Genomic DNA, 144179 nt, shown 5'->3' on the forward strand with positions numbered 1-144179 from the left:
TGCAAACAGACTAGCAGCCTCAGAGCAAGGAAAGGACAGCATTGCCAACGGCTGTAAAAGTGACCATGGCCATGATGTTCTTTTTGTTGGGCTTGTTCCAGGTGGCAGCAGGAGACATCTGCAACATCTTGCTGAGCTGTCCACTGCTGTATAAGGGAGGTGACTGATACACTGTATGAGGGGGATTAACATTGTCTTCGACCTTTCCAGAGAGAAGCAGGCAGAACATACACAGGGTTTTGCCAGGATAATGGGCTTCTCCCATTGTGCAGGTGCCACTGATCGGGCATGCATTGCTTTGTGGGAACTGCGTCTAAATTCTGAAATGCACCATAAACCCTCCCTCAATGTGCAACTGCTTTACAACCGAGTTCAGTGTATCACGCTTGTCAATGCCTGCTTTCCTGGCAGCCATCATGATGCCCTTCACCTGCATCAGTTTGCTGTGCCATCAGCATTTGATCTACCAGAAGAGACCAGAGGTTGGACTGGGCAAAAAGGGCTACCTGTTGACTAACTGGCTTAAAACTCTGCCATACAGATCATGTACATGTGAGCAGCATACATAGGATCAGAGGCATGCTGCCACATGGGATGTCAGGGAACAGGTCGTTGGGGTGCTGAAGTAATGCCTCCAGTGTCTGGACTGCTCCAGAGGAGCCCAGCAATACTCATCAAGACCACATATCACAATTCATCATGGTCTTCTGCACCCTGCAAACCTCGTCACAGTGCTTGGCAATAAGTGTATGGTGAGTAGCTGAGGAGGAGGATGAGGCAACCAACACATCCCCTTTGTGGTTGAGCTGTCCTTGATCAGTTCATCCAATGTGGTACTAGTGAATTCAACCCCAGTTCCTCATTCATCAACATTCCCACGTGTTGCCAATCATCTGTCGCTCACCTCCTTATGCACTCTTGGCCACAATGCAGAAATAAAAAGCCACCACAAAACAGACATTCCAAACCAATTTTATAAATCAAAACATCCAATATTTTATATAAGGGTCAACTAATCACTTTTCTGTATTCCCGTAGTGTTTGTCTTCCATGTGCCTTCTATTTGTTTAGACCTTCTTGGCAATGCAACCCCCATGGTTGTAGAATGGCTGGTTCAAGGCTGTTGACTCAGTGAAGGAGATTGCAGATGGCCTTGCAGGATGACCTCGCACAGTTCTGGCCCTAGAAGGTGCAGCTTTGAACTGCAGCATCTTGGCATGGGCAGCAACAGTCTGGGCTGGCTGGCTGACAGGCAACAACAGGGCAAGTGGCAGAGTGGGAGTACGAATGCTGTCTTCTTGAAAGAGGACAGCAGGTTCATGCTGTATGATGCCAGTGCCACACGACTGAGGCAGCACCTTAGCAATCCTAATGAAGTTATAGGGTAGATTGCTGGAGTGCTGTGCCATACAGCAAGCATCTTGACACACTGGAATCTGCATTCATGCTGGGAGTGGTACATACAGCATAAAACTGGCAACATACAGTAAGTGCCCATTTTAAGTTGCCAAGTTTTAAGTTGTTCCACTTTAACATCACAGATATATTGGGCCAGAATATGCATTTAGCATCAGGATTTCTGTTTTAGAATTTAGCTGACCCAATTGACGCCATTTTGGAGCAACCTTTCCCGCTCCCTGGGCATCTAACTTGCTGGCCATCCTGTTCTCCTGACCCTCCTGCTCTCTGCTCCTATTGTTTGCTGATCTTCCTACTCACTGCCCATCCAGTTCCCAGACCTTCCTGCTCGCTGCTTCCCTCCCTGATTCTTCTGCTCATTGCTTTCCTCCCTGACCCACCCACTCGCCGATTCTCCTTCTTGCTGACCTTCCAATTCACAGCCCCTCTTGCTCCCTCACTCACTTCTCCATCTTGCCGCACCTCTCCCAAGCCCTCAATCACAGCGAGCGTTCAGGAGAGGGAAGTGGCAAGTGAGAGGGGGCTGAGGGTCAGTAAGGGGGAGGATCGGGGAGTGGGTTGGACAGTGAGTGGGTGGGTCAAGGAAGAGGAAAATTAGCAAGTGGGAGGACTGGCAAGCGAGAAAGGCAGCAAGAGGGAGATAAGTAGAAAGAGTATATTTCTTTTTATTTTTAAATTTATTTTATTTTATTTTAAAAGTTATTTCATTTACAAATATAGGAATATGCAATATTTAAACCTACAGGGTATAATGTTTATTATGATGGGAAAGGGCCTACAAAACCTAACTGCAGCTTTTACATTGGTTGTAATGGGAAAATCTAATTCGCTTTAAGCTGTTTCATTTAAAGTTGCACTTTTCAGGAACACAACGACAACTTTACTTGAGGAATTACTGTAAAGAACAAATGGTCAGTAGAAAGAATGCAGGAGACCCAACAACTCAGAGGCACCAACAAAGTGTGTGACTTCTTCAGCACTGTCAACATGATCTATGGTCCAAGCACTCAAGGGCCACACCCTGCTGAGAGCCAAGCATGGAGAGGAGCCCATCAAGGACAGGGAGGTAGTTGGTGCTCACTGGAGAGAATATTCTGAAGAACTCTTCAACCGAGACTGTGTCTTCGACTCGTATGTCCTCAACTCCATTCCTCAATACCCCGTCTGGCTCAGTCTCAGCGCTGCCCCGCTCCAGAGCAAAATTGAAAAAGCCATCCAACAGCTGAAAATCACAAAGCCCCTGGAGCAGATGGGGTCCCTACTAAAATTCTGAAACACAGCAAAGATACACTCCTGGCATGGCTGTACAACCTCATATCTCTCATCTGGGAAGAAGGTTGCATATTGGGGGTTCTCAGGCACACTGTGATCATGACTATATTCAAGAAGGGAGACAAGTCCAATTGCAATAACTACAAAGGAGTCTCCCGGCTGACTGCCATAAGGAAGATCATTGCAAGGATCTTCATAACTGCTTCCTCCCAGTGGCTGAGGAACTCTTTCCAGAGTCGCAGTGTGGTTTTCGCTCATCGAGAGGCACCACAGACATGATCTTCATTGCGCGGCAATTTGGCCATTTGAGACCTCACAAAAGCCTTTGACTCTGTTAACCATGAAAGTTCATATCCTCCTCAAATTTGGTTGCCGTCAGAAATTTGTCGCCATCCTCTGGCTACTCTATGATGACATGCTAGTTGCGATTCTCACCAATGGTACCACCACAAACCCTATCTCAGTGAAAACTGAGGTCAACCAAGGCTGTGTCATTGTGCCACCTCTCTTCTCCATTTTCCTCACTGCAATGTTGCAACTCACCTCCAGCAAATTCCCCACTGGCGTGGAAATAATCTATAGAACAGACAGAAAACTATTCAACCTACATTGTCTTCAATCAAAAACCAAAACGAGTCCAACCTCAGCCATTGACTTTCAATATGCAGATGACGCTTGTGTGTGCGCTCGCTCAGAACCTGAGCTCCAAGTCATTGTTGACTCCTTTTCTGATGAATATGAGAAAATGGGCCTTTCACTAAACACCCATAAAACTAAAGTCCTCATTCAACCAGCTCCCACATCAATACACCTCCCCACTGTTGATTAAGATCCTGGAAAGCATGTACCATTTTCCCTATCTTGGGAGCATCCTGTCGACAAAGGCAGACATAGACAACAAAACTCACCATTGCCTCCAATGTGCCAGCTCAGCCATCAGCTCCTCAGCAGGATCTCAAACCCGAGACTAATGCCATGGTTTACTGGGCAGCAGTGATCCCCATGCTCCTATATGCTTCGGAGACTTGGACCAGGCACCTCAAAGAACTAGAGAAGTACAATTAGCAGTGCCTTTGCACAATCCTTCAAACCTGATGTCAAGAAAAGCAGTCTGACAGCAGCATCCTCTCCCAAGTGTCATGAAACTATCATATTTGTCCTAATATTATTATGGAATACTTTAAAGCAGGCTTGTGTGTGTTTGTGTATGTGTGTGTGTGTGTGTGTGTGGCTAATTTGATTAAACTAGAGACAGACTGCAAGGTTTAAATGATCAAAGAAATGAGGTGCAAAACAGACATTTGAAATGGAGATGAGTCAGCTGGGGTAAGGTCTCAGCAGATATGGTGTGAATGAAATTTGCATTTTTAGATAAGTGGAGAAGTGTTTGATTTTCAAAGGGACATGAAAAATATTTATAACTGGCAAGATAAATAAGGCAAGGTTATTATGTTGATTTTTCCCAAAAGTTCTCACCATAATGATAACATGAACGATTTTTATATTCTGGGAAAAGTAATTTCTAAAGGCAAGCTGAAACAATGGGATTTACAAATCAAAAAGGAAGAAATGTATTTAAAGGAGGATGGAAGGCTGTGTGAGGAGTGGCCATGTGAGATTTTGAAAGGTGACTGTGTTAAACAGACTTGGGGAAAAGCCGCCCTGAAGAAGTTTACTGTTCTTGTAACCAAAGTTGTATTAAAAGCTTTTGAAAGTCTACTGTCCAGTGGGTGATTGTGGTAATATTGCTGGATGACTTTATAAATTTGGAATCTATTTGGACTGTTGCCTTAAAGGGGGTGTGTAGTTGGGAGTCTGGTTAAGTAGAAATTTTGGGAACTGTTATAACTGTGTAACTGTAATATTGTGTTTGTATAAGTTTTCTCTTCTTTTTGTTAATAAATGTTTTAATTTAATCTTTAAAATCTCTAAAGGTGGTAGTGGACTCATTATGTCTGACTTCAGTACACAAGCCTTCTTGTAATAAATACAAATTGCAAAAAGCCAAGTTTCCCTTATGGATTTTGTCAGCCTGGCAAATACCACCTGCCATATCATAACGAAATTGGGGGCTCTTTGCGGGATTTTTGAAATTCCTTGATTGGCTTGGAGTTGGTGAATCTTAAGGCTACAAGTATGAGAAGAACATTAAACTTAGGGGCCGGTGTTAAGGGATTTTAAATGGTTAGACTGCAAATATGGCTTTAGCCATTGCTAAGATTTTTCTTGGAGTAGAAGATGTAACCCTGATTGGTTTACAAAGAGTAACCAAGGCACAGTTAACAGAATTGACAGATAAGTTGCTGTTAGCATTAACCATAGAGGCGAAGAAAGTGGACATAATTGAAGTAATAGCGCAGCATTTGAAATTGGAAGGGATACCTGAAACTAGTGAGTCACAGCTGGAGGTAATGAAACTTCAGTTAGAAATGAAAACGCTTGAGCTTGAACAAGCAACGGAAATGAAAAAACTTGAATTAGAAGAAAGGAAAAGGAAAAAGAGAGAGCATTTCAAAGAGAAATTGAAATGAGAAAACTTGACCTCCAGAAGGTGAAGTTAGCAATGGACCATAGAAAAAAGGAAAGGGAAAGGGAATATAAACTTAAAAGGCTGAAAGTTAACAAAGAAATGCTAGGAAGTTTCTGATGTGGAAACAATCACTTCCAACCCAAAACCCAGTGAGGTGATTTTAAATTTGTACAGGCTCTTCTGAAGTTTGAGGAAAGGGATGTAGAGGCGATCTTTATTTCATTTGAGAAGATAGCTAAGCAAATGAAATGGCTGCAAGGAATCTGGACATTGCTTTTAAGTCTAGGTTGGTAGGTAAGAGCTCATAAGGTATATGCATCACTGTCAGAAGTATCGGTAGATTATGATGCAATAAAGAAAAGGCTATTTTGAGTGCACATGAATTGGTTCCTGAGGCGTACAGGCAGAAATTTCGGAATGTAAGGAAACAGACTGATACCGAGTTTGAGAGAGTAAAATAAAATAATTTTGACCAGTGGACACGGGCATTAAAGGCAGAGACAATGTATGCAGCTCTTAGAGAGGTCATTCTTTTGGAAAAATTAAAAAATTGAATTCCTTTGGTAGTTAGAATTCATGTGGAGAAACAGAGGGTTAAAACAGCTAGGTAATCAGTAGAGATAACTGATGATTTTGAGCTAGTCCATAGATCTAATTTTTTTCCCTCACCCTTTTAAATCCGAGAAGGATAGAAAGAGGGAATGTAAAAGGAAAGCAAGTGGTCAGGGAAGGGAAGGAGCAGCTGAAAATTTTCAGGAAGATTCTCCTCAGGCCAGAAAGGAAGATGTTGAGCGTAGAAGTGACACTTGAAGACTTAAATGCTTTTACTGTAATAAGGTGGGGCACATGAACTCAATGTGTTGGAGGTTACAGGGAAAATCTGTTGCAGTAGTTGGAACACAGAAAAGTTCTGGAAATAAGTGTACTGTGTGCTCTGAGACCCAGGGTCAAGAAAAACCAGTGGTTTGTGTACAGGTGAAACAGGAATTGAAAATCTGGTAGGATATTTTTCATGGAAGCTGAATGTACATCAGAAAAGGGACCCGTGGGCCAAATAGCCTCTTTCTGTACTGTATGATTCTGTACTACATAAACACTTCATTGAGGGTTTTGTAAAGTGAACAGCACCGTGAAAGCTATATGATTCTCGTGTGTCCATCCTCTTTGGTGACAGGATTTGGTTGTGCGTCAAATAGAACATAATATTACAAAGAGATGCAATCAAGTTTCTAAATCCAAATCAGAGCAGTATCCCTACATTGGGCTAGATACACTGCTTAAAAGGTTAAGTGAATACTGTCTGTACAGCTACACCAATCAATGTAGCATATTCTATAATAGTCACAGTAATGGGTTCTTGCTTTCTCCATCATTTTATGACAATGTATTGAACAATGGTTCTGTCATTCACAGCAACTGCATAGTGTAGCATGTTGAAGCACTATCAGAGCTGAGGAAGAGGCTGTCACTGGCTGAGACTGTGATATTGCATTCAAACAGTGTTAATGGAAGGGACTGCATAGTATGGTAACTTTTCACTGTTGTTAGAAGGTACTGCATACTATGGTAAATCAGAGAGCTGTCATTAGGAATATGCCACTTAACTCTTCAAGCCTGATAAGAAATAGGAGTAGTAGACAATACAGCCCTTTGAATCTGCTCCACCATTCAATAAAATCCTGGCTGAACCTCTACATCAACTCCACTTTCCAGCCTTACCCCAATACCTCTCACTTCCCTTAGTGTCAATAATCAATTGATCTCAGTCTGAAATATACTGATTAAATAACCATCTATAGCCCTCCTAAGATTTTCAGAGCTCTAATTGAAGATATTCCTCCTCAAATCAGTGCTAAATGGTTGTCCCCTCATCAATTAGGCTGTAACCCTAGATCTAGCTCCCCAGCCAGTGGAAACGGCATCTCAGCATCTACCCTGTAAGAATTTTACAGGCAGAATTTTGTCAATGGCGCACTGCTCCTGACAGTGGAACTGGAAGGGTATGCCGCGCAATTTCCCACGTGATTACAATTAAAATTTAAAGTGCCAGTGGAATGCATGGGAGACACACACAATTCCGCGGTGGGGGAAGCTTTTCAGTGGTGAAGCAATGCTGCTGCAGCTATGGGCGGGCCATAAAAGAGCCTCCTGGTCAATCAGGGAGGCTCTGCAACACAGCCACAACTTGCCTGTACAACTCCATTGCCATTAACATAATAAAACTTATTGAGGGCACAAAGCTGGCTTAGGTGATTTTTCAAACTTAAATTTCACTTGTAAATTTTTTATATTACATTGGTTTCACTTTGTTCATGTTGGCATCATTGGTATTTGTTGGGACTAGTTTAGTCAGAGAGCTAAATATGCTTGACAGCCTCATGGTTGGCACACATTGTTGGTTACAGGGGAGTTAGGGACATTTTCTTTATTGTGGAAGAAAGAATGTTGTGTTTTTGCATTCACTCTTCATTAAGTGTTCATGTTAGTGTCCAGTGTTGTACTCACCACTCTGTAGGACACGATGAACTCGCAGGCTCAGCTGGCCCACTGTTTTCTGTATTGTAAATGATTTTGAGATAAATCTCAGTGGGGATAATTGAAATGTAGGTAAATTCAAAGCCCCGTAAGGACTCTGCCAGCAAATACCCTAAGATGGACTCACATTTGAACTGTACTGACACTGTCCTTTAAGTCCCTCATTTTCTTACCTTGACTAACTGTCCCGCCACACGCAGGGTACCAGGCTCTTCCCACTTCACTCCTCCACACCCCTGACCCTACCTTCTGTCCTTCCTTGGAGCTCTCTTCCACTCTTCTACGGTCTGGCCCCGTTCCACACCCCCCACCACCACTGAATCATCCTTAGCCGACTCGATCCTCCATACAAGCTGCCATTCTCCTGTTCCTCTCCCTTGTGCTGTAAATTTCATCAAGGAAAACCGCTGTCCTCAGACACAACTGTATAACGCCGACCGGTGCACACCTCTTTTAAACAAACGTGAACCGGCTACAAATAGAATCTCGTGTGTCACTGAATTTATCTCAAAGGTAAGACTTTATTAAAAAAGAGTTTTATGCTGGTGAATATTCATGGTATGCAAATACATTACAAATAGGAACCTGCCACAGGATAGCACGAAGCCTGACATGCCGCAGTCGGGCCACTGACTTTATCTTTGCATCTCAACCCACCGTCAGGAAATCGTAATTTCACATCCCACCTAATTCAGTCACCCTGCACACCACTCTTGTGGGCTCTATGAAGTCCCTCCCTATATGTTTCAATGAGATCACATTTCATTCTCCACACTACAGAGAATATAGATCCATTCTACTCAGTCCCTGCTCGTACTATTATGGTAACCATTATACATCATCCAGATTTAAAAGAAAATTCACTAACCTATCAACATACTTCTCCAGTGAATCGAAGAAGGATATGTTGATAGGGTTAGATGAAATAGGGTGAAAGGAAGCTCCTGTGAAACATAAACATCAGCACGGACCTTTTGGCCTGAATTACCTGTTTCTGTGCTGTAAATTCCATGCAATGCTTTGTTAGCTCTCTCATCCCAGGATCAATCTAATGAGCTTCTGTTTCTCCCCCTCTTAGGCAAATATATCATTTCATAGTGAAAGAGATCAAAACTGTGCACAATACTCCAGGTGTAGTCTCACCAAAGCCCTATATAATAACAGCCAGACTTCCTTACACTCTAGCTCCAACCTCCTTGCAATACCTAACATAGGTATTTGTCTTCCTGATTGCTTGCTGCAGCTGCATGTTAAATTTCTATGATTCATGTACAATGTCACCCAAATTCCCCTGAATACCAGCACCTTCTAGTCTTTCTCCTTTTGAAAAAAATTCTGCTTTTCTAAAGTGGAGAATTCCACATTTCCCCTACTTTATATACTCCATCCGCCATCTTCTTGCCCAATCACTTAGTTGGTCTTTGTCCCTTTATTTCTTTCTGTCCTCCTCCCTGCTTACTTTCCCATCTAGCTTTTATCGTTAACAAAGTTGGATATATTACAGCCGGCTCCCTCATCTAAACTATTGATATGGATTGTAAATAGCTGATGCCCAAACACTGATTCTTGCAGCACTCCAGTTATATCTGACCACCCCAAAATTGACGGGTTTATTTCTGCTCTCAGTTTTCACTCTATTCCAATGCTCTCCTGGCCCGCTTTCCACTTTGGATCTTGGTGACCTTAAAATCATCTAAAACTCTGCCACCTGTGTCCTAACTTGCACTAAGTCCCGTTCACCCACCGCCCTTGTGATCACTGACCTACATTGGCTCCTGCTGCATCAATGCTTCACTTTTAAAATTCTCATCAGTATTTCAAACCCCTCCATAGCTTCACCCCTCCCTATCTCTTTACCTCCCTGCTCTAGTACAGCAACCTTCCAAGACCTGTGCGCTCTTCTATTGTAGTTACAGCAGTCATTAGAAGAGATTGTTAATCACAGAATCACAGAATCACAAAATCACAGAGTGCAGAAGAGGCCCTTTGGCCCATCGAGTCTGTACCGACACGTGAGAAACACCTGACCTACCTACCTAATCCCATTTACCAGCACTTGGCTCATAGCCTTGAATGTTAAGACGTGCCAAGTGCTCATCCAGGTACTTTTTAAAGGATGTGAGGCAACCTGCCCCCACTACCCTCCCAGGCAGTGCATTCCAGACCATCACCACCCTCTGGGTAAAAAGTTTTTCCTCACATCCCCCCTAAACCTCCTGCCCCTCACCTTGAACTTATGTCCCCTTGTGACTGACCCTTCAACTAAGGGGAACAGCTGCTCCCTATCCACCCTGTCCATGCTCCTCATAATCTTGTACACCAGTTGTGGCTCAGTTCATAGCACCCTCGCCTTTGAATCAGAGGGTTGTGGGTTCATGTCCCACTCCCGGAAACCAAGAACTGTGATTGTACTCGAAAGAGTTGCAATCTGTGACTATTAATAACTCGAAAGAGTTTGATCAGGTCGCCCCTCAGCCTTCTCTGCTCCAATGAAAACAACCCAAGTCTATCCAACCTCTCTACATAACTTAAATATTTCATCCCAGGCAACATCCTGGTGAATCTCCTCTGCACCCCTCCAGTGCAATCACATCCTTCCTATAATGTGGCGACCAGAACTGCACACAGTACTCCAGCTGTGGCCTCACCAAGTGTAGTGTGATACACTGGGGTGCTTTCATTAGAAGCACAGGGAAAGTGTAGGCCATTCAGCCCCTTGAACATGTTCTGCCATCTGTTATGAATGTTGGACTTTGCAATATGTTTTAAATGTCTCCTTTAATTTAAGGTGAAACAAAACGTTCTGGAAAGGGGGATGGTGAATCATGCTAAACACCTTTGCTTGAAGACAGGCCCTTGTAATCTGCCTGCCATGGAGAAAGAAACTCAAACAGGAGCCTGTTGAAATATCAACTAACAGCTTTCACACCTGGGACAGTTGCTTTTTGAGACAGAGAGAGGGAGAGAGAGAGAGAGAGACATACTGCTGTTTGGCACAACAGCGCTGCTACTACTGTGTAGATCAGAAAAGGACTATTTTGTGTTAACAACCTAGCATGATGCTTGTGAGAATTGGTTTCTGTTTGAAAAGAAGCAAACAGAACTGACAGGACCTTTGGAGATTTGAGGAATAAGGAGTCAGCGAAGTGAGCCTTGCTGGTGAAAGTTGGATCTGGAAGACTCAGATTGAGTGGAACAAATTTCAATATTCGCTGGAATTTTCAACCTAGTGCAGCAGGTGCAATTGTGCCTGCTGGAGAACCAGGAATAACTTTGGATTTGTTCTCATAATGCTACACATCTGCCAGAAATGCGCAGCACAGTGAAAGGGGTGGCAATACGTATCCTTATTGTATTAGTTAGGTAATATGAGAGTACTTTTTTCTTTAGTTTGGTGTATTAATTAATGTTAATTAATGTTTGATCTACGTTGATTTTCGTTTGTTTGTTACTGTGAAAGTCTTAAAAAGTGAAATTTTGTTCTTCGGTTATTTCCATTGATCGTTTGGGAAACTCATCTCATTTAATAAGCTATTGGTCTCTACTGGAATCGTAACATGTTCACTTCGATCATGGCTCACTGCATTCCAGGGCATGAGTATAAAAATCAAGGCTGGCACTGAAGGAGTACTGCACTGTCGGAGGTGCTGCCTTTTGGATGAGACGTTAAACAGAAGCTCCATCTGCTTGCTTAGGTGGATGTAAAAGATCAGCTGGTGCTATTTCGAAGAAGAGCAGGGGAGTTATCCTGGCCAACATTTACCCCTCAATCAACATCACAAAGACACCTTGTCATTATCACATTGCTGTTTGTGGGAGTTTGTTGTGAGCACATTGACCACTGTGTTTCCTACATTACATTTGTAACTACATTTCAAAAAATAGTTCATCGGCTGTAAAGCACTTTAAGACATCTGGTGGTCATGAGAAGTGCTTTTTAGAAATACAAGTTTTTCTTATTTTTTATGGCTGATCTGTCTCACAACTCAATTTACCCACCTTATCCAGCAAAAATCTGGCTCAATTTTGAATTTTTCAATTGACTTAATCATCACAGCTTTTGAGGGACAGAGTTCCAGATTCCACTAGCCTTTCGTGAGGAGGTTTTTTTCTTCATCAGCCCTGAATGCACTCTCTGTAATTTTAAGGTTGTTCTGGACTCCCCCACCAAAGGAAATGGTTTCTCTCCATCTACCCTATCAGATTCTTTAATCATTTTAAGCACCACAATTAGCCCACTGATTAATCTTCTACACTCAGAGTATACAAGCCTAGGGCAGAATTTTCCCATCCTGCTCATGGTGGTTTTCGTGGCAGGTGGGAGCGGAGAATCCAGCGGCAGGCAAAAAGTTGCAAATCTGCTGTCATAAAAACAGATTGCAATTCTCCTGATGGCCCGGTTTATGGCTGGTTGGCTATCCCGCCAACTAGTGGCTTGAACGCAATTTGCATTCATTAAAATGTCGTGAAGGCTCATTCAAACAGCTGCTCGCCAGAATCTTGTCAGGCCTTCCAATCTTGCCAGCGGGAAATTACATAGGCCTCAAACCTGTTTGCAAAGGGGGGGCGTGCACAAGTCAGACCTCAGTTCACAGGTAACTTTGAGGTGAGTGGAACACACTACCTGCCATAGCACTGCGCCGGTCTTGTTGCGATGAACGCCACTCTGCTGGGGCTGTAGGGTTGGTCTGCCCCTGCTCTTTGCCTACATTGTCTCGAGGAACACCACTGTGCTGTGGTACTCATGCAGGCCTCCACTTTCAGAAACTAGCACTTCAACCGGGGGTCGGCTGTGAGGCGAGGGTGGGGTTGATGAACAAGAGGGGTGAAACGGGAAGGGAAGGCTGTGTAATGGCAGTGAGGGAGAAGGGCAAACATGAGGGGGTCAACGGGAAGGGAAGGTTGTGGGGTGGCAGCGAGTGGGAAGGGCAAACACAAGGAGAGCCTTTCTGGGGCTGCCCTCTAACCTTTGTTGCCACAGCAGGGTCTGCTTAGAATGAAAGGAGGAAGACCTCCTTGTGATAAAAGCCACTTAAAGCCAATGGCCTCATGAGCACTGTCAAAGGGCTACTCAGAACTCAGTGGCTTCACATTACAGTCGCTGCATCTCAAGAGTAACACATAAGAATGTAGAATTTGGGAGAGCAGGCAATAGTGAAGGAGGCACAGCTGTATCATATATGGCATTCCATCAATGAAGGCCTGTCACGTGTTTACCAGATTTGACACTCCGAATGGGCCAAAGGGCATCCACTCATTGACCATGAGCAACTGGTTGGTCATTCATATGCCACACCTGAGATTGGAGCACAGAGCTAGGTTGGGTCACTCATCTCGCTGAAACTTTAGCATCCCACGCAGGACGTAAGATGTTACATATCTGTGATGTCATCTTGGTCAACTCGATGTGTATGCTAGTGTCTCAGGGAAAAGGCCACATCAGCCACCATGCAAGTAGGACAGGGAAAACTATGGACCCTTACAGTCCCCAAAAGGAGTCATCTTCTGAGCTTCACTTTCTTGCCCCTTGAATCATTAATGTCATCAATGTTTCCTTTCAGAGAGAAGGCAAAAGCAGATATGGATCCAGGGCTCATTACTGCTTTTGTTAGGATCCTAATGCAATGGAGGAGGTGAAGGAGGGAGAGGCACACGCACAGCTCCAGCAGGAGGGACATGGTCAAGCAGAGTCAGAGCATGAACAGGGGGGTCAGGAGGAGAGACCCAGACAATGGGGGTGACTTGCCAGACCTAGGGTTTATCGTAGAAGAGCCTCTTATTTACAAATGAGTGAGAGGCAATGCTGTGCACGTCTGCGCTTGTCCCGAGCGCTGGTACATCACATATATCAAATTCTTCATGAAGACCTGACGCCACGTGGAGTTGGAGGGTTTCTCCTCCCCGTGGTTTTGAAGGTGACCACTGCACTCAATTTCTTGGCCTCTGGTTCTTTCCAAGGATCAACAGGGGACTTTTGCACATCTCTCAGTCTGTAACACATCAATGCATAAAGGAGGTGACAGACGCCCTTTACAGGAAAGCCCATCATTATGTCAGGTTTGCTCTGGACGAAGATAGCCAGGCTGCAAGATTCACCGGCTTCGCCGCCATCTCAGGCTTCCCAAGAGTACAGGGTGCAATAAACTGTACCCATGTGGCTATACAGGCTCCAGGGCAGCAGGCCCTAATGTTTATAAACCACAAGGGCTATCATTCCATCAATGTGCAACTGGTGTGTGATCACTGGAAGCACATACTGCATGTTTGTGCACGGTACCTTGGGAGTTTCCATGACCCCTACATCCTGAGTCACTCCCAGGTGCCTGAGATTTTTCAAGGAGCCATTACGCCTGCAGGGATGGCTGCTTGGGGATAAAGGGTACCCACTGAAACACTGGCTGAAGACACCAGTGCGTCGCCCTCAGAGTCATTCCGAGGAGAGATACAACGCTGCTCACAGCTCCACATGCTCTCCTATAGAGCAGACCATAGGGCTTCTGAAGATGTGCTTCAGATGCTTGGACCGCTCAGGTGGCTCACTCCAATACACTCCCGACAGGGTTTCCTGCATCATCACAGTGTGTTGTGCCTTTCACAATCTGGCTATACAAAGAGGTAAACTCCAACCAGAGGGTGAACTGGAGGAGACTGAGAGCTCATTGCAGGATGAAGATCTGGAGGCCCAGGAACCTCAGGAGGCTGCTGAGGGTCCGTATGACCGCGATCACGCCATGGAGGAGGGAAGACGTGGGAGACGTGACCGTGATATGTTAATTGCTGACAGGTTCCAGGAAGAGTAAAGTGAGGGAATATGGCCACATCTCTCCTACCCCTCAATGCCATTTTGTTTTGACTCAGGCGGTGGTCCACTCACTTGCAGCGAGAACCAGTCTTGCATTCACACTTGCGCCTTCTGGCCTCATGATTCACCAGGCCATGATTTTTGCTTTGATCTGTGGGGCCCTGTGAGTGAGTTCACCCTGGGAACTGAGAGTCCACTTAGGAACAAGAGCGATGGGAGAGAAGACTTGAAGCCTTCGCTGCCATCTAATGATGTAAACTCTGCTGCCACTGAGATGTGGACATGTCTAGGGATCTCCTCCCATGCATAGCTTGTTTTCTGCCACCACCACTGAGGAGACATAAATGCCACTAGATTATCAATGCTGATGAGCTGCCCTCACTCAATGGTGTTTCTTGAGGAAGAAGTGTTAGAAATGCTTACATCACACATTTCCAATACAGATTTAAATACATCTCCCTGACATCACCCAAGGGTGCGGAGACTAGTTCAACTGAGGTTGACATCACAGGAATGTGAATCTCACAGTGGGACACTATCATTGAGTGGGAGGAAAGCTTACCCTCAAAATAAGAGGATTCCAGAGACCAAAATCACAATGTCTTCCGTTGACAGCAACATTCATATAACCATCAAATGTATTGACAAAAGTGCAATGTATTTACATGTATATCACACCCATAATCCAAAAGTAACATCAATTTGTCTTAACTTTCCTAACTCTACCGCTACACCTGGGTGCAGCCCTGACATCAGCAGCAGAGATGGAGGCAGCCTGCTGACTGCTACACCCTGATGTCTGTGATGACCTTGGCGGACGTCCTCTGGTGGCCCGAGGCCTGATAAGGGTCTCCTGCTCAGGGGCAGAAGTGCCCTCAACAGCCTGAACAGCTGGAGTGGATGGGGTCACAGGCAGACGGAGCAGTGAGCGGCTGCACACCCTTGAAGTGTCCTGAGAGGAGGCTGCTGGGGTGACCGGCCGACACTCATCCTCCCTGTGGGTGCCCGAGGGCCCCACCCTGACTCCTCCTGCAGGAGACGGTGCACCCAGAGGGAGGTCAAGGTACTTCACCCCCATGTTGCCCACATCTTGATGGTGCCCACCAGGGTGTGTGGCCATGGAGTGCAGGGCTGAGCGCAAATTCGGCAAGAGCTGCGGGATCAAGGTCTCCATGGTGGTCGCCATGGTGACCTCGAGGCGCTCGCATGTCGGAGCCACGACATCAGATAGAATGTGGACGGACTCCTCCATCATTCGCTCTAGTCTGCTGAGTGACTGTCGGATCTCTGCCTGATGTTCCACCGCCAGTCGTTGCATCTCCAGCATTGATTTGGCGGCCGCTTCCAGAGGCTCACCATCTGACTAGGACTGAACAGGTGGTTGGTCTCCAGCAGCTCTCCGAGTGCTGGAGATCTGGGCTGTCTCTGCCTCCGACTGCTGCGTCAGTGAGGTGTTCCCCAGAAAGTGAGCCCGAGCCTAATCTACAGCTGTGCCCCACTGGCATGTGTGTGTGTCTCCGAGCTGGTGGAGGGTGCGTGTGAGTGCCATGACGGCTCTTCCAGACCTTCCTGTTCGGATGAGGTCTGGGGGCTTGTGCTGACCTGCTGTGTGACGGCCTCCCAGGCCGGAGAGGCGAGGCTATTGTGCTTCCTGGAGCCATCCCTGGGATAGGCCTTTGCACCAAGGCCTGGAGGGCCTGTTCCATAAAGCGGGGTGTTGCCTTCTTCTTGAGGCTCTCGGCCTCCCTCTTCTGGCTGCCAGACATCGCTGGTGGGATGGGGAGAGTGAGATTGTGTTGGACTGGCCTTTAAATATGGCGCCCGGACCTTCGAACCCACCAGCTGATGGCGGGCGAACGAATCAGCTCCCGAACCCGCCAGGTGATTCGGACTGATTCGCACCTGTACATAACGAATGACCCTCCAAGCGCAGAGTCGGGCGCTGGTTCCCGCCATTCCGGACAGCAGGCTGGGTGCTGCCGAAACTGCCCACCACTGCACTTAGTCTCATGAAGGGAAAATTCCACCCATAGTCTATGAAACTTTTCCTTATTAATTGGAAACAATTACATCTTATGGTTGCTTTGGAGTACTATCATTAGAATGGACAGTATTGTTAGGTAAGTAAGTTTACTATCTTTCGTAAGGACTTTATAGTGTGCTGAGAGAGAGTATGTCATTCCAGAAATCTGAATCGCGTGATGAATTAGAATATTGTTCTTGTAAGAGACTATGTACTGTAAGGGACTGTAGAGAAGGGTGAGCAAATGTACTATCATTCTAAGGATATGAGCATTGCTGGCAAGACCAAGAGTTAATGTCCCTACTTGACCGTGAAAAGATGGCGGTTTGTCTTATATGAGGCTGCAAAAAATGAGGTGCATTTGAGTGCAATTAGAAAGAATTCCTGGTGAGTTAGAGCACTACTTTTAGAAGGCATTCATGGTGATTTGTGGCTCAGTTGGTAGCACCCTTGCCTCTGAGTCAGAAGGTTGTGTTCAAGTCCCACTCCAGGACTTCAGTAGAAAAATACGGCTGATACTCCAGTGCAGTACTGAGGGTGTACTGCATTGTCTTTTGGATGTGGCGTTAAACCAAGACCCCATAGGTGGATGTAAAAGATCCCAAGGCACTATTTCAAAGAAGAGTAGAGGAGTTACCCCAGTGTCTTGGCCAACATTTATCATTCAATCAACATCACAAAAAAACTGGTTGTCTGGACATTATCACATTGCTGTTGTGGGATCCTGTTGTGCACAAATTGGCTGCTGTGCTTCCTACATTACAACAGTGACTACATACCCAAAATACTTCATTAACCGTAAAGTTCTTTGGGGCGTTCTATGTTTGGGGAAAGGTGTTATATAATTGCAAGTCTTTCTTTCTTTTCACAATTATTAGAAGGGACTGCATGGTTGGTCAGTTTGAAAACTTTCATTCATGATAAGGGACTAAATCACAAAACCAGAGCACTGCACAGAAAGAGGCTATTCAGCCCATTATGTCCAGTCCAGATCTCTGCAAGAGCAACTCGCCTAGCCCCACTCCCCCGCTTTTCCCCATAGCCATGCAAATCTTTTCTCTTTAGATAATTATACAATTATCTTTTAACCCCAGGATTGAATCTGTCTCCATCACACACTCAGGCAATGCATTCCAAATCTTAAACGCCCCCTGCATAAAAAGATTTCCTCATATCACTGCTGCTTCCTTTGCCAATTACCTCTCATTCTCAATCCTCTGTCAATGGGAACAGTTTTTTCCTATTTACTTTGTCCAGACACCTCATGATTTTGAACACCTCTATCAAATCTTCTTTTAATTTTCTCTTCTCCAAGGAGAGCAGCCCCAGCTTCTCCAATCTATCCAAGTAACTGAAGACCATCATCCCTGGAAGCATTCTCATGAATCTTTTCCGAACCTTCTCTAATTCCTTCACATCCTTACTCAAGTGTGGTGCCCAGAGCTGGACATTATACCTCAGTTTAGGCTGAACTATTGTTCTTTACAGGATTATCAACTTCCTTGCTTTTGTTCTCTGTGCTTCTTATAAAGTCCAGAATCCCATATGCTTTATTAACTGCTTTCTCCTCTTGCTCTGTCATCTTCAATTATTTATGCATTCATTTCACCACCCCCCGACATGGTCCCTCTGCTCCTGCACCCCGCTTTAGAGTTATACCCTTTTATTTTGTCTTTCTGTGTTCTTCCTACCTAAATGAATCACTTCATATTTCTCTGTGTTAAATTTCATTTGCCACTTTGCCTGTCCATTCCACAAGCCTGTCTATGTCATTTTGAAGTCTATCACTTATCTCCTCAAAGTTCGCAATGCTTCCAAGTTTTGTGTCATTCAGAAATTTTGAAATTGTGCCCTGTATACCCAAATCTATGTCATTAATACACATCAGAAAAAGCAGAAGCCCTAACACTGACACCTGGGGAAGCCTCCTCCATTCTGAAAAACAACCATTCACAACTACTCTCTGTTTCCTGTTACTCATCCAAATACGTACCCATTCTGCCACTCTTCCTTTTATTCCATGGGCTCTAACTTTGCTGCCAAGCCTGTTATGTGGCACTTTATCAAATACCTTTTGGAAATCCACATACATCATATCAACTGCATTACCTTCATCAACTTTCTCCATTGCCTCGACAAAAACCTCAATCATGTCAGTTAACAATCCGTGCTGCCTTTCCTTAAGTAACCTATATTTGTCCAAGTGACTGCTAATTTTGTTCTGAATTATCATTTCTAAAAGCTTTCCCGCCATTGAGGTTAAACTGATTGACCTGTAGTTACTGGGTGTATCATTGCACTCTGTCTTGAACAGGGATGTATCATTTGCAATTCTCCAGTCCTCTGGCACCACCCCTGTATCTAGGGAGGATAGGAAGATTATGGCCAATGCCTCTGCAATTTCCACCCTCAATTCCTTCAGTATCTTTGAGTGCATTTCATATGGCCAGCTGATTTATTAACTTTAAGTATAGCCAACCTATCTAAGACCTCCTCTTTATCAATTAGACTGCATTTAAAAAAAATATTCATTCTCAGGATATGAGCATCACTGGCATGGCCAGTATTCGCCCTTGAGAATGTGTTGGTGTGTCTAACCAGTGGGTGGATCATGTAGTGAAACAGAGTGCTGCCATTAGTAGGGATTTGTGGTGAGTTAGTGAGCTGTTGCTGGACAGAATTGTCTCATGTGATGTTTTAGATTATAAGCAATATATCACCACAGGACACAGTCATCTGGCATGACAATGCTCTAAATTAATACAATATGCAGTGAAGTGGAGCACTGTCATTCCAGGGAACTGCCTAATGTGGTACGTTAGAGAATGTTCTCTGATACCTCTGCTTGAATTCAGACCTGTCTGACGAATGACAATCTTGTTTATGTTCTTTTTGAGAGGGTCATAGATGATGTGTTTCCTCTGCATCAGGAGGACAAGGCTCATATCTTTAAATTAGATATGAGTTAATATTAATTTTGGAACGTTTGCTCAAAGATAGTATAAAGACAAATCTTGTGTGAAGTGGAAATCCTTGCACACTATGAAATGTCAAGTTGGGATAAAGCATATTGCCAAGTAGCACAAAATGATCTTTAATCTGTATCTGGTCATGCCTTATTTATTTGAATGTTTTCTGTACTAAAGTTATATGTAAAGTGGGAAAATCTTTCTTCCTCAGATAAAATTATTTTGAACAGCACAAAATGTTACAGAAATACTGAACTAAGAAAAGATCAATCATGAATTTTGAAAGCACCTTTTAAATCCTCAGAAAATCCTAAAAAAAAACCCTTTTGAAGTGCAGCCACTGTTTTCTAAGTAAACGCAGCACCCAATTTGTGCACAGCAAGGCCTCATAGATACCAAGATACAAAGACCTAGAAATGAGTTTGAGCCTGAATTTTAAGTGTGAACCTAGCAGAGGTAGAAATTGCTCTATGAAAACTGATGAGAAAGGGGAGCAGGCAAAATTGGTTGTTTTGAGGCATCAAGACACAACTGGCATGCTGGGGGTGCCCATTGTATCAAGAGAAGGCAGTGTGCCAGTCACTCTGGGGAGGAAGGTCAGCTCCTGGGAAGACAGACACCGGGTCTACACCGGGAAGCAGGTCACTGTGATGGGGTGAGAATGGGTTGGCGGGAGGCTGAGTTATGTTCATGATAAGGAATCTGAACATGGCATTGGGAGTGAATGAACTCTAAGCCGAAGAATCCTTCTTGTTCCATGTTGGAATATATGACCAAGGTCTTGCCATTGATAGTGTTTGCACTTTGGGGATACACTGAGGTGTCATTGTTCCTATCTCTAGTATAGTGTGCTTGAAGAAGTCTGAGATTCCAATTGTAACTTTATTGTGCATGAGAACTGGGCAGGTTTGAGTTTGATGCCTGATTTTTGCAGCCCACCCAATTTTATACTCCATTTCTTGAAAATCAGATAGAGTGTGAATTGGGCATTAGACCTGAACCTTCCTGGATCATGCTGAGTGGGTGAGGGTAAAATTGGGAATATACTGACTGAATGTTTTTCTTTCCTTCTATTTGGTATGTAACAGCATAAAGAGAGATAGATTAAACACTATTGTTTAGAAGCATGTGTTTAGACCATTGTACCTTTCCAATCCATTCTATGGTACCTTTTCCCTAAATCTGAACTCTGACTGAAAGGTGCATTTGACCAAATGACTAATTGGGGTATTGACACATCCCCCGGGTTCTGCCGATTTCAGCTAATGTGATCTGGAGTAGGATTACCAATTCTGCCCTTCTCTACACCACTCAAATCTATTTCCTGTTGGTTCATTAAAAGAGCAGCACTGAAGGTGTTCATGATGGCGACTGCCGGTTTAACAATCCCATGCACTAGGACAACATACAGTTAGGGATAACTAGGGTGTGTGATATCTGGGAGTTTGTTTTAAGAGGTTCAGTTAACATAGTTGTGACATGGTAACTGAATTATCCCAGTATCTGATACAATATTACTTGATTGTTATGAACCTTTATTTGGGAATTTAATATAACTTTATGCACTGCTTTCTTTACATTATTGTTGAATATAGGCACCAGTTAAATTCTAAGGTTGGAATCACCCAGATATCACTAAATGTGGTAGAGGGCATGAAAAAAGATGTTTTACCCACTGGCCACAATGGCAGATTTTTGCACCATATTGTTCCCTTCCTGCCTCATAAATTATGCAGTCCTGGGAAACACGCTGGATCACTGGTAGGTGGCCTCCGATTGGCCCACCACACTGTTACCTTGCCACTTCCTCATGCCATGCATCATATTTAAAATGCGGCCGCTTACACACTTCTCAATGCTTGCAGCTCGAGTGAAGACATGGCCCCAAAAGCTAAAAAGAGTGCAGCCCCCCAATTCAGGGACACATTGCTGGGATGCCTTATGGATGCTGTGGAGGCCCACCACGATGTCGTCTACCCCCGCTCTGGCCACAGGAGGCCCATTAGTCTCACCACTCCAGCTTTGGAGGTGGTAGCAGAAGCAGAAGAGGTCAGTGCCAACTCTGCACACAAGACGTGAGTTATCCAGGTAGAAAATGGATGAATGATCTCATCCGTGCTGCCAGGGTAAATCAACCATCTCATTAATCTCAACTCACACTCACAAGGCCATCACACATTCACTGGCATCTCACTCGCTGCCAGTTGAAGGGACATCACCACCCACTCTCTCACACACACCCTCATATCTCCATCTGGCTTTATCCCCTCTGGAGATGGCCTCCTCATTCCGCCCATGGCTCCACTCAGCACACACATGCCTGGCATCCGTCTCATTTGGCTTGGCATGCACCTTGCTCACACTCTCTCCATCTGTCTTTATGCAGGGCAAGATCACACACAATCAGCAGGAGAGGTCCCAGGCCAGAGGTGGAGTGCCAGACATCAAGGTCCTCAGTCCATTAGAGAGTTGTGCGTTGGAGCTGACTAGAGAGGATGTGGACCATTCCTGTGGCAACAGTGAGGCTGGCGGTGAACACCTACATGAGGATCCTGCACCACATGATCCCTCTCTCAATGCTGCTCTGAGTCCACTGTTCTATGTTCGATGTGACTGCCAAGCACAAATAATCTCCACCTCCTGTCTTAGGCACATCTGACATGTCGCCCTCAGGCAACCTTGACCCTGACCCCAGCGCTGAGAATGCCTTGGATGAGGGCCCTGAGGGCAGCACCGTTGAAGACCCATCAGGGCGCTCACCCACACCCTCCACCAGCGCAACGACACACACCATGGTGGAGCCTAGATGTAGAGTAGCCTCGGAATCACAATCTGGTGAGCACAGCACACAAACTGTTCCACAGCAGGTGAAGACAGGGACATCCTTGGTCGCCAGCACTCAGAGGACTGCTGGAGGCAAGGAATCTACTGAGTCCAAGTCAGATGATGAACCTCTGTACTCGGTCCTCAATCAGCTGGTGGAGCTACAAAGGCAATCACGGGAACATCAGGAAGGGATGTCTGATGCACTCCTCAGATTGCAAGGGACAATGGAAGACTCTATCCGGCTTCAGTCCGAGGTGATAGCGCTGGCATGCCAACGCATCGAGGTCAGCACTGGTAGGATGGCAGCCGCCGTGGAGACCTTGGTCCAGGATTGCTGTGTGGGCTGAATTCTAACGCTGAAGCCATAGTTGGCCTCCAACAGTGTCAACATGAGAATGGTGTGGGGCAGCTCGATCTCACTCCAGCTTCCCCTTCTCCTCAAGGAGTCAGCCAGGGGCTGTCGGGCACCCATAGGGAGGAGGACCAGCAGCTCGATACCCCAGGGCCATCCACCCAGGTGACTCCGGGAATGTCCAGCTGATCCAAACCGCCTCTTCCTGTGACCCCTGAAGCTCCAGCTCAACAGGCCGAGGAGGCTGCAGCTGGCCCACAGCAGAAGACCCAGAGCAGGCCAGGGTCCCCAGGTCTCCACCCTCCAGAGGATGCCCACTGAAGTCATCACAGACAGGGCGTAGCAGTCAGCATGCTGCCTCCACCATGCTCTAAATGTCAGGGGAGCACCAAGACGTAGTGGCAGGTTTAGGAGGGTTAAGAAGATGTAATTGCACAGCCTGGGCACAGGTGTTAATCGCTTGTACACTATGTTCTCCATTGCAAATAAACTCCCAAGAATGTCTCCCTGCTTATGGCTCCTTGTTCTGATGAGCAGTGTTCTTGTCACTCAGATGTGAAACCTTGATGCCTGCACAAGATAAAGGCAGTTGTCTCAGTCCAGGGCCTCTTCCCTGTGCAGTGTGTAACCTTTAGACCAAAGTGATGTCCAGCTTCAGACTCACTGGAGACATTACTGATGCCTGCACCTCGATCATTGCTGCCAGGGTGTCATGGGAAGGCGTCACAGAGTTCCGTCATTCTCTCTGTGTGTTCCCAGCATCTTTGAGGTGGGGCTGGCCCCCATCTCTTTAGCATCTGTGACCGGTGAGGCTGTGTTCCTGAAGGGGTCAGGTGCTGAAGTCTGACAAAGGGTCAGGTGCATTTAAAGTTTCATGGCTGTGTCTCTATGATATGATCCTGATCACAGAGCACAAGCGAGCTGCCCTCAGCCAGACAGGAGTCAAATTTTCACAGAGGCTATGTGAAGATCAATGGAGTGTCCTCACTGCATGTCATCATCATCCTTCTGGAATCGAGTGACTATTAGGGCCTCCACTGCGTCTCTATGACATGAGCCTGAGCACTGGGGGTATGTGCGCTGCCATCAGCCAAGCAGGAGTCAAATGTTCACAGATTCAAAGTAAGGATGTCAGGACTGTCCTCACTGCAACTCATCATCATCCTCCATGAATCTTGAGGCTATGAGGACCTCCCAAGCGACCTTGCCTCATCTGGCTAGGGCGATGGCCTCATTACCGGCATCCTTGTCTTCAAGGACCTCATCACCATCAACCCCTTCAACGTCCTCCTCATTAGAGGAGTATGCAGCTCTTCCATCTCCTCCTCAGCCAGGTCCTCCCTCCTGTTACAGCGCCAGGTTGTGTAGCACAGCAAGCTATAATGATGCGTAACACCCTCAGTGGACTGTATTGCAGTGCTCCACTGGATCTGTCAAGGCATCAGAACCTCATTTTCAAAATGCCTATCATTTGCTCCACCAGCGCCCTGGTTGCATGAGCTTCGTTGTACGGTCTCTCTGCTGCTGCCTGAGGCCGCCGCACGGGCGTCATCAGCCACGTCCTCTGTGGGTAGTCCTTGTCCCCGAGGGATCAACTGTGCAGCCTCTGGTGGCCCTGGGAGATGTCAGGGATTTGAGATCTGCTAAGGGTGTTGGAGTCAGTGACGCTCCCTGGGAATCGCGCGCACACCTGTAGGATGTGTTTGTGGTGGTCACACACCAGCTGAACATTCAGCGAGTGGAAGCTCTTGCAGTTGACATAGTTTGCTGCTTGTTGCCAAGGAGATCTAAGTGCCATGTGAACGCAGGTGATGGCATCCTGCATCTGTGGAAAACCAGAGATCTGTGCAAATCCCAGTGCAAAGCCTCCTGGCTTTCCTGATCCCAGGCGAGATGCACAAAGTTCTGTGCCTTCACAAAGATGGCGTCCATGATCTCCTGGATATACTTATGTGTGGATGTTTGCAAGATTCCTCACAGGTCACCTGTGGGGCACTGGGATGAGCCACTGGCATAAAAATTGAGCGCAGTGGTCATTTTCACGGCCACTGGCAGTGGATGCCCTCCATGTCCCCGTGGCACCAAATCCTGCAGCAGGTAGCATATGTGACTGACCAGTTCCCTAGACATGCGCAGTCTTCGGCGACACTGGTTCTCAGTCATCTGCAGGAATGACAGGCGCCATCTATAGACCCTGGGTCTAGCGAGGCTCCTATGAGTGACGGCTCTCCATCACCAGGCTCCATGATTCTGATCTTCTCCTTCTGCAGGATCAAAGAGAGAGATACATGGGTTAATATTTGTGTCCTAAAAACCTCTCTTGGTTAAGTTTGAAGGCCCCTTCACGCATGCAGGAGAGTGCTGGCCACCACTTGGGTGGCCAGTGTGTAGTGCACTCCATGACTTTCTGAAACCCACTCACCTCCACCTCACTCCACTTGACCTACTGGTGGCAGCTTCAGCCACTGGACTGCATTCTGTGCTCTCAACTCAGTCGCAGGCATTCTCCTAACCTGCATTGCAAGGCTGCGCTGTTAGCTTGAGCCATGGGGCATACTGGTCTAAACTTTAATAAAGACATTGCAAGGGGCTGTGAGTACCTCCACCAGTGACTGCGCCATGGCCACCTTTTGCAAAGGGTTCTACAACTTGCCCAGTCAGCCAATTTCTCTGCTGCTCCCTAAAAAGCACAGTCAGCACCCGAGGGGTGAAAAGTTCTGGAGAATTTGCTGGCACTTTCATGCTTTTGCATTGCTTGAATGGACAGGAAAGGTTCAAAGGCCCAACTGAAAGCATGTCAGTGGAGATGCTGCTGAACGGTCTCAGCTGCGAAAGAATGCTCACTTTTGACAAGATTTTCCAAGTGCGTGGCCACTTCCCTCACACCGCACCCGCACCCACTCCCCCACCACACCGGCACGTGCTTGTGTACTTCCATCAGGCTGTGCTGCCTTGGTGCTCCTGACCCCGGCCTCACCCACACTGGAGCCTTTGCCCCGGCACCGCTCTGAAAGCCAGCTGGGGAAAAACGACTTGCCTGTGCCCCCACCGAATGCCTCTTCCTTGATGTCTTACAGACGATGCTTGTGAGCGTTGCACAAGGTTGTGTGCACTCACCTCTGAGTTCCCCTCGAAGTTCAGTTTGCCAGGTGCACACCTTTTAAAGGGAGTCGTGAAGCACGCCATTCTGAAGTCATGCCAACGTGGGAGATAAATTTGACATGATTCCAGCGAGCACAGCTTATATTGAGATGCTAAAGTATTGAAATTAGGTTCCTGATGCGCAACGGTGGGAAATGCGGCCTGCCATTGACGGGTGGAGTGGACGATCGCAAACTGGTTTCACATTGGCATAAAGCTGATTTTTGGCCCTCTCACCATATTGTCCGCTCACAACCACCATGATGTCTACTGCCAACAGGACCAGACGAATTCAACCCTAATATTCTGGTATTTACAAGTAGGCTTAGTCTAGGCCCTATCAATTACTAAGAAGTCATATTAGAAAATGAAAGGTCAAACAATGCAAAATTCAGAGACAAAGCAGAAGTTCTGAAAACACTCAGCAGGCCAGTCAGTGTCTGGCGAGTAAAGACAAGTTAATGTTTCATGTGTAACCTTTATTCAGATTGGGAAGCATTACAGATGAGTAGAATAATGGAGCAGGAAAAACACACATGCAAACACATTTGTAAACACACAGGCACGCACACATGCGCAGGAAGTAGAATGACTGCTATAGTTTTTAAAAGGAAACCAGGAATAGTGCAATGAATGAAGTGATGTTAAAATAAATTAATTGGAAGATGCACAATAAAAGAAATTAAAGCAACTTAAGAGTATGAGGGAGTGTTTTTTATAATCTATTCATGGGATGTGATCATTGCTGACAAAGCCAGCTTTTGCCCATTCCTAATTGCCCTTCAGCAGGTGATGGTGAGCCCTTTTTTTGAACTGTTGCAGCTCATGTGGCATAGCTACACCCGCAATGCTGTTAAGAAGCAAGTTTCGGGGAATTTTACAAGGAAGGAGATATTTATGGAGATAAGATGGCAGTGAACTTGGAGGGGAGAGACCATGATAAGTTCAGATGGAGGTCGAAATCACTGAGAATGAGAAGGTCACTCAATGCAGGGACTAATGGAGGAAAGCAGGGTAGATACCTCAGTGAGAATTCTTTTTCTAATACAGTAGTGAGATGTGAGTGTCACTGGCAAGGCTGACATTTGTTGCCCTTCCCTAATTTCCCTTGAGGAAGTGGTGGTGAGCCACCTTCTTGAACTGTTAAATCCATCTGGTGTAGGTAGGAAGGGAGTTCCAGGATTTTGACCCAGCGAGAGTGAAGGAAGAGCGATATAGTTCCAAGCAAGGATGGCGTGTGGTTTGGACGGGAACCTGCAGGTTCTGGTGTTCTCTTGCATCTGCTTCCCTTGTATTTCAAGGTGGTAAAGGTCATGGGTTAGAAGGTGCCGTCAAAGGAGGCTTGGCGAATCGCCACAGTGCGTGTGGTAGATTGTACACACTGCTGCTACAGTGCACTACTGGTGGAGGGTTGTTCATTTTTAATGTGGCATGTGGTGTGTCATGGAAATCATAGAAATTTATATTGTGGAAGGAGGCCATTCAGCCTATCATGTCTGCACTGGCTGACCAGTATCCATCCAGCCCAATCCCACTTTCCAGCACCTGGTCCATGGCCCTGTAGGTTTTGACACTTCAAGTGCATATCGAAGTATTTTTAAAATATCATCAGGGTTTCTGCCTCTACCATCCTTTCAGGCAGTGAGTTCCAGATCCCAGCAGGCGGTGATGATGTTCGGTCAATTTACCTTTTCGTCCTGAGCCAGAAACTGATTCTTTACTCTCTGCCTGCGTCACATGGATAGTCAAAGAACAGACAGGGTTCAAAACTTGCAGGCTAGGTGGAGAGAGAGGGGGAATACACTCAGGGTCCTACTTCTTCAGTGTCTCATTTGCATGTGCTCTGGTTTGCAAAGGAATCAGTTGCTTAAACTCAAAAAGAGTTAGCTGGCTTGTCACATGATTCCCTCCAACTGCCCAGTTACCCCAAACATGGTCATGGCTAGTATATTCTAGGTGGATGGCTTACATGATCAGATTGCCTTTGGGCAGATTCCTTTCATAGCCAGAGTGCCATTGCCCAAATGATTACATCTAATGGTTTGTCCCTGCCCAGTTAATTGTCCTGGTGATTGTCAGGATGCTTTGTTAATGGGGTAGGAGATCGGTCCCCTTCACAATACTTCAAGGTAATTGTTCCTGTTGAGGCTTTGTGGATAGGTAGTCTCCATGTCAATCATTTTGGAATGTGGAAGGTACAGTGATGCAAATGTTCAGCCATCTCTAGACTGCGATTTCAAGTCACTGGACTGTGACTTTGTCTAAAATCCAATCAGTGGTTTCCAGTCAGTAAATTCATAAAGTCATTTTTTTATAAAGTATGGCTTCATAACACCTCCGCACCATGCTGAATGACATGTTACTATTCCGGCATTTCGTTACAGAGTTGTTCAAAGAAAAAGGAATAAACACACATTCATCCTCAAACACTCACCTATCACTCTTACATGGCTACAGCTACGCTCTGTTTAAGTTTGAATTTCTCATCATCCTCTTTGGATGAGGCACAATTATAAGTAAATTTCTTTTTGGGTTGCTGTCAAGCCCAAAGATGACTTTTGTTTTAAGAACCTGGTGCCTTCTTGCCTTTTCTCCTTCACAATCCTGTTAGATATCATCTAGGGATTTGGGTTTTCATTCATATCCGTTGGTAGTGCTTAGGGTATTTTAATGCCAACAGCCACACAGGGCTAAATATTCACTGAGTCGGGATGATTTGGGAGCCCTTTAAAAATGGTGGGCAGGTCCCAATTCTGGGATTTCAGACCCCATTCCCAGGTTGTCTGATTTTTGGGAGTGCCTTTAAGGGGTATGGACTGGTTGCTGTCAAAAGCACTCCCGGCCTGCATGAGGGGGCTTTTGAAAGGTAAGTCCAAAAGCTCCTCCTCATGTCCCCTATACCAAGCTCAGCCCTTCACTCACCCCCACAGCCCCTCATATCCCAATGCCAAGCTATGACACTTCCATGCCCATTGACCCATGATACACTGTATAGAACATAGAACCAAAAAACTCTATCACGACAGTAGGATAAGTTAAACAAAAAGATTTTTTTAAAAAAATTCATTTATATCTTTCTACCATGTTAAAAAATGTCATTTCACTAGAAGGCAATAAAAATGTCAATCATCTAGATCTTTTAATGTATCAATAACAAAAACCACAAGCTCTTGAAACCACTTAACCTTGTGTAAATGAACATTGTGAAATTGACCACAATAATCAGAGAGCCTGAACTATCAATCAAGCAATGACAGCTGTTTCAGCAAGTGTAATGGTTATCTAGGTTCTCAGCCAAGCGTATGTGCTTTTTTAAAAAGCTTTTTTAAAGCTGGGTTCCCCTCTGGTGCTTTGCCTCTAGCAGGTTCTGCAGCTGAATTTCTGGGCTTAGTTAGATTTGAATTCAGAATCTGACCATTTGATGATTCAAGCCAATAATTCCAAATGTTTTCATTTGTATTTCTCTTGTGGCTACCATACATTTTAGGCGTAGCACCTTCCATTTTCCCTTTACCTTAAGAATGGGTTTTCTTCCAATCTGTCCCGTGTCTTCTGGGGCACTACTGATTGCAGGTAGCGGTCCAGCATCCACTGCACTCCCCTGTGACACTTCAAATAATTGAGGTGTCTCCCTCACTTTCTATTTGTCTGTTTGGAACTTTCCTGGTCCCTATTTAAATCTTGGAAATCTTGAATCTCTGCTAAGCATACTTCTGCTGGATTCCCTTCAACCTCCGCTGCTACTGTTCCTACACTTTTGTGCTCCGAGTTCTATCTGACCTCTTTAAATTCCAATGGCTTTCCTGTAGCCTTCTTAACCTTTACTGGCTCTATTGCCCCTGTGGGCTTTCTGGGGCTCCCTCAGTCCTCTGAGCCTGTGCAGAATTTTGCTTGTTCCCCTCAGTTTTCCCAATCCGTGCACAGCCCTGGAGACTACCTTCCAACTGGCTAAGTCATTACCTAATAAAAGGTCTACACCCTGCACGGGTAAGCTTGGGACTACCCCCACTGTTACCAGCCCTGTAATGAGCTCACTCTGCAGGTATACCTTTATTAAAGGAACCTCTACATATTCTTCAGGAAGTCACTGAAGTCACACTGGTATTGGGCAGAAAATCTCCATCTTCTGCTGCAATCAAAGTTTGCAAACAATTAGTATCTCTGAGATAGTTAATCTTCTTTTCTGGCTTTTTAGTAAAATTAAGGGTCATTTTTTAAACAAAAAGTCCTGGTAGGCATTTTGGCCCTCTGTCACAATGGAACATAAGCTTATGACCTTCATGGCTTTAGACATTGTCTTGACTGCAGCATCCCCTCTTGGTTTTTTTGGCATGTCAAGAATTTTCCCTCAGCTGTCCAGGCTTTCTAAATTGAAAGCACAATGGGCAGGTCCCTACTGGCTTACCAGCTTGGTTTTTTCTTTCAAAAGTTGGGGACTGAAATGTTTTTCCTCACTACTCCCTTTTTCTCTCAAGCCTGTTTTGGCTTCATCTACAACCCTCATATCTCTCCCTAGCCTGTAAGAATGACCAGATCCCAGTTTACTTTGAGTTAGGGGATTGTGTATTATTTCATAGTCATCTGCTATGATGGCTATCTGTCTGGCTTTGGGGACCCTTTGTTACTCCATATGGGGTTTATGGAAAATGGAAGTGAGTTTTTGAACTCCTTGATGAGAATCACATCTCTGAGGTTTTCATAGGTTGGATCTACCTTAAGCACCCTTATCCATTGGTTGAAAGCAAGTTGCTTAACCTTTATAAACCCAGTATAAGTATTTTTTAGGCTATTTTCAGAGAGTTCAGAAGTTTTGGTGGCATGCCTCAAGTGCCAGCTCCCAGGACAGCATTTCTGGTCATCTCATAGTCCAATGAATTCTCATCTGACAATGGGGAATAAACCTTGTGTGCTTTTCCTGTTAATCAGCTTTGCAGTAGAAGGGTCCAAACCTCCACTGGCCACCTCAACCTTTTGGAAAGATTTTCAAACAAGACAATCCACATCCCCTTCATCAAACTTTGGTATCAGCTGTGAGTACTTTAAGACTCAACGCTCAATTCTGAGCTAGGGCTGTTTTCCTCACCAGGGTTGTCCTCAATTTCCCTACGCAGTTCAAACTGCTTAATTCCCTTTCTTGTTTTGCACTTGTCCTTCCTCCATTTGCTTGTTCTTTCTCCCTTTCCTGGAATTCTGTCTGCTCCTCCCTTTCCTGTATCTTTCTTTCCTCTTTTTCTCTTTTCTCTTGTCCTTCTCTTCCTGGCCCTAGCCTCTGCTGTTCCAGCTGTATCTTTGTGAATTGGCCATTTCAGATTCCATGCCAGTTTCCTGTTCTTCAGGTTCAATTGCAAAATGGGTGGCCATAAGTGTTAAGATTTTGGATTTCTTAGCTTTTGGACTGACACCTATTTCTAAATGCCTCGCTATACTCCTTAACTCCTCAATGGATAGAGCTTGTAAACTGTCCCAAGTTGTTTTGGAAGGAACGGACCTCAAATGTGGACATTTTAAGTATTCTAGTGCTGTAAACCACAAAAAACCTTTACTGAAGTTTTTAAATACTTCTAGGGATCAATTTGATTTCCCACTTCCAGTTTCTCATTTGTCTGTGGGTCGCATCAGGGACCCCCCCAAATTTCTGTTATGATCAGGTGAGGAGGGATAAGATGGCTTTCCTATTCTTCCACTCCTTGTTTGACTGCAACAGGTTTTTTTAAAAGGATGTGCTTGCTAATTCAATGAACTGCTTATGTGCTGTGGCTGTAAAAGACACACACAGACAAGTTTCCTTGAGGATTTTTTTTTAAAGAGAGTAGTTTTATTTGTACTTAACTTGGTCAAGGTAAAATAATATGAATGCTCCAACATTCACTTAGACACACACTCCGAGATTCACGCACACACATAAAAATAAGTTACAGAATGGGAGGATAGACTAAGCAATTTAAAATCCGATACAATTAAAGGGTATATGGCTCTTGAAGGTTGGTCTTGGCCTGCTTTAGGCTGAACGCAGCAATCCTTCTGAGCGCAGGGCCGAGGCAGTGATGATGTTGACAGTCAAATTATCTTTTCTTTCAGAGACAGAGGCTGCTAGGTTGATTCTTTACTCCCTGCCTGCGGCACGCAGATAGTCAAACAGCAGACAGGGCTCAAAATATGGAAGCTGGATAAAGAGAAAGAGAGGGAGCCCATTCAGGGTCTTGCTTCTTCAGCATCTCATTTGCTTTAACTCTGCTTTGCAAGGAAAACAGTTGCTTAAACTCAAAAAGAGTTAGCTGATTCTCTCTCCAACTACCCAGTCATATGGTCATATTTATAGTGTATTCCAGGCGGATGGTTTACATGATCATATTACACCTGGGCACATTCTTTTCATAGCCAGAGTCCAAATGATTATGTCTAATGGTTAACCCAGTTAAAAATCCTGGTGATTGTTGGATGCTTTTTTAAAAATTCATTCATGGGATGTGGGCATCACTGGCTAGGCCAGCATTTATTGCCCATTCCTAATTGCTCTAGTTCAGAGGGTTGTTAAGAGTCAACCACATTGCTGTGGGTCTGGAGTCACATGTAGGCCAGAGCAGGTGAGGATGGCAGATTTCCTTCCCTAAAGGACATTAATGAACTGGATGGGCTTTTACAACAATGGTTTCATGGTCATCATCAGACTTTTTTTTAATTCCAGATTTTTATTGAATTCAAATTTCACCATCTGCTGTGGTGGGATTCAAAACCAGGTCCCCAGAGCATTACCCTGTGTCTCTGGAAGACCAGTCCAGTGACAATACCACTATCCCACCACCTCCCCGCTAATGGGGTATGAGATGGCCCCCATTCACAATCCTTCCAGATAGTTGTTCTTGGTGAGGCTTTGCAGACAGGTTGTCTCCATTTCAATGGCTCTAGTGTTCAGCCATCTTTGAGACTGCAATTTCAAGTCACTGGAATGTGGCTTTCAGTCTTCTTAATCCACCAATCAGTGGTTTCTAGCCCAAAAATTCATAAAATCATTCTTTATAAAGCATGGTTTTGTAACACCTTATGATAAAGCGAAGATAATTAATGAATCAGCGCAAGATGGTTGGGCCAGGACACCACCCTGAGGAACTCCTGTGTGAACAGCTGAAATAGTGAGGGTGAGGCAGTTCAGAAAGGGAAATGTAGGGTGCATCAAAACAGGACAGAATCCAGGAATGTGAGAGGAAAAATGAAGGTCAACACCAACAACAATAATTTGCATTTAAAAAGAACCTTTAACATAGCAAAACGTCCCAAGGTGCAGACTGCACTTCCAGTGCAGTTTTATGACGTGTTTTCCCCATTCAAAACAGCAATCCATCTCTATTTCCCCAGGACTGCTGACACATCCATCCTACATCCCCAACATCTCCTAACACAGTATGAAGTGAAAGCTCATTAAGGTCTAAAGTTTTGAAAAATCCAAATTAAGGCCATGTCATATCAGGCCAATTAGAAACTTGTGGTGTTGTTTCTTCACCTTGCATTGTGATTTACTGCCGTAATATTGAAGGCCAAAGATGGAGAGGTTAGAGTGGGTGGAGTATTAAAGTGGCACCATCCTAGCATTAATTCAGAATAAAAACAAAAAACTACTGCGGATGCTGGAAATCCAAAACAAAAACAGAATTACCTGGAAAAACTCAGCAGGTCTGGCAGCATCGGCGGAGAAGAAAATAGTTGACGTTTCGACTGGGTTCTGAACTGAAGAGTTCTGTTGAAGGGTCATGAGGACTCGAAACGTCAACTCTTTTCTTCTCCACCGATGCTGCCAGACCGGCTGAGTTTTTCCAGGTAATTCTGTTTTTGTTTTTAATTCAGAATACTCCTTCGAAGCACAATCCAAATTTGGAAAGCCAAATTTTCTAATTGTCTTGCTGGCTTCTTTCTAGAGTTTAACTGGAAGTGAAACGAAAATTTCAGAGACCCATGATATTCAAATGAAACCATGGTGACACTACTAAAGAAGTTTTCTATTCATCAATTGTCCATCGCTGCCCTGTGTAGAAGTTTTAAGGGTCAATCTATCAGATGAATTTTCCTAGGATACTCATGACAACATAATGATTGCAGCTCACTGAAGTAATTTGCTTCTCTTCATTCTCGGGAGCATAACAGTTTTTCAGTTTTCTGTCTTTCCACTCCAATCTCATCCCAGCTTTATAGGGTGTGGTATTGGGAAAAAGACTGACCAAAGGTCTGTTTTCCAGCACAGTTATGAACCTCCGATTTTTCCTCAGCCAACTGGCATTGAATCTATTTACAGCTCCTCAACTGCTACCTCGGCTGTGATCTGCTTCCTCCACACAGCCAGTGGTTAAGTCCAGGATCTTTCAAGTCTTTATGTCTTGGGCAAAGGAGGGATGTGGTATATGATCTTCCAGAAAATAGTTGATAAAAGAGTGCAGATTAATTGGTTTTGAACATGAGGATGTGCTGGTAAGGAGATGGCTTGAGGTCACCCAAAATTCTGCTGCTCATGTCTTAACTTGCACTAAGTCCCATTCCCCTACCACCCCTGTGTTTGCTGACCAATATTGGCTCCCAGTAAAGCAACATCTTCATTTTAAAATTCACATAATTGTTTCCAAATCCTTCATGGCCTCGCCCCTGTCCTCCAGCCCCACAACCCTCCGAGATATCTGTGCACCTCTAATTCTGGCCTATTGTAAATCTCCAATTTTAATTGTTCCACCATTGGTGGCTGCACCTTCAATTGACTTGGCCCAAAGCTCTGGAATACCCTCCCTACACTTCTCTATCTCTCTACCTCACTTTCCTCCTTTAAGACACTCCTTCAAACCTATTTCTTTGACCAAGCTTTTGGCCATGTGATCTAATATTGCCTGATGCGGCTCATGCTCCTGTGGAGCACATTAGGATGTTTTATTATGTTAAAGACCAAATAAATATAACTTGTTGTGTAACATCAGCCCCAAGAATGGCCTTCGTTCAGCATGGACAATTAAGAAAGGGCAAATTTCTTTAATTCATCCAGCATAACTCCAAAGAGCTACAGAAACCCCAAGACAGTGGTTTTCCCACCTTCCCAAAGTTATAGCAGCTCTTCCACCAAAGTTAGGGAAGGCAAGGGGCCAAGGTACGAAACACACCCCTTTCTTCCCTCACCTTTATCTTTGACCTTTATACGTCAGGTCAAGCATAATTCAATAGGGCACCTTCCTGTAGGCTTCTAATGTTGTTCTATTACAAAGTAAGATAAACATGCAGAGCATCTTTTCAATGCTTACACTCTGTATTAGTTTTTAAACTTGAAAATTTGCCCATAATATCATTTAAGTACAGAAATAGTTATGGAAATCTGTAAAAAGCTAACACAATACTTTTTTCAGACTCAAATATCATTTGCAATGGTGACTTTAATGGAAGATCCATAAACTGTGAGGATATAATAACATTTCCTTGTCTGTCAGACCAATATTATGTTATTAAGCTGCCAAGAACTTTCTCCATCTAATCAAAACTTGCAATTCAGGCCAATGCAGCAAGCTCAGTTTGATTTACGATGTTTGACAGCACAGATTGTTTTAGGAGTTTCAGAAGGAAGAGATAAATAAGTTATTTGGTGAGGGGAATTTGAAAGTGACAGAAAGCACTTGAGGTATGAGGATGATTTATAGGTAAGGTACCTGATTGACAAGTGTTGAAATGATGTTAGACACAGTGAAGATTCTGCAATGTTATTATGAAGCAGCACTAACGTACCTTTGAACATAAGAGGAGTAGGCTATTTAGTTCAGTGAGCTTGTTCTGCCATTCAAAACGATCATGGCTGATCTGTGACCTAAATCCATATTCCCACTTTTCCCCCAACACAGATCCTTGTGGGACACCACTAGCCACATCTTGCCAGTTAGGGTACCTGTCCATTACTCTCTGCCTCCTAGTGCTCAGTCAATTTCCTAAACAGGTCAATAATTTGCCCTCAATTCCATGAACTTCAACTTAACTACCAACTTTTTATGAGGGACTTTATCAAATGCCTTCTGGAAGTCCATGTAAATTACATTACATAGGATTATATAGGATATACAGCATAGAAACAGACCATTCATCCCAACCAGCCCATGCTAGTTTTTATGTTCCACTTGAACCTCCTCCCATCTTTTCCCATCTAAATCTCTCATTGTAACCATCTATTCCCTCCTCCCTCATATGCTTGTGTGGCTTCCCTTTACATGCATCTCTACTATTCACTTAAACCACTCCCTGTGGTAGCAAGTTTCACATTCTCATCACTCTTTGGGTGAAGTAGTTTCTTCTGAATTCCCTATTGGATTTCTTTGTGACTACCTCATATTGTTAGTCTCGATTTAGGTAAAGTCGTATATCAGTTTCGTGGTAGGTAGAATTTTGTGTTAGTCTCTTGTTAGATTGGGTCATGTGTTAGTCTCATGTTAGGTAGAAATGTGTTAGTCTTGTATTAAGCAGAGTCATGTGTTAGTCTCTTGTTAGTTAAGTCATGTGCTAGTCTCATCTTGGGTAGAACCACGAACTATTCTCATATTTGGACGATTCTTGTATTGGTCTCATTTGTTAGATTTGCGTATTTGTCACCTTAGGTAGAACCATGTACCGCACTCATGTTGGCTAGAGCATGTAGTGGCTGTGTGTTCGCAAATTTGGTAGAGTTGTGTCGTAAGAACATGCGAACATTTGAAGTAGGAGCAGAAGTAGGCTATTTGGCCCTTCAAGACTGCTCCACCAGTCATTAAGATAATGGCTGATCTGCTTGTGTTTCAAATTCCACATTCTTATCTACTCCCGATAACCTTTGATTCCCTTGCCTAATAAGAATCTACCTACCTCCACCTTAAAAATATCCAATGTCCTTGCTTCCACTGCCTTCTGTGAGCAACCCACTCAGGAGAGATGAGTTGCCACTTAAGATATATTAATTGCTTAGTTATAGTGCTATTGGAATGAGTTTTCTATTGAAATTTGGCTCCCTTCCTGGAATTCAACAGTTGAAAGTAAGGTGAGCACACACAGGAATTGAGGAGGCTGAAACCATATTCAAGTTGGTTAGCCCAGTTGGCTGGATGGCTAAAGTGCAGTGAAGACTAACACAATCACCCTTATGCCAGCTGACATGGTTCTTGGGGCCTGTCTCTTTGCCTTGGCCCATAGTAATACCATAACTTCAGCCATGATTTTCAACCCTCGGACAACAAGGACGCTTCATGAGGAAAGCAAGAGAAGCCATGTCGGGGAAATATGCCAATAAATACTCACAGCTGGTAATTTACTTGCTTGTGAGAAAGGGTTTGTTCACAGTATTTGTGCTGAGAGGTTACTGTACATACTTTGGAGGAGTCTTCCTATACTTTGGGGGTTTGGTGCCCTGATCTAATAGATCAGCTTGGGTGCTGCTTAAGCTTTCTGATATTGGACCTCAGATGTGAGCCAAGATGATCAGCTGCAGTGAGACCAGAAATAGGCTCTGCTCACACACCTGTGCTTCCAACGGAGAGAACATAGGAACATAGGAACTTAAGAGCAGGAGTAAGCCATTCAACTCTTTGGACCTGCTCCCCCATTCAATAAGGTCATGGCCAATCTAGTTGTGGCCTCAACTCCACTTTCCTGTCTGTCCCCCATAACCCTTGACTCTGTTGTCCATCAAAAGCCTATCTAACCCAGCCTTGAATAAATTCAATGACCCAGCCTCCACTGCTTTCTGGGGAAGAGGATTCCACATGTTAATGACCCTCTGAGAGAAAAAAAAATGCCTCATCTCCATCTCAAAAGGAAGAACTATTATTTTTAAACTGTATCCCCTAGTTCTAGTCTCCCCCACAACAGTAAACATTCCCCCAGTATCCACATAATTAAGTCCCTTCAGGACCTCATATATTTCAATATGATCACCTCACATTCTTTTAAACTCCAGTGGTTATAGACCCAACCTGTTCAACCTTTCTTCATAAGATAAGCCCTTCATCCTAGGATTGAGTTGAGTGAACCTTCTCTGTACCGCCTATAATGCGATTTTACCGCTTTTTCAAATAAGGAGACCAAAACTGTACACAGGACTCCAGATGTGGTCTCACCAAGGCCCTGTACAACTGCAATTAAACTTCCCTACTTTTACATTCCAATACCTTTGCAAACACACCAACATTCCATTTACCTACCTAATCACTTGCTGTACCTACATACAAACATTTTGTGATTCATGTACCAGGACATATGTACCCTGTATCACCGAGTTCTGCAATCTCTCTCCGTTTAAATAATATGCTGCTTTTTCACTCTTCCTACCAAAGTGAACGAGTTCACATTTTCTCACATTACCAAATTCTTGCTCATTCACTTAACCTGTCTAGATATCCCTTTGTAGACGCTTTGCCTCTTCTTGACAACTTATTTTCCTGCCTATCATGTCATCAGCAAGCTTAGCTACCATACCTTGTTGCTGTACATACTTTGGAGGAGTCTTCATCCAAGTCGTTATATTAGGTTGTAAGTAGTTGAAGTCCCAGCACTGATCCCTTTGGCACTCCACTACTTACAGCTTGCCAACCTGAAAAAGACACATTTATCTCTACTCTCTGTTTCCTGTTAGCTAACCAATCCTTTATCCATGCTAATGTATTACCCTCTACACCATGCGGTCTTATTTTAAGTAGTAAGCTTTGATGTGGCACCTTATCAAATGCCTTCTGGAAATCCATGGACACCTCATCTACAGATTCTCCTTTATCCACCTTGCTTGTTACTTCCTCAAAAAACTCTAATATTTTACTTAAACATGATTTCCCTTACTCAAATGTTGACTCTGCCTGATCACTTTATAATTTTCTAAGCATCCCGCTATAACCTCCTTAACAATGGATTCTAACAATTTTCCTTTGACAGATGTTAGACTCACTGGTCTATAGTTTCCTTCTTTCTGTCTCCCTCTTTTCTTGAATAAAGGTGTTTCATTAGTTATTTTTCAATATAGTGGGATCATTCCAGAATCTAAGAATTTTGGAAGATTATAACCAATGCATCTACTATCTTTGCAGCTACTTCTTTTAAGCCCCTAGGATGCAGGCTACTGGATCCTGGGGGCTTGTCAGCCTTTAAGTTTAATAGTTTTCCGAGAACCTTTTCCCTAGTTCTTCCCTCCCGTTCACCTCTTGATTTTCAGGTATCTTTGTGAAGTTTTCTAAGTCTTCTACAATGAAGACAGGCACAAAATACCTGTCCAATGTTTCTGCCATTTCCTTGTTTTCCATTATCACTCCCACAGACTCCCTTTCTAAAGGACCAACACTAGCTTTAGTACTCTTTTCCTATTTAAATACTTGGAGAAACTCTTACTGTATGCTTTTATACCACTAGCTAGCTTTTTCTCATACTCTACTTTCTCCAGCTTTATTACTTTTTTCAACATTCTTTGCTGGTTCTTAAAATTCGGCCAATCCTCTGGCCTACTACTAAAATTTGTCAATTTGTACCATGTTCCTTTCAATTTGATACTATCCTTAACTTCCTTATTTAGCCGCGGATGATGCATCCTTCTCAAAAGTCTTTCTTTTTCACTGGGATAAATCTTTGCTGAGAGTTGTTAAATATCTCATTATAAATCTGCCACTGCATCTCTACTGTCCTACCTTTTAACCTAGTTTCCTAGTTGACTTCAGATAGCTCTGCCTTCATACCCTTATGATTACCTTTATTTGGGTTTAAAATACTAGTCTTAGCCCCAACATTTCTCTCCTTCAAACTGAATGTGAAGTTCTATTATGTTATGATCGCTGTCACCTAGAGTCTTCTTTGCCATGATGTTTTTGATTAATCCTGTCTCATTAATCATTACCAGGTGTAGAATAACTTGCTCTTGAACTCATTTTCCAGGCTATCTTTGCCAAACTGACTCATCTAATCTATATGTAGATTAAAGTCACCCATGATTGTTGCACTACCTTTCTTACGTGTCCGATTTATTTCTTCCTGCATATTCTGTCTGACAGTGTAACTACTGTTAGGGGGCCTATAAACTACTCCCATAAGTGATATCTTACCTTTCTTATTTCTTATCTCTACCCAAACTGATTCTACATCTTGCTCTTTTGAACTAAGGTCATCTCTCACTGGTGTACTAATGACAACTTTAATTAACAAAGCTACTCCACCACCTTTTCCTAGCTTCCTATCTTTTTGAAATGTCAAATACCCTTTAATATTCAGATTCCAGCCTTGGCCACCCTGAAACTGTGGCCTGAATTTTACTTTAGGCAGGGGCATGCGATTGGTGGGCTCAGGAGCGGTCGGGAAATGGGCTCCCGACCGTGATCGGCTCCTGACCGCGATTTCACACTGGCCAATTAATGGTCAGCCGGCCTGAAATGCATGCTGAAAAGCTCAGCAATGCTGGGGTTGGGGGAGGGAAAGGGATAGGCGATGACTTTTCCCCGGGCATGGGTGAGCACTACGAGAAAGCTCCCTGTAGGCAGACAGCTAACTCAAGGAATTGGAGACCTGAAAAAGCTAAAATGAAGGTTTAAAAAGATGCAAAAGAATGACCATGCATCATAATCAATTACCTGAAAATATAGCTGCTAAAAATGCTGTCCACATATTTATTTTAATTTTATTTCATAATGGAAATTTCATCCCTCCCTTGGATGAGGTTTGATGAAAAACACAAAGGCCGACATGCCGATCTGCCCATCCGCCAACCATAAGGTTGAACGGGCCATGAAAAATTGGAGATAGTTGCCCCATTAATGGGCTTAATTTCCCTCCTAACTGTCAGTGGGTGTACTTCTGACTTTTGCGCACGCCCGCTGAGTGAAATATCACGTGAGTGCAAGATGATGTTGGGATGCTCGCCCGACATCTTCCGGCGCGATTTTATGCCCGATCAGGTCGGGCACGCGCCTGCCCACAGGATGTAAAATTCAGCCCCATGTCTCCATGATGGCTATTAAGTCATACATATTTATTTCTATATGTGCTAATAATTCGTCCATTTTGTTAAAACAGAGGGGAGTAGCCAAGAGGTGAAGCTCACAGGAGGCCATACCCAGCAAAGGGCAAACCTCCTCAACATGTTTTCACATCAGTGTCTCAGGAGGTTCAGGCTGTCATGTCAATCATTGCAGTCTGCCGAAACCAGATGTTCTGTCCACATTTTACCACTGGCTATCAAAGTCACCATTCCACTCAACATTTTTGCCACTGGATCGTTTCAGTGTCCTGCTGGACACATTTGCAGGATCTCTCAATCAAAAAGGCCCTCAAATGCGTTGCACAATTTTTTTTTAGTTAGGGCCGTCACTTACATCAACTTTGCCACCAGTGATGCCAGTCAGAGTGAACGGGTACTGGGGCTTATGACTCCAGCTAGTTTCCCACAGGTGCAAGGCATTATTGACTGCCCACATTAAGGCACCCCCACCCCAAATCACCTCGCAGTCTTTGTCAATCACAAGGGCTTCCACTCCATCAATGTGCAGCTGATGTGCAACCACAAAAAGATCTTTATGAAGGTATATGCAAGATTCCTGCAGCCATCCACCCTCCCTAAGCATTTCACACAGAGTTACCAGCTGGCTATTGGAGACACGAGAAACCCACTTAAAAAGTGGTTGATGACACTTCTCAGAAACTGAGAAGCGATGTCCAGGAATGACCCAATGACGAGCACATCACCACCAGATGCATCATTGACCAAGCCACCAACATGTTTAGGATGTACCTCATGTATCTGGACAGATCTATAGGCCCCCTTTAGTATGCACCTGCCAGGGTCTCCACAATGGCACTGATGTACTGCGCTCTGAACAACATTGCACAGCAGGGATGTTTGAACTTGCAGGAGGAACAAGATGCTGAGAATGCAGCCTCTTCCGAGGATTCCGAAGAGGAGGAAAACGAGGAGGTGATAGGTGATGTGGGCAGTGCACCTGCAATGCCCAGGATGCCCTCATTATTGCATGGCTCACTTAGATTCCAAGAGTGTACCCATCTTGCAACCACATTCCTAAGTCACTTTTCACTCCCCTCATCCCCGCCTCCACTCAATGTTACTACCGCAAAGATGTCTTACATACAAAACAACAAGCCTCCCTTTCACAGCTCACCATTGCACAGCATCAAAGTATGTCATCATGAAATAACTGAAAAGGCCATTTTCCAGCCAATAACCAAGAATGGACATGATGGTCAAGTGGTGCAAAAGAATAATACCTGTGCTTCAAACATGCAACAAAAATTTAACATTATAACACTGTGTAACTCACCCATCTACATATCCTTGTGCTACCACAAATCTTTACTGTTCCTGACATTTTGGTAGAAAGAACATGGAGAGACAGTATAATATAAAGGGTACAACTCTAAAGAGGGTGCAGGAGCCAAGGGACCTGGGTGTATATTTGCATAAGTCATTAAAGGTGGCAAGACAGGTTGAGAGAGCAGTTAATGAAGCATACAGTATCCTGGGCTTTATTAATAGGGGTATAAAGCATAAGAACGAGGAGGCTATGTTGAGCTTGTATAAGACAATAGTTAGATCTCACTGGAGTACTGTGTACAGTGCCATCTGGTTAACTAATGTCCTTTAGGGAAGGAAATCTGCTGTCCTTACCTTGTCTGGCCTACATATCACTCCAGATCCACAATAATGTGGTTGACTCTTAAATGCCCTCTGAACAAGGGCAATTAGGGATGGGCAATAAATGCTGGCCTAGCCAGCGACTCCCTCATCCTGTGAACGAATTAAAAAAAAGGTTGTGGACATCGCATTTTAGGAAGGAAGTGAAGGTATTGGAGAAAGTGCAGAAGAGGTTTATGAGAATGGTTCCGGGTTGAGAAACTTCAGTTATGAAGATAGATTGGAGAAGTTGGGATTCCTTTCCTTGGAGAAGAGAAGGCTGAGAGGAGAGTTGATAGAAGTATTCAAAGTCATGAGGGGTCTGGACAGAGTAGATAGAGAGAAACTGTTCCCATTGGTGGAAGAATCGAGAACGAGAGGACACAAGTTTAAGATAATTGGTAAAAGAAGCAAAAGCAATATGAGATAAAACTTTTTCACACAGCGAATGGTTCGGGTCCGGAATGCACTGAGAGTGTGGTGGAGGCAGGTTCAATCAAGGCATTTAAGGGGGAATTAGATAATTATTTGAATGGCACTAAGTGAAATGGTCATACAGGGAGCCGGTGCAAACACCATGGACCTAATGACCTCCTTCCACGCTGTAACAATTCAGCGATTCTTTTCCTAGAGCTTCTACATGGTGCATTCCCTGTGGCTCCATCAGAAGCAAAGACAGAGGCAGGTTGTTCACAACTCTGCTCAGATTACTGAGATAATCTCGACCAATGCCCTCTGGGTTTTGGAGTTTTTGAGGGCCTCCTGTGTAGGACAGACTCGGCCATTGGGACTGGATACAGCAGATGGTGTACTGACTGAGGAGTCGAGGAGGAGGGTGGGGTGGTGGCAACAGGTGAGAAATGGAAACAATTTGAGCTGAGACTGCACTTCCATGCTCCTTTTCACCATCGTTCCTCTCATGGCCCAACCATACTTCCCTACAGATTAGCAGGGGAATGAAAGGCCGAGGCTAGGGCATCATCCATCATATGCAAGGCGACAGTCAAGGTGTCTAAGCCAATTCTGGAAGGCCTGCATGCCCTTGTGAGATTGCTATGTTTGATGCTCCATGCAGGTGGCTACTCTTTCCATGGACGAAGACATCATCGTGAACGTCTTCGACATCATGCCACTCACACTTGAGATGGACTCCTTCAATCTCTCTGTAATAATCCAATGTGTGTTTAGAATGACTTACAGTATTTTGCCCATCTTCTGCTACTGCTCCAGAAGCATCCTGTACATCGACGGCCCCCAGAGTATAGCATCTGCTTCGAGTTGAGCAGAGCTTGGAGCATCCTGCGCCCTCCGACACAGACTCCCCACTACCGTCCCTGGATCCACCTTCTGCTCTTGCTCACCTGTGAGTCACCGAGTGAGAACCCAACTATCGGTCTATCTAGTCCCACCAAGTGTGAGTATCTGGCCTGCTGCATGGTCTGCATCAGTCTTGAGATGGTGTACCCTCAGAGGGAGCGAGCTCCTCTGAGGAGTCATCTTTGAGAGGGGTTACTTCAGCCACCTCCTGCAGAATGTGTGAAGGCCCTGTATAAGGCAGGAATGATTATGATCAAGGTAAGAATGCTTAAAGTTACCATTTGTACACATGGCCATATTTCAGTTTCTGTTGACATCTAGTCAACATGACTAGGTGCCGTACGGCATGTGGCTGCCTGATATTTAATATTTTCACCAGGTAGCTGACAGGCCCCCATTACCCCATTTCCAATGGCCAGTCATGCTAAGACTCTGCTAATCTCCAGTGTTGCCTCCTTTGAAGGTCTCAATTGCGAGATCTTTGAAGGCCATCTCCAGATATCTACCTCTCCTGGTATTCTGTGCTCTCTTCTCCTGCAAGGAGGGAAAGAAGACATCTATGAGTGAAGTGATGGCATGTGTCTACCCAATGGATAGAGAGCATTTGCTGAGGGTTACTATGAGGAAGAGGCATGAAATTCATAAGGATGGGAGTGAGTGCCAATGATGGATTGACATTGGGGTGTGAGTAAGTACCTAAATAAACATGGATGAGTTCACCTGCAAGATATGTTGGTGTGAGGAATGATGTTGTGGAGTAGACTTGAGAAGGCTGAGCGAGAGGGGTTGGGGTGGTAGACACATCAGGATATAGATAAATGTGCCATTCCTCTGACGTTTTCCTGCCCTGTTTAATTCATTGAAACACCTCCTGCATTGGATTTAGGAGTGTGGCACCACACACCTGCTGCTGACTTCCTAGGAAAGCCTTCAAGCAGGCTTGCTTTGTGTCACCAGAAGGCTTCTTCTTCCCATCACCAGGGAACAGTATATCCCTCCGGGTCCTGACAGCCTGTGGCAACGCATCCAGGGAGCTGTCACTGAGGTGGGGTGCAACCTTTGCACTCCATTATACTAATGCAGTGCCTCTCAGCATAGCTTCAACTTGTGTGTTCAGAGTGTTCTTTTACATACTTCAATTTAGATTGCATTATGTGAGCCATCATCATGCCCACTGCCACATATTGGATTGGAAACTCGGAAGTGAAATTATAATGAGGTGGCTGAGTTGAAAAAAGACTTGTGGATGCACCTCACCTAATTTGGGGGTTCTCATTGGACCCTTTCCTCTCTATCCCCCCACCCATGCTCCCAACGTACATGTAAAACAACATCCAGCCCCATTGTCCTCGTGTGGTCGTGTATTTGTCTCGTGTTAGCTATTGTCGTGCATTAGACTCCTGTTTGATAAGTGAGTGGATTAGACTCATGCTTAGACAATTTGTGTATCTGTGTCATGTTAGTAGAATGGTGTACTATTTTTATATTGGGTAGAATCATGTGTCACACTCTTGTTAAATGCAGTCACGTATCAGTCTCATGTTCAAAAGAGAAGAAGCATAAGCCTGGCAATTATGGGCCAGTCAGTTTAACATCAGTTGTGGGGAAGCTTTTACAAACAATAATCTGGGAGACATGGAGTATAGAAGGACAGCCAGCATGGATTTGTTGAGTGCAGATCATGATTGACTAACTTAATTGACATTTGCTGAAAAAAGAGACACGTTGAAGCTTTTCACATTGCCTTGACCAATTAGTGTCAAGCTGCCTGGGTTAAATTTCAATCAATGCTTGGCTGAACTGTCATTCGCCACCACTGATGCATTCTCTATGGCAATGCTTCTACCAATCAGAGTCCACTTGCCAACCAATCAGCACTCTCTTCACGTACCGTATAAGTTGTTATTTTCTCCTTCTATTGGTATTCTTGTCAAGTGTCCTGATGTGTGCACGATGAAAAGCTTTGACATGTCTCTTTTTTCAGCAGTACTCAAGTAGTGTAATACCAAATGACTATTTAATTGAAGCATTTGATGAGCTAAGAGAGGGTGGATGAGGGCAGTGCATTTGGCATTGTACAAATGAGCTTTCAAAAGGCACATGAAAGAATTCCATATATTAGGTTTGTTAACATAATTTAAAGCCCATGGGGCAGGATTTTACACCTCACGCCCGATTGGGTGTGAAGTTGAGTTAGACAATGTCGGGCGTGCGTCTGAACGTCATCACGCACTCACGCAATGTTTCGCTCGGCGGACTCGCGCAAATTTCGGAAGCATGCCCGCTGACAATTAAGAGGGCAATTAAGCCTATTAACAGTGCAATTGTCTGTGCGATTTTTCGTGGCAAATCGGCCAGACGGCCTTTGCATTTTTCATTAAACCTCGTCCAAAGGCGGGATGAAATCTCCGTTAGGAAAGAAAATAAAAATGAATATCTGGGGACTGCATTTTTATGAGGTATGCTTTCAGGTGCTTTATTGTGATGCATGGACATTTTCTTGCAGCTTTTTACATCTTTATTTCATTAGTTGCAGATCTGCAGCTCACCGTGGTAGCTGTCTGCCATCAGGGAGCTCTCTCACAGCGCTCACCTACGCCCGGGGCAATGTCATCGCACATGTTCTTCCTGCCCCCACCCCAGCAGCGCTGAGCCTTTCAGCGTGCATTTCACACTGGCTGGCCGTTAATGGGCCAGCCAGCCTGAAATTGCGGTCAAGGGCCAATTACGGCCGGCGGCCCATTTCCCGGCCACTCCCGGGCCCGCCGATCGCACGGGTAAAATTCAGGCCCATGGGGTAATCATGGGCCACCATGAGTAGCAGCATGGAGAGGACATAGAGTTAAGGTAATTGACAGGTGAGGTGAGAAGGAGTTTTTTGACACAGTGAGTTGCTATAATCTTGAATCCAGCATCTGAAAGTGTGGTGAAAGAAGATTCAACAGTAACTTCCAGAAGGGAATTGGATAATACTTAAATGGAAAATGCTTGCAGGGCCATGGGGCAAAGACAGGAGAGTGGGATGAAGAGGGTAGTTCTTTAAAAGAGTTGGCACAGACACGGTGGGCTGAATGGCCTCCTTCTGTGGTGTATCATGCTATAATTCATGCAATGGATACAGAACTGGTTGAGGGATAGAAAGCAGAGAGTTATGGCAAGTGGTTGTTTTTCAGACTGGATGGAGGTGTGCTTTAGAGTTCTTCAAGGAACAGTAGTTGGATCAATGCTGTTTTTGATATATGTTCATGATTTGGACTTTGGGTTATAGGCCACAATTTCGAAATTTGCAAATGACACAAAACTTGTAAATGTAGTAAACATGAAGGAAATAGTGATGGACTTCAGGAGGAGATTGACAGGCTGGTGGAATGAGTGGACAAATGACAGAAGAAATTCAACACTGAAAAGTGTGAAATGATTCAATTTGGTCAAAATAATAAGGAGAGATAATACAAACCAAAAGGTACCATTTTAAAAGGGGTGCGAGGAAGAGAAATGTAGGAGTAACTGTGCACAAAGCTATGAAGGTGGCAGCAAGGTTAACAAATCAATAAAGCACTACGATCCTGGGCTTCAGAAAGTTGAAGCATAGAGCACAAAACCCAGGAGGCTATGCTAAAACTATTGAAAACACTGGTTCAGCCCCAGCTGAAGAATTGTGTTTAGTTCAGGGCGCCATAATTTAAGAAGGACATGAAGGCTTTGGAGGGAATAGAGAAGAGATTTACTGGAATGGTTCCAGGAATGTGGGTTGACAGTTACGTGAATATACCCAGATAGTATCTCTTTATTTGCTCTGTTTCTCAATGGTTGAAAGGCTGATAACAAGAGGGCACAGATTTAAGACAATTGGCAAAAGAACCAGGGACAATACGAGGGCAAAGTTTTTTATGCAACAAGAAGCTAGAATTTAGAATTGCTCCCCTGGTGGTGTGGATTCAGTAGTAAACTGCAAAAGGGAATCGGATAAATACTTGAAGCAGAGCATTTTGCAGGGGCATTTCGGAAGAGCAGGAGAGTGGGACTAACTGGGTTGCTGTTCAGAAGGGAAAGCCAGTAAAGCTTGGAAATGACTGGTGCTGCTCCTAACTGGTCTTGTATAACTTAAAATTGAACTCCAGTTTGGATTAGCACCAGTCATTTCCGAGTTTTACTGGTTGTTCCTTCAAGAGCTGATGTAAACTTGATGGGCTGAAAGGCCTCCTTCCATGCTGGACTATTCAATGTACAGAGTTGGGCATTGCGTTCACATTTGGGGGAGTTGCGCACTGATCTACTTCAGGTAATGCCATGAATTACCACCATCCATGTATTGGTCTCATGTTAAATAGAGATTTAGAGTCTTATATTTGGTAGAATCCTATGTTAGGTACAGTTATTAATTTGTTGCCTGTTCAATAGTGTTGTGCACTTAAGATCAGTGATAAAGGAACCAGAGGTGATGGAAAGACTTTTTTAATGGGTGTTATGATCCCAGCTGATGTTAATACCGGACAAATCAGATCCCAGAGCGAAACCTGGCTTGAGAGACCCTAACTTAATTTTAGAACCTGTGGAGGAAAGTTACTGAACAAATTCACAGGAGTCTGCTCATGAACTTTTAATTGAAAGATAAAATATTTATTAAAACAAGAAAAGTGAACTACATTACACCAGACAAAAAGGTTGGAAAGATTTCAATACAAATACAAGAATACAATTCAAATTCATACTATTTCTTTATCCCAGCAATATCTTTACAAACACATAAACCAGTAAAGAGTTACCACTAGCTTGACACAAAGGCCTCTCGCTAAGGACTGGTACAGTTACAAACTGTTTTCTTCTGGTGAATCCCTGAGCATTCACTTGATGCTTCTCACCCAACTCATATCTCTCCCCAAGACACCCAAAAACTGTACTCTAAACTCACTGTTCCCCCAACTGCAAAGCAAACAAATGAGTTCCCTAAACTTAGTTTTCCAGTAGCACCTCTGCTGAACTGATCACTTTACTAAGTCCTATAATTGATTACTCAGTTAACTACTGTCCCAATAGCTATGTAGTTTTTCTTCTTAACGAGTTTAAGATTCCGTCTTCTCTCTCTGACACAGTGTCAGTGTCGCTGGATCCCTGTTGCTAGGCAACAGCATAGCTTTTCTACTTTGTGTTTTTTTTCCTCAGAATTACTGGGCTTTCAACCCCTTTTAACCCATCTCTTTAACTTCATGGGTAATAAAACCTCATTAAAATGTATATATACAAACAAACCCAAAAGACCTGAAACCTTTCAGCCACAAGTCTATCCAGGCTCCCAGGCACCAAGGTTCATAAACAAAACCTAAGTAAAACTGAAACTATTTTTACCTTTCTTAAGACACAAATATATGCTGAGAAAAAATATATATCTAAGCTTTTCGTCTTGCACTCATTAGGACACTTGCAAGAATACCAATGTAATGGGGAGACAACAATTTATACTGTATGTGAAGCGAGTGCTGATTGGTTCACATACGGTATAAATTGTTATCTTCCCCTTATATTGGTATTCTTGTGAATGTCCTGTTGAGTGCAAGATGAAAAGCTTAGACATGTCTTTTTTTTTAGCAATACTCGAGTTCTGTACTACACAAATTCAACTTAAAATTATACATTGTTCATAACATGAGCTGGAATGCACTATCTGAAAGAGTTGTGGAAGCAATTTCAATAATAACTTGCAAAAGGAAATTGGATGAATACCTGAAGGGAAAAACTTACAGGACTATGAGGAAGCAGGGAGTGGGACTAATTGGATTGCACTTTCAAAGAGCCAGCACAGGCATGATGGGTTGAATGGCTTCAGTCTGCACTGTATGATTTTAGGAAAGAAAATGAGTGTAAGGAAAGAGACATACACTAAGTACATGGATAGCAAGGGAGAGCATGCTAAGGGAGAATACACAGAGATTAGAAGAGAAGTAAAAAAAAAACAATTAGGAGGACAGGGAGGAACTATGAAATTGAATTATCAAAGGACAGCACACAAATAAAAACAGGAAAGTTGCAATGGGATTAAGGCCACTTAATGATGGACGGATGAAATCACAGGGAACAATAAAGAAATGACAGAAATATTAAATCATTGTTTTGCCTCAATATTTACCAAGGAAACAGGACAAGTGGGCATAACATCAGATTAAGAATGAGATAATTGAATTTAAAATAAAAACAGGTGAAGTATTAGATAAACTAATCAAACTTGAAAAGAGGATAAAACCTTTGGTCTGGACAGATTACACCCACAAAATTTTAAAAGAATCTAGAGAAGCAGAGGTTTAAAACACACATTTAATAATTCATTAGATGAAAGTGTAGTGTGGGCAGATAGCTGATATTACACCTATATTTAATAAGGGAGACAGAACACATCCAGTCGGCTTAACGTCAGTGGTAGGAAAAATAATGGAATCCCTACTAAAGGAGAGAATTGAAAAACATCTAGAAGCAAGAAATATAATAATGAATAGTCAGCATGGATTTTAAAAGGGAAAGTTTTGCCTGACCAACTTAATTGAAGTTTTTTTAAAAGGTAACAGAGCCAGTAATTAACGGTAATGCAGTAGTTATGCAGGTAATGCTGTTGAACTCAAGCAGTGAGGTGAAAGTGACTGCCCTTGACATCAAGGCAGCATTTGACCGAGTGAGGCATCAAGGAGCCCTAGCAAAACTGCAGTCAATGGGAATCAGGGGGAAAACTCTCCACTGGTTGGAGTCATACCTAGCACAAAGGAAGATGGTTGTGATTGATGGAGATCAATTATATCAATTCCAGAACATTACTGCAGGAGTGCCTCAAGGTAGTGTCCTAGGCCCAACCATCTTCAACTGCTTCATCAATGACCATCCTTCCATCATAAGGTTAGCAGTGGGGATGTTCGCTGATGATTGCACAATGTTCAGCACCATTCACGACTCAGATACTGAAGCAGTCCATGTCCAAATGCAGCAAGACCTGGACAATATCCAGGCTTGGGCTGACAAATGGCAAGTAACATTCACAGAATCACAGAATCTCAGAATTTTAATGGCACAGAAGGAGGCCATTTGGCCCATCATGTCTGCATCGGCCCTCCAATTTGTGACCTAGTGCCATTGCCCTGCCTTTCCCCCGCACCCCTGCACTTTGTTTCTATTCAAATAACCATTGAATGCCTCTTGAATGCCTCGATTGAACCTGCCTCCACCAGACTTCCAAGCAGTGCATTCCAGAACCGAACTACTCATTGTGTGAAAAAGTTTTTTCTCACGTCATATTTGCTTCTTTTGCAAATCACTTTAAATCTGTGCCCTTTCATTCTTGATCCTTTTACGATCAGGAACAGCTTCTCCCTATCTACTCTGTCCAGTCCCTCATGATTTTGAACATCTCTATCAAATCTCCTCTTAGCCTTCTTCTCTCCAAGGAGAACAGGCCCAACCTCTCCAATCTACCCTCATAGCTGAAGTTTCGCATCTCTGGAACCATTCTTGTAAACCTCTTCTGCATTCTATCCTATGTGTTCACATCCTTCCTATAATGTGGCACCCAGAACTGTACATAATACTCCAGCTGAGGTCTAACAGGTGTCTTATATAAATTCAGCATAACCTCCCTGCTCATGTACGCAATGCCCCTATTAATAAAGCCCAGGATACTATATGCTTTATTAACTGCTCGCTCCACCTGTCCTGCACTTTCAATGATCTATGCACATATACACCCAGGTCTTTTTGCTCCTGTACCCACTTCAAAATTTCACCCCATATTTTATATTGCCTGCCCATGTTCTTCCTACCAAAATGCATCACCTCACACTTCCCTGCATTGAACTTCATCTGCCACCTATCTGCCCACACCACCAACTTGTCTATGTCCTTTTGAAGTTCTACACTGTCCTCCTCGCAGTTTACAACACTGCCAGGCTTCACACCACACAAGTGCCAGGCAATGATCATCTCCAACAAGAGAGAATCTAACCATTGCCCCTTGACATTCAATGGCATTACCATCCCCCACTATCAACATCCCGTGTGCTACCATTCACCAGAAACTGAACTGGACCAGACCATGTGGCTACAAGAGCGGGTCAGAGGCTAAGAATCCTGTGGGCAGTAAGTCACCTCTTGGCTCCCCAAAGTCTGTCCACCATCTATAAGGAACAAATCAGGAGTGTGATGGAATATTCTCCACTTGCCTGGATGAGTGCAGCTCCAACTACACTCAAGCAGCTTGACACCAAGCAGGGCAAAGTAGCCCACTTGATTGGCACCCCACCCACAAACATTCACTCCCTCCACCACTGACACACAGTAGTAGCAGTGTGTACCATCTACAAGATGCACTGTAGAAGCTCACCAAGGCTCCTTAGACAGCACCTTCCAAACCCATGACCACTATCATCTAGAAGGACAAGGGCAGCAGATGCGTAGGAACACCTCCACCTGGAAGTTCCCCTCCAAGACACACACCATCCTGACTTGGAAATTTATCGCCGTTCTTTCACTGCCACTGGGTCAAAATCCTGGAACTCGCTCTCTAACAGCACTGTGGGTGAATCTACACCACATGGACTGCAGAAGTTCAAGGAGGCAGCTCACCGCCACCTTCTCAAGGGCAATTAGAGATGGGCAATAAATGCTGGTCAAGCCAGCAATGCCCACATCCCATGAACAAAAAAAAAAGTGAATCTAGATTTTCAAAAAGCCTTCAAAAAGGTATCACATAATTGGCAGCCACTTTTCTGGGGCAGCGCTTCAGGAATCCTACTGATCTGCTGGAGAACAGATTTCTGGACTTTTCTGACCCTTGGAAGTCCTTCTGAACAGCGGCACCCAGAGCCATGATGACAGTAGTCTGTGCTTCCAGTGCAGCTCTGAGCCTTTTGGTGGAAGTTGTTTGAACTGCAGTGGAAGTTGTGGCACCAGCCATCAGGCATTGCTTCATGGTGGGCTCCGCAGGTGTGCTGATGATTAATTCCTGGAGGAATAGAACTTAGAAGCAAAGCATGTTAAACTTGTACAAAATCATGGCTACATGGAGCACTATGAACAGTTCTGATCTCCACATTGTAAAAAAAAATACAGAGGCATTGGAGAAACAAGAATAGCAACATCTTTATTTATGTAGTGCCTTTAATGTAATAAAACATCCCAAGGCACTCCACAGGAGTAGTATAAAGCAAAATTTGACACCGAGCCACATATTAGGGCAGATGACCAAAAGCTTGGTCAAAATGGTAGGTTTTAAGCAGTGTCTTAAAGGAGAAGAGAGAATAGAGATGTGGAGAGGTCTAGGGAGGGTATTCCAGAGCTTTGGGCCTAGGCAACTGAAGGAGCACTATAAAACAAACAGCCACCAATGGTGGAGTGGTTAAAACTGGGAAAGTCAGGAGTCCAGAATTAGAGGAGTGTAGATATCTCAGAGGGTTGTGGGGCTAGAGGAGGGTACAGGAATAGGGAGGGGCAAGGCAACAGAAGGGTTTGAAAACAAAGAAGAGAATCCGAAAATCAAGACATGCCTTGACCGGGAGCCAATGTAGGTCAACAAACACAGGAGTGCTGGGTGAACAGGACTTGGTGCGAGTTGAAACACGGGCAGCAGAGGTTTGGTTGACCCCAAGTTTACAGAGGGTAGAATGTGTGAGACCAGCCAGGAGTGCATTGGAATAGTCAAGTTGAGAGGTAACAACGGCATGAAAGAGGGTGTGGATGAGAAAGTGCAAAAAAGGTTTACTAGGATGATCCTGAAACTGAGAGGTTATACTTGTCAGGAAATGTTGAACAAACTGGGGCTCTTTTCTCTAGAAAAGAGAAAACTGAGAGGGTGATCTGATAGTGCTCCACAAAATTATGAAAGCATTTGATGGGCTAGATGTGGAGCAGATATTTCCCTTGGAGGGTGACTAGAACTAGGGGCCATAAAAATAAGATAGTCACTCACAAGTCCGATAGGGAATTCAAGAGAAACTTTTTCATCCAGGAAATAGTTAGAATGTGGAACTCCCCACCGCATCAATTAGTTGAGGTGAATAACATAGATGCATTTAAGATGAAGCTAGATAAGCACATGAAGGAGAAGTGAATCGAGGAATGTGTTGATGGGGTTAGATGATGAAGAGAGGCAAGAAGCTCATGTGGAACCGAAGCAACTGGCCTCTTTCTATTCTGTAAATACTACATAGGAGCCAGCACAGGCATGATGGGCTGAATGGCTTCCGTCTGGGCTGTGTCATTCCATGATTTTATTAGTCTCATGTTACTTAGGATCATGTATTACTCTCATGTTGGATAGAGACTTGTACTAATCTCATATTATGAAGAGCTATGCATTACTCTGATGTTTGGTAGATTTGTGTTTCAGCCACATGCTGTGTAGAGTCAGGTATTAGTCTCAAGTTATGCAGAGTTCTATACTAGTCTTAATTTTGGATAATTCATGCATTAATCTCATGGGCTGAATCTTCTGGTTGGCAGGGGAGCGGAGTGGGAGCAGGCACGGACCCAAGCGCCGCTCGTGATCGGGTCCGCGCTGCCATTTTACGCGGGCAGGCCAATTAAGGCCCGCCCAGCGTACTTCACAACTCCCGTGCACAGCAGGAGTGGGTGGGCAGCACCAGGCGTGCTCAGGCCGCTGGGTCCAAGGTGACCCAGCAGCCTGCATAAAGGAAGGCCTGCCAGCCTTGGAAAGGCTGCTCACAATGGCTGGGCGAATGGCTGTGCAGAGGGGCAATGAAGTTCATGCAAGTCTGGAGGGTAGGCCATTGGGGCAGGCCAGGCCAGAGGATAGGCCATCAGGGCGGGCCAGGCCGGAGGGTAGGCTATTGGGGCAGGCCAGGCCGAAGGGTAGGCCATCGGGACAGGCCGGGCTGGAGGGTAGGCCATCGGGACAGGCCAGGCTGGAGGGTAGGCCATTGGGGCATGCCGGGCTGGAGGGTAGGCCATCAGGGCATGCCGGGCTGGAGGGTAGATCATCGGGATAGGCCATGCCAGAGGGTAAGGCAGTGGGATAGGCCAGGCCGGAGGGTAGGACGGGGAAGCAGTGTGCCCTTCGTTTTTTGAATTACTGTCTTGCTGCCCTCCTCGAGGTGGCAGTAAGGCAGGAGGTGCTGGTTCCCCAGGACGGGAGGAGGAGGCCCTAACACATGGCAAAATGTGCCTGGGAGGAGGTGGCGGAGGTGGTGAGCTCCCGCGACCTGGCGCAGTGCACTTGGATCCAGTGTCGCAAGCGCTTCAACGATTTGTTGCACTCTGGCAGGGTGAGTACCAATTCGACAATGGTCATTTAACCCAGCAGGTTGGCTTTTCCCCCCTGCTGCCTCCCCCCGCACCAAGTCTGAGTATAGGGACTGCATTGAATCATTGATGGCATTTGTTCTTTGCTGGGTGGGCCAGCAGATATTGCCCATGCTGAGGTCAACCTGAGAGGGTGATGAGGAGAAGTGTTTTGCCCCCACAGCATGTGTTACACTGAGTTCCACATGATTGTTTTGGGGGCAACCTGGAGGAACTGCACCTAGGCACTGTGTTTGAATTCCAGGACATGTCCTAGTCAGGGTGATGAGATGCTGGGAGAGGAGCTTCAAGGTGGCGTGGCAACGAACCATCTGCTGCCCTCTGCGCTCCACGTACTTGCGCCTCCTTGCTAGGGAAGGATATACCCTGTGGTGCCTAATGTGATGTAGGCAGCATGTATCCAAGGGGGAGGTGAGGGGATGGGGAGCAGGCCTAGCATCTTTGTGTGAGTGTTCAGCAGCGGCAGGGTGAGGAGGCACTGGAGCCCTGATATGTCCCACTCTGGTTGTGGTGGGCCGTGCGTGAACAGAGTCCATGTGCAATTTTCACTAATCAATGCTCTTCTCTCCTTTTCAGGAGAAGAATGCTCAAAACGCTGCAGAGCATGCGAGGACTGGCGGCGGCTAGGTGCAGATCGCCATTCTTAGCCGCTTCGAGCAGGGGGCCCTGGATTTGGAGAGGCGCCATGTGCCCAGGTCCACTGGCGTTGGTGAGGCTGGGGTGCCATGGTCAGGTATTTATGTCCAACAGTGAGGTCAGCATTGTTCACCCAACAACCATAGTAGTGCTCAATGTTAATTGATTTAATTTTGCAACATGGCTTTACTATTGCTCATGGAAAGGTGAGCTTATAATGATCCGGGGGACAGGGATACACATTGACATTGTCTATATGTTAACTGATCCACTGTCCTTGTTCTTCCTTTCAGCATCAGCGGAGCAGGGCCGGGAGGGGGAGCAGCAGAGGCCCCCTCTCACACCTGAGGGCCCTGAAGTCTCACCAGCGTCACACCATCTCTGCCAGGCAGGCACCAACGCAGATACTAGCACCTCGGTGGGAATTCGAACATAGGCTAGTGTCCCAGGGCACAGCGGTGAGGGCACTTCACAGTCACTGGAGGAGCTGGCAGAGACAGAGTATGCCCATGGCGCCAGCAGTTGGAGGACTGCAGGGAACCAGGCACATGTTCAATTGGTGCCTGATATGCCTCTGGAGTCGTCCACGATTCAGCAGGTGCAGGAAATGCGGCCAGGTATGCAGGAGCATCTGGGGGAGATACATGAGGCTACGCTTGGCTTGGTCTCCGTGGTGGAGGAGTCTAGCGGATGATCGCCGAAGCAATGAGCCACATGTCCGAGCGCCATGCGTCCTCCATGAAAACAATGGTGACTCTCATGAAGAGGGTCCTCCAGGCGACCCACCAGGGCTTCCTGGGGATGCGCTCTGACCAGCAAGCACTCACAGCGGCATTGACCTCAGCCGGTCAGTGCCAGTGTGAGAGATGGTCTGGGCATCAAGTTTCCCAGCTCGGTGCCCATCCATCCACGGTAAGCGGGGAGGTCCGAAGCAACCTCACGTTGGTGCGGCAGCTGCCTGTCATCTCTGCGGGCTCCTCTCAGGGCACTCAGGATGAGGGTGGCAGCTCCTCTGCCCCTCTCCCAGTGACCATAGCATTGGATGAGGCTGCGACGATTGGGAAGATGCCAGCTGTGGACCTGGCAGCTCCCTCCCAGGCGGGGCCAGCACAGGCTCCATGGGCCAGATGACGACTGCCAAGGTCATCAAGGCCAACAGGACAGCAAAGTCAGCAGGCTGTCTCAGATGCCACTCCAAGCGATGGGGCAGCACCATGACGTAGCACCCGAAAACGTAAACATAAGGCACCTTAGGCACACCACGGGTTTCTCACTGGTGCTTTTTTGTTGACCCGAGATGAGGTCCTTATGATTTGTTTTGATTTGAACACTATTCTCTTTTTTTTTGGAATAAGTTGGTTTGCTTGACATATTGAATTCAGACATGTCACCATGGCTGAGGGTGCCTCTTTTCTTCTGCATGTGGATGGTTTCCAAAAATGTAATGAGTGCTTTGTTGGACATTCAGCTTTGTTAATAAGGCCCTTGGTGGCTGTTCCTAATCTGGCAGATTTTGCACTTTGGTGTCGAGTATGGAGCCTACAGCCCAGGCTTGTCCTGGAGGTCCATATGTGGTGTGCTAGCTGAAGGTTCATTGGATTAAAGCCTCCCGAGTGTCCCTGCCTCCCTGGAGTATGCCCAGCATCTACCCACTCAGCATTTTCCTGTGCATGCTCATCCTTGGACTCACTGCTGGAATCATCGTGTGCAGCCACTGCCACTGCGTCAACATCTTCATTGTCCACTGCGTCCCCCCTTTCCAGCGAGAAATGTGGAGAGTGCAGCATGCAACCACTATCACCGTGACACAATTTGGGGGGTACTGGAGTGCGCCCCCTGAGCAGTCCAGACATCGGATGTGCATCTTGAGAAGACCGTTGGTTCTTTCCACCACAGCCCTTGTGGTGCCCTGGCTCCTATTGTACCGCTGCTCAGCTTCTGTTCTTGGATGATGGAGAGGCGTCATGAGTCACCTTCTGAGGGGATAGCCCTTGTCACCCAGCAGCCATCCATCCAGCTGGGCTGGAGCACTGAAGAGCCCCGGCACCTGGGAGTGTCTGAGCATGTAGGCGTCGTGGGAACTGCCTGTGTACCTTGCACAGACTTGTAAAATCAGCATCCTGTGATCACACACTATCTGCACGTTCATGGAGTGGGATCCCTTCCTGTTGACAAAGGCACCGGACTCACCTGAGGGTGCCTTGAAGACCACATGTGTGCAGTCTATTGCAGCCTGGACACAGGGGAAGCCAGCAATGGCCACAAAGCCTTTGGCTCGCTGTGTCTGGCTTGCCTGGTCCCAGCGGAAGTTAATGAAGGTCAATGCACAGCTGAACAGAGCATCTGTAAACCTGCTTGACACAAGTGTGGACAGCTAACTGGGAGACACCGCAAAGATCACCCACCGAACCCTGGAAGGAGCCAGAGGCATAGAAGTTGAGGGTAGCTGTGACCTTCAGAGCCACTGGCATGGGGTGTCCAATCATCTGACAGATAGAGTTTACTGTCTCCCTTGAGAGATGGAGCCTCCTTTGGCACTGCACCTCAGACATATTGAAGTAGCTGTTTCACCACCTGTATACCCTGGCAGCAGGATAGTGGTGTCTTCTGCGGCCTCTTCTGCCTTGGTCCACCTCTTGGCCCTGCGTCCCTTGTGCCTGCGCCTGTCCTCCCAAAGGTGGCTCCCCTGGAGGCTGACTGTGCACTCCTGGCCTCTTCCTCCTTCTAGCCCTCCCTTCCTCCTCAAAGGAGCTGCCTCAGTGGACAGTCAGCTTCCATTCCCAGGCTAAGGGAAGGCTTCCTGAAACCTGCAGGCCCAGAAAAGATTACTCACTGCAGACTGCTGACCTTGAGGTTAAGAGCCCAGACAAAGCAGCTGGTATGTGTTTTGAAGTACTGCAGATCACACACAGGCAAGTTTCAATAACTTTGAAAAATAAATACTTGAGGGATCACACTCATGACCGCAATGAGCCCGCTTATCCCGGCCTTGGATGAGGTTTATACAAATGTCTCCTACCCGCCTGCCCGTTGCGGCCATGCATTGACCTGAAGATTGCATGGGCACCGAAAAATCAACGTCAATTGGTGGGTCAAGGGCCTTAAGTGGCCCGTTAATTATTGGCGGGTGCGCATCCGACTTCATTATGCGCCTGCGCAACGAATTATCGCGATGGCGCGCAGTGACGTCGGGACACTCGCCCAATGTCACCGCGCGTCATGTTATGCGCGGACGTGCGGGGCCTGCCCCTGGATGCCAATGGGAAAATTCTGCCCCACGCTTGTACAGCCAAATATTAGTCTCTTATTCGGTAGGGATGTTCGGTAGATCTAGTGGTGACATGAGGGAGCTGTACAGAAAAGTTGTCATGCAGTGGAATGCAGTGTCTGAAATTGTTACGGAATAAAAGGGAATTGGGTGAAAGAGATGAACATTGAAGATGAAAAATTCACTGGGCTATGAGGAAAGAGTAGGGGTTTGGTTCTGATTGGATAATCATTTCAAAGAATTGGTACAGCCAAGATGGGACAAATGGCGTTCCTCTGCATTGCAGAAGTTTATGATTTTAAGATCTTCAAGTTACATGGAGAGAGACATGTATTCGTCTCGTGCTTGTAGTGTATTAGTTTCTTGGCCAGTAGAAGCGTGTATTAGTCTCATGTTCATTAGTTGTGTGTTTAAGGTAATTGACAAAAGAATCACAGGCAACACAGCGGAAAAAAGGTTTTTAGTCATCAAGCTGTTATGGGGCTGAATCTTCGGCTTGGCGAGCGGGGTCGGGGCCCGCTCGCTGAGGCGTAAAATGACGCGGGGTGACATCGGGCGTGCGTCCCAACGCCACCGTGCGTCATTTAGATTTTCAGTTTGGCGGTTTCCCGAGTCGGCTGCGCACCCGCCGAACTATCAAAGATCTGTTAAGGCCATTAATGAACTAATTAAGCCGATTGAGAAAGCTATTGAGCACGGGTGGCCTTCGCGTTTATCATGGAACCTCATCCACGGGCAGGATGAGGTTTCATGAATGATTTAAAATCTTCAGAAAAATTTTTATTAAAATGAATGCACACGTCCCAGCTCATGTGACAGTTTCACATGAGGGGATATGTCATAAAATTTTTTACAATACTTTATTAGACTGTTTAAACTTAAAACTAATCTCCCTTGAGGCACCCCTGTGCCTCAGGGAGGTTTCTGTGCTCTCTCGCACACATACAAAAAAGACCACACTCCCGACTCAGCCTACCTCCCCCCACCGCCTCCACACCGTCCGCACAGGGAGCGCTCAGCACCTCCGGGCACGAGTCACGCTGGGTGGGCCTTAATTGGCCCACCCACGTAAAATGGTGGTGCCCAGCCGATCGGGGGCACCGATCGTCTACGCGCCTGCCCGTGCCCGCCCCCACACAACCCTCCCAATGGGGAGAAAATTCTCCCCATGACCTAGAATGCACGGCTTGAGAGGGTGATGGAAGCTGATTCAGTAATAACTGTCAAAAAGGAATTAGATGAATAATTGAAGAGTAATAATTTACAGAGCTATGAGGGAAGAGCAGGAATTGGGACTAATTGAATAGCTCTTTCAAAAAGCTGGACAGGCATGATGGACCAATTAGTCTCTTTCTATGCCATATTGTGCTGAGATTTCATTTGGCTCATTTTAGTTAGAGCTATGCACCCATTTCATTTTAGGTAGAACATGTATTAGATCTCTTTCAGCAGTGACGTATTATTCTCATCCGGTACAGTCATGTAGTAGCCTTGTGTTAGAAGAGTTGTCTAACACTGTCACGTTTGGTGAGGTATGTATTACATTTATGCTAGTGACAGTCACGTATTAGTCTCCAGATCAGTGAATTTGTGAATCAGTATTATGATCAGTAGTGTTGAGTATTTGTCTTATGTTCAGCACTGTCATCTATAATTTTGTGCAGAGTTGTGCATCGCATCCTGTAGTGTCATGTATTAGACTTATTTCAGGTAGTGGCACGTATTAATTTCATATTAGATTTAATTATTTGTCCCATGTTAGGTAAAGTCATATATGTCATGTATTAATTATTATTACGTTAGATAGAGTTGTGTATTAGGCTTGAGTTAGCTCAGTTGTGCATTAGTTTTGTATTCACTAAAGTTGTGAGTCACTCTAATGTTAGAAAGTACTGTTTATTACACTCTTGTTAGGTAGAATTGTGTATTAATCTCAGGTTTTGTAGAATCATGTAGTAGCCTACATTAGGAGAGTTGTATATTAATCTTGTGTCAAGTAGAATTTTGTAACAGTCTCATGTTTGGTGGAGTCATGTGTTTGAAGTAATGAGTAAATGAGCCGGAGGTGATATGACAAGAAAAGCTTTTAGACAGCATGTTATGACTTAGAATATAATCTGACTGATAATAATTAATAATAGCTTTCAAAGGGGAATTGGATAAATACTTGAATGGGAAAGATGAACAGAGCTCCCTACATAGCTCTTTCAAAGAGCTGGCATAGGCACAATGGGCTGAATAGCCTCAGTCTGCATTGTGCCATTGTATTATTCTAGGATTCTACTGGTCCCATGATCGGGAGAGTCATGTATTAGTCTCATGTTGGATGGTGTCTCAGGTTGTATAGTAATTGCATGTTAGGTAGAGCGGTACATTGGTCTTATGTTGGATAGAGCCGTTTATTAATCTCATTGTGGGAATGGCAGACATGGCAACCGAGAAGAGTAACGAAAGCAGGCCAGCAGATTCATAAAACCTAATAGCCCGCGCAAAAACGATAAATGAAGAATAGTGCTATTGTGTAAATTTAACAGCAGATGCTGACAGCAGTCCTTCAGGCTGTGAAATCTTGAAGGGGGAACCAAAAACAGGAATGATAAAGAAAATAATGATACACCTGGGGAGGACTTTCCCCTTTGGCGTGCGGGGTGGGCCCCGCACGTCCGCGCATAAAATGATGCGCAGTGACATCGGGTGAGCGTCCCGACATCACCGCGCGCCATTGCAATATTTCGTTGGGCGGGCGCGCGATGATGTCTGACGTGCGCCCACCATTAATTAATGGGCCAGTTAAGGCTCTTGACTCACCAATTGACGCGATTTTTCGGCGCCCGTGCAATCTTCGGCTCGGCGCATGGGCACAACGGACTTGCGGGTAGGTCACATTTGTATTAACCTCATCCACGGGCAAGATAAGAGGGCTCAGTGGGGTCGCGAGTGTGCACAGTCAAGTATTTATTTCTGAAAGTTTTTGAAACTTGCCTGTGTGATCTGCAGTACTTCAGAACGCATCCCAGCTGCTTTTTCTAGACTCTTAACCTCCAGGTCAGCACTCTGCAGTGAGTAATCTTTCCTGGGCCTGCAGGTTTCAGGAAGTCTTCCCTTAGCCTGGGAATGGAAGCTGAACTGTCCACTGCAGGCAGCTCCTCTGAGGAGGAAGGGAGGGCTAGAAGGAGGAGGAGGCTAGGAGTGCACATTCAGCCTCCAGGGGAGCCACCTTTGGGAGGACAGGCGCAGGCACAAGGGACGCAGGGCCAAGAGGTGGACCAAGGCAGAAGGGGCCGCAAAAGATGCCACTATCCGGCTGCCAGGGTTTACAGGCAGTGAAGCAGCTACCTCAATATGTCTGAGGTGCAGTGCCAAAGGAGGCTCCATCTCCCAAGGTAGACAGTCAACTATATCTGTCAGATGATAGGGCCTGAGATCTCCGCTAACTGTGTGGGTGGACGCCCCTTGCCAGTGGCTCTGAAGGTCACAGCTGCCTTCAACTTCTGTGCCTCTGGCTCTTTCCAGGGCTCGGTGGGTGATCTTTGCGGTGTCTCCCAATCATCTGTGCACACTTATGACAAGCAGGTCACAGACGCTCTGTTCAGGTGTGCATTGACCTTCATCCACTTCCGTTGAGACCAAGCAAGCCAGACACAGCGGGCCAGAGGCTTCACGGCCATTGCTGGCTTCCCCCGCGTCTAAGGTGCAATAGACTGCACACATGTGGCCATCAAGGCGCCAGCAGGTGAGCCCGGTGCCTTGGTCAACAGGAAGGGCTTCCACTCCATGAACGTGCAGATAGTGTGTGATCACAGGATGCTGATTCTACAAGTCTGTGCAAGGTACCCAGGCAGCTCCCCAGTGCCTATGTCCTCAGAAACTCGCAGGTTCCGGGGCTCTTCAGTGCTTCGGACCGGCTGGATGGATGGCTGCTGGGTGACAAGGGCTATCCCCTCAGAAGGTGGCTCATGACACCTCTCCACCATCCAAGAACAGAAGCTGAGCAGCGGTACAATAGGAGCCACGCTTCCACAAGGGCTGTGGTGGAGAGAACCATTGGTCTTCTCAAGATGTGCTTCCGATGCCTGGACTGCTCAGGGGGCGCACTCCAGTACCCCCCAGATCGTGTCTCGTTGATAGTGGTTGCATGCTGCGCTCTCCACAATCTTGCGCTGGAAAGGGGGGACGCAGTAGACGATGAAGACATCGACACAGTGGCTGCGGCTGCACATGATGAGTCCAGCAGTGAGTCCAAGGATGAGCATGCACAGGGAAATGCTGAGGGGGTAGACGCTGACCCAGGCATACTCCAGGAAGGCAGAGACACCTGGGAGGCTTTGATCCAACAAACCTTCAGCTAGCATACCACATATGGACCTCCAGGACAAGCCTGGGCTGTAGGCTCCATACGCAACACCAAATGCAAAATCTGCCAGGTTAGGAACAGTCACTAAGGGCCTTAGCTGAATGTCCAACAAAGCACTCATTACATTTTTGGAAACCGTCCACGGGCAGAAGAAAAGAGATACCCTCAGCCATGGTGAAATATCTGAGTTTAATATGTCAAGCAAACCAACTTATTCCAAAAAAAGAGAATAGTGTTACAAATCAGAACCAAACATATGAACCTCATCTCGGGCCAACACAAAAGCACCAGTGAGAAACCCGTGGTGTGCCTAAGGTGCCTTATGTTTACGTTTTCGGGTGATATGTCATGGTGCTGCCTCATCGCTTGGAGTGGCATCTGAGACAGCCTGCTGACTCTGCTGTCCTGTTGGCCTCGATGACCTTGGCGGCCGTCCTCTGGCCCGTGGAGCCTGTGCTGGCCCCGCCTGGGAGGGAGCTGCCAGTTCCACAGCTGGCATCTCCCCAGTCATCGCTGCCTCACCGGATGCTATGGTCACTGGGAGAGGGGCAGAGGAGCTGTCGCCCTCATCCGGAGTGCCCTGAGAGGAGCCCGCAGAGATGCCAGGCAGCTGCTGCGCCGATGTGAGGTCACTTCGGACCTCCCTGCTCACCATGAATGGATGGGCATCGAGCTGTGAAAGTTGATGCCCAGACCATCTTCCACACTGGCACTGACCAGCTAAGGTCAATGCCGATGTGAGGGCTTGCTGGTCAGAGCGCATCCCCAGGAAACCCTGATGGGTCTCCTGGAGGAGCCTCTCCACGAGAGTCACCAAGGTTTCCATGGAGGACGCATGGCGCTCAGACATGTGGCTCATCGCTTCGGCAACCGTCCGCGTAGACTCCTCCACCACGGAGACCAAGCCAAGCATAGCCTCATGTATCTCCCCCAGATGCTCCCACACGCCCGGCTGCATTTCCTGCCCCTGCTGCATTGCCGATGACTCAGAGGCACATCATCAGGCACTGACTGAACATGTGCCTGGTCCCCTGCAGTCCTCCGACTGCTGGCGCCATGGGCACTCTCTGTCTCTGCCAGCTCCTCCAGCGATTGTGAAGTGCCCTCACCACTGTGCCCTGGGACACTAGCCGATGTTCTAATTCCCACCAAGGTGCTAGTATCTGCGCTGGTGACTGCCTCACAGAAATGGTGTGACGCTGGTGAAACTTCAGACCCCTCAGGTGTGAGAGGGGGCATCTGCTGCTCCTCCTCCCGGCCCTGCTCCGATGATGCTGAAAGGAAGAACAAGGACAGTGGATCAGTTAACGTGGTGACACTGTCAAAATGCATCCCTGTACTCCGGATTATTATGTGCTCATCCTTCCATTAGCAATGGTCAAGCCATGTTGCAAAATTAAACCAATTAACATTGAGCAGTGCTATGGCTGTTGGGAGAACAATGCTGACCTCACTGTTAGGCATAAATACCTAACCATGGCACCCCAGCCTTACCGACACCAGTGGACCTGGGCACATGGCGCCTCTCCAAATCCAGGGCCTCCTGCTTAAACCAGCTGAGAATGGCTAACTGCACCTGCCCACCGCCAGTCCTCGCACGCTCTGCCATGTTATGAGCATTCTTCTCCCGAAAATGAGAGAAGAGCATTGATTAGTGCGAATTGCACATGGACTTGCCTCGCGGACAGCTCACCCCAACCAGAGTGGGACATATCAGGGCTCCAGTGCCGCCTCACCCTGCTGCTGCCGAACACTCACACAAAGATGCTAGACCTGCTCCACAAACCCTAACCCCCACCTTGGACACATTCTGCATACATCACATTAGGCACCACATGGTATATCCTTCCCTAGCAAGGAGGCGCAAGCACGTAGAGCGCAGAGGGCAGCAGATGGTTCGTTGCCATGCCACCTTGAAGCTCCTCTCCCAGCATCTCATCACCCTGACTAGGACATGTCCTGGAGTTCCAGCACTGCGCCTAGGTGCAGTTCCTCCAGGTTGCCCCCAAAACAGTCATGTGGGACTCAGTGTAACACATGCTGCGGGGACAATACACATCTCTTCATCATCCTTTCAGGTTGACCTCAGCATGGGCAATACCTGCTGGCCCACTCAGCAAAGGACACATGCCGTCAATGATTCAATGCAGTCACTACACTCAGACTTGGGGGTGGTGGGGGAAGCAGGGGGTAAGCCGACCTGCTGGGTTACATGACCAATGCCGACATGGTACCCGCCCTGCCAGAGCACAACAAGTCATTGAAACGCTTGCAACACTGGAACCAGGTGCGCCACACCACATCAGGTAGGCTCACCACCTCCGCCACCTCCTCCCACACACGTTTGGTCATGTGGGGGGGCCTCCTCCTCCCGTCCTGGGGAACCAGCACCTCCCACTGTGCTGCCACCTCCTCGACGAGGGCAGCAAGGCAGTCATTTGAAAAACCGCCCTACCCTCCAGCCTGGCCTGCCCCGCTGGCCTACCCTCCAGCCTGGCCTGCCCTGCTGGCCTACCCTCCGGACTGGCCTGCTCCGCTGGCCCACCCTCCGGACTGGCCTGTCCCACTGTCCTCCCTCTGGACTGGCCTGCCCTGCTGGCCTACCCTCTGGACTGGCCAGCTCAGCAGAAGCCCTCTGGGGAGCCCTTCCTCCAGCCATTGTGAGCAGCCTTGCAAAGGCTGCCAGCGCTTCTGATAAACAGGCCGCCAGGTCGCCATTGTACCCGGCGGACAATGCACTCCCACCGCCGCCCGCCCACTCCCACTCTCCTCGGGAGTCGGGCATTACGCTGGGCGGACCTTAATTGGCCAGCCCGTGCCCGCTCCCACTCTGCCCCCCCTGCCAAAGTGAAAATTCAGCCCCTGGAGTCTTCCAGGGGTGCACTGTTACAGACAAACAATGATACACATTTTTCATTAAAAATGAGCCTTTCTTGCTAATTATAAGCCTTGATCTTTAAAAAAGGAAAACCCAACATTTTGAAGTGGGTGCAGGAGCAGAAAGACCTGGGTGTATATGTGCAGAGATCATTGAAGGTGGCAGGACAGGTGGAGAGAACAGTTAATAAAGCACATAGTATCCTGGACTTTATTAATAGGGGCATAGAGTACAAGAGCAGGGAGGTTATGCTGAATTTATATAAGGCCCTCATTAGATCTCAGCTAGAATATTGTGTACAGTTCTGGGCACCACATTCTAGGAAGGATGTGAACACATTGGAGAGAGTGCAGAAGAGGTTTACAAGAATGGTTCCAGGGATGAGGAACTTCAGCTATGAGAAAAGATTGGAGAAGTTGGGACTGTTCCCCTTGGAGAGAAGAAGGCTGGGAGGAAACTTGATAGAAGTTTTCAAAATCATGAGGGGCCTGGACAGAGTCGATAGGGAGAAACTGTCCCCATTGGTAAATGGATCGAAAACCAGACGGCACAGTTTTAAAGTGTTTTGCAAAAGAAGCAAGTGTGATGTGAGAAAGAACTTTTTCACACAATGACAGGTTCGGGTCTGGAATGCACTGTCTGGAAGTGTGGTGGAGGCAGGTTCAATCGAGGCATTCAAGAGGGCATTAGATGATTATTTCAACAGAAACAATGAGCAGAAATTTCCCCCTGTCGGGGGGGTTGAGCAGGGGTGGGCGCGAATTCGATCAGCGCCCCCCGATTGGTGGCATGCCGCCATTTTACGTGGGCGGGTCAATTAAGGCCCGCCCAGCGTGACACACACCCGGAAGAGGTGCCTCAGGGAGATTAGTTTCGCTTATGAAACATTGAAGAAAGGTTCAAAAAAAAATTTAAGGACATGTCCCCTCATGTGAAACTGTCACATGAGCTGGGACATGTCCATTAAATTTTTCAAAAAATCCCACCCGTGGATGAGGTTTCATGATAAATGTGAAGGCTGCCTAGGCTCTTCGCCTGCCCGCCAACCTTAAGGTTGAATGGGCAGCATTCTTAATGACTTTAATTACTTTCTTAATACCCTTAATAGGCTTTTGACAGTTCAGTGGGCGTGCAGCTGACTTGGCTGCACGCCCGCCGAACTGACAATCTAAATGACTCGTAGTGACGTCAGGACACACACCCAACATCACCGCGCATCATTTTACGCGTTGGCGAACGGGCCCCGCCCCCGCTCGCCAACCCGAAAGTTCTTCCCAATGTGTATGGGTGCAGGGAAAAGGCAGGGCAATGGCAATAGGTCATAATGCTCATTTGGAGAGCTGGTGCAGACACGATGGGCTGAATGGCCTCCATCTGTGCAGTTAGGATTCTGTGATTCTGTAATTTAGATTTTCACCAGCCAAACCAGACCATTCCTTCCCCAAAGGTTATCCCTTCAGTCACTGTTCCACAGCCAAACCCTACCACCCTGCTTTGCAAAGTTACTGTACCCCTTTGGACCCAGTTACCAGAGACACACACCCCAAACTACTCCCCACTCTTTTGGACAGGCCCAAGGGCTGGTGTTACTTTTCAGAGTTAGGGTGCAAATGTTTTTTTGGGGGTGAATGCTTCCTGCAAAGTCATGCTCATGATAATGGACATGAGCAGCTTGGGTTTGAATATGTGACGAGGGTTTACACCCTGCCATCATTTTGCACTTACATGCTAAAGGGTAAAGCTACCCGACTCTTTTCTTCAACTCTCACAGTTCAAACTGACTCCCTTTGTTTAGTCACCCTTCTTCTCTCGTTAAACTGGTACTATTCCACTCGCCTCTCTCCACTCAGGATGAGTCCCTCCCCCTTCTCCAGCCAGCTGCCAGAATGCATGTTGGCATCCCTTTATCCTCTCAGTTAATGCTGGGCACTTTCATTCTTTCCCACCCTGAAGCACTGCTCCCAACTTCTGCCTACTTCCTTTTCACTCCTCTCCATTTCTTCTACCTATTCATCAAACTATTTATTTCCTCTTCACTTCCAAATAGTTCCCCATTTCCTTCATTTCTCTTTTTCACTACCAATCATTCCATACATTAGGTCTGTGAAAGAGTGGAAAGCAGGAGAGAATAAATAACAAAAGGGATGATAGTCAAGGCAAAAGGAGCTGGCAATGGGGCCAGTAAAGAAACAGAAGATGTTTCTGGAAAAGGTGAAAATGGGAATAGCTAAATCGAAGATCACCCTAAACCTTCTAACTCAAAAGAATACATGCCAAGTTTATGCAGCCTGTCATCATAACTTAATTTTTTAAGCTCCAATATCATTTTGGTGGCTAATTTTAATAATAATTAATAAAATTGGCCATTATCCTCATGATGTGAAAGCCGCATTGCAATGTCTTAGGCAAGTTAGAGCCCTAATATTTAAACTGTTTTAAGAAGCTGGTTTGTACTTATAAGATGTGTGTTTGTACTTAAGAGATTATAGCTGTTAACTAACTGGTTTGATGAGTACTCAGTGCCAATTGCAGACGTCAGTTTTGTGTTTGTATTAATCTAGATGAAGGATATCAGTGCTGGGTATCAACATTCTTGCTTAAACTTTACATTTAATGACAGACCCGCACACACACAACTGAGGCAAGCATAGCACAGGCTGTTCCAAATGCAGACTTGCTCCATATTATCCTGAGTTTTCAAATACTAAACCTAGTAGGACCTCCTGAACTCCACTAGTGCAATTATTCCATTTCCTACCAAATTTACCCTTATGTACTCACTGAATGAGATTCTCTCTCTCTTTTCAGGTACAATGCTCTGAAAGGCCATTGGCAACCATGGACTTCTGTGTTGGTCCATAGTTATGCTTGGCAAGGTACTGCAGTGGTTTGCCATTGCCTTCTTTAGAAGGCTGACCAGGAGTCTCACCCACTCTTATCGCCTGCCTTTGATGCATGTTGGAAGGGTTTAAGTTAATACTCAACCTGTTTGGCCACATTACACACCTTCCGTGGCCATCAAGCCCTGGAGTGGGACTTGAAACCAGAGCTTTTGGCTCAGGGGGAGGTATACTACCCACTGCACCACGAGACCTCCCTAGTGAATGAGATTACTTACGTTTTAATCAATGCAGAATATTAAAAAGGCTTATTTCTTCTGGGATGTAGGTTCAAATGAGAGTTTTAACAACGATTACTGAGAGGAGAAAACATCTCATCCATCTGAGCTAACTTTGAACCAAACTTCTTGCATTTGGCTCCATGAGGAATATAAATTCCATTTTGTGTGAGAATTTCTTTTTGATATTAAAACCATGTGGAATCCATGCAAATGAGAGAAGGGGTGGTTTCCTGTCACTTACAATGGGATCTTACTCGACAGCACAGCCCACACTGTTTTCCCAGCCAGACAGAATGTAAAGGAATGCCCAGTATAGGAGCAAATTTCTAGCCTGGTTATGAAGAAGACACAGAGACTAGGTTGCTTTAGTAGTGACTGTTTATTACTTGCCACAAAACTTACTACTCTACTCTATCACCCTCTCCCCAGTGCTGGCTGACTCTACTTTACACACACATCTGAGCGTAATTAACTAATGAAAACCCAACAACTGTTCATCCTATTACCTTAATCTACTTTATTTAACATCCATCAACGAAATCTGTTCAATACTATCAACCAGTGTGCAAAGGAGCTCTTTAAAGGACAGAGAAGGTTTTTGGAGTACATTTTTCATGTCTTTTCTTTTACTCAAGGACATTTAAGTGTTTTTTAAAGAAACAAAATGATGTTATTTTTCTATTTGTCTTAGTGTTTTTCCTCTTTTGGCACAAGAGCATACTGGGAAATGTTTATGTCAGTTTAAAATAGATGATGACCAATAATATCTGCAAAATCATTAGAAAGACAACTTTGGTTGAAGGATAAGAGTTTGGGAGAGTGGGAAACCATTATAATCAGAATGGTACGATGAGGACTGGTTCCTTGAGTATAGGAGATTAAGGGGTGATCTAACTGAGGCATTTAAGATGATTAAAGGAGTTGATGGGGTAGATTTAGAGACAATTTTCTCAGGTGGGAAGGTCGAGAACAAGGGGACACAACCTTAAAATGAGAATTAGGCTATTCAGGGCTGATGTCGGGAAGCATTTGTTCACAAAAAATCTGGAACACGCTCTCTCCTAAAATACTGTTGAAGCTAGGGATCAATTAAAAATGTCAATACTGATTGATAGATTTTTATTAGGCAAGGGTATTGAGGGTTACGGAACCGAGGCAGGTAGATGGTACTAAGATACAGATCAACCATTATCTAATTGAATGGTGAAAAAGGCTTGAGGGATCGAATGGCCAACCCCTGTTTCCATGTTCTTATTAAAGATGAGAGTTTTTACAACTTGAACCTTTACTTGCAACTACAGGGACAATGAGGAATCTAGTTGCAATCTAAGATCCCATGCCAGCTGGCCAGATAACTAAGAATCAATGGCTGCTTTTAAATTATCTCATGCTATTTCATGGTTGATGTGGTACAAGTTGAAGGAAAACAGGGCGATCAGCTGGCAACAGACCAGTTATGTCACCCCCAGTATCTTCTGGACTTGGTGCACCTACATAGTTACATCTCTTCAAATGCTGGCTGCAGTTCCTGAAAAGCTGCCATTGGACTGAATATTCAAATCGCACCCATTGCTGAGCTCCGAGAAAGTGGTCCAATCAATGCTGGGAGATCCATGGTCAGAGCAATTAGGGCACAGCCCTGGAGATCCACCAATACACGCACCAAAAGGCCAGGATCAAGGGGAGACCCTAGGCCAAAGGTGGGTGAGGGAGAGGGGGTGGTCAGAGGCAAGGGCACGGGGTGGCTTTCAGCGAGCAACACCACCCCACCCCCACCCCTTCCCGATGCCAGGTCCCTTGATCAGGCATTGCTGAGTGCAGTGCCTTTGAACGAGGACTCCGCACTCGGAAGTCCACAAGCAAACTTGAGCAGATTTTGCTTTTTGGGATCACCATGTGACGACACACCTGCCTGCCGCTGGTTGAATACCAGCAGCGGCAGGATGACGCTCTTAGGTGTTGCATACTTGAGGGCCTCAGTTAGAATCTGGGGTGGGAAAGCCATCCAGGACCCTTCCCACCCCAGACTTAATTGGGTAGAGGCAGGAAGGCAGCACGGTCCCCACCCTGCACCCTCCTGCTTAATTAAATGCCCCCACTTCCAAACTTGCCACAGGGCAGCGTGGGAGGGTGGCATTAAATTCCACCCAGTCTTTCTGCCTAACGTACGGTTGAGTTATAGTGACCAAGTGGGAGCAGCTTTGGCGAGATTCTGTGGAGACATTTGTAAATGTTTGTTCTTTGTATGTATAATATTGGGATGCAGTCGACTTGGTGGTTCGCCCAATGTAAGGAAAGTTACACAAACTGGAAGCAATAATAAGTTTTATAAACAATAATATTATGTAACATATTATACACAAACAAATAAATGTAAAAATGAAGCTAATGACATTAATTTCTCATCACACTGCCCTGGGGAAAACACACTTTGTAAAGTGTTTTTAAAGCCATTACCAACTGTTTTTAGGGGATTGATGATCTTTGCTGTGTAGGCAGAGACTGCATCCAAGTTAAATGTTTCAGAAACTTTTGGCAATTTCTTCTCTTTGTGGCATTTTTGGTCATTTCTCTGCTGCCCTTGAAACCATTCGTGCTGCATACTATTCCCTCAGGCAGACAGTAGGTCAGCAGGTGTCCTCCATTACCTGTGTCACACTCAGATAGTGCTAGGAGGATCAAAGAACAAAGAACAAAGAAAAGTATAGCACAGGAACAGGCCCTTCGGCCCTCCAAGCCTGTGCCGATCATATTGCCCGTCAACTAAAACATTTTCCACTTCCGGGGTCCGTATCCCTCTAATCCTATCCTATTCATGTATTTGTCAAGCTGCCTCTTAAACACCACTATCGTACCTGCTTCCACCACCTCCTCTGGCAGCAAATTCCAGACAATCACTACCCTCTGCGTAAAAAACTTGCCCCGCACATCACCTTTATAGTTTTCTCCTCTCATATTAAATCTATATCCCCTAGTAATTGACTCTTCCACCCTGGGAAAAAGCTTCTGACTATCTACTCTGTCCATGCCACTCATAATTTTGTAAACTTCTATCAAGTCGCCCCTCAATCTCCGTCACTCTAGTGAGAACAATCTGAGTTTCTCCAACCTCTCCAGACCAGGCAGCATCCTGGTAAACCTCCTCTGCACCCTCTCCAACGCCTCCATATCCTTCTGGTAATGTGGTGACCAGAATTGCACGCAATATTCCAAGTGTGGCCTAACCAAGGTTCTATACAGCTGCAGCATGACTTCCCAGCTTTTATACTCAATACCCCTGCCAATGAAGGCAAGCATGCCATATGCCTTCCTGACTACCTTATCCACCTGCGTTGCCACTTTCAGTGATCTGTGGACCTGTACACCCAGATCCCTCTGCCCGTCGATGCACTTAAGGGTTCTGCCATTTACTGTATAATTCCTGCCTGTATTAGACCTTCCAAAATGCATTACCTCACATTTGTCCGGATTAAACTCCATCTGCCATTTCTCCGCCCAAGTGTCCAACCGATCTATATCCCGTTGTATCCTTTGACAATCCTCTTCACTATCTGCAACTCCTCCAACCTTAGTGTCGTCTGTAAACTTACTAATTAGCCCGGTTACATTTTCCTCCAAATCATTTATGTATACCACAAACAGCAAAGGTCCCAGCACTGATCCCTGCGGAACTCCACTAGTCACAGCTCTCCATTCAGAAAAGCACCCTTCCACTGCTACCCTCTGTCTTCTATGACCAAGCCAATTCTGTATCCATCCTGCCAGCTCACCTCTGATCTCGTGCGACTTTATCTTCTGTACCAGTCTGCCATGAGGGACCTTGTCAAAGGCCTTACTGAAATCCATGTATATAACATCCACTGCCCTTCCACCATCGATCATCTTTGTCACTTCCTCGAAAAACTCGATCAAGTTAGTGAGTCACGACCTCCCCTTCACAAAACCGTGCTGCCTCTCACTAATACGCCCATTTGCTTCCAAATGGTAGTAAATCCTGTCACGAAGAATCTTCTCCAATAATTTCCCTACTACTGACGTAAGGCTCACCGGCCTGTAATTTCCTGGATTATCCTTGCTACCCTTCTTAAACAATGGAACAACATTGGCCATTCTCCAGTCCTCTGAGACCTCACCAGTAGCCAGTGAGGATACAAAGATTTCTGTCAAGGCCCCAGCAATCTCCTCCCTTGCCTCCCTCAGTACTCTAGGGTAGATCCCATCTGGCCCTGGGGACTTATCCACCTTAATATTCTTCAAGAAGTCTAACACCTCCTCTTTTTTGATCTCAACTTGTTCCAGGCTATCTACACACTCTTTCCTAGACAAATCGACCGCTAAGTCCTTCTCTTTGGTACAAATCGACTGCTAAGTACTTCTCTTTACACTACAGAAGGACAGTGTAGAACGCTTGCTGATTCTCCCTTCCAAGGGGCACCTTGCTTGAGTGACTGGCCCTGAGCAGTCGAGGGCCATATTAGGAAATTTCCAAGGAATTGTGATGGCAGAGCCCCAGGATCCACCATAGAATACTGCCATATTACCTCCAAAAAAATTAACCTTGTGTTTGTTCTCAGTGCAGGCAACATAAGCTCTCTGATGAGTCAACTGTCTCCAATCTCAGCTTATGATCAAGAGGAGGACTGATTGAAATTGGCTGAAGGAAATGGCTCTGAGGCACCGCGTATTTACTCAGCTCAGAAGTTGGAGGTTTTTTCTTTGGTTACTGTGTGTCCTAATCACCTCTGTAACTCTTTTAATGATTTCTATGGTTGTTCCTGGTAAGTTTAAAGTTCTGCTGCCCTTTGCTTTTAGTATTTGGGTAGGGTAAGAATCTCCTTACTTCGACTCTTTAATGTTAAGTGTTTTGTAATTTTAAGTAAAATTGCAGAAAAGAAACAAGCAGCTACTTGGCAGCAATAGAGCAAAAATTGTCCCATTGCTGTCTCCCTCTATATTATTTTCTTTTATAAAGAATGCAACTACGGCATTTTTCACACTTATTGAAAAGGTTCACATTAAAATTAAATTAGTGTTTGTGCTTCCATAATAAATTGTGTCAGGACTATTAACTCAGTGGGATATTTCTTTCCTATTTTATTCATCTCGGGATATGGGATCACAGGCAAGGCCATCCTAACAATGGAGTGGTTTGCTCAACTCCTTCAGAGGACAGTTAAGAGTGAACTATATTGGCGTTGCAGTGGAGTCACATACAGCCTGGACAGGGAACTATGATGATTTCTTTCCCTGAAGGGCACGAGTGAACCAGTTGGGTTTTTAAAAACAACCAGACAACTTTGAGTCCATTTTACTAACACCAGCATTTTAGTGAATTCAAATTCCTGAAATGGGATTTGAATTTACACACTCTGGATTGCTAACTCAGTAAACATGACGACTACACCACCATTTCCAGATTGCAATAGCTAACAGCTAAATTTGAACTGGTTCCTTCTGAATGCCAATCGTTTGAGACAGTGGTCACCTGCTATAACTTTCCTCTTTTCTGCTTGTCAATTATTTTTAAAACATTTTCTATCTTCCCTTTCCTTCAGGTGTCCCTGTGCTGCTTTGTACCCAGTCTGTTCAAATTTCTGGCTCTTCACATTCAGAGTCCCAAATGCAGCTCAGCCTTTCATAGCCCACATTGCCCTTTCCAGTCACTAATTGAAACTGCAGCCGTCCAGTTATTCTGACAGAGGCAGTGGCTGAATTGAACATTGAGATGTCAGGGTGAATTGAAAGAGCAAAGAATTCCCAATTATCGCGAAAAATGCAAAACCCAATTAACAGCTGAACATAAAGTCCTACAGCATACTAGGAGGGCATTTGGCCTGTTGTGACTGTGTCAGCTCCTTTAAAGACCTATCCTAGCAATCCCTCTCATTCCCCATAGCTCTTGCCTGATGCTGAATACTCTGAAGGTTTCTCCCCTTCATTGTGTGCAACTCCAAACCTCAAGTGGTCTGATGGACCTAGAAAAAGGGGGAGGTGGTCAGCGGTTAGCAAGCAGTGCAGAGTAGAGACATATGAACATACAAATTAGGAGCAGGAGTAGGCCACTCGGCCCCTTGAGCCTGCTCCACCTTTCAATAAGAACACGGCTGATCTGGTTGTAAGACTCTGCTTCCCCTGTCTTTTGATGAAGACAATTCCAAAGACTCACGACCCTCTGAGACAAAAATAATTCTCCTAATCTTTGCCTTAAATGGGTGACCCCTTATGTTTAAACAATGACCCCTATTTCTAGGCTCTCCCACAAGAGAAGCATTCTCTCCACAACAACCCTGTCAAGACCCCTCAGGAACTTATATATTTCAATCAAGTTGCCTTTACTCTTCTAAACTCCAGTGGCTACAAGCCTAACCTGTCCAACCTTTTGTCATAAGACAGCCCGCCCATTCCAGGTATTAGCCTAGTAAACCTTCTCTGAACTGCTTCCAATGCATTAAATACTTCCTTAATTAAGTAAACCAATACTATACATAGTACTCCAGATGTGGTCTCACAATGCCCTGTATAACTGAAGCATAACCTCCCTACTTTTGTAATCAATTCCCCTCACAATAACTGATAACATTCTGTTAACTTTCCTAATTACTTGCTGGACCTGCATACTAACCTTTTGCAATTTATGCACGAGGACACCCAGATCCCTCTGCATCTCAGAGTTCTGTAGTCCCTCACAGAATCACAGTGCAGAAGAGGCCTTCGGCCCATCGAATCTGCACCGACACGTGAGAAACACCTGACCTACCTACCTAATTCCATTTACCAGCACTTGGCCCATAGCCTTGAATGTTATGATGTGCCAAGTGCTCATCAAGGTACTTTTTAAAGGATGTGAGGCCACCCGCCTCCACCACCCTCCCAGGCAGTGCATTCCAGACTGGCACCACCCTCTGCATAAAAAAATTTTTCCTCACATCCCATCTAAACCTCCTGCCTCTCACCTTGAACTTATGCCCCCTTGTGACTGACCCTTCAACTAAGGGGAACAGCTGCTCCCTATCCACCCTGTCCATGACCCTCATAATCTTGTACACCTTTATCAGGTCGCCCCTCAGTCTTCTCTGCTCCAAGGAAAACAACCCAAGTCTATCCAACCTCTCTTCATAACTTAAATGTTTCATCCCAAGCAACATCCTGGTGAATCTCCTCTGCGCCCCCTCCAATACAATCACATCCTTCCTATAACGTGGCGACCAGAACTGCACACAGTACTCCAGCTGTGGCCTCACTAAGGTTCTACACAACTCCAACATGACCTCCCTACTTTTGTAATCTATGCCTCGATTGATAAAGGCAAGTCTCCCAAATGCCTTTTTCACCACCCCACTAACATGCCCCTCTGCCTTCAGAGATCTATGGACACACACGCCAAGGTCCCTTTGTTCCTCAGAACGTCCTAGTATCATGCTGTTCATTGAATACTTCCTTGTCAAATTACTCCTTCCAAAGTGTATCACCATACACTTTTCAGGGTTAAATTCCATCTGCCACTTATCTGCCCATTTGACCATCCCGTCTATATCTTCCTATAGCCCAAGACACTCAACCTCACTGTTAACCACCCGGCCAATCTTTGTGTCATCCGCAAAGTTACTAATCCTACCCCCACATAGTCATCTATGTCACTTATATAAATGACAAATAATAGGGGACCCAGCACAGATCCCTGTGGTATGCCACTGGACCTGGCTTCCAGTCACTAAAGCTTCCTTCTGTCATCACCCTCTGCCTCCTACAACTAAGCCAATTTTGAATCCACCTTAAATTACCCTGTATCCCATGTGCATTTGCCTTCTTTATAAGTCTCCCATGTGGGACCTTGTCAAAGGCTTTGCTGAAATCCATATTAACTATATCAACTGCACTACCCTCATCTACACAACTGGTCACCTCCTCAAAAAATTCAATCAAATTTGTTAGGCATGACCTCCCTCTGACAAAGCCATGCTGACTATCCCTGATCAAACCTTGCTTTTCCAAGTGGAGATAGATACTCTCCTTCAGAACTTTCTCCCATAGTTTCCCTACCACTGACGTGAGACTCACTGGCCTGTAGTTCCCTAGCTTATCTCTACAACCCTTCTTAAATAGCGGAACCACATTAGCTGTTCTCCAGGCATCTGGCACCTGCCCCGTGGCCAGAGAGGAATTAAAAATTTGGGTCAGAGCCCCTGCGATCTCCTTCCTTGCCTCCCTCAGCAGTCTGGGACACAAATCATCTGGACCTGGAGATTTGTCCACTTTTAAGCCTGCCAACACCTCCAATACCTTGTCACTCCCTGTATCAATTTGCTCAAGAACCTCGCAGTCTCTCTCCCCAAGTTCAATACCTTCATCCTCGTTCTCTTGAGTGAGGACGGATGTGAAGTATTCATTCAAAACTCTAGTGATGTCCTCTGGCTGCACCCATAGATTGCCCCCTTTGTCCCTTATGGGCCCTACTCTTTCACTGGTTATCCTCTTCCCATTGATATACTTATAGAATATCTTGGGATTTTCCCTACTTTTACCAGCCTGAGCTTTCTCATATCCACTCTTTGCTCTCCTAATTGCTTTCTTAAGCTCCACCCTGCACTGTTTGTACTCCACTAATGCCGCTGCTGATTTGCTTCCCTTGTACCTGCTAAAAGCCTTTCTTTTCCTTCTCATTGTAACCTGAATATCTCTGGTCATCCATAGTTCTCTGGGCTTGTTACTCCTTCCTATCACCTTAGAGGGAACATGTTGAGCCTGTACCCTCCCCATTTCCTTTTTGAGCACCCCCCATATGTGGTGCCAGAAGCTTGGCTCTGTCTGCACTCCCTGGAGGAACCAGCGCCCTCATCAGCCTCCAAAATGGAATACCGATTTGCAAGTGGGACCCCAGGGGACTCCTCATGAGTTAGATAATATGCTTCTTTTTTATTCTTCCTGCCAAAATGGATAATTTCCCATTTTCCCACATTATACTCCTTGTTCCAGATCTTTGCCCACTTACTTAACCTATCTATATCCTTCTGTAACCTCCTTATGTCCTCTTCACAACTTACTTTCCTACCTATCTTTGTATCAGCAGTAAATTTAGCAACCATATCTTCATTCAAGTCGTTTATATAAATTGTAAAAGTTGAGGTCCCAGCACTGATCCCTGTGGCACACCGCTTGTTACATCCTGCCAACCAGAAAATTACCCATTTATGCCTATTCTCTGTTTCCTGTTAGCTAGTCAATCTCCCATCCACGTCAATATGCTACCCCCTACACCATGAGCTTTTATTTTCCGCAATAACCTTTGATGTGGCACTTTATCAAATGTCTTCTGGAAATCTAAGTACAGTACGTCCACTGGTTCCCCTTTATCCACAGCACATGTGGCTCCTTCAAAGAACTCCAGTAAATTGGTTAAACTTGATTTCCTTCTCACAAAACCCTGTTGACTCTGCCTGATTACCTTGAATTTATCTAAGTGCCCTGCAGTAATAATAATTTAATAATAGCTTCTAACATTTTCCCAATGAGCTAAGTGGCCTGTACTTTCCCACACTGCCATTCAGCATCATGCTGTTGTGTGGACTGCAAGGGAGAGATTCAGGTACCTTTTACCAAAATTACAGTGGATGATTGGGAAGCCCTCTGCTGAAACTCAACTGCAGCATTTCATAGAGCGTAATGGTCGGAAAATCCTGCTGGAAATAGGCACAATCGTTACAACAAGATAAGTTCACACACTTACAGGGAGCACAACCAAACTCTGATCACACTAATATATCGTAGAGGTAAATAATTCATTGATAAATAGGTGCTATTATCTAATAAATCTCATGAAGGATTTACATATTGTCCTCCCTTTCTTTCAGAAACTGAACACATTTCAAAGCGTGAAGTCACAAGTAAGTAGCTTGTTTTATAATTTGGTCAGAATTCTATGGCCCCCTGGGGTCTGGAGAGCTGCCGGGGAGGGAGGTTTGGGGGAGTTTAAATGGTGAGGTTTATTGGGGACGGGGTGCTTATGGGTTTAAAGGCAAGCTGGCCAAGTGAAAGCAGCCTGGTCACCAACTTTTAAGTTGGGGAGGGGGGGGGTCGGAGGGGGTGGTGGCAGGGACCCTGTCTCCAGCATAAAATTCAGTCCTATGTAGCAAAATTTTGAAGATGCATCATTGCATAATTTTAACGGGTTTAGACACGCAAACATAAAGTGGCAGAAAAATACATGCAAATGTAGACACTCAAAACATAAACGCACTCAGGCATACACACAAGCCCACACACACAACACACACGCGCACACACACACACACACACACACACAAGCCCACACACACACAACACACATGCACACACACACACACACACACACAACACACACGCGCACACACACACACACACACACACACAAGCCCACACACACAACACACACGCGCACACACACACACACACACACAAGCCCACACACACAACACACACGTGCACACACACACACACACACACAAGCCCACACACACACAACACACAAGCCCACACACACACACACACAAGCCCACACACAGGGTGGAATTTTCTGTGCCTGCTGGAGCGGACATGTTTGGCAGTGTGAGCGGACAGTATGGTGAGAAGGCCAAAAATCGGTTTCACGACGTCATGAAGCCAGTTTGCAATTGTCCGCTCAATGGCGGGCCGCGTTTCCTGCCATCGAGTGTTGGGAACTTCATTGTTAATACATCTGCATGTCACAATAAGCCCAGTTCGCCGGAATCGTCCCACCATGCTAGATCATCGGAGCACTTTGGCGTGATTGCACGCTGACTGTGGCGTTTCACAACTGAACATAAGCGACATGCACTTGGCGAGCTGCACTTCGCTCGGGACTTTGAAGCTTGTTTGCCCACCTTGCTTTGGGCAGCATTTATGGTTCTCAGCGCCAGGCTTCACAGGCAGCACCACATCACTTTTAGGGGGACTCACAGGCAGTTCTCTACTTATGAGACCAGCCATAAGGTGGGGGTGGCTTTTCAGTGGCTGCAGGACTAGGGCTTGCTTGGGGAAGGGAGAAAAGTGGCCTCAAGCAAGGGAAGAGGCTGCAGGGTGAGGGCATTACTGTGGAAGGGGTATATCCCAGGGTGTGTGCAGGGACACATGTTGATCCATCCAAGTGGCCTCCAGAGGGTCAGGGCTGAGGAGGCAGTCTCTAGACGAGATGAGGCCAGATGGAGATGTGAGGGTGTGTGAGAGAGTGAGTGGTGATGTCTCTTGAGCTGGCAGTGAGTGAGATGCCAGTGAATGTGTGATGGGCTTGTGAGTGTGTGAGTTCAGAGTGATGAGATGGTTGCCTTACCCTGGCAGCACGGATGAGATCATTCATCCCCTTTCTGCACTGGATTCTGAACCCCTTCTGTGCAGTGTTGGCACTGACAACCACTGTCACCGCCTCCCAAGTTGGAGTGGGGGTAGAGGACATCGCGGCGGACTCCAATGGTGCCCAGAAGGCGTCCTAGGGATGCGCCACTAAATCGGGGGGACTGCACTCTTCTCGGCTTTTGGGGTCATATCTTTACCGGTGCCCTCCTGGGCTGGAAGCACTGAGAGGTGTGTGAATGCAGCTGTACTTTAAATATGGTGCCCAGAGAGAGGAAACGGCAAGGTGAAGGCATGGCGGGTGAAGCAGAGGCCACCCGCCAATGAAACGGTGTGCTTCCTGGGAATGCATGGTTAATGAGGCAGAATTGGGACAATACGGCACGTAAATCCACCATTGCGGCCAGTGATGTGATGCTTGATTGGCACCAAATCCACAAACATTCACTCCCTGCACCACTGACGCACAGTGGCAGCAGTGTGTACCATCTACAAGATGCACTGCAGAAATTCACCAAGGCTCTTTCGACAGCACCTTCCAAATCCACAACCACTACCATCTAGAAGGACAAGGGCAGCATACACATGGGAACACCACCACCTGGAAGTTCCTCTCCGAGTCACTCACCAAACTGACTTGGAAATATATCACCGTTCCTTCACTGTCTCTGGGTCAAAATCCTGGAACTCCCTTCCTAACAGCACTGTGGGTGTACCTACACCACATGGACTACAGCAGTTCAAGAAGGCAGCTCATCACCACCTTCTCAAGGGCAACTAGGGATGGGCAATAAATGCAGGCCCAGCCAGCGAAGCCCACATCCCAGGAATTAATTTTTAAAAAGTAAAATGTCCTTTTTCCTGCCGGCTACCACACTTACTACAAATCTGGGATGATTCTGCCCATAGACACATACACACATATACACATACATACATATACACACACACACATATACACATACATACATATACACATACACACATATACACATACACACACTTGCTCATGTGTACCCAATGACACATTCTTCTACACACTTAAGATATGTACACATATATTTACACACATTGTTATGATTTAAGATGTAAATGTAATTAGGTTGTCCCTCAGCTAACACGAGATGTGCAGTCTGTCTGTTCCGAATTCTCATTACCCCCTTTTATGTTCAGAGATGAAGGGAATGAGGTGTCTCAACTCCGGAAGAGAATTGCAACTTGAGGGTTGTGTTGATGTGGCAATAAATCCAACAGACCCAATCACCTGTAAATTACCGATAGTAATCTGTTAGGCCATCATGGAGAATGTCTACTGCGGTAAATAATATTTATCCCATGTACATGGGGCATGAATTCAAGGAGCTTATGGGTGATCCAGGCTAGCTATGCAATCTGAATAATATTGTTTTGAGCAGATCCAGGGACACTGTAACTGGGATGAGAGTGCAATGCTCCCATTCCTTGGGGATCCTTATATTTAATTTAATAGTTTTACACTCTCTCTCTTTATGCCCTACAGGGTGTGAATTTATCAGAAAACTGTCCGAAATGGCAGTTAAAATGCGCAAGTTTATTTATCCACTGGAAAGCTGCCCGGAACTCACCGGGCGGGAATTTTAACTGAGGCGCGTCATTCCCAACGGTGGAACTGGAAGTGGGCGCCACATCCACTCTCTTCCTTTTTGCTGGTTCCCACGCGATTACAATTAAAATTAAAAGTGCTGGCAGCGTGCACGGAAGACACGTGAGATCATGTGACGGGGAAAGCTTTTCGGTGGTGAAGCCTGCCACCAGCTGACAATGCTGCAGCTACGGGCAAGCTATAAAAGAGCCTCCTGGACAAACAGGGAGTCTCTGCGTCACGGTCATAACTTTCCTGCCCATTAACATAAGCCTTATGGAGAGCGCAAAAGTGGCATGGGTGATTTTTCAAATTTTAATTTCACTTGTAAATATTTCATATTTCCTTTGCCTCACTTTATTCATGTGTGCGTCATCGTTATTCGTTGAGACTAGTTTAGCCAGAGAGCTACATACTGGCATAACTAATGGTTGGCACACATTGATGGTTACAGGGGGATTTAGGGACATTTCTTTATTGTGGAAAAAACAACGTCATGCTTTGCATTATTGAATGTTCATGTTAGTGTCCAGTGTTGTACTCCACCCTTTAGGACCTGGCTGAACTTGCAGGCTCAGCTGGCCCTCCCTTCTATATATTGTAAAGGACATTGTCCGAGATCACTCTCAGTGGGGATAATTGAAGGTGAACTCAAAGCCCTGTAAGGATTCTGCCAGCCAACACACTGAGATGGACCTACATGTGGACAGTACTGACACCGCCTTTAAGCCCCTCATTTTCTTACATTGACTGACTGTTCCCACCATCCCCACCATATCCATGACACTAGCCCCTTCCCACTTCATTTCTCCATGCCCCCCGTCCCCACTCCATACCCACCCTCGAACATTGATTCACCCTTGCCAGTCCTGAGCCTCCATGCAAGCTGCCATTCTCCTGCTCCCCTCCCTTTTGCTGTTGAGTTCAAAGAGGGAAAACCACTGACCTCAGACACAACCGTACAAAGTCGACTATTGCATATCACCTTTAAACACACGTGAACTGGGTGCCACGAGATTCTCATGTGCAGCTGACTTTATCATGAAGGTAGGACGTAATTGCAGAAGGTTTTAGCATGCAAATGTATTCCAAGTAGGAACCCGCCACAGAACAGAGCCCGTAAAGATGTCATTGACTTAATCTCTAAACTTGAACCTGCTATTGGGAAAGCGACATTGCAGAATCCGCCTAATTAAGTCACCCCACCCACATGGTTTCCACATAAAATCCACCCCCCCACCCCACCATCACACCCCCCCCACCCCAACCCCACCTCATTGTTTCTGATCCTAACAGACACATTTGGACAGGCAGATAAACTGCCCACCCAAAGCTGACAGGATTCTATTTCATAGATGCTATTAAGAGGCCAATGATACAATCAGGTCCCGAGAGAGGAGCCAGTGTGGTTTCCCACCAGGTGAAGCACAGCCTGATGAGGATCCAGAAGCTGAGAAGCTGCTACCTATTCCTGTTTTGCTTTGCTTTGCAGGGGCAGGCTTACAGGGAAAATTCAAACCTCTCCCATCATCAGCCAACCCCTTCCCCACTGCAACATTCTCGTGGAGCCCCGTTCTCCCATAATTAGCCTGAGTGCAGAGGCCGCTGGCACATTAATGAGACGCAGAGATTAAATTTGCTGTGATCTCATATAACTGCAGACGAGCAGGGAGACTAAGTGAAACCAACAGTTTCCAGCCCGAGACACACAAGCAGACACAAATCCCTTCCCGTTACTCTGTACTTCCAGCTCTTTTGTTCCAGGATGTGTCTCAGTGGTAGCGCTCCTGCGTTTGAGCCAGAAGGTTGTGAGTTTGAGTCCCATTGCCCTGGCCAGGAAACAGCAACCTGGGCGTGCTGTGTCTGTTGGGAACTCCATGAAGCCCTGAGAGAACTATTGACCTTACTGTGTGGGCTCACACATGATGGATGAAGTACTAATATACAGAAAACAGAAGCCTTTTTGGCAAACCTGGTCTTTCTTTGAAGAACCAATTACTACTTGCACCAGGGGTGGCCCCTCTGCCCAATCATTGATCCAGGATTTCGACCCAATTCAACCATCCAAAGGCCTGTTTTCCTGAAGATAGAACCCTTGTAACAGTTTTATTTTTACTTCTCTACCCCGCACCTGTAGCAATAAATCCACTGCAACAAAATGACAGCTGAGATTATTGGAAACCACAATTGTATTTTCACAGGCTCTGGGAATCCCACAGGCTGGGTAATCTTGGGAATCCCTTGTTCCTATTTATACTCCCCCCATGAATCCCATTAAATATGGGAATATTAAATATTGTATGTTAGGAGCATTGTGAATTGCTCGTGTTAGCATTTAAATCACCTTGGCAACGTACAATTTGCTGAGACTTTAAGATCTTCTGTACACACCCCCAACCACCCAAACCCCCAGCTCCCTGCCCGTCCCCCCCCGCCCCCCCACCCCCCCCAACCAATCTGGCAGACTCCTCAGAAACTGAAGCAGTCCATGTCCAAATGCAGCAAGACCTGGACAATATCCAGACTTGAGCATACAAGTAGCAAGTAACGTTCACACCACACAAGTGCCAGGCAATGACCATCTCCAACAAGTGGGAATCTATCCACCCTCCAATGACATTCAATGGCATTACCATTGCTGAATCCCCCACTATCAACATCTTGGGGGTTACCATTGACTGGAAACTGAACTGCACTAACCATATAACTACTGTGGCTACAAGAGCAACTCAGAGGCTAGGAACCCTGTGACGAGTAACTCACCTCCTCACTCCCCAATGCCTGTCCATCATCTACAAGGAACAAGTCAGGAGTGTGATGGAACATTCCCCACTTGTCCGGATGAGTGCAACTCCCACAACACTCAAGAAGCTTGACACCATCCAGGACAAAGCAGCCTGCTTGATTGGCACTACCGACGCACAGTAGCAGCAGTGTGTACCATCTACAAGATGCACTGCAGGAATTCACCAAGGCTTCTTGAACAGCACCTTCCAAACCCACGACCACCAACATCTAGAAGGGCAAGGGCAGCAGATAGATGGGAACAGCACCATATCCAACTTATCCTCCAAGCCACACACCATTCTGACTTGGAAATATATCGCTGTTCCTTCACTGTCGCTGGGTCAAAATCCTGGAACTCCCTCCCTAACAGCACTGTGGATGTACCTACACCACATGGATTGCAGCGGTTCAAGAAGGCAGCTCACCACCACCTTCTCAAGGGCAACTAGGGATGGGCAATAAATGCTGGCCCAGCCAGTGAAGCCCACATCCCATAAATGAATAAAAAGAACCCAGTACTAATCTGTGGTGTGTTTTGCACTCTCATTTTAGATGATTCAACATCAGCTCCAGTTTATAAAGGTAAGGAGAGCTCCTTTGGATTAATATCAGCATTTCTTATTACTCATTAGCTCACATTCTGTGTTTCTATTTTGAATCTCCAATTGAAAAGCACTTTACTAGTATTTGAAATGCCTTATGTGAATTCAGATTGAAAACCATGTTGTTGACATTGAATTACATAGGATATGCAACACAGAAACAGTCTATTTGGCCCAACCAAACTCTGCTGGCATTTATACTCCTTGTGTCTCATCCCATCCTTCCTTATCTAACTCTATCAGTATAATTCTCTATTCCATATGCCCTCAGGCTTTTCTGGCTCCCCTTTTGTGGCACCTATATTATTTGCCTCAACCGCTTCCTATGGTAGCGGGGTTCACATCCTCACCATTCTCTGGGTGAATAAGTTTCTTCTGAATTCCCTATTTGATTTTTTTTTGGTGACTATCCTACTTTTATGGTCTCTAGTTTTGTTCTTCCCCACAATTGGAAACATACCCTCTGGGCCAGATTTTCTCTACAGAGGCAGGTAGCTTGAATTGTGAACTTTTGACATAACGGGCCTCGTCACATGCTATTTTCACTCTGGGGGAGACGGGGGCTGGATTGAGTTGGGCCCCGTGGCCCCGGAAGCAAATCAGAGGTGCCCACAGGGGTGGGCAAGTGTTAAGTTGGGCTGGTTAGAATACCCACCTGGGTTCTCTGGGGCTTCAGACCTGTAGTTTTAAAAGCTGTTTGACCCTCTAGCCCTCAGCCCCCATCCACTGCCCCATGCTCCTTCATACTTCCATGCCACCGCACACCCCTCCGCCATGCCACGTCCATAGCCATTCACCCAGTATCCACTATGGCTAGACATCAGGAACCATGTAGAGATGAAAAAAATAAACTTCTAACAATTGAATAGAGCTCCCACTCATTCACACTTGATACAGAAAAAAACTCTCATTCATGAAATGCATTCAAAGATTTTAAATCCCCTCTAGTGGTCAATCTGTTATACGAACATACATACATAGCCATATAACATCTAATCCTTTAATAGCCTTTTTAAGCTTTCAATCAAAATGGGAACTCAGCCTTCCTGTTGAGATGAATGCTTTTGAGATTTTGAAACTCAGCCAAACATTCACAATGGGACTCAGCTATAATAATAGCCTTGGGAAATGCAACAATTAACGCTTCTGAAACTGCAGGAACAGATGGTAATGGTTTTTTTAAGCCACGTCAGATGGCCTGTCAATAAAAGCAGTCCATCAGCCAATATTTTATTCACTCTAACTGACAGCTGCAGCCTGTTTTTTCATGTTTACAGGGATGGGGATTTAAATAACTTCACACCATGACATTTAAACAGAACTTATCCACCCTTTAAGAGTGTTTACATCTCTGCCATAAATGTTAGACTCTCACACTGCAGGCTAAGGCACCTGGAACAGTGAAAATTGCCTGTTTAAGCTCAGCACTACTTTCAAATAGTCCAGCAGATTCATGTTTCGCACCTGTGCGATTCTCACCATGCCCCCTTTCCCCTACCGGCAAAAATGGTTTCAGCTAAAAATGGGGGTGGGACTTTGCATCCAGGTCCCTCCCGTCTTGTTAAAAGTTCGCTGGAATCGTCTCAACTCCGTAAAAATCAGGCTCCCTGTGTCTACTCTATCACAACCTTTCATAACATTAAAGATCTCTATTAGGTCACCTTTTCTTTTTTAAGAGAAAAGAGACCCAGCCTATTCATCCTTTTCTGATATGTGCACCTCAGAGATCTTTGTAAATCTTTTCTTGCACTGTACGCAGTGCCCCATTATCCTTTTTATAATACAGCAACCGTAATTGTACACAGTACTCCAGGTGGAGAATTTTCTCCCCGTCAGGTGGGCTGGTCAGGAGCAGGCGCAGGCGCAGAGCCGATTGCTGCTCGTGATCAGCTGTGCACCGCCATTTTACGTGGGCAGGCCAATTAAGGGCCACCCAGCGTGACGCGCACCCGGAAGTGCTCAGCTCTACCTGTGCAGGCGGGGGGAGGAGGAAGAGTCCGGGCCTGCACTCTTTCACACGTAGAAATCTCCCTGAGGGCACAGAGCTGCCTCAAGGAGATTAAATTCAGTTTCAAAATTCAAAATAAAAAAAGGTAAAAATTATGTACACATGTCCCCTCATGTGACAGCTTCACATGAGCAGGGACATGTTTATCAAATGTTTAAAAAATATTTATTAATTTAATAAACCCTTCACGTAACCTCATCCCACAAGTGGATGAAGTTTCATGAAAAATGTGAAGGCCGCCTGGGCTCTTCGCCTGCCCGTCAACCTTAAGGTTGAACGGGCTGCCCTGTCAAATTGCTTAATTAATTTATTAGTGGCCTTAACAGGCCTTTGATAGTTTGGCGGGTGTGCAGCCAACTCCAGGGCGCGCCCGCCGAACAAAAGATTGGAATGACCCATGGTGACATCGGAACACCGCACGCCGAATAAAAGTCCTGGCCCACGTGTGGTCTAACCAAGGTTTTACACAAATTTAGCATAATTCTCTACTTTTCAATTCTATCCCTCTAGAAATAAACCCTAGTGTTTGGTTTGATTTTTTATGGCCTGGCTTTTGGTGATTCACAGATCGTGAGGTCTTGTGGTGCAATGGTTAGTATCCCTCCCTCTGAGCCAGAAGCTCTGGGTTTGAGTGCCACCCCAGGACTTGATGGCCAAGGAAAGTGTGTTCATAATGTAGCCAAACAGGCTGAGTATCAACATGCAAATCCTTCTAACAGATGCCAATGGCAGGTGGTAACAATGGGAGGGATTCCTGGTCAGCCATGTGATGGAAAGAATGTTGGAACCTATATCATAGCTCCAGACTACAACATGCATGTTACCACAGCAACGTGGACTCCCTGTGTGAACAGTAACACACCACCTCTCTTAGACACTTTCCTCCTCTACACCATTTAAGATCCTATTATCCAGATCACATGTGATTTCCTTATTTTTCCTACCAAAATGTAACACCTCACACTTATCTACATTAAAATTAATTTGCCAATTACATATCTAATGTGCAAGTTTATTAATATCATCTGGTGATTCATTGCAGTTCTCCTCAATATTGACCATCCCCCAATTTTTCATTGCTCACAAATTTAGAAAGTATGTTTTTGATTCTAAAGTCTAAATCATCAATATAAATTATAAGCAACATTGGTTCCAGCACTGATCCCTGTGGGATCCCACTTCATATATTTTGTCATTCCAAATAGCTACCTTTTACCCTACTCTCTGCCTTGTAGACATCTGGCTATACATTCTGCTACTTGCCCCTTGACTCCACATGTGTTGACGTTATTCATTAGTCTATTATGTGGTACCTTATTGAAGGCCTGCTGGAAAGCTAAATATACTGTATCTACTATGTCACCCTTGTCTGCTCTCTCTGTTACCTCTTCATATAAAGAACAAGGTCTTCCCTTTTGAAATCCACACTGACTACTCATTACTGTATTTTTGGTTCCTAGGTGTTTTTAAATTCTCTCCTTTAGTATAGCTCCATTATCTTTTCTAGCACTGATGTCAAACTGACTGGTCTTTCACACCCCAGACAGGTTCTATCTCCCTTCATAAATATAGGCATAACACTCGCTATCCACCACTCCTCTGGCACTACACCTTTCCTAATGGATTATTAGAAATATGTAATGGCGTATTTGCTATCTTTTTCCTAGATCCTTTTAAAATCTGCTGATGCAATCCACCTGGACTAGGGGTTTTACCCTCTTTGAGTTTGATTTTATTTAATATTTCTTTCCTTTTTATTTTAAATACTGTAATATTATTTTTAATCATTTTCTGATGTGATATCCACCAGATACTATTTTCTTGTTAAACATGAAGCTTGGTAATTGTTTAATATTTCTGCCATTTCACTTTCACTGCCTTGACTTGCCCTTAGTGGCTCTATTCCCACCCTGGCTTTCCTTTTTTACTTATGTGCCTGTAGAATATTTTACTTTTTTTGTGTTCCTTGATAATTTGATTTCCTAGTTCCTCTTTTCTTTTTGAGCTTTTTTTTTTACTTTTCTCCTCTCCTAATCTCTTCATATTCTCCTTTATTATGCTCTCTCCTGCTTTCCATATTCTCAGTGCACACCTCTTTCCTTACCTTAAATTGTTCTCTAAGTTCTTTATTTACGCATAGTATCTCCTTAGTTTTTAGTTTGTTCTTGTTCCTTTTTAGCGGAATATATTCCTCCTGGACTCTGTTGAACGCCACTTTAATTGATTCCCATTGCTGTTCTATTTGCCAATATTATTGTTTACTTTGTTTTCCCAAGTTCTATTCTCAGCACCTCAAAATCCGCTTTTTCCAATCCATTAGCCTGGCCTTTGCCATGCTTATGTCCTTCTTAATTGGTATCGTAAACAGTATTATATTATGGTCACTATTACCTAGATGTTCCCCTACATTTACTTCTCTTATTAGCTCAGTTTCATTCTCCATTACTGGATCAAGTTTTAGATGCAGGGGTAGAAGTGAATCACTGTAACATTGAACCATTTGAAAATACAATATTTTTTACACTGCCCACTTGATCTCCTGCTCAAAGAGTTTTCAGATTTGAAATTCCAAAAACAAAATTTACAGCCAGGCACTTTGGTGGAACTCCATATGAACCATTGGATGCAACTAGCAAGCTAGACAAATGGTGCAGCTTCCCTTGTTAATACAAAAAGAAAGATCTGCATTAAAAAATGCTTTTCATGAACAAAGAGATATCCCAAAGCACTTTACTGTCAATGATGTACTTTTAAAGTATAGTCACTGTTGTAATGTAGGAAATGGGGTGGCCAATTTGCACACAGCAAACTCCTGTAGACATCGGGATGATAATAACCAGATAATCTGTTTTTGTGATGTTGATTAAGGATAAACATTGATCAGTATATCATCCCTATTCTACTTTGAAATAGTGCAAGAAGACATTTCACTACTTATTTTAGAGGGCAGATGGGGCAACCTGTCAGCCCAAAAACAGCAGCTCTAACAGTGCAGCACTCATTCAATACTGCACTGGAGTGTCACGTTAGATTTTGCAGCGCATGTTTTGGTGTGGGATTTCACCCCCAACCTTCAGACTCTGAGGTTAATCAATTGGGCCACAGCCAACACTGTCAAAGTCAAGGCATGGCGCAATTTTCATTTGTTAGGTCTGCTTTTTGTAGAGGAATTATATTCTGACATTGCAAGACTACATTGAACTTCTAAACTATTCAATCTCAGACTTCCTGCTTGCCATATGAAATCGGAAGAATTAAGCAGATATTTCATAACTCTCGGCAAAAATTTATCCCGGTCAAAAAGAAGGACTCGAGGAGAAGGATAAACCACCCGTGGTTAACCCAGGCGGTCAAGGAGAATATCCAATCAAAAACTAAGGCAAAGCAGTGAAAAATAGTAATAGGCCAGAGGATTGGGAATTTTTTAGGAACCAGCAACGGATGACCAAAAAGCTAATAAAGAGGGAGAAAATTTATTATGAAAGTAAATTGTCAAGAAATATAAAAGCAAACAGCAAGAGCTTCTACGGGTCTATAAAAAGAGAGTGGCTGAAGTGAGCGGGGGACCCTTGGAGGATGCGACTGGAGAATTGATAACGGGGAACAGGGAAATGGCACCTATATTTTGCATCGGTCTTCATGGTGGAGGACACTATAAACATCCCAAAGATATCAGATAAGCAAGGAGCTAATGGGAGGAAAGATCTTGTAGCAGTCTCTATCATGAGGGACAAAGTATTTGACAAACCAATGGGACTAAAGGCAGAAAAGTCGCCAGGACCTGATGGTGCATTCAAGGGTTTTAAAGGAAGTGGCTGCAGAGATAGTGGGGGCATTGATTGAAATATTCCAGAACTGGATTCCGCGAGGGTCCCAGAGGATGGGAAAACCACTAATGTGATGTCCCTGTTCAAGAAGGGAGGGAGACAAAAAGCAGGAAACTAGGCCAGTCAGCCTAACATCTGTAGTTGGAAAAATGCTAGAGTCCATTATTAAGGAAGAAATAGCAGGACATTTAGAAAAGCTTAACACAATCAAACAGAGTCAACATGGTTTTGTGAAAGGGAAATCATGTTTGACAAATTTGCTAGAGTTTTTTGAGGATATAACAAGCAGAGTTGATAAAGGGGAATCAGTGGATGTAGTGTATTTGGATTTCCAGAAGGCATTTGATAAGGTGCCACATAAAAGTTTGTTGCACAAAATAGGAGCTCACGGTATTGGGAGTAATGTATCAGTATGGATTGAGGATTGGTTAACACACAGAAGGCAGAGAGTCGGGTTTAGTGGATCATTTTCAGATTGGAAAGACATAACTAGTGGAATGCCACAAGGATCAGTCCTAGGGCCTCAATTATTTACTGTCTATATTAATGACTTGGAGGAGCAGGCAGAGTGCAATGTATCCAAATTTGCTGATGATACATAAATAGGTGAGAGGGCATGTTGTGATGAGGACATAAGGAGTCTGCAAGGGGATATAGACAGGTTGAGTGAGTGGGCAAAAACTTGGTAGATGGAGTTTAATGTAGGAAAGTGTGAGATCATACACTTTGGTAGGAAAAATCAAACGGCAGACTATTATCTAAATGGAGAGAGATTCCAAAAAAGTGCAGCACAACGGGATCTGAGTGTTCCTGTGCATGAAACACAAAAAGTTAGCATGCAGGTGCAGCAATTAATTAAGAAGATAAATGGAATTTTGGCCGCTATTACTAGGGGGTGGAAGTTTAAAAATATGGAAGCCTTGTTACAATTGTTCAGGGTGTTGGCGAGGCTGCACCTAGAGTGCTGTGTACAATTTTGGTCCCTGTATTTAAGAAAGGATACACTGACATTGGAGGCAGCTCAAAAGATATTCACTAGGCTGATTCCTGGGATGAAGGGGTTGACTTATCAAGAATGGCTAAACAGGTTAGGCCTTTATTCATTAGAATTTAGAAGAATGAGGGGTGATCTTATTGAAATGTTCGAGATTCTGAGGGGGCTTGAAAGGATAGATGACAGGGTAGAAGAAGGGACATCATTACAGAATAAGGGGGCACTCATTTAAAACTGAGATGCGAAGAAATTTCTTCTCCCAGAGGGTAGTGAATGTCTGGAATTCTCTTCACCAGGAAGTTGTGGAGGCTAGATCATTGAAAGTATTTATAGAGGCAGTATATAGATTTTTGAGATTTCGGGGAGTTGAGGGTTATGAGGAGCTGGCACGAAAGAGGAGTTGAGGCCTGGGGCAGATCAGCCACGATCTTATTGAATGGTGGGGCAGGCTTGAGGGGGCAAATGGCCTACTTCTGCTCCTATTTCTTATGTTCTTATGTCCCCTTTAGATCTCAAAAGATTGTATTTGATTACAATCAAAGTGAAAGTTGGATAGTTGCTTTAATGGCTGACCAATTTGCTACTGCAGTTATATGCCCTGGGCAACAAGTTGACAACCTACTCCTTCAACACGAGGCAATTGTTAATGGTGGACCGAGACAGGCACGGGATCAAAATGGCAGTCAACTCTTACTGTGTCAGCCTTAACCAGAATATCTGTGCATTATTTTTAATGACAATATTTACAATATTTATGAATCTGAATAAATATTAACTGGTTTGATTCAACTCTTCTGTCTTTGACAGATTAGCTAGTTGAGACCCATTTAAGGATGGATTAAGGATAGGGATATTTTAAGGCTCCTTACCTACAAATCATTACTCATGATAAGCATAATTTATGTAACTTTTATTTTCTGGCAATTTAGGGAGAAATGCATGAGTTTTTTTTTAAGAAGCCCCAACAAACAGATTAAATCAAAGATTTCCCTTCACTTACCAACAAGATTTTCCTTTTCCATTCCCGAGCTTCCTGGTCAATATTCATCTTACAACCATCCCCACTAAAAGAGACTATATGGTCCTTATCACATTGCTGTTTGTTGGAGCTTGCTGTGCACAAATTAGCCGCCACATTTCCTATATCGCACCAATTAAACATACTTCAAAACTAGTTCATTGGTTGTAAAGCACATTGCGATTCCCTGAGCTTCTGAAAGGTGGCACATCAGGATGGTACAGCGAGTGCTGGAAAAACTCAGCAGGTCTGGCAGCATCTGTGGAGAGAGAAACAGAGTTAATGGGCGGGACCGGAAATTCCCGCTGAAAGTCAATGGACGTTTTGTTGGTTCACCAAATATTCTGTCCCGCCCGCGACGGGTCCCGCCACGGGTGGGACCGGAAAATCCCGGCCAATATTTCAAGTCCAAGATGACAATTTCTTTTCCTTTCTATTCATAGTGCAATTCCCTTACACCGATGGAGCAGGGAAACTGAGAAGTTTGAGAAACACTTCTTTCTTTTTTAAAGAAAATCAACAGTTTTCACAAAGTGCTTTTATATTCTGACCCCAGCAGTCCGCTTGGTGAATGGGCAAAATCCATGCCAAGGGATTTTGGAAATCCTTTACAATGGCACTTGGGGGACAGTGTGCGATGATGACTGGGACATTGTCGATGCCAACGTGGTTTGCCAGCAGCTCGGATGTGGGCGTGCCCTCTCTGTGGCAGGAAACTTGCCCTTTGGCAGAGGGACAGGGGTAATCCTGCTGGACAACGTAGACTGCAAAGGGACCGAGTCTTCACTGAGCGAGTGTGGAAGTTTGGGATGGGCCATCCACAACTGCAACCATTATGAGGATGTGGCCGTCATATGCAATGGTACAAAATTCAGTTTTAATCCTAGGCCTGATAATTGCTTATACTGGTAAATGCCTCAACAATCTGGTCATAATAATTTACCCCAGTGGCTAAACAGCACCTGCCAAATTTATGGCGGAGGTCAAGAAATTTTCCACCCCTCGATGTTGTAATCCCAATTTCAATTTTGACAGATAATTCCAGATTTGCTCCCATGTCCATTTTCCTCTCCACGTCCCCCTCCTCCCAAAATGTGTGACATGATCTGGGGTACAAAGTGAAGGGAAGTGGAAAGTCACATTGCCAGGAAGCTATTCTATTTGCTCTAGGTACACAATTCTTATGGTCTTGCTGGCACAGAAGATCCCATCTGAATCAAGCTAGAACACTTAAATGTGATGTAGAGTAAATAAGGATGAACGATTCCCCTGGCAGAAAGGTTGGTAACCAGACAACGCATATTTAAGATAATCGGTGGCAAAAAACCAAAGGGGTAATGAGAATTTTAATTATGCAGCAAGTTGTTGGGATCTGGAATGTGCTGTCTGAAAGGGCAATGGAAGCAGATTCAATAATAACTTTCAAAGGGGATTGAATAAATACTTGATAAAGAAAAAACTCGCAGGGCTATGGGGAAGTAAGGGAGTGGGTCTAATCAGGTATCTCTTTCAAAGATCCAGCACAGATATGATGGGCTGAATTATCTCCAGTGCTGAAAGCTTTTAAAAATAAATGATGTAGAAATAATGTCATAACACTTCCCGCGTCATTTTGTGGAAGTTTTGTTCAACTGAAAGGAAGAACACCCGAGGAAACTAATTGGTATTGGGGGTGCCAATCTGAGTTAAGCTTTCCTTCTGAGTGTGGCAGGGTTGTTTGGTACAGCCCACGGTCATGCGGCAGCTGTGCCCTGGCAGTAACCCAGAGGCCGCTGGAAGCCCGTTGGGCCCACAGTAATGTTTGGCTTCCTCCCCCCTGATTTTCTGTGACTAACCATTCACAGGCAGCATCCCCGTCCGACAATCATCCAGCCCAACAGAATGAACAGCAGCTGAAAATTCAACTGTGTTCAAGTGAACAGGTTCCAAACGTCTGACTTATGCTGGAGTGAGGAGAGAGTAACTGTCCCTGTGGGTCCACTCAACAATGGGCCAGCTGGCTAGAACAGTGGACATACATGACACTGAAACTGGTTACTTTGGTAATGGGAGCAGCCTTGTTTATCCTTTCTGGGGGTTATATGGTGGGTTTTCAGCTGTGCAAATGAGTCTATAGTGATTTTTATTTACTGTATTTCCTATACGATGTGCACATTTTTCACTCGGTAGACAATGCAAACACCTTGACCCTGAAACATTGGTTCCTGATCACAAAGGGCAAAAGCTGGCCGTGAATGTTATTTTTCTAAGATTTTCCGTTAGTCTCCTGCGGGAATTACAGTGTGAGCCTGGTTAGAACCACTGCAGAATTGCAGGGTCCAATGTCCCCAAATTTCTTTAAAGGCCTTGAGAGCATACCTGGGTGAAATGAACCAGCACAGGCTGGGGATCAAGTAGGGCCTGGCTAATGTGGCCAGATGTCTGGTTTTATACTGGACAGTCCAGTAGCCAGTCTGCTCACTGTCTGGTAGTGGATGGCTTGATGACTGGTATTTTGTGACTCAGTGCACTTGCCTCGGTGAAGTACTGGCAGGGGCCTGGGCTAATTCCTTTCCCCATCTGCAGTCTCGCCATGACTGGGTCACAGAAAATAGGTTGGTTTTCCTTTTTTTTTCTCCCACCCTCGCCACCTGGTGTCTCTTCAACTGCAATGAATCCCCATCCATGATGACATCACCCCCCCCACCCCTCCCCCCGACCCCACAATCCCCTGCCCCCTGTTGCAATGGTGCCCAGTATTGATGGCCTCCGGCAGTGGCCACTAATCCTGTCATCACCAGGCCTGAGGCCTTTCAGCTTGTGCTGAGATGGGCAGAAGTTCTGACTATACCCCCACTTTGGTGCCCTGATGTTGGGAAGGGGGTAGGCCCAGCAGGGTGACCTCACAGGATGTCAACATTTCCCCCGACTCTGCACCTTTCCCTACAGCATCATGGCACTAAGGTCATAGAAATGGGCGCAAGTGGGAGCCTCGAGAGGTTTCCAGGCCAGGGTCAAAGTCTGGGAGACCCCTGAAGATAGCAACAGGAAAATTTTAAACTGGCCCCCTTTATGAAAAGGGAATGGTTAACAGGGGTGCCCAATGAAACCAGGAGCATTTCTTCCCAGAACTACTTATTTAAATGACTGCCATGCCCCAGCCCCAGGCATTCCAGCTAGGTCAGGAATGCAGGTCTCCAGCGGATCGCATCTCCTGCTCCATCACAGTCACTGCCAGGGAGCCATGTTGTGGATCTTCAGTCCCCCACAAGAGTACTTGAAAGAACAAGATGAGCACTCAGGGTAAATCAATTCCAGGTCAAAGCTTCTCTTCAGTGTATTCATGGTGTAATGTTAACTGATCTTTCTGCCTCTAGATTTCAGCTCCACGCCAATCAACCCGATAAATAAAACCCAAGTATCTGCCTGGGAATACAAACAAGGTAATATTTATACAACAGTTCCACAGTCAGCATAATGTTTATTACCTTGAGCAGTGATCTACCTGCAAGATTACAGCGCAAATCGATTACTACAATGAGAATGAGGACAGAGACTGACAGCCTGTATAAGTGGAAGTACTGGCCAAGGACATTAGCAGTACCCACAGCAAAATGTAATTCCAAGCTCCAGTGATACATCCACTTGGCTTGCATTTATGAGCTGCTGCAGCCCTGGTTATGAGTTGGCTTCCTCTTCCTCCATGATCAAGGATTCTTTAAAATGTGAGGCTGTAGACGTAGCGAAGACGCTGAAAATGGTAGATATACTTGTACATCCCGTGCTGCAGAACGCCTGTCGATCTGTTCAGGCATCTGAACTGTTGATCACAATGGCAATGATTGGTCAATAATGATCCTGATATCATAGGCTTCAGTGTAACTATGTTCCATTTATGGCAATAGGGCAGATTTCTGACAATGCACCACTATCCTGTGACAGACTAACCAAACTCAGTGAGCCTTGTACTTGGAAACAAATGAATGAAAATAAAATGGTTGACTCTATTATCAGTGGATTGGTATATCTTTCAGTGGACTCCAGCACTGACTAACTAGTTACTATCAACCAACAAAAGGGGTGAAGAAAGAGGCCTGGTTTTTTTAGTGACTACAGCCAGAAAAGGTTTCGGGTGAAGTAGGTGCATATGTCAATGGAAATTCCGAGCCTGGAGATGGGAAAGGCAAGGACAATACAATAGGTCCAAGGACAAAGGAGAGGGAAAGGGCAGGACAGAACTGAACTTCCTGATGAGTGTGCTTAACCATTCAGTACATTCACAACGAAAGATATCTGGATACAGTATATAAAAATACGGGATCCCATGGAATCATACTGCTGAGAGGAGAGAGTGCACATAGGTGGTGATAAAAGTTGCATAAAGGAGGAAGGAAAAATCAACATTTCTGTTTGTTGAAATGTTGCTCCTCTTCTAGTTTTTTGAATGTAATGTGCTGTAATCTTGCAGCCTTAATATTCGATAAATATCCTGTTTGAATGGGGTCAGTTTCCATGGCCAGAATTTTCATGTCGGGCCTTGCACGCCGATGTGTAAAATAGCGTGTGGCGATCAGCTCCACTCCCGCCCATGCCCGCTTCCGACCGGCCCACCCAACAGGTAGAAATTTCTGCCACATGATTTGCTGACAAGCCACACTTTCTGGGCCAGGTGTTGTGGGCTCCCAGAAGGGAAAAACAGTTCAGGCCAGTACTCTCAGTTTTTACTGGTGTTCCATTTTAAGTATTACAAGACCAGTTTGGACCAGTATTCTTGCTGGGAACTCCCTCGGAGCTTCTCCCACACCTGCTCCTGCTCTGTCACTGTAACTAAGATGGAAATCCTCCTTACGGGGCACACTGCTGCTGAAGTTACGATGGTAGAGCCCTTGCACCTCTGAGGGAGTTCCCAATAGTTGTGTTGTCTGGAAATTAACCATGCACCAATTCCCACAATGATTCAATAGGAAATTGGAAACCTGGCTTGTGCTCAGTTAGCTGATCTTGGGCACAGTGGTGTTAAGAGGACCATAGTTAACCTCCATGTTCCTCAGTTAGGTTGGGTCAAAATCCTAGATTCTTATTCTTGATCACTAAGTAACTCATGCCGGATAGCCTGTGATGATTGGATGTTAGGTTTGGGCAGCTGTCATTGCCTCTCAGGCAGATGGACCTACCACCGTTCATTTTTCAAACTTATTCACAAAATATGCTCACCAGCATGAGCCCAAGACACCACTTCCCAGAAGGAAAAAACAATAAAAACTGGGAACTAAGAATACTAGTCCGAACTGGTCTTGTATACCTTAAAACACCAGTAAATACTGGGAAATAAGAGTATTGGTCCAAACTGTTTTTTCCTTTTGGGTTTCCAGCAACAGTCAACCACTGGGGTGGGAAATTTCACATACAGTGGATCGGGAGTGTCTCCCTTGCTGCATTACATTCTGGTTATGATGTTATTACTGCACACTTCTAGTCAATGAAACAGAGAACAGTCCAACCACCCTCAAGCCCCTCACCAACACAACTCCAAAGAAGATTTGTGAAGAAGCCAATAAAGTCTTTAATTGTATTTATTAGAGGGAGTGCAGCAAAGGTTCACCAGACTGATTCCTGGGATGGCAGGATTGTTGTATGAGGAGAGATTGGGTCGACTAGGCCTGTATCCACTGGAGTTCAGAAGAATGGGAGGGGATCTCATTGAAATGTGTACAATTCTGACAGGGCTGGACGGACTGGATGCAGGGATGATATTACCCCTGGCTGTGGGGGTCTAGAACAAGGGGCCATTGTCTCAGGATACGGGGGAGACCATTTAGGACTGAGATGAGGGGAAACTTCTTCACTCAGAGGGTGGTGAACATATGGAATTCTCTACCACAGAGGGCTGTAGAGGCCAAGTCACTGAATATATTTAAGAAGGAAATAGATAGATTTCTGGACTCTAAAGGTGTCAAGGAGTATGGGGAGAGCACAGGAGTACGGCGTTGAGATAGGGGATCAGCCATGATCATATTGAATGGTGGAGCAGGCTCGAAGGGCCAAATGGCCTACTTTTGCGCCTATTTTCTATGTTTCTATGTTTCTATAAGTGTAAATGAATTTTTTTCTTTAGGAAACTAACCATTTCTTCTCCTTTCAGGGGAGGGCAATATTCGTTTAGTCAATGGCTACAACTCCTGTCAAGGCAGAGTGGAGATTAAGTACAGAGGACAATGGGGAACAATTTGTGATGATGACTGGGGCATGAATGATGCCAAAGTTGTGTGCCAGCAGATGGGCTGTGGCACAGCAATATCCTCCACCACCAATTCCTATTTCGGATATGGCAAAGGGCTGATTCTGTTGGACAATGTCAACTGTGACGGCAATGAGCCGTCATTATTGAGCTGTCACAGTCTGGGATGGGGTGTGCACAACTGTGGGCACCATGAAGATGCAGGAGTCATCTGCACAGGTAACACTTTCCCCAAAGCCATCTGGATCTTAGTAACTTGTACAGCAAACAGCCATTCAATCAATCTATCTCCCCTTCAGAAAAAAATAACTAGCTTCTTTTCTCTTTCTAACCAAATTAATATGGTTCCCCTGATGTGTTGCTGAGTAAATACATAACCTAAGTACTAAGCATGCTGAGTATGACTAAATACAATGTCAAATATTAAGAACTAAATTCATTATAAGGTGAGGTTTGATCATTTCAAGCTCTTTGTTTCATAGGACATAGAAACATCGGACTTAAGAGCAGGAGTAGGCCATTTCTGTCCTTCAGGCCTGCTCCGCCACTCAATTAGATCATGGCTGATCTGGTTGTGGTCTCAACTTTCCTGGTTTGGTGGTGGAGGCAGAAACCTTCAACTCATTTAAAGATACCTGGATCAGGACCTGTAACCTGCAAGGCTATGGACTGGGTGCTGGAAGGTGTGATTAGAATGGGCGGCTAATTCTCTTTTTTTTCTTTTTCAGCCATCACAAACACAATGGGCTGAATGGCCTCTTTCTGTGTTGTAACTTTTCTAAAACGTAGCCATCCACAGCTCATCCTACACAAACTCCTGCTTGTTCAGCATCCCCTCTCCACCAACCTGAATTGGATCCCTAGCCCGGATAAATGAAATTTAAAATCATTGTCTTCTAGTCTCCCTGCTGTCTCCCTCCCCCACCCTATCTCTGTCACCCCCTCTAACCTGTTGTCCCTTCCCACGTCCAGTCTATGTCCATCAGCCAAACTCTCTGGAATTCCATTTATAATCCACTCTACCTCTCCACTTCTCTCTCCACCTCTCAAAACCCATCTTTTCACCTAGGTTGCTGGCTACCTCAGCTCAGATCCCCTCCATTGTTCTAAATCTGACAGTTTATGTTTTTCCATGTCGCCAAGTCCTATGGAATACCGTTTCACATTAGAGGTGCTACATAAATGCAAGCTGCTGATGTAATTCTGAGCAGCTAAGGTGCACATTGCTGTCAAATATCAGCTCCAAACGTATCTCGCGCAGCATTTCATATATTAAATAAGTTTTCTTCTTTATTTTTGTCAAGATTCTTGGACTCCCACGGCAGCTCCAGATGTTTCATCCAGTACCTTAGCTGCAGACCACACTGGCACGGAATCTACTCATAGTACCCTTCACAGTAAGAATCCTTTATACAAACTTACCCAGAGCAGGTACTGAATTCCAACTGAAAGCAATAGAATTTTCCATAACAGCCGTGCGATGCTCTTCACCAGTTTGCCACTCGAGATGAAGGTGACAAATCGCCCTCATCATCTAGATGTGTCAGAAGGTCTATATTCCGGACTGTTTCGGAATGTGCTGTCTGAAAGTGTAGCAGAAGCAGATTTAAAAGTAACTCACAAAAGGGAATTGAGTTAATATTTAAAGGGGAAACACTTACAGGGCTGTGGAGAAAGAGCGGGGGAATGGGATTAATTGGATAACTCTTTCAAAGAGCCAGCACAGGCACAATGGGGTGAATGGCCTCCTTCTGTGCTGTATCATCCTATTATTTTGGACAGTTATCTTATTTGATGAGTCTTTTTTTTACGCTTTTGGCCAGTGTTTAGGTTTGGCACATGCCGAGCCGAATTTGGAAAAATATTTACAAGCTTCCTTGATGGTCCAGTGAGTTAAGGCACTGATCTGGATTTGATTTCAGGACTGGGAGCTGGTGCAGGAGCCCAGCAATAGATCTCATTACTTCTGAGCGAGGGAGGAGAACTAGAAACCAGACCAGATTCCTAAGCCTGATTGCTGTCCGGTCACCTAATTGGAAATTGTGTGGTTTCTGGATCTCATATAAGGTTGGGACTGGAGTCAGTTATGAGGCCCCTATGATGGATCAGGCTGCAGTATCTCAGTTCCTGATATAAATCTCTGATTTGGAGTTATGGCCAAGAAACCCAGTAGCTCAGGTCTCCCAGGACACTCTGGAGTTTTACTCGAGGGCTTGTTAGAATATTTTTTTGCCAGACTTTCCCCTTCAAAAGCCAGTCTGATTGACTGCCTATCAGGAGGAAAGGCTGTACTTAGGTTTCCCGGTGGTGAGGTGGGAGATGGGGGTGGTGGCGGGGTGGAGGGGAATGAGATTGCGGTAGGAGTTGGGATAAAGGGGGAGCTGAAAGCATGTTGAGTTGGGAGGAGCAGAGACACTGTGGGGAAGGGAGTCACTGATCAGGAGCTGGGACCGAGAGGAGACTCTCGGTGTTGGTGATCGCAGTGGGGTTAAGGGAGGTGGCAAATCAGACTGATCACAGAAGGGAATTGGTTTACAGGGTTAACTTTTTGGCCATGGAGGGAAGACTCATGCTCCTGTCCCACAGGCAGTTCTATATAAGCATGTAGCTGCAGTATCCTTGCCTCCTATTACCTGTCAGGATTCTGATAGAAACTTTATTAAAAATAGAATCATACAGCCTCCTTAAAAGGTTTCAGTGACTGATCCTCCTTTTGACAGTGGTTTGGTCTCTTCCCAGCAGCCCCTCCCTGCCACTCCCAAACCTGTCTTTCTTCCATCAACAATTTGGTGGCAGCTTTGGATTTGAGTTTGAAATGTGTAACATTTTAACTCCCCACTTTACCCAAATCCTGGGGGTTAAAATTACTACCAGGCTGGAAGAGTGATCACCTCAGTGAGGTATAGGATAAGCAGTCAGTGTCTGTGGATCTGGACTCCAGCAAGAGTCAGGGGAGAAATCAGGGCTTTTTTTTTGGAAAGTACATTGCTAACCCAGCAAATTGGTCAAGGAGCACAATTAATAATTGCCCTTTATACTTAGTTACAGATGTTACAGATCAAGTTTCCGAACAGATTACAACCACCAAACTTACAACTCCCCAGACTGGTAAAGTTAACAAGTTTTCATCCAATTAAGATTTTGAATTGTTTTTATATCAGCCGCAATGTTGAAATAGTGCATCAGATCCAAGGTATTATTGCGGATGTACGAGACTATATGAAGCCAGTAAATGAAATTCCCGATTCATCTGCAGATCGTATACAATCTAACCTATCGTGGACTCTGTTATTTCATTTTCTGGGAGAAAGCTGAGCATAAATATTTCATAAAAGTGAAAGTAACCAATCAAAGGTCTGGAATATCCATCCATTCCTAACGTCGGCACCATTGGACCCTTGTCTATTCATGTCACCAGAGAAGTCAGGGTGAACCAGTCTGTGACTAGACTTCAGTTACAACTTTTGGTTAACTGGTCATGGATTGCTCTAGAATGATCTGAGGCGCACATTTCCGGGCCCAGAATTTGGCGCTGAACGAGCAAGCCCATGCCCAGAAAGAGAGGCCCAAAATTGAGCCTCCGGTTTTATCTGCATCAGGGTGAGTCACTGATACCTGACGTGCTTCCGTGGACAGTTCGCCCCACAAGGAAGATGAATTTCCAGCTGCCGCAGAAGGGCATTGTGTAAGTCTCGGGTGAGGCTCTGGAACTGGCAATGAGGCAGCTGATCAGGCCTATAGGATTGAGGGAACATTCCTGATCCTCCTGGATCAAGGGAAAAAAGGGAGTCATGAGGAGCTGCTAACGAATCCTGAGCAGGAAGTAATTTCTGAGGTCCTTCCACAGGCCCTAGGCCCCTCATTAACATTTTAAAGGACCTAATGCCCCTTTAGGGAATCCAAAAAAAATCCCTATGAATTTAATCTGCCTCACCACTAAATTGCTCAAAAAACTGGAAGAAAGCATTCCAGTTTCCTACCCCACCGCTATTTTAAGGGTGTATGTGAATATGAATTAGCAATTGAGATTCCCTTTCCCTCTCCTGGTCAGAAGTCCCAGTGGAACAAGTTTGCAATCACCTTGGGTAATTTAAAAGCAGCATGTGCTTCATCAGTGAAGGTTGAAAATGTGATAATTGTATGAATATTTTTCCAGCCAGATCCATCCGCCTGGTGAACGGTAACAACAGCTGTCAAGGCAGAGTGGAGATTTTTTACGGTAATAATTGGGGAACCGTATGTGATGATGAGTGGAACATTAAAAATGTGGCGGTGGTTTGCAGGCAGTTGGGATGTGGAGGCGCTGTTACTGCTACTGAACTGAGCTACTTTGGGTATGGCCGTGGCCCTATATTGCTGGACAACGTGAATTGTGAAGGCACAGAGTCCTCTCTGTCAGACTGTTTTAACCTCGGCTGGGGGAAACACAACTGTAGACACCATGAGGATGCAGGTGCTATTTGTGTAGGTAAGGCTGACATCAACAGCAACTTAATTTTACACAAAAAAATAAATCACATGCATTTTCACAGCATTGTTCATGTAGTCAGGATGTCCCAATTTCCTAGCGTTGCTGCTGTTGTTATTCAGGTAAATGCGGCGGCCATTTTACACCCGGGGGGGGGCCCTACAATCAGCAATGAGATGATGACCAGTTAATCTATTCTGGCAGTGTTGGTTTAGAGATTCATGTTGGTCAGGAGAAGTCCTTGCTTTTCTTTGACAAAGGTGCCGCAGGATCTCCTTTATGCACCTGAAAGGGCCCTGAGGTCTCTGGTTAATGTTTCATCCAAAAGAGAGATTTAAAGACAGGGACCAATTACAGACGTCTGCAACAAGGAATAGAAGTACATTGGAGCTAGTGAGATTTAACCTGTAAAAGGGATTCTTACCACCATCATCCCTTTGGGAAGTTCCACAGTTGGGAAATTAGTTTCAGGGGGCCTGGTTTACATGCTCAGCTCATTGAGATCTGTTCTTTTCTTTACCTGGGTTCCTATCGATCACAGAGCTGGAAGTCTCCAGTGGCAAAAAGCACAGGTCAGCCACACCAGTGCAGGAACCACGGGGCAGATATTGGTCTGGTATTATGCCACTTTGCCACAATGACTCCAGTGCGTAAGGGAGGGAAAATTGGTTGGTGAGCCATTCTGTTGGCTCAACATCACCGAGCATTACTCCTTTCTCCCCTCGACTCCTCTCCCTTCCCCTCCTACTCCTCTCCCTTCCCCTCCACTCCTCTCCCTTCTGCTCCTATCCTCTCCCCTCCCCTCCTCTCCTCTCCCTTCCTCTCCACCCTGCACTTTCTGTACTCCACTAATGCCTCTGCTGATTTGCTTCCCTTGTACCTGCTAAAAGCCTCTCATTTGCTTCTCATCGTAACCTGAATATCTCTGGTCATCCATGGTTCTCTGGGCTTGTTACTCCTTCCTATCACCCTAGAGGGAACATGTTGAGCCTGTACCCTCCCCATTTCCTTTTTGAACACCCCAACTGCTCCTCTGTAGATTTCCCCACAAGTAGCTGTTCCCAGTCTACCTTAGCCAGATCCTGCCTTATTTTACTAAAATCCACTCTCCCCCAATCCAAAACATTTCTTTGCAACTTGTCGATTTCTTTGTCCATAACAAACTTAAACTGTACCATGTTGTGGTCGCTATCGCTAAAATCCTCGCCCACCACCACCTCAGCCACCTGTCCAGCTTCATTCCCCAGAATTAGGTCCAGTAATGTACCGTCCCTTGTTGGACCCTCTACATATTGACCTAAAATGTTCTCCTGTACACATTTCAAGAAATCCACTCCATCCAAGCCCTTAACATTATGTCTATCCCAATTAATGTTGGGAAAGTTGAAATCATCTAATATAATTACGCTATTGTCATTGTTTTTACACACCTCCACAAATTGTGCACATATTTGCTCCTCAATTTCCCGCTGACTATCTGGGGGTCTATAATAAACACCTAATAATGTGGCTGTCCCTTTTTTATTCCTCAGCTCTACCCACAAAGTTTCATTCGATGCCCCCTCCAAGATATCATCTCTCCTTACTGCAATAACTGACTCCTTAACTAATAATGCAATGCCTCCTCCTCTTTTACCCCCTCCTCTGTCTCGCCTGAAGATTCTATATCCCAGAATGTTGAGCTGCCAATCCTGCCCCTCCCTCAACCACATCTCAGTGATGGCTACTATATCACAATTCCATGTGTCAATCCTCACCCTTAACTCATCTGTTTTACCTGTAATACTCCGGGCATTAAAGTAGAGGCCATACAGCCTTGCCTTACTCCCTTGAAGCTTATTGCAGCTGTACTCCCTCTGACTTGATTGTTTTACTGCATTATGATGTGTCCCTATTCTGCTAACATTCTGTGTCCCTTCCCCCTGCCAAATTAGTTTAAACTTCCCCCAACAGCACTAGCAAACCCACCTGCAAGGATGTTAGTCCCGCTCTGGTTCAGATGTAGACCGTCCCGCTTGTACAGGTCCCACCTTCCCCAGAAACGGTCCCAGTGATCCAGGAATCTAAAACCCTCCCTCCTGCAACAACTCTTAAGCCACGCATTCATCTGCAGTATTCTCCTATTTCTGAGTTCGCTATCACGTGGCACTGGGAGTAATCCAGAGATTACAACTCGAGAGGTCTTGCTTTTTAGTCTACTGCCTAACTCCCTGAATTCTTGATGCAAGACCTCATCCCTCTTTCTACCTATGTCATTGGCACCAACATGTACCATGACCTCTGCCTTATCACCCTCCCCCTTCAGGATGCCCTGCAGCCGTTTGATGACATCCCAGACCCTGGCACTATGGAGGCAACATACCATCCTGGAATCACGTTGATGGCCACAGTAGCACCTATCTGTTCCCCTGTCTATAGAATCCCCTATTACTATTGCTCTTCCTCCCTTCCTCCACTCCTGTACAGACAGGCTGCTTGTGGTGCCAGAAGCTTGGCTCTGTCCGCATTCCCTGGAGGAACCAGCGCCCTCATCAGCCTCCAAAATGGTATACCGATTTGCGAGCAGGACCCCAGGGGACTCCTGAACTACCTGCCTGTTTCTCTTGGACTGCCTGGTGGTCACCCATTTCCTTCATTCCTCAAGTCCTTTCATCTGCCACCTCCCACTCCTCTCCCTTCCCTCCCACTCCTCTCATTTCCCTTCCCACTCCTCTACCTTCTCCTCTGGTTCCTCTCCCTTCCCCTCCACTTCTCTCCCTTCCCCACACTCCTCTTCCTCCCCCTCCTCTCTTCTCCATTCCCTCCCACTCCTCTCCCTTCCCCACCACTCCTCTTCCTCCCCCTCCTCTCTTCTCCATTCCCTCCCACTCCTCTCTCTTCCACTAAACCCCTCTCCCTTCCCCTCCCACTCCGCTCCCTTCAACTTCACTCCTCTCCATTCCCCTCCACTCCACTTCTCTTCCTTCCCCTCCTCTCTTCTCCATTCCCTCCCACTCCTCTCTCTTCCCCTCCACTCTTTTCTCTTCCCCTCCGCTCCTCTCCCTTCCCCTCCCACTCCTCTCTCTTCCCCTCCCACTCCTCTCCCTTCCCCTTCACTCCTCTCCCTTCCCCTCCACTCGTCTCCCTTTCCCTCCCACTCGTCAACCTTCCCCTCTGACTCCTCTCCATTCCCTCCTCTCCTCCCCTTCCCCTCCTCCACTCACCCTTTCCCTCCACTCCTCTCCCTTCCCCTCCTCTCTTCTCCCTTCCCCCCTCTCTTCTCCCTTTCCCTCCACTCCTCTCCCTTCCCCTCCTCTCTTCTCCCTTCCTCTCCTCTCTTCTCCATTCCTTCCCATTACTCTCCCTTCCCCCCACTCCTCTACTTTCCCCTCCCCTCCTCTCTCTTCCCCTCCTCTCTTCTCCCTTCCTCTCCCATTCCTCTACTTTCCCCTTCTCCCCTCTGCCTTCCCCTCCACCTCTCTTCCCCTCCTTTCCTCTCCCTTCCCCCCCACTCCTCTCCCTTCCCTCCTCTCCTCCCCCTTCCTCTCCTCTCCTCTCCCTTCCCCTCCTCTCCTCTCCCTTCCCCTCCACTCCTCTCCCTTCCCCTCCTCTTTTCTCCCTTCCCCTCCTCTCCTCTCCCTTCCCCTCCCTTCCCCTCCAACCCTCACCCTTCCCCTCCTCCATTCCTTCCCATTCCTCCCCCTTCCCCCCACTCCTCTCCTTTCCCATCCTACTCCTCTCCCTTCCCCTCCACTCCTCTCCCTTCCCTCCTCTTCTCCCCCTTCTCCTCCTCTCCTCTCCCATCACCTCCTCTCCTCTCCCTTCCCCTCTACTCCTCTCCTTTCCCCTCCACTCCTCTTCCTTCCCCTCCTCTCCTCTTCCTTCTCCTCCTCTCTTCTCCAATTCCTCCAACTCCTCTCCCTTCCCCTCCCACTCCTCTCCCTTCCCCTCCCACTCCTCTCCCTTCCCCTCCCACTCCTCTTCTCTCCCTTCCCCTCCACCCCTCTTCCTTCCCCTCTTTACTTCTCCATTCCCTCCCACTCCTCTCCCTTCCCCTCCTCTCCTCTCCCTTCCCTTCCCTTCCCACTCCTCTCCTTTCCCCTCCACTCCTCTCCCTTCCCCTCCCACTCCTCTCCCTTCCCCTCCCACTCCTCTCCCTTCCCCTCCCGCTCCTCTCCCTTCCCCTCCCGCTCCTCTCCCTTCCCCTCCCACTCCTCTCCACTCCCTTCCCCTCCACCCCTTTTCCTTCCCTTCCTCTCTTCTCCATTCCCTCCCACTCCTCCCCCTTCCTCTCCTCTCCTCTCCCTTCCCCTCCCACTCCTCTCCCTTCCCCTCCTCTCTTCTTCTCTCCCTTCCCCTCCACTCCTCTCCCTTCCCCTCCCACTCCTCTCCCTTCCCCCTCCTACTCCTCTACCTTCCCCTCCACTCCTCTCCCTTCCCCTCTTCCCCTCTCCCTTCTCGTCCTCTCTTCTCGCTTCCCCTCCCGCTCCTTACCTCATATCTTCTCTATTTCACTCACTCTGCACCCCGAGATATTTGGTAGCAATGAACAAAAAGTATTGTACATAATTTGCACTTCCTGTCGGCGACGCATCTAATTCCTGCCACACATCTAAGCCAATCAACATGTGACAGCAGAGTAAAACAGCAGAGGGTAGGAAGGACCAAAGTGAAGAAAGTGGCTGGAAAAACCAAACCCCTGATCGTCGAATATGCATTACAATAGCATAATATCCTATTAATATAAAAGAGCAACTCCTTGACTTACCATGGGGAATGGCATGGGAATCTGCCAGTACAGTGTAAGAAAACAAAACAACTAGGGAACTAAAGTAACATCATGCAAATTGTGGCGCTGTTAGACCAAGTCGCCTGAATGGAAATGATACAGGATTTTGTTTTAAAGGATAGCATCTGCTCTGTATATTCTATTGCCCCAGGGCTTCCTTTCAAGAAGCACTTTGAAAGCCCAAGAATTTGGCCATGTTTCAATATTCTCCATGAATAAACAAATCCGTGTGAAAAGGGATTGAGATAGCCAAAATTACCAGACAATTCATGTGTTACTAACAGAGTTTTCTCCCTCATTGTTGTTTCAGAGTATAAAACTTCTGAGACAACTGGCTCTGGTAAACAAGCACCAGTGGTAACCACTACAAGAACATCACAAGTGATGAAGGTTGTAGAAGGTAAGTGCTCACTGAACAAATATTCAGTAATCATTAAACTATTTCAGAAGCATTTGCAGTGGCCTATGGTAACCAAGGGAACGTGATCTGATTGCTTTATTTGGCCAGTGTTCTTGAATTAAATGGTTGATACATCAGTACTGGGTTGATTTTCACTGCCAAACTGCTTATATTTGCGACACTATCGCTGTCATATCTCACCCCCAACCTCCACTATCATTCTTCAGCTATGTGCCTTTATTGATCGTGCTTTGAATCTGCTTCCATCATCAAACTGGGAATCTCTTGACTTCTTGATCATGCACCTGTGAGTGCATGGTGAATGTGTGGGTGCATGTGTGTGTGGTTGCACAGTTACAGATAATTCATATCACAAACTAAATAACCCCACACACGCAGTTGCCATTTTCTATATGCGCACATCTGCACATGTTAACAAAATTTGTTTTGGCATTTAAGCCACTGCCTTTTATTCACAAGACATAAAAGCAATTGTGAAGATGCCATTTATGTACCAACCTAATGGAAAGCATATGCATTTTCCTTGGAGTCTATTTTTGGTCCAGTTTTTGAAAAATTATTGTATATATCTATTTATTTTGACAATTTAATGGTGTACCTGAATCCCTGTACTATGCTCAACAAATACCTCCACAGATTAGCAGGATATGCCTCTGAGTCCCTGTGGCTTGCTGAGGAAGTTATCGTACATTTTATTTGGCAGGTTGTTGGTTGCCAAGTGCCAGCATGTATTCAACTTCCCCATTCACCCTCAATGCTTTTGTTAAGCATACATTTTGGGTTGGACTTTCTTAAATCTGCATTAACCCAGACCCACTTGTTGAAAATGAGTCAATTCATCCCAGTCCGCGAACCGAATACTTCATACTGCACAGCAAGTTGCACTTTCAGAGTATTTGAATAAAAATATTTTTGTGATTCAGTTCATTTCTGGTTCATGAGTCACAAATCTATAAAAATTAATTTTCTTCAATTGATAATTAAAAATTTGGAGGATATTTTTCATCTACTATCATCACTCGTTGTGAGGAATGGAATGGCAGGCAGACTAAAAGTTACAACAACAACTGACAAATAACTTATGTAACACGTTTAATGCAGTAAAATGTTCCAAAGCGCGTCACAGGAGTGTGATCAAACAAAATTGGACACCAAGCCACATAAGGAGATACGAGGACAGGTGACTGAAAGCTTGCTCACAGAGGTAGATTTTAAGAAGAAGGAGTAGAGAGGGGTAGAGAAGCAAAGAGATTTATGGAAGGAATTCCAGAGTTTATTGACTTAGCTTTAATGGCCTTGCCTTCATGGTGGAATGAAACATGGTGGGGCTGTGCAGGAGTCCAGAATTGGAGAAAGCATGGATCTCTGAAGGCTCTAGGGCTGGAGAGGTTACTGAGATAGGGAGGAGCGAGGCCATGGAGGGACTTGAAGACAAGGATGAGAATTTTAAAATAGAGACATTGCCAGATTAGGAGTTAATGCAGGCCATCAAGAAAGGGGTGAATGAGACTTGGTGCAAGTTAAGATATGGGCAGCAGAGTTTTGGATCAGTTTTAAGTTTATAGACACCAGAGGTTTGGAGGCCATCCAGGAGAGCATTGGAATAGCTGAGTCCAGCGGTAACAAAGACACCGATGAAGATTTCAGCAGCAGATGAGCTGAAGCAGTGGCAGAAACTGGCATAATTATGTAGCTGAAAGTAGACGATCTTTGTGAAGCAAATATGTAGTTGAAAGCTCATCTCAGGTCATAGGGTTGCCAATGTTACAAGCAGTCTGGTTCAGCCTCAAGTTCTTGCCAGGGAGACAGGTGGAGTCAATGGCCTGGGAGAGGAGTTTGTGGCAGGGACCAAAGACAATGGTTTCAGTCTTTCCAAAAATTAGGAGCCTGCGGGGATCTCCTTATTCAATTTTCATTGGACTTCAATGTTCTGTCAGCTTTCCCACATGAAATGAGCAGGGACCTTATTCTCCCTCAAGGTATTATTTCCATTTGGCTCCCAGGGGTCCAATATTAATGTTTCAACTGAACAAGGTAGACCAACCTAAGACAGCACACTGAAAAATAAAGATGCCCCTGGCTGATATGTTAATCTGACCCACTCCAATCAATTAAAATAGAAGGGGATTCTTTTAGAATTTAAGGATTAAAAATGTATTTACTTCCCACCTTCTACAGATGTGAGATTAAATGCAGCTTTGGAACTGGAAACTTTGCATTGCTAGTCAACATCAAAGACAAAGTGTGATTGGTGTTGGTGGTGTATTAGGGAAGCAGTCAATCGGATGAGTAGACATAAATACCTAACTTTTTCCTATTTTTCCATTCTCTTAAACGTACTAGGATAATCTTCTCATGAAAAAGGAAAAGAGATAGAGTGAAATCCATCATCACTTTTTTTGTGCTATTTCCCAGGATAAATTTCAGCTTAATTGAATCATGATGAAGCGCAGTTTCTCTTTAATACCTCATCCAAGTGACCATTCTCCGTGTGTGAGCATGGACTGTGAGCACTGGAAGGATATTTTGTCATGGAACCCAACCCTGCCCTTGCCTGACATTAATTTTCACAGGAGTCACTGGTAAGAGCAGGCACGCTGGAGAATTTCTCCTTCCGGGGCACCAACGCTAATTGTAATATCTCAATTACTGCTGTGATTGAGGGAATTGAACCTGTGATCTTCTGGTCTGCATGGGTTGGTAGCACCTCAGACATTCAAGAAATTGCGTAGTGACCTCACTATGCCCTTGGCATGTGTAAGGCTGGAGGATATAAGTTACAGCCTCCATGATAGATGTTCACTATTGCCTGTGATCTCCGTTGCAGGTGTTTACTGCTGTCTGTGACTCTGTACCAGTAAGACTTTATGTATACCTTATGAGTCATGCATATAGTCAAGTAATCAGCCTATGTAACTGTTAGGACCCAGGCTAGATCAAGGCCTGTGCAGAGCTATATAAATTTGTTGCTAGTAATAAGCTTCATGTAATTGTGTTCAACCAGAACCGGTGTCAGTCGCAATATCTTGCTGAGCATAGATAGCATAGAGGTAGATCCCTTGAGGTTTACATCGAGACCCTCAACCTATATGGTGGCAACAGACTGTAAGAGACCACAACAGTGGGAGTGAGTCTTCTTCTAGTCCTATGCATAAAACAACCCTCCAAATCTTAGATTTGGAAAGGGCTCATAAAGTTGCAGCATTAAACACATGGACCACTCTAATTTACATGCAATGGTAGAAACTGTTAACCTACTGTCATAATGCTACGGTGCTTGCCCTGTGATGCTGTTATCCTTTAGTCCATTAGCTAGCAAACGGGCCTATTGTTTCCTGTTTTCTGCCTCCCTCCCTTCTTGAATAGAAGGGTTATATTTTCTACTTTCCAGTCTGATGGAACCTTTCCAGAATCTAGCGAATTTTGGAAAATTAACACCAGCGCATCAATTACCTCATTAGCCACCTCTTTCAAAACCCTAGGATGTAGCCCTTTGGGACCTGGAGACTTGCCAGCACGCAGCTCCATTAATTTGCTAGTTTCCCTAGTGATTTCAATTCCACCAAGTTCCTTTCTCCCGATCACCTCCTGATTTGCAGCTATTACTGGAATGTTTTTTGTATCCTTTATAGTGAACACAGAAGTAAAATATTTGTTCATTCTTCTGCCATTTCCTTATTATCAACTATTAACCCCGCACTGTCACTCTCTAGAGGACCAACAATCACTTTACCTACTCTTTTCCTTTTTAAATACCTGTAGAAACAGTTCTACATTTCTAGCTGGCTTCCTCTCATACTCTAATTTCTTGCTCCTGATTAACCTTTCAGTCATTCTCTGCCATTCTTTATATTCTGTCCAATCATCTGTCCTGCCACTCATCTTTGCAGAGTTGTATGCTTTTTCCTTAAGTTTGATGCTTTCCTTAACATCTCTAGTTAATCACAGGTGGTGGGTCCTCCCCTTAGAATTTTTCTTTATAGTAGGGATGTACTTATTCTGAATATCCTGAAATATCCCCTTAAAGATCTGCCACTGCTTCTCTATTGATCTATCCTCTAGCCTAGTTTCCCAGTTCACTTCAGCTACCTCAGCTTTCATCCCCACATTGTTGCCCTTATTTAAGTTTAAGATACTAGTCTTAGACCCGCTCTTCTCCCTTTCAAACTGGATGTAAAATTCAATCATATTGTGGTCACTGCTACGTATGGGTGCCTTTACTCTGAGGTCATTAATTAATCCTGCCATGTTACACAATACCAAGTCCATTATAACCTGCTCCCTGGTTGGTTCCAGAACATGCTACTCTAGGAAACTATCTCAAAAGCATTCTAAGAAATCCTCATCCAGGCTACTACTGCCAATCTGATTTTTCCAGTTTATGTGTAGATTAAAATCACCCATGATCATTGCCGTCCCTTTATCACAAGCACACAATATTTCCTCATGAATATTTTGTCCTACACTGTGGCTACTGTTAGAGGGCCTGTAGACCACACCCACTAAAAACATTTCCCACCCAAACCAATTCTACATCCTGATCTCCTGAACCAAGGTCATCTTTAACTATTGCACAAATGCCCTCTTTTATTAACAGTGCTACCCCTCCACCTTTAACTAGCTTCCTACTCTTCTTGAATGCCATGTACCCTTCAATATTAAGGACCCAATCTTTGTCATCCTGCAGCTACGCCTCCGTAATTGGAATCAGATCATATTTATTTATTTCAGTGTAGGCCATCAATTCATTTGCTTTGTTATGAATGCTACGTGCATTCAGATAGAGAGCCTTCAGTTTTGACTTTTTGTTACCTTTGTAACATCTAGTCTTGACTGTTGATGTATTCTTAGGTTTTTTCTCTCTGTTCTTTCCTGCCATTCTCTGATCCTCATTTCACATATTACTATTTTGCTCTCCTGTCTTGACTCTACACTTTGAATTGCTACCTCTACCCAAACTTGATCCCTCACCCCTCTTGTTTAGTTTAAAGCCCTCTCTACTTCCCTAGTTATGCAATTTGTGAGGACACTCGTCCCAGCATGGTTCAGGTGTAAACCGTCCCAACGGTACTCTGCTCAGTCCCATTATCTGCCTCATTGACAGTCACACCCTCCTGTCCCTCACTGCTGACCAAAACAGATGACCCTATTCTAAGAGGAGTGACTGTCTTCTGGAACAAATTACCCAGGTATTTCTCCCCACCCCTTATGTTGTGCAGTGTCTGCATTTCAGCTTCCAGATCAATAATCCTGATCCGGAATTCCTCAAGCTGCTTACACTTCCTGCAAATTTGTTTGTCATTGATCACCTTGGCGTCCAAAAGCTCCCACATCTCACAGCAGCAACATAACACCTGTCCCACCATTCTAACATGTTATTTAATTTACTTTAATTACCTTCTTCCTATGTATGCTACAATTTACTGTGTTTATTGAATGCTTGTACCACTGACAACAAAGGTTATGTGCTTCTTAACTACAAGGTGTGTCTTCATGTTCTTTGATCCTGTGTCTCCGCCACTCTTCTCGCGTTCTTTTACCCCGTGTCTCCGCTCTCCTCGCGCTTTTACCCTGTGTCTCCGCTGCTCTCCTGGTGCTCTTTTATCCTGTGTCTCTGCTCTCCTTATACTCTTTTATCCTGTGTTTCAGCTGCTTTCCTTGAGCTCGTTTATCCTGTGATTATAATCTTAATACAATCATTCTGTAGAGGGTCTGCCTACATTGCATCTTCTAAAGCAATGATGAATATGTCTGGGCTCCAGTATGTACAAGGCAGGAAATTGCCTAACACAGCCAGGGGAGAGAGAATAAGGAAAACAGATCATATACAAGGGAGCATGGAAGGGAAAAGTTAGAGACAAGTAATGTATAGTTTACCGGAAAGGTTTAATGATGATCTGAGAATACTGAAAAGAAGAAAAACTTGCATTTATATAGCGCCTTCCAACTCAAAATGTCTCAACATGATTTATAGTCTTTAAGGAAACAAAGTTATTAATGCGAGGTCTTCACATACATTAAAGAAGTTGGAACAATATGAAATGCCTTTTTTCTGGATGGGTCCACACTTGTATGTGTTCAGGAAGAACCATTCAGAAGCTTTAAGTGCTGATAATTTTTGCAATGGCCCAGCATTTGCTGGAGCTGGGTATCTGCCCTGTTTGTTTAATTTTTTTTCGCACTCTTTCGCTGGAAGGTTTGAATTTGGATTTACCGCCTCGATGCAGCAGTTTCCTGAAATGCACGGGGAGATTAAGGCCGGGATTTTCTGGCCCCGTCATGGGACCCACCACAGGCGATTCGGCGGCCCAGCCAAAAGCCCATTGACTTTTGGGGGGACTCGACAATCCCAGCGGTGGGGGGGGGCTGGAAAATCCCGCCCTAAGAGTGAGCTCTGGCTTTTGTGACGCGAACGCAAATCATTTGGCAATTTGTGGTGATTCGCAACTCACATCCTGGTCTGGAATTTCACCCTTGAGGCAGGGATTGTGAGTCGGGCCATTTCCTGACGTCACAATCCCACTTCCTGCCTGCCCACGCTATTTCCATGGTGGGGTGGTGGGAATGGGCTGGAGTTGAGCATGCTGCCTCCTGAAGCAAGCCTGTGATGGGGAATGGAGGCAGGCAGATGTCTAGGTGGGCAGGTTAGAAGGCCCCAACTCCATTCACTAGGATTTCAATCCAGCTCAGTAAATGTGTTAGGCACCCTACCCCTCAACCCTCATCCCCACCCCTATGCCCTCTCCATCCCTCATGCCTCCTCATATCCCCCATACTCCTTCCATCGCCCCAATATCCCATAACCCGTTATATCCCCCATGGCACTTACTTTTCCCATACCCCCTCTATATTCCACATACTGCCTTATATCCCCCCATATTCCTAATGCCTACCCATCCAATATCCATAATGGACAAAGCTATCGAGACCTATTATAACATTGGGAAGTCTTTCAGATGCTCATGAAACTGTCAAAATAAACAATCAGCCATCCAAAAACCTCTTCATAAACTTTAATCCTCTTAGGAGCCTATAGAACTGTCAATGAAACACACAATCATTCAAACTCACTTATCCAGAACTACTTCATTCAATTCAGGTTCACAGGGAGTCAGAGCTTATCGTGACAGGCAATGGGCATTAGGCAGGGTGCACCCAGGACAGGACAGCAGTCCATCACAGGGCACACACTCACACACACTGTGAGAAATTTACCATAGCCAGTCCACCTAACCAGCGCACCTTTGGACGATGGGAGGAAATCAGAGCTCCTGACAGAAATCCACGGGGAGAATGTGCAAACTCCACACAGACAGACATCCGAAGTCAGGATCGAGCCTGGGTCCCTGAAACTGTAAGGCAGCAGCACTAACCACTACACCACCATGCTACCCGATCATTCGAACTCCACTTGAAAAAAAGTTAATTCTCTTAAGTATTTATAAAACTGTCTAAATAAACAAACATCTATTCAAAACTTCTTCAGAAAATGTAATCATATTAATCCCTCAGAAACTGTCAATCAAAACAAAGGTCACAGTCCCCTTCACAACTGTATTGACAACCCCTGCTGAACTGAATCCATAATTAAGTGTTTGGAACTCAGCCAAGCATTCATAATGGGATTCCAAGGCACACCTATGTCAAAAAAGCTTCTAGAATTGAATATGGTGGTCATCTGCTCCACTGCTTCAAAAGGCTGAACAGGCAATCAAAGAAAAGATTAAATCGCAGGGGGTGATTGATACATTACAATCTCAATACTGTTGCATGCAGAAGAGCACTTTATCCACTAGAAAACGTACTCTAATGCATCTGAACACTTCCACAAGGCTGGTAAATGTAATGGCCACCTACCTTTTAAGAACAAAGCCATAGCTTCAGTCACCATTACATCATGACATGTGAAGTTGCCAACACCTTTTGGACTTACCTGTCAAAAAGTTCCTAACTCCGGACTAGATTTCCATCATGCTTCATGAGTCTTCTGAGGTGCTGTGACCCACATCTCCTTTCAGAACAGACCCGACTCCATGGAAATAGTGGTGGTCTGAAATGCCTATCTCCACAATGGAGTAGGCAAGGGTAGGATTAATGAGTACGGGCTCACTACCTACACCTTTATCCCAGGGCCATAACGTTTCCACATGAAGGGAATGGGGGCGGGAATCCCAGGCTCCTGTCCCACCCATCTTCTTTGAATCCCACCTGTCTCTATTGCAACATGGACACATGAAAATCTGGGCCCCTATATTTTTGTTGCCTTGAGTTTCTGGCTTTATATACAAATGGCGTGCGAATTTAACAAGCCGTTAGTTTCCCTGAATATTCTGGGACAATGCCTCCTGTAAATAGTAAAATGTTGGATCATGTTGTCATTTGTTTTTTTTTCATCCCCTGTTTAGAATCGCAAATCCGACTTGTGAACGGACGCCACCGATGTGAAGGCCGGGTGGAGATCTACCTGATGGCGCAGTGGGGGACAGTTTGCGATGATGCCTGGGACCTACGGGCAGCTAGGGTGGTCTGCAGACAGCTGGACTGTGGCAGAGCCCTGGCTGCCAAGGTGGAGGCGTATTTCGGGCAGGGCATAGGCATCATCCACCTCGACAACTTAAAATGCAAAGGGAATGAGAGCTTGCTTGTGCAGTGCTCTCACATTGGCTGGGATGTCCACAATTGTGACCATAGGGAAGATGCCAGCGTGATGTGCACACTATGAACAATCTCAATAAAAGCACCAGCCTTTGGCTGTGGGGGCGGAGGCAGAGAGACATGTTGAATATATGTAAATCTATAAATGTGTAAATAGCTCAAAACTACCAAACTGGAATTCCCATATAATGTGCACTTTATATATTTTAATATTATCTCCTGTTACAGGTATAACTCGCAATCATCTTATGAAACATACTTATTTTACTGTACCAGCAAAATGTACTGTTGGGCATCTTGGGGAGAGAAATTTGTTTGTGTAGCACTGTTTCTAGCAGTTGCATACAGACTTGCATTGATTCTATGGGACAGGCAGCACCGCAAGTTGCTACTTATACAGCCTGTGAAGTGCTTGTCAGTGATATCAATGAAGAACACTGCACAGGTCTCACAGGTACCAGTTTGCAACACTGCTTCTCCCAGGGACTCAAGGTAAGCCTTGGTGGCAATAAATGAATGAATATCCCTCCATTATTTTCAAACTGTGTTTGAGGGGTGCCCATCCTGTTTCAGGATAGTAGATTTCTCCTCCGAAGGATTTGGGTAAAAATGCATCACCCTTGACACCTCCATCTGAATAAAGTTAGCTGTAAATAGCTAACTTTAGCAAGAAAGATTAGTAAATTGATTGTAGAAATCTGGAACTCTCTCCCACCAGCACATTCCTCCCCCCTCCCCATCCTAACATAGGTTGTCGAGGTTAGATCAACTGGAAATTTCAAAACTGAGATTGATAGATTTTTGTTAAGCAAGGTTATTAAGGTTACTGAAATCAGGCAGGTAAATAGATTCAGTTACAGATCATCCGCGATCTAACTAAATGGTAGATCAGGCTCAAGGGTCTGAGTGGCCTACTCCTATTCCTAGGTTCCTGTTATTGAGTGTATCAAGTCGAACAAGCTTCTACTGACTGTTGCTGTTGTCAGGTCTTCACCCCTGGTACCATATCTTGAAGCAAAGGCATGGAATGCATGAACCATTGTGACAGCTATGACCAGAGCAAGAAGGAGCCCAAACTTTAACAAGACCTTCAGAATATATGTTAGGAGAGAATAATATGGGAAAGGGAGAATGCCAGTTAGAAATGGCACTTACTTTGCACAAGCAGTTTTCCACTGGAACTTTTCAATGAGATTAGCGCCTCCCTGTTAATTTTTGCTTTCTGTTTAAATATTCATCTGAGATCACAATCACTGATTTCATTGCCAATTGTGAAGTGAGTCTTAGTCATTCAGAGGAAGACCCAAGGTTTGTTCCCCAGTATGTACTGATCTCAGCTGCTAGGAACACTTCCATGAGCCATAGCTAAGGAAGAAGGTGCTCCCATTCCCAGTTACTGACTGCTGAGGAACCAGTTCTAGCTTGGGTATCTGCTGATACTCACTGTCCCGGCTCACACAGAGAGAATGGGGGCAATGTTTACTTGCCAATATACTGGAACTGAGGATTTGCGGCTGGGGGTCCAGTGGTGTGCAGGAAAGCAGGAAGCCTGGTAAGTGCCGTTTATAACTCCAAATCATGCACCCTTTGACCCAGGTAGGCCTGATTACTGACCCAGGATGGGAAGCATTCCCTAATCCTCTGGAGGAGGGAAGGTTTCAGTCAGGTTTGGGGGGGTGGGATCCAATCCAGGGGAGGGTACTTGTATGGGTCTAATGGTGGGGAAGCTAGGGAAAAGTGGAGGAAGGACTACTGGCCCACAAGGAGTGCTGTGAAGAAACTTGCCCCAAGCCTGTCCTAGCCTTGCTGTAGTTGTCAGATTTCCCAAGGCCTGGGAAACCTGGTCAGCCATAGCTAAACCTGCAAAGTTTCCAATTAAAAAATCTACCAATCACAGAGCGATTAGGCTGCCCACCTTTTGTTCTATCTGAATAAAAACACAGAATTTGCCAGTTTGGAGATGGCTTCCTGACGAGTTCAGAATTTTTGCCCATTTAACAATCCTCGCACCGCACCCCTCCCCCTCCCCCACCACTGACTCAATTCCACCTTTGCGGTGCTCATCCTTGTTAAAATTCCCCCCAAAAGTTCAACTGAGTGAGGTAACCCAGAATGAGTCAGTGCCAGTAGATCATTACCTGTTTCTCCTAACCCACAAGTGCTCTAAATAACACTTACTTTTTAAACCTCTCATCTCCATTTTGTTGCCTGGTTGCCCTTGGAAACCCGGCTGGCAACCATTAAGTTTTAAATCAGATTCCCAATTTTTAAAAATTCATTCACGGGATGTGGGCTTCGCTGGCTGGGCCAGCATTTATTACCTATCCCGAGTTGCCCTTGAGAAGGTGGTGGTAAGCTACCTTCTTGAACCACTGCAGTCCATGTGGTGCAGGTGCATCTGGCAGTGCTGTTAGCATGGCGGGGGGTTCCAGGATTTTAACCCCACGCCAGTGAAGGAACAGCGATATATTTCTAAGTCAGGATGGTGAGTGACTTGGAGGGGAACTTCCAGGTGGCGGTGTTCCCATCTATCAGCAGCCCTTGTCTTTCTAGATGGTAGTGGTCATGGGTTTGGAAGGTGCTTTCTAAGGAGCCTTGGTGGGATTAATTGCACTGTGGGAGCCTGATTTCAATGTTATAAAGCTGTGTTTCTCCTCTCCAAGACATGACACATACCGATAAGTAACCCACCAACATAGAAAATGCAGCAGGTACACACAGGGCTGAGTTGGAAACACATTTTCCCATTTCTAATTTTTAACGCAGTACTCCCACCTTCCCTCCACACCCCCCATCCACCCCATTCCCCTTGCCACACCCCCTCCCCACCCCCACCAACACAATCTTACCCATCTTGGGGAGATTAATCTGCCTGACATGTGTTAACTGGCAATTCAGAGAGGGGCAATTATTACTCCCTTTGCCTCTTGCTCTGCCTCCACTGCAGCATCCTTCAATTGCTATGAGATACCGGTGGAGTATCCTTTATCCGAAACCCTCGGGGCCAATTGCATTTCATATTTCAGATAATTTTGGTCTTTCAGGTACCGCATATAAACTTGCATTACAATAGCCTAAGCCTGGGCTAGCTATAGAATAAAGTAAATAAAATGGTTAGAAAAGTAAGATGTATCACTGAATAATAAATACAGGGTACCTGGAATAAGTTTCTTTTTGACATGTTCACCACAAAAATCGCAAGGTAAACAGTGCAGACAAAGAACGAGACTTCCCGCGCTAAAGGTCGATGAGGTTGAAAACAGTGCAGTTTTCGGATGTTTCTGGTTTTCAGATTTACGGATAAAGGATACGTGACCTGTAATGATAAACAACATCAGAGATAGCAGAGAAACAAATCCCAAACAAAGCCCCATAATGAATGAGCAACAGAATGTCCTGCAGAAGAGCTCCAGTCAAATGCAACCTTAGTGACCAAACATTAGCCCAGGTGCTTCCATTGAATTGAATGCGATATTAAAATAGTCGCCATTGGATGCCTCGTCTAAACTGATGCCAGGGCAATTACCCACAAATTGTGGTTCAGTGCCTGCCACTTCAGTGCCTGCCTGCTGTACATAATGGGTGGAAGTTAATGCCCTCCCCGTGGTGAGTTTGGCGATGGGGGGTAATTAGGCAGGTGGGGCCCCCATTGCCTCTGCCTTGATTCAGTCCAAAGCGAGAAAGTTTGTGGACTGATTTCCTGCCCCTCCTCCAATTGAGACCCTCAAGTGGGCAATTGATGTTCACTTAAGAGCCTCATCCCTTCGCTGCTAGAACTCACCCTGGGGGCAGGCAGGGGAACCGCCATGCAGGAGCCCAGAAAGCAAACACTTTCAGGGTTGCTTGCAGGCTTCCCAGTGGGGGGAGAAGTGGGGGGGAGAGCGGGCCCTTGTTCAAAGGCATTCAGTGGCTGACTCAGTGGAGGGACCTGGCATCGGGAATGGAGGAGTCTACTGAGAGCCAACTCCCCCTGCTCTTACTGCCGACACCCCTCCCCTCTGCCCTGCTACCCCCATCATGCGATCCCCCTTCTGCCATCGCTCACCTGAGGCCTGGGTCTCAGGTGGGTGTATTACTGGCAGCAGCCACTGCCACCCCAGTGGCACTGCTGAGCGATGAAGAGCTGCCAGTCTTCTGGAGTATTTCGTCTACAATAAATTCTGTCCAATGGTTGTGTTGTGAACTGCTGTGGGTTTAACTCATGTTGCAGTTCTCTAATCTGTTGGCGGGAGGATGGGCCAGGTTCTAGGGAGCTATGACGGAGGTGTTGATACCAAAGTCAATTTCAGGACATTCTTCGAACCTGGTGATGTTTCAGAGTTTCACTTTGATTGGTTGAGCATTGGCTTTCTCACAGACCATATGGCGTCCATGGAAAACGTGTTGTCAATGCATTTACAATGCTACCTCAGCACAAAGCGATTGACCCAACATCATATGATAATGAATGAGCTCAGTAAACCCTTGGTGCACCAACCATACTGGTTTTGTGCCAGTTTTAAAGAGCTTTCCTCATAGCAGCTGCCATTTGAATGTTCGTGATAGGAGCAGTTGCTGATCAGTTTTTATGTCCCAAGAATGGGAGAGTGGTACTATAGCTGTGGGAAGACATTGGATAATGTACAATGGAACAGAGTGGCAACTCCCAACTTCTCAGCCATTTCATTCCCTTTCTCCTGCCCTGATTATCTGGACAAATAATGTAAAAAAACAAATGTGGTGCATATAGGATCATCGAAGTACAGTTATAAACTGAGACTTGGGAGACCGAATCCTAAACGGAGAGACCTGCAGACAATCCATCTGTGGATGTGACAAATTAATGACAGCAAATGTCTTGTTGTGCGCTATTCTGCAGTGGGAATTGGATGAAGGATGATTTTGTTATTGGGCTGTGTGTATAAGTAAAGTTTGTGTTGCCCTGTCTACCATGAACATTTACCACAGAGAACAGAAATAAAGCCATTATTGTGCACAGTACAAGAGAAATAATAATATTTTGTTAAAAAAATTAATTTAGTTAGTCATTGTAGTTAGTGGATTTTGTTATAGTGGTTGTGGTTGTTGGGTCAAATTAGTAAATATAGTTACCTGATTTAATTAGTGGCTTTGGCAGGCTATAATTACCGTGATTTTCTGAAGACTGTACAATAAGAAAAAAGCTTCCATTTCTATAACACCTTAATATCTCAAAGTGCTAACAAACAATGGATACCTTTCAAAATGTAGTAGCTATTATTATCGATAAGTAAATACAGTGCACAGTAAGGGAGTGAGTGAATGATATAGGAAATCTACTTTTGGCTGTTGGGGGTGGAATGTTGGCCTGGCCACAAGGATGAACTCTGCAATCTGGCTGATAGCTTACCATCAGTTTGGCTAGCAATGAATTTGGGAATGCCCAAAATTTGACTTTTTGTTTTCATCCAAATCCCACTTATTTCCTATAAGTCAGTTGTTGTTCATTGTGCAAATGCTTTTCAGTCATTGGTGGGAGAAAATAAGAGGATATCCAGAAATTCCATTGGAACAGTAAGAGTTAAACCTTCAAGAAATTAAAATGGGAGCAGAAAGATCTGTGCCTGAGAATCAGCCTGGACTGCAGATAGATCTAAACAATGTTTTTCACTTCCAATTTCTATCTGGCCTTATCTCTGATAGTGTTAGCACCTCACGAGGGCATCTGTTGGGGACCTAAAACAAGAGGTTAATTCTCTAAAGGATGAGCTACAGACTACACTGTGTATCAAGAAGTACACAAACAGGTATATTAATATATTCATAAACATGAACTGCTGCAAGGTTGACAAGATTCTTCACTACCTCTGCCATCACATGTTGAATTCTCTGCCACCAAGTGATGCAGAAGCAGTGCCCTGAAAATTCTTTTGAATGGAAATGAACCACAACACCAACCTGCATTTACGTAGTGTCTTTATTGTGGCAAAATGTCACAAGCCACCTTCTCAATCAGACAAAATTTGACTCTGCAACACACAAGGAGATATTATGACAGGTGACAAAAAGCTTGGTCAAAGAATAGGTTTCAAGGGAAAGCCTTAAAGGGGAAAGGAGATGTAGGAAGGGTGGCGGGAGTTTAGGGAGGGAATTCCAGAGTTTAGGGCCTAGGCAGCTGAAGGCACAGCTGCCAATAGGGGGAGGCACCTACAGGAAATTGGGGTTATGCAGGAGGCCAGGATCAGATAGTTGCTTGAAATGAGGAGTTTTTTGAGTAATAGGAGAGGCAATGAGTGTGCGATTAGATTAAATGGTGTATATGAAGAGAAAGATTGATGCTTGATGGACTAAATGGACTGTGTCTGTGCTGTAACATTCGATGACTCTGGTGAAAACAAATTGCATATCTGCTCAATTGATAGACCCAGATCATCTGTGTGATGGGATTGGCCTTTGACTCAGTCCAAAAAATAAATTGTCAATGGCATGCTTCAAAACAGAAGAGGTTTGTGCTCTGATTTATACTGAGGTGTCTGATTTCAGCTGGAGGAGCGCTTAACCATTAAACACAAGCTCAATATCCCTGAGTTAATTGGAAGGACATTGGTCAGAATAACTGCTCCTGTTTGTATTGGATTTGGCTGTGAAAGCACCTTACATTTCAATAGTTTTCCAACCTCACTGTCCAAGTTCACACCTTGGGAATAGGGAAGTTCAGTGATGGTGTGGAGGTTTACTGGCATCATGGGATTGTTGTCGATGTGAGTCTTCAAGGCAGGAGGAGAGAAATAGTGGGAAAGGGGAAAATTTAAAAAAAACTTAAAATCGACAAACCAAATGAACACTGGAATTGTGGATTAAAATGGTGTCCTGATAACAGGGCATCTTTTGATTTCAAGTTTCATACAAAAGCTCTTTTGTTGAACATACAGCATATGAATGACTGCAATAAAGGGCTCCTTTCACAATGGCTTTCAATCCTGTGTTTTCATAATTGGTGCAGTGCTTCTTTTTTAGTTACTATCCGTGTACATGCTCCTTCCTGGACACATCTGGCCATTTCTTCAGACTCCATGCTATGGGAAACTCAGTAGGGGCTGTGAGCCTCCCAAACTACAGTGTGTAGTTGATTCCAGGAAAATGTCTGACTTACGTTAATTATGCAGTAACTCTTGATGTACGATTATGTACTTTGTGTGCCGTATTCTTTATGTTGTTTATTTCAAAGTTACACCAAATAAAAAAAACATATAAAAGTTCTGGACTGTTTCGACTGGAAAATTTTCTCTATTTGCCTTGTTTATTGATCTTCTCACTTATTGAGAGTGTCCCAGTAACTTTTCCCTTTAGCAGCTTCTCCCTTTATTGAAGAAGATATCTAACCTTAAACAGTCCCTTCAAAAAATATTCCTTTTCAGCATATCAAAGTGAAGAAGGTAAGTGATGAAGATTTCTAAAGGTCTTCAGTTTTTTGAGATGTTGCTGGGAAAAATTAGACCCCAGTCTCAAAGGAGTTCCCCATTCTTCACCAAGGTTACATTTCTCCACCCTTTCGGCCTTCCTGTGAGACTGCTGCCAAATTATGCTTGTTTTGTACAAGCTCTGATGCCCACTTTGAAAGAGGCTGGGTGGGATTTTCCAACCCTGCCAGTGGCGGACATCGTCACGGGCAGGGCGGGAAAATTTGGAGAGCAGCTGAAAGTCAAATGACATTCGGCCCGCTCTCCAAATTTTCCCATCCTGCCTGCAACAATGCCGACTGCTGACAGAACGGGAAAATCCCACCCACTGAGATTGTCTGAATGGATTTGATATAGGTCTGTTACACAAGGAGAGATTTTCACCCTATTAATCAGGGAAGTCTTTTAACCCACTGAGCTATTCAGTCTCCTGAGGGCTACTGTATGTAAATTTAGGGTTCCTGGTGAGGAGCATAAATCCAGAGACAGGTTTGGTTACATGAGTGAAGACACATGTTGGGGAGGATTCTCTCTCCTTCCCAGAAGAACTGCTTTCCTGACATTGTTGGCAGTTTCTCTGCTAAAGTTACAGCTGGATAATCCTTGCAGGATTTATCCCACAATCTAATTAAAATAATTGTATTCCAGCTCTCCTGCTGGTTCACTGCACCACACAATGTAGAACTAAACCCTACGTATCAGCTAGGACCCTGGTTTGATCCTAGTACTGCACAAATTATCGCTGGCCTTACAATGGGGCCAGTGCAATCAGTATCAGATTGCTTGGACTAGCGAGAAATAATCAGCCAAGGCTTCCATCCTGATCAAGAATTGGTAAGTCCCTGCTTATAATGTTTGTCAGTATTATCCCACAGGAGAGAATTCCCACTGTCTAAGAATGTACTTCAGGGATCACACTAGGTGAGGAGCTGATTAAATAGTGTATGGCAGTTAGTGACAAGGTTAGTTTGGAGAAGCTGGTATTGTTCTCCTTGGAGCAAAGGAGATTGAGAGATTTGATCGAGGTGTACAAGATTATGACAGGTTTAGATAGAGTAGGCAAAGTAAAGCTGATTGGCTAATGGTACAAGGAATGGGGATACAGATATAGGTTTTAGGCAAGAGATCTGGGCAGGCAATTGAGGAAGAACTTTTTTGTGCAGCGAGTGGTAATGCCCTGCCTACTCACTGCCTACGAGGGTGATGGAATCAGAAATGATCAATGATTTCAAAAAGAAATAGGAAGGGAATATTGTGGGATTTCAACTTCCCCAGCATTAACTGGGCTAGTCATAGTATGATAGATTTAGAGGGAGCGGACTGGAGGACAGCCTATGTGGTACTGTTATTCAAGAAGGCAGGAAGGGATAAACCAGGGAACTACAGGCCAGTCAGTCTAACCTCAGTGGTGGGGAAACTATTGGAAGCAATTCTGAGGGACAGAATTAATCTGCACTTGGAGAGTCAGGGATTAATCAAGGACAGTCAGCATGGTTTTGTTAAGGGGAGGTCATGTCTGACCAATTTGATTGAATTTTTCAAAGAGGTGACCAGGTGTGTAGATGAAGGCAATGCATTTGACATAGTCTACTTGGACTTCAGCAAGGCTTTTGATAAGGTCCCGCATGGGAGGCTGACAACTAAAGGATTGCCCATGGGATCCAAGGCAATTTGGCAAACTGGATCCAGAATTGGCTGAGTGGCAGGAAGCAGAGGGTGATGGTCGGGGGGTGTTTTTGTGACTTGGATGCCTGTGTCCAGTGGGGTTCCACAGGGATCGGTGCTGGGTCTCTTGCTGTTTGTGGTATATATAAACGATTTAGACTTGAATGTAGGGGGTTTGATCAGTAAGTTCGCAGATAACTGGAAAATTGATGGGGTGGTAAATAGTGAGGAGGATAGCCTTAGATTACAGGAGGATATATACGGGCTGGTCAGATGGGCTGATCAGTGGCAAATGGAATTTAAGCTGGATAAGTGTGAGGCGATGCACCTAGGCAGGATAAACAAGGCACGGGAACACACGATGAATGGTAGGACCCTGGGAAGTAACGAGGATCAGGGGCCCTTGGTGTCCATGTCCACCAGTCCCTTAAGGTAGCAGGACAAGTAGATAAGGTGGTCAAAAAGGCATATGGGATATTTGCCTTTATTAACCAAGGCATAGAATACAAGAGCAGGGAGGTTATGCTGGAACTGTATAAAATGCTGGTTGGGCCACAGATAGAGTATTGTGTGCAGTTCTGGAATCCGCATTATAGGAAGGATGTGATTGCACAAGAGAGAGTGTAGAGGAGATTTACCAGGATGTTGCTTGGACTGGAGAGTTTTAGTTATGAGGAGAGATTGGATAGACTGGGGTTATTTTCCTTGGAGCAGAGGAACATGATTGAGGTATATAAAATTATGAAGGGCATAGATAAGGTAGACAGGAAGGAACTTTTCCCCTTGATAGAGGGATCAATAACCAGGGGGCATAGATTTAAGGTCAGGGGCAGGAGGTTTGGAGGGGATGTGAGGAAGAATTTTTTCATTCAGAGGGTGGTAGGAATCTGGAACTCACTGCCTGAAAGGGTGGTAGAGGCACAAACCATCATAACATTTAAGGAGTATTTTGATGTGCACTTGCGATGCTATGGCATACAAGGCTATGGGCCTAGTGCTGGAAAATAGGATTAGAATAGTTAGGCACTTGTTTGACTGGTGCAGACTCGATGGGCCAAAGGGCCTTTTTCTGTGCTGCAGACCCCTATGACTCTATGACTAGACTTGCAGGGCTACAGGGACAGAGCACGTGGAATGGGAGTGACTGGATTGCTCTGCAGAGAGCCCGCATAGACTCAATGGCTGGGATTTCCGGCCCCATCGTGGTGGGACCTGCCACAATGGATGTAAATGCGTTGGAGGTGGTTCAGAGGAGGTTCACTAGATTAATACCTAGAATGAACGGGTTGTCTTATGAGGAAGGTTGGACAGACTGGGCTTATTTCCACTGGAGTTTAGAAGAGTGAGGGGTGGCTTGATTAAAGTACATAAGATCCTGAATGGTGGACGTGGAAAGGATGTTTCCTCTTGTGGGTGAGTCCAGAACTAGAAAGCACTGTTTTAAGATTAGGGGTTGCCCTTTTAGGACAGAGATTAGGAGAAATTTTTCCTCTCAGAGGGTTGTGCAACTTTGGAACTCTCTGCCTCAGAAGGCGGTGGAGATGGGGGTCATTGAATATTTTTAAGGTGGTGGTAGATCGATTCTTGTTAGGCAAGGGATTCAAAGGCTATCGGGGGTAGATGAGAATGTGGAATTCGAAACATAAGCAGATCAGCTATGATCTTATTGAATGGCAGAGCAGCTTTGAGGGGCTGAATGGCCTCCTTCTGCTCCTATTTCATATGTTTGTATGTTCTGGCCCAAAAGTAACTTTTGACAGCACCTTCCAAACCCGTAACCTCTACCATTCGAATGACAAGGGCAGCAGATAGATGGGAACACCACCACCTGGAAGTTTCCCTCCAAGTCACTCACCATCCTGACTTGGAAATATATCACCGTTCCTTCACTGTCATTGGGTCGAAATCCTGGAACTCCCTCCCTAACAGCACTGTGGATGTACCTACACCACATGGACTGCAGCAGTTCAAGAAGGCAGCTCACCACAACCTTCTCAAGGGTAATTAGGGATGGGCAATAAATGCTGGCCTAGTCAGAGATACCCACATCTGTGAAATAACAAAAAAAAATTGCAACCTGAGTTTAGCACTCCTAAGTAAACATTACTGTTTATGGGACTTTGCTGTGAAGAAATTGGCTGCTGAGTATCTGACATTATAACAGTGACTACATTTGGTTAAGGGGTAAATATTGTCCAGGACACTGGAGGTGGGGAATCTCTTCTGCTCTTCTTTGAATAGTATTGTGGTGTCTTTTACGTCCACATGAGAGCAGACAGAGTCTTAATTTAATATCCCACAATAAAACATGCAGTTCTGCCTAGATTTTGTATTCAAGTCTCTGAAGGTGCGAGATAGCCACGTTTCTGGTGGAGCTGTTTGAGTTTCACACCTTTCCTTGGTCTTCTTCTGTCAGTTGTGCAGCTGCTGAGATTTTGCAGTCACACTTGGCCCCTTGGGTCTCTGTTCTGTCAGCCTCGGTTCAGTGAGTAGGACTTTTACCTCAAAAGATTGTGGGTTCAAGTCCCATACCAGACACTTGATCACAAAATCTAGGGAGAACGGCCTGTTTTATTGTGGGATGTTAAATTAAGACTGTCTGCTCTCATAATGAATGTAAAAGACACCACAATACTATTCAAAGAAGAGCAAAAGAGATTCCCCACCTTCAGCGTCCTGGACAATATTTATCCTTCAACCAAATGTAGTCACTGTTATAATGTCAGATACTTAGCAGCCAATTTCTTCACAGCAAAGTCCCATAAACAGTAATGTTATAATGATTAGATAATCTAGGTTTTTCTGATGCTCATTGAGGATTAGCATTAGCCAAGGCACCAGGAAGAACTCGCTTGCTCTTCTTTAAGTCATGAAAGCAAGAAGGTCAACAAAAAATATAAATATGTAAGATGAGATTATTTGTTATTCACATGTCACTTCACATGGTGAGCAAGGCAATGCTGAAGTAAAATTGAGATTTGTTTGCAAATAATTCCAACTCTTTACCCGTTGTTGCCTCCACTGCCAGAGCTATTTTGTCCATTGTGGGTGTGGGGGGTGGGGGTAGGGTCCAACATGAGATTTGGCCAACTTGACAGGAAGAGTTGGAACTGGGATCTGGGAAATGTTGGGTTGTCCAGCCTGAAGGCCATGTGGGGAATAGTGCAGGCTCACAGGCCCAATCTGGAAGCTGAAGACAGGCACCTGAAGTTCCTGGAAGCAAGATGGAGGAGGGTCCTCTGAAGCCTTGTCGGCCAAGCACAGAATGACCTTTAGTAGCTCCGTCACTGCGTGTGTCTCTAATATCCCACATGATTCCTTATTCTTAATTGACACATTATTAGCTTTAGTTCCAGAAGAAATAGTTTGGTCCATTAGAGAGTCTCAAGTCGCATTTATTATGTTCAGACAAAACATCTAATTGATTAATTCAATCTCTTCCTTTTGAATTTTTCATGGATGAAATGTGATTCATTTATTTCCTGAAACTGACGCAATTAAATTACTCATCAAACGGTAAGCAGTTTTTGCTGTGAGGTGCACCCAGCTCTGGCTTCTATCCAGGGAGCAGGGAGGGAACAAAAAGAAAATTGTGGGGGAGGGCGACTCAACCAACCTCAAGAGTGGCAAGGGTAGAGGTGGATGAAAATGTTATTTGCCTGTCCTCATCAGGGCAATGTGACCTGGGAAGTGGAGAAGGTCCAATGGGCAGAATTTTCTGCTCGTCGGGTGGGCGCACTCCGGCCCTGAGTGAGAGTAAAATGACACGTGATATTTTGGACAGAGGGTGCGCGTGGGAGTCGGCAGTGCACCCGCCAACAATTAACAATTAAGGCCATTAAAGATCTAATTGTATTAAACTTATCGCTGCCTGTCCAACCTTACGGCTGGCAGGCAGGCGAAAAGGCCAAGTGGCCTTTGGATTTTTTGCGAAACCTCATCCATGGGCGGGATGAGGTTTCGATCCATCATTAAAAAAAATTAAAAATTTTCAAACTAATTTCTAACATGTCCCTGCCCATGTGACAGAGTCACATGAGGGGGCATATTGACATTTTTAAAATCTTTCTTTTTTAGTTTTCAAACTCTTCATCTCCCTTAGGCATCTCTGTGTCTCAGGGAGCTTTTCCAGTGTGCACCCACATGATCTTGCATGTTCGCCCTCCTCCCCCCGCCACACAGGCAGCGCTGCAGCGCACGTCTGACGCTGGGCAGGCCTTAATTGGGCCACCAGCATGAAATTGCGGTTCGGCCCCGATCACAGGCAGCTGCCAGCTTCCCAACTGCTCCCACTCGCCCTCACTGAGCCTTCCCGATGAGGGCACAATCCTGGCCAATGTGTAGCATCATGTGGGAATGATTTTAAGAAGGTTTGAAACTTTACTCCCAGTTTAGGGCGTTTAACAGTTCAAAGAGTGAGGCTGCAACATTCAGCTTCCTATAGCCCATTCTTCGGAAGCTTCTTTGGAAGCCATTTTTGTTTCAAAATGGCGTTCACAGCACGGACACACGCTTCTTGAGCTGACTATGCCAGACGCCAACTTGATTCAGGCGTTAGTACAGGTGCAGGAGGTGTGAGCTGGAGTTGTGTAGAGTCAGCAGCTTGCGACACAAGTCAGCATGAAATGCTGATGTGACACCTTTACTGCCATTTTGTAGCTTAAATCTCTGCCAAGTGCCCTCCCTTAAATACACACAGCTGAACACATGTTCAGGAGCAGGAAAGGCCTCCCTACATCAGCACTATTTTAAGGGATCATCTAACACATGAAATATTATTGAATAGACCACTGGGGAGCTCAAGCAATGCTTCCACTACCTGGGCCCCTCCGTATGAGCCCTGCACTACTCATCAGGCTGCATGCCACCATTTGTGCTGGTCTGCTGCACACTGCGCAAGCTCACCATGATGAAGGCATGACTCTTTCCACCAGCTGTACAGTGACCAGCCCGGGAGGCGCAGGAGGAAGAGGTGGAGGAGGCAACTAACACAACTCCTTTCTGACCTGAATGGGTGATTGTGGGGATCAACGTGAAGGGGTCACTGAATGAGGGGTAGGTGATCATTGGGGGGTTCAGAGATGGGGGATTTGGTGATTATGGGGGATCAGTGATGGGGGTGGTGGGGATGAGGGATGTTGATGGTAGGGGGTTTGTGATGGTGGGGTCTTGGTGATGGTGGGGCTAATGGGAGAATCGGTGATGATGCGGGGGGGGGTGATCGGTGACGATGTGGGGGTCAGTGATGTGGCGGGGTGTCAGGGGATTGATAATGGTACGGGGGTCAGTGATCGGGATGTTGGTGATGTATGTTCAGTGATGGGGCACTTACCTGATGGATACAATTGGTCTTGTCTCCTTTTGTCTATCGGGTTTCCCGAGCTCAGGAAATCAGACCAACATTAATAGAAACCCTGTTAAGATCAAGGCACACAACTTCCTCAAAAGGTTTCAACGATTGACTTGCCTCCTGAGAGCAGGTTGTCTGCCTTTCCTCCTGTCTATGTTAAAATTGCCAGTGGATGGGTTCAAGGATGGCTGGGATCATCTTTCAGGTTTTTAACATTTCAACAATGGGCAATAAATGCTGGCCTAGCCAGCAACACCCACATCCCATGAATGAATAAAAAAAACTTTCCACCTGATTCGAAACCTACCCATTGTGGGTTTAAAACTAATCCCTTTTATGAGAGAAGGGGATGAAGACTAGAAATAAAGACTAGAAGTGTTTTACAATAGATGAGTTGTCTCATCGGTCTATCGCATTCTCTCCAAACACACATTTATTGCGTTTTAAGATAACATTCTAATTGATTCATTCAGTCTCTTGGCTATTGAATTTTTCACAGTGGAAATGGATTTATTGCACATGGTTTAATTTAATTATCCATCAAACTGAAAGCAGTATTTGCTGCAAGGAGCAGAGATGAGTGATTAAGAATTGCAAACCCAAAGAACGTGAACTTGGCCATTTTCAGCTTGTGAATGACATATTTGTTCCAGTTCCTTTCACTTTCGATTGGATGGATCTATCCCTTAACAAGAAAAAGATCCTTCAGTGATGTGTGACCATTTGCTTCCTTTCATTGTTCTGGACAATGTTTGACGTGGCTTCAGTCTTCCCAATCTCAGTTACCTCCTCCAGCTCTTCAAACCACTGACATCTTTGTATTCCTCCAATTCCAGCCTTTTGCACATTCCCGACATCCCTCACCCGACCATTGGTGGCCTTGCTTTCAACTGTCTAGACCCTAAACTCTGGAATTCCCTTGCAAAACCTCTCTGCCTTGCTACCTCTCTCTCCTCCTTCAAGATATTCCTTAAAACCTGCACTTCTCTCAAAAAAACCACTGAGAAACTTTGTTTCCCTCTCCACCGAAGCTATCAGACCTGATGAATATTTCCAACATTTTAGGTTTCTATTTCTTCTTAAACCTACCCCTTTAACCAAGATGTCTACTTCTTTGGTTTGGTATCAACTCTTCTGGCTTTTTACGGTCCTGTGAAGTGCCTGGGAACATTTTCTATAAATGCAAATTTTTGTTGTCAATGGCCGACAGTGCTTTATTTGTTTTTAAAGTAAATTATCTAGTAGAACCTGCATCTCCTGTATTGTCATCTGAGACCTTATGGAACATTACAAGCATAAGCTTGTCTTTTGTCAGCCCACATTGCAACCGATTGGTGCGCCAAATGCACCGCTGCACTTCTACTGGAGGTAGCACTGCATTGCTAATGATGCATCTATTGGTATAGGGCAATCTCTTAAGGTGGTTTATTTCCATGTTGCCAGGGCTCAACAAGATGAACTGAACGCTGAACGTTGTTTATTTTGTCCCAGCCGCTGGCAAGTGCTGCTTACAACTCTGCCGTTGCCAACATGGTAAATTCAGAGCAAGTGAAGTTCAATTTGATCAATGCTTCCAGTGGGAAAGTGTTAAGGCAACAGCTTTGACATTTCTCATCCAGGACACTGGGTGGAGCTCCGTGCACTGAGAAGATGCTCCGCTGACAGGCGTGAAAAAGCTGGCCGATCCAGCTGGCATGCGTTGCACTTCTTTCTCATTAATGCTGAGCAGTGCTGCAGTAATCCATGGAAAACTGGCAGCCCTGAGAGCCAAAGAGGATTGTGCAGAACAAGCAGCACCTTACAAAAAAAAAACATGGATTTGAACCATATGTTAAAACCTGTATGACTTTATGCATAATGTTCATGTTGGATTTGTTTGAGTGGATGCTTGATTTTGGTATGAGAGTATAAACGTGGTCTTGATTCTGTTCATGCTTTTGGACTGGAGACATGGAGGCTGATTCTAGTGTGGTCTGTTGCCTTGTATGACTCCAGTGCTACATACTGACCTCCCCTCTACGGGCGTCAGTTATGGTGCAGTCTAAGCGAGATGATCATGTGTTCAAATTCCCCCTGGAGACTTGACCACGTAATCCAGGCTGACACTCTAACACAGCACTGAGGGCGCGCTGCACTATTGGAGGTGCCATTTGTTTAGGTGGGACATTAAACTGAAGCTTTAGTCTTCCCTCAGGTGGACATAAAAGATCCCATGGCACCATTTTGGGGAAGACCAGTGGAGTTCTCCCCAGATTCCTGGCCAAAATTTATCCTTCAACCAACATTGCCAGAAACAGACTATCTGGCCATTTTAACATTGCAGGTTGAGTGACCTTGCAGTGTGCAAATTGGCTACCATGTTTTCTGCATCACAATCGTGACTGCACATTGATTGGCTGCAAATTGCTTTGGGGCTCCTCATCTTATGAAAGATTCTGTATAGCAAGCCTCTACACTATTTGAAGCATTTTGAGTACACTTGCAGTGAAAGTCTAGGATATCTGGTGCCAGCATTTGTTAAAGGGCTATTTGTCCCCTTTTAAAGCTATCCTAACAGTCGAAGGGGAAGACGTGGATGGAGCCGGTCAAAGGAAGCAAACGGAACTAAGGAAAAATAGAAATCCTTAGTTCTGTTGAAGAGTCATACGGACTCGCAACGTTAACTGTGTTCCTCTCCACAGATGCTGCCGGACCTGCTGAGTTTTTCCAGGTATTTTTGTTTATGTTTTGGATTTCCATCATCCACAGTTTTTTGCTTCTAGCAAACAGAACTGTTTGAGGATACAGAGGTTCAATTATTGCAGGTCTGACACATAAAGGGGCTTCTAATTGGAGCAGTGGGTCATCCGCCTGTGGAGAGCAGCACTAGACCAGCTTGCGTAGAAGTTGCTGAAGGGGTGAACGTATTGTCACAAGAACCAATTCTGAGAGCAGATGAGGGAGAGGTCCTCTGGGCTTTGAAAGTTGCTATAGTAAGTGCAGTCCCTTTCTTTTACAATCTTGATTTACAGTGCCAACATCAATTTGCTGTAAGGTTGCTAACAGAATCATGCAGTCAGCAACTGGTAATTTCCCTTGGTTCTGTCGAGTGCACTGCCATCCACAAATCTTGCAAGCTAGAATATCGAGCATATTGCAAACACATGCCATTTGCATGCTGCAAGTTCATGGGCATGGGGGCAGCCCTTGATAGGCTGGGTGCCTGGATGACACAGTCTCAGAGCTTCCTAGTTAGGAAATTTATCCTTTTTGTATCTGCTTACAGAAAAGGGCCATGCTAGGTACATCCTGGGGAAGGACTGACTGACACTTAACCCATTGACTCCCATGAGGAGCAGACCCTCCAAGTTCTGGAGGCATTACATTGTGGTGGTGGGCAGGTGGGGTTGTGGGGTGAAGGGGAGGGTCGTGTCAAAGGCATTCCACCCAGCCCCCAAGCCCACAGTCATATCATCAGTAATCTACTTCTTACTCTTTTTTTCCTTGTTTAACATTCTCACTCACTTCCTCACCAACAGGCCACTGGCAACACGTGCCCGCCTGGCCCCCTTGGAAGGAAGTCTTCCTGGAGACTGCAGATGTCAGCAATGACCTGCTGTGAAATGCTGAGCCTCCTGAGGCCCTGCAGCTCTGTGATGCTGAGGAAGCTCATCCTCTGCCTTTGGGCCCTGAGCTGGGGGTGTGTCCTCCTTCAAACTGCAGCTCCCCGTCCATCTCCGCCGCCCATGTGGCTGTGGAGAAGGCAGCTACTGTTGGGGCTGTTGCTGCTCCTGGCATTCTCGTTGCTCCCAGAGGTCCAGGTCACTGCTACATAAGTTTCTCCCAACCTGCAGTGAAGGCTGACAGCAGGAAAGGGCAGAGGAAGGTGGGCAAACTCCAAGGCACTTGAAAATACTTCCAAATAGTTGGAAATTACTTTCATGGTTGTGAGTTCAGGCTCTCAGTATGAAATGTGTGAGCGCAAACCTTTTACTGATGTGACCACGAGCTGTGTGGTTTCACCTTTTAAAGGTTTCCAAACCCGCCGGTTCCATTGTTCAATGACTCTCTGCTGTGCCCTCACCTTGTTGACCCTGACTAGTTTCACACAGCTCAGGAAGCACATGCAGTGTCTGTTTAACCCAGAATTCTGGTTTAAATTCACAGGTAATGACCTCTCTGCATACCACAATGACTTATCCACTCGCGTACAAATCTACCCCGGTTAAAGTCGGGAGTGGGCAAGATCATGTTGGGTTCCTGACCCAGCATCAATTTTTGGGGCTCCCCAGCCTCCACCCCCCATCACATCCAAATCTGCCTTCCCTGGGCAGTTCAAATTCTGGACAGAGAGTGTTTTTACTTATGGGGAAGAGCAAAACTAGGGGCTTTCAATAGAAGAAAGTCACCAAGAAATCCAATAGGGAATCCAGAAGAAACCTCTTTACCCAGCAAGTGGTGAGAATGTGAATTTGATGACCTCAGGATGTAGTTGAGGTGAGTAGTATAAACACATTTAAGGAGAAGCTAGACATGTCACACTCACCATGTCATGTCTCAATTTACTCTTACATTGTACCCCAGAACACTATTTTCTGGATAAAATCTATCTAATTTGTACTTGAATAAATCAATGCTGTTTCCACTATCTCCCTGGCGATCCTGTGCGCTAGATTGACCCCTCACTCACTGGGCAGTATCTTCCGTTCTGGAGTAGAAGTTGGGTGGTGGGAGTGGAAATGAGAGTGACTTCCGTTCGGGGGCGGCTGACCACGGGCTGTTCAGCTCACCACATATGCACACGTGAGGACCTCAGCAAATCTTGCGTTGAAGGCAGACAGTAAGTCACCATCCCCGCCCTCACCTCATGGGGTGGAAGGTCCTGACACTGTCTTTAAAGGGCACCCGGGCAGCCAATCACTCACTGTGAGCCAGGATTCCAGATTCTGCATCTATCAGAATGTCGTACAGAAGACAACATGCGGCCCCACGGTTCAGCGAAGCCTCCCTGAAGGGACAGGGGGGTCCTGTTTCCCAGGGATACCCTCCGGTCTGACCACAGCAGCCTGGACAAAGGTCACAGTGGAGGTTAGCACCCATGGGACCTACAGAAGAACTGCTCAGCAGTGCAGGAAAAGGATGAATGATCTCCTGTCCTCTGCCAGGGTAAGTAGCACCATCTACTCACTGCAAAGTGATACTCATAAAGGCACCAGGTGGTGGTGGTGTAGCGGTATTGTCACTGGGCTAGTAACCCAGAGAACCAGGGTAATGTTCTGGGGACCGAGGTTCAAATCCCACCATGGCAAATGGTGGCACTTGAATTCAGTAAAAAAAAAAGTCTGGAATTGAAAGGTCTAACAATGACCTTTGTCAATTGTTGTAAAAATCCAACTAGTTCACTAATGCCCCTTCGGGATGGAAATCTGCCATCCCTACCTGGTCTGGCCTATGTGACTCCAGGTCCATAGTAATGCGGCTGACTCTGAAATGGCCTAACAAGCCACCCAGTTTCTCAATTAGGGATGGGTAATAAATGCTGACCTAGCCAGCAACACCCACATCCCATGAATGAATAAAAAAATCTAAAACCAGAATTTTACCTTCGGTGTGTGGGCGCGCGCCTGAAATGCCGGAATGTAAAATGACGCGCAATGATGTCAGGCGTGCGTCCCAACGTCACTGCACACCATCGCGATATTTTGTTGGGCGGGCGTGCCAGAGTCAGCTGCGCCTCCGCCGATAATTGAAAGGCCTATTAAGGCCATTAACAAAGTAATTGAGTTGAAGTTTACGCTGCCCGTCCAACCTAACGGCTGGTGGGCAGGCGAAAAGGCCAAGCGGCCTTTACATTTTTTAGGAAACCTCATCCATGAGCGGGATGAGGTTTCTGAAAGCTAATACAAATTAAATAAAAACTTCTTTTTGAAATTAAAACCATGTCCCATCTTATGTGACACAGTCGCATGAGGAGACACGTTTCATTGAATTTTTATTGTATTTATCAATTTTTTCAATAAGCGCTTCAATCTCCCTGAGGCAGCTCCATGCATTAGAGAGATTGAAGCGCTCTTACGTGTGTATGTGCGAACTGCATGCCAGGCCCGCTCTCCTTCCTCTTCCCGACCACACGAGTAGCGCTCAGGCTACCGCTCGCGATCCACATAGGGCAGGCCTTAATTGGCCCGCCCTTGTGAAGTCGCGGTGTGGAGCCGATCGCTGGCGGCGGTCGGCTTCCTGACCGCCCTCGCCCGCTCCCGCCCGACGAGGGAAAAATTCAGGTCTAAGTGTGTGAGTGCGCAAGGATGTCACACAAGAGTTTGGGTTGCAGCACCCTGCAACAGATGGGACATGTGCACTGAATGCGTGGCAGCCACTTCATGCTCTCAATCTTCTATCAGTTGCAGGACATCCAGCTTGTTAATCACTTACTGGGGAGGGTTCAGGAGCTGCCATAGGCCTGCATGCTCCTAAACTGCTCATGCGCCCATTGGGATGACACTCAGTCCTTCTGCCTGGCTGTAGGACAAGAACACTCACAACCAAAGGGTGCAGGCCAAGACCGGCAGCAGCATGCCAGACCTCAAAGTCCTCCCCACCTTTGAAGAGGAAGCCGCCAAACAAGCCGGGGAGGACCAGGACCATGAATGTGCTGAAGGCAAGACAGGACTTCCTTGGGAAGTCAGTAAGGGTGTCTCCAGTCTGCAGTTGTTAGATGCGCTGACAGAGTGAGATATTGTTTAAAAAGGGAGCCCTCTTAGGCATCCACTAAGTCTTTCTCTTCTCCATTTCAGCAAGAAAAGGGGAAGAAAAGAACCCAGATGACCCACAGCTCTCACTCCAACCCCACCTCAGAGATGATGCCTCAGAATCCTCAAAGGATGCACTGTCACGGCGCTCACCTACACCCTCCACCCACACAGAGGCAGTCAGCTGGCCAGGTGCTCGTTCTAGAGTAGGCTCGGGGTCATGGCCTGGTAAGCACCTCACTGGCACGGGTCCCCTGCTGGCAGAGGGAGTGACAGCCGAGGTCCCTGACACTCAGAAGACTGATGGAGACCAGGTCCCAGCAGATGACAAGCCTCTGAACTCGGACATGAGAGACGTGTTGGTGATGCAGAGGCAGGCGGGGGAACATCAGGCTGAGATGTCAGAGGCCCTGTGCAAACTGGACCAAAGGCTGGAGGAGTCCGTCCATGTTCTGTCTGCTGTCGTGGCTCCAGCCTCCATGGAAAGGCTGGTGGCTGCCTTGGAGACCCAGGTCCAGCAGAACACACCATGGCTGCTGAATTTGCGCTCGGACCCGCACTATGTCACTCTATCCTTGGGGCAGTGCTGCACTGGCTAGGCAAGATGGTGCACCTCAACCTCCCTCCGGGTGTCCCATCTCCTCATGGAATCAGGGAGGTGCCATCGCACACTGACAGGGAGGAGGAGCGCCAGCCAGGTACCCCTGGGTCTTCATCCCAGAACGGTTCAAAGGGGCCCTGCTACTGCACCTCCCCTCTACCAGTGACTCCAGTAGGTCAAGACAAGGAGGGTGCATCTGCACTTGTGCAGGATACCCTTAGCAGGCTGGGGCCCTCTAAGCCTCGGTCCACCAGAGGACACCCACCAAAGCCATCACAGTCAACAGGGCGTAGCAGTCAGCAGGCTGCCTCCACCTCAGCTGTGCTTGTCAGGGCTGCACCTAGATGTAGTGGTAGAAAAGGAAGGATATAGAGGTTTTGAAGGCACCCAGGTGGCACAGGTGTACAACCATTGTATATATTTCTGTCACTTGTAAATATATGTTCACTTGCACTGTTTGGGAGTTTCCTGGATTCCATCTTGCTTCAATGGTCACAGGCATTTAAGGATGTGGAACTTGGTCCCCCATCAGAGCCCGATAACGTCCTCCTATAGAGTCACTTCTCTTGCATTATCAACATTCGGATTACTTAACATTCTGACATGATGATGCTTAAGCGCTGGCCATTATTGTGAGTGTGTGACCTGGGCACACATCATGCAATCCATTACTTGCAGCTCACAAGGTTCGGAACCCAGAGAATGATGAATGTACCTCCTGCTGCTGTTGCCCTGATGTGAGATGTGAGGTGGATGGAAAAGGTCCTCAGGGATTTAACCAGTCTACGTGAGTGGCAAGAAACACTGTAGATTCAGTTTGAGGGTTAAAAGAGTGAAGCTCTCCACTGTGATCTGAAGAATAGAAAACCAGAGGCTTCCCTAGATGTTCAGAAAATGATGGGTGTGCATATGCAATTGGTCCTGGCTGTCCTTGTTTAATTGTAATATTGAGCTAACGTGCAGTTGAGGGCTACAAGTAAGGAGGCAATGAGTAAATTGGTCTTGACTGCAAGAGGGATTGCGTGTGCAAGAGGTGTGTGTGCAGTTAACTGCAACCTTTGTGAGACCTCATATGGAGAATTGTTTGCTTTTCTTGTTTCTTTATCAAGGGTAGGAAAAGACCTCACATAAAGGATTGCAACCAAAGTGCACTGGACTTCATTGAAGGAGCAGGGTATTATCCCATGAGGTGAGAGTGAGTAGAATGGGCCTGTATGCTGGACTGCATGGAGGGCTGAGAGGCTATGTAAGTGAAACATTAAGAGCTCTTACAGGGCTCTGCAGGGCCCATGCAGGAAAGGTGCTTAACCTGGCTGGAGTGCCCAGAAGGACAGGGCACAGATTCAAAGTGATACTGAGGCCATCTAGGACTGAGATGTGTAGGACTCTCCAGAACTGAAGGATCATGAGTGGTTGGTCCACCACACCCCATAGTGCAGTTGGGGCACTGCCATTGAAGTGGACTCCAAATTTACTGCAACACTTTTCGTGATGATAAAGATATCAAGGGGTATGGCGTTACTGTGTGTGAGTGCCGATTGGGGACCAGTCACAAGAACTTCCCTGGTCAAGGTGCATGGAGTTTTCTCAAGGGGCAAAATGGTGTTCTCACACTGTTCTTCCCTGTGCACCCATGTTTCTGGTTCCGTCTGAAAGAGTGCTCTGCAAGGTTTGCTACCCATTGGGAGCTGATATGAGGATGATTATGAGTGCGTCCCTGCTGAGGTAAGGATTCATGTTGCTTTCAACGTGCCATGTGTATGGACTGCGTGAGGGCATGGGAAAAGTTTCTACTCACAGGTGCCCGAGGTTGCAGGAGAACAAACCGCTGTGCAGGCTCTGAAGCGTGCATTTGCCGCAAGGGGTCAGGATATCAGCATAGTTTGCTGCGTGCAAAGGATCACAAAACAAGCAGGGCAGACATTAAGTAGTGCAATTTAATTCAGCTGTCATAAATCAGGGAAAATGAGAGTAAACTATAATGTGTGTTACAAAAAAGGTCCACGTCCTGCCAGCCAGCAGAGGATTGAAAACCAAATAATCAAGGATAGGTATCGGTAGCTTACTCTGCCTGGAATCTGTTAACTATCAGGCTGTCACTGGCTTGTTGCCATGTTATGCTCTCGCAATGGCCTCTGCATGTGCCTCTGTGACATCCTGGCGCTCGTCATCACCATCCCCATCACCATCCTCATTGTCGGAGGAGACATCTTGATCCTCCATGTCTTCCTTAGGCAAGATATCCTCTCTTTGTTGTTGCGAGGTTGTGCAGGGTGCAGCAGGTGATCCAGGGCACTCTCTGTGGTGAGTATTGGAGAGCCCACCCTGAGTGGTCCAAACATCTGAACCTCATCTTTAGGAAGCCAACTGTCTCCTCAGTGGTGGCCTTTGTAGAGACATGTGCAGTTTTGTAGCTCTCCATGGTAGCACTCTGCGGACAGCAAACTGGCAACATCAGCCAAGTCTTCTCGGGTATCCCTTGCTCCCAAGGAGCCAGCCCTGCAATCACCAAAGTCCCTCAAAAAAGTGTGGCACCTGGGAGTGATTCAGAATTTAGATGTCGTGGGAAATCCCTGGGGGCTGCGCACAAACGTACAGGATTTTGCTGGTGGGATCACATATTAGCTGCACATTCAAAGAGTGGAAAGCTTTCCTGTTGATGAATGTGACTGGCTGATGCCAAGGGGCTGTCAACACCACATTTGTGCAGCCAATAGCCCTTTGCACTTGTGGGAAACCTGCGATTGCTGCAAAACACCACGCTCCAGCTGCCTAACTCTCGGGATCCAGGCGGAATTGGCAAATTGGTGCACTTTCCTGAAGAGGGCACCTGTCACCTCCCAGATGCACTTGTGCGTCGCTAACTGGGAGATGCCACACAGGTCCTCAGTGGAGCACTGGGAGGAGCCACTGGCAAAGACTTTTAGGGCTGCAGTGACTATTAATGCCGCTGGCATGGGATTGTTTCCAAGTCCTTGCGGATGCAGGTCCTCATGGAGAAGCTGGCATATGTAAACAACCACATTCTGGTGCATCCTCAGACATCTTTGGCATTGCCTTTCACTCATCTGCAGGTGGCTGCACTGCCTGCGATATACCCAAGTCTGGGCCAATGCTTGCCGTCGCACTGGCCTCTGGTCACCAGCATCCTGACCTGCTTGAGGCTCCGCTGCCACTTGCTGCTCAGAGCATTGCTCCTCCTGGCCCTGGGCTAATCTGTGCCAGTTCCACCTCATCTGGATGAGAGCCAGTAGAAAGGCAGGATTCCCTGGAGCCTGCATCATCTATACTTGAGTGGGCTCTGTAAACAAATTGCAGTAATCCATGTAGTCAGCATATTCTTTGTAGATTCGCCTCTATCTCTGTGCTTTTAAGCTACTGCTAAGCCCTGTGTCTAGTATCCGTGTAGACATGGCATTCCCATCCCGCCCCTTCCTGGTGAATGACATCCTGGAGGACCAGAGATAAATGTTCCTCCCGTTCATACATGACTGTGAATGGAGACATTTGACCGGGTGATGAGAGCGATATGCGAGAACCCTCTCTCAGACACTATTCCGCTTGCCTTCATTACCCTTGAGACTCTATAGAGAGACCATTGCCTTGACAGATTAGAAAGACTTACCACATGAGCCCTTGTCAACAATGACCATTTACCCCAGAGGATGAAAGGTTTGAAGTCAGGACTTTGCTGCCGTTCATCAGTCGTGTCCCTTGGAGGCTTCCACCTCCCTCCCTCCCTCCCTCCCTCCCTTCATCCCTTCATCCCTTCATCCCTTCATCCCTGCCTCTGACAGCAGCTGATGCCAATCAGTGCACAGTGTACGGCAGCTCCAGACCTTGAAGGGTTCTCACTGGAAGTTGATCCATTAGTCATGGAGCAATGCTGGTTTATTGGGCATTGGAACCTCGAGGGAAGAGCTCAGCTGAGTCTGGTTCTCCATGGACTGGACTAACAGTTAATAGGATGCCCCTTTACTCGGCCCAAAAAATGAAGCATTAGGTTAACCCCTCCCATCCAAAAAGAGACTCCTCCTATATTGAATGCTTGAGAAGTTTTACAAACTGCGCAGGAGCCTTGAGAGCTTCAGCATGGTGCGTGCGAGGTTTTCCAGCACATCAAGCACATTCTACCCTCCCCCATTACCCACCAAGTCTCCCCCCTCATCCTACACAATCACTGCCTTGTCATTCCTCACACTCCTGTAACCCGTCAGCCTCCCCCCATTATCCTGGACCCTACTATTATCTATGTGGTCATTCCAGCTCTACCCCCTGAGCCCACAACCATCGATGTGCTGACCCTTCCTGAACCTAACCCCT

The 144179-nt window shown here is 45.6% G+C and overlaps 1 protein-coding gene across 1 annotated transcript; it reads left to right on the top strand.

Annotated features, from left to right (window-relative positions):
• Nucleotides 1-41662: 41662 nt before the first annotated feature.
• On the top strand, nucleotides 41663-118161 carry LOC144684373 (scavenger receptor cysteine-rich domain-containing group B protein-like). Its single transcript, XM_078548071.1, is given in 8 exon segments — nucleotides 41663-41785; nucleotides 43575-43758; nucleotides 94122-94427; nucleotides 99687-100001; nucleotides 103939-104250; nucleotides 110818-110851; nucleotides 117539-117570; nucleotides 117845-118161. Coding segments are annotated over 8 exon segments (1623 nt in total).
• Nucleotides 118162-144179: the final 26018 nt, after the last annotated feature.

This window comes from Cetorhinus maximus, chromosome 9, assembly GCF_964194155.1.
Source record: "Cetorhinus maximus chromosome 9, sCetMax3.hap1.1, whole genome shotgun sequence".
NCBI lineage: Eukaryota > Metazoa > Chordata > Chondrichthyes > Lamniformes > Cetorhinidae > Cetorhinus > Cetorhinus maximus.